This window comes from Suncus etruscus, chromosome 13, assembly GCF_024139225.1.
Source record: "Suncus etruscus isolate mSunEtr1 chromosome 13, mSunEtr1.pri.cur, whole genome shotgun sequence".
NCBI classification, from domain to species: Eukaryota; Metazoa; Chordata; class Mammalia; order Eulipotyphla; family Soricidae; genus Suncus; species Suncus etruscus.
This window is the reverse complement of record NC_064860.1, coordinates 15,602,458-15,724,353: the sequence shown is the minus strand read 5'-3', so window position 1 is coordinate 15,724,353 and position 121,896 is coordinate 15,602,458. Positions and strand designations below refer to the sequence as shown.

The 121,896-nt window shown below is 46.0% G+C and overlaps 1 protein-coding gene across 4 annotated transcripts; it reads right to left on the bottom strand.

Annotated features, from left to right (window-relative positions):
* Positions 1–24,285: 24,285 nt before the first annotated feature.
* ZBTB38 (zinc finger and BTB domain containing 38) lies at positions 24,286–79,980 on the bottom strand. 4 transcript variants are annotated; one of them, XM_049785330.1, is made up of 3 exons: positions 79,941–79,980; positions 61,594–61,698; positions 24,286–28,104 (listed from the first exon to the last, which is right to left on the bottom strand). In XM_049785330.1, the coding sequence occupies exon 3, from the start codon at positions 28,102–28,104 to the stop codon at positions 24,367–24,369; it is 3,738 nt and encodes a 1,245-aa protein (XP_049641287.1). In that variant the 5' UTR covers positions 61,594–61,698; positions 79,941–79,980; the 3' UTR covers positions 24,286–24,366. The 4 variants fall into 4 exon arrangements, with proteins under 4 accessions (XP_049641287.1, XP_049641289.1, XP_049641288.1 ...); XM_049785332.1 differs by lacking the exon at positions 79,941–79,980 and adding an exon at positions 78,993–79,221; XM_049785331.1 differs by lacking the exon at positions 79,941–79,980 and adding an exon at positions 63,458–63,518.
* Between the last annotated feature and the right edge of the window lie 41,916 nt (positions 79,981–121,896).

Here is a 121,896-nt window from a genome sequence, read left to right as displayed (position 1 = left end):
CTCAAGCAGTGCCAAGACTAATTCCTGAATGCAAAGCCAAGAGTAAGTTCTGAGGACTGCTGGGTGTGAACCAAAAACTAACATACATACATACATACATACATACATACATACATACATACACATATAAATAAATAAATAAATAAATTTCCAGACCTTACTCAAATATTTTCTTACAGGGAAGGTTCAAAGAAGCAAAGTCTTATAGGATTCCAGGAAGCTTACACCAGGCCTCGGTAGATCTCTGGAAGCAGCTCCTGACTTCTTTTTTCTAGGGGCTGGCTAGACAGCACAGAAATTGAGATGCTTGCCTTGTGTGCTACTGACTTGGGCTCAATCTCTAGCACAACCTATGATCCCCAGAATCCACCAGGAGCGGTTCCTGAGTAAGCCCTGAGCACAGCTGGATGTGCCCCACAAAACAAAACAACAACCCTTTTTCTTCTTCAAATGCCAGCCATTCCAGGACTCTCCTACCCTCCCCCAAATATCTTGTTTCCTACTCACAGGTTCTCTCCCTGTGTCAACACACACTCCCACGCACGGACACACACACACACACACACACACACACACACACACACACACACACACATACACTCCCACAGCCACCCAGACAAGGAACTGATCTTCAAGTCCTTTCTCCTCATCTTCTCCTGATGGTCTCCACTGCCTAGCTCCCTCTTCTCATTCATCTGATTCTGCAGCCAAAGCCCCAAAGATCCGACTTGGACCCTACTGGCAGCACTTGGGTGGGTGTGGGTGGAGGGTGGCACCCAGCAGCCCAAGCGCCACCAAATATAGCAGCAGGAGGAGGACAGATGCTGGCGCTGCTCAGATATGTGAAGGGTTGCAGATTTTTTTCCACCCTACTCACAAATGTGTAGAAATGGATCCTCTTTATTCCTTTCAAGTCATCCTGACATTTCTTCCAAGGCCCCATTCACTGACTCAGAAGAAAATAGCCTCTGAATATTTATAATGAAAGAAGAAATTTTTGGTTCTGATTTTTGGTTTTAGAGTCATACCTGGTTGTGCTCAGGAGTCACTCCTAGCTCTGTACTCTTGAATTACTCCTGGTGGACTTAGGGGACCATAAGGGTATGCTGGAAATTGAACCTGGGTTGGTCACAGGCCAGATAAGCATTCTACCTATACTATTGCATTATTGCTCTGGCCCTAAATTAAGCATTTGAGGCTAAATAATACATCTCTTTAGGGGACTGGAAAAAAAAAAACACTTTATGGGGCCGGAGAGATAGCATGGAGGTAAGGCATTTGCCTTGCATTCAGAAAGGCAGTGGTTTGAATCCTGGCATCCCATATGGTCCCCCGAGCCTGCCAGGAGCAATTTCTGAGCGTAGATCCAGGAGTAACCCCTGAGCGCTGCTGGATGTGACCCAAAAAACCAACCCCCCAAAAAAAAAACACTTTATCTCTAAATACGCATTTTCTTAAACTATAAAATAACCTGGTGGGCAATAACAGATACGTTAGGTCCAGTATTTGATATTGCAAAAATTAGACTCTGTATTGTGTGGCTTACTAGTAACTAATGGACATAAATCCTATTATTTGGGCACTTTGTAATTGTGTGTGTGTGTGTGTGTGTGTGTGTGTGTGTGTAGGGGGAGGATCTTGGGCTGCACAAGTGGTGCTCAAGGATCACTCCTGGCACTGGTAGGGGACATATATGTGATGCAAGAATTAAACCAATAATTAAAAATTAAAATTAAAAAAAAGAAAAGAATTAAGCCAGCTGACTGTACGCAAGGCAAGCACCTTAACCTCTCGACTCTCTCTCTCTCTCTGTCCCTCTGTGATTTCTCTGTTTCTTCCCCAAACCATGTGAGAAGTCTTGTATAAAGACACCCATGCTTGGGCAATACATACACTCATAACTGCAGAAATATAGGGGTATAGAGACTACTCTTCCTTTCACTTGTTATTAGAAGGTTGGGGTGGACACACCCTCAATTGTGATGCAATTGAGACGGCCCAACAGGGCTGGCCTTTGCATGTGGGCGGTACCAGGAATTCAACTTGCTGGCCTCATGCCAGTCAGACAGGTGCTTCTACCACTGAGTGGCAGATCCCAAAGCTGTACATGCTGAGACAAAACACATATCTTGAAGAGTCTAAGAACTTTCCACAAGAGTGGATGGGTCTGCTGTCATGTACCAGCCAGGATGGTCAGCTGCTCCCCTCGGTTTCCTCCCAAATTACTGCCAACAGTGATCAAAAGGTCCTAGCTCTTGCTGGGGTCTGTGACATGGGTGATAAAGTGCGAGAGTAAACAGTTTTCATTCTATTCAGGATAATACTTCTTTGCTACTTCTGGATTGGTCTCTTACCAATAGGGGGTGGTCTTTCTCTTCCCAATAAAGACCTTGGGTCTCAGGGAGAAACTGATGACTTACCGCTAGTGCCACCGCTCCGGCCCTTTTCTGAACCTTTTTTATCCCCTTCGACCTGTGTGAATTATTCCTTTTTGCTTCCAGACCTGAATCTCCCCTATCCCTTGGGATTGGGGCATGAGTCTTCCACTTCAATAAAGGATCCCAGAGGACCCAGAGAAAACTAGACACCCAAGTCCAAGCTGTACTATTTCCACCCTTCCTGATGTCTGTGATGCAGGGCCCAGGTGATACTCCCCTGTGGGATTTAAGGTCAAATGCTCCAGTTGAGGTTGACCCCAGCGGTCCTGCCTCCTGTGGGCTTATGTCCTGAGGACTCAGGTCTCTGCTGGTGGTGGCTGCAGACCCCATCTCCTCTATGCGACTCTTGCCTGGAGTATCTCTAGCTTTCCCCCAGCAAGGAGCTGCCTTTCTCCTAGGCTGCCTGAATGCCTGCAGTGTCTTAGCTCAGCAAATTTCCAGGCCTCTTGCCTGGAGTAGCCTACTTTGGCCATAGGAAGATTTCAGAGATACATTGCCTCTTTCCTGGCAGAAACAAGCTCTGCTGCTGAGCTGAAGTTGGAGGTGGCCATGCTCTGGTTCTAAACATAAAGAGGAAATTTTCTAAACATAAAGACAGGGATAAAAAAAGTTTACTTTTGGAAAGGAACAATAGTACAGAGGTTTGGGCACTTGCTTTGCAAGTGGGAGACCTGGGTTTGGTCTCCAGTATTGCGTATAGTTCTCTGAACCCACTAGGAGTGAATGCCAAGCACAGATCCAGGAGTACTTCCTAAGCATAACCAGTGCAGCACAAAAACCAAACCAGCAGTTCAGTTATTTGCTGTCTCTTGCCTTGACAAAGAAGCACACTGTGGTTCTGTCAAACTTTAGCAGAAATAGATGGTTTTTTCCCTCTGGCATTTAACATTTTTTACATTTAAAAAATTAGACTTCATTTCTTCAACTAAATTCCTTCCTTCCTTCCTTCCTTCCTTCCTTCCTTCCTTCCTTCCTTCCTTCCTTCCTTCCTTCCTTCCTTCCTTCCTTCCTTCCTTCCTTCCTTCCTTCCTTCCTCCCTCCCTCCCTTCCTTCTTTCCTTCCTTCGTTCTTTCCTTCCTTCCTGCCTTCGTTCCGTCCTTCTTTCCTCCCTTTCTCCTTCCTTTCTTCCCTCCTCCCTTTTTCTGAGAAATAAACTCCTCTTTAGAATGAATGAGGTTTGTTTTCACCTGCAGGGATCTTGTTCTAGAATTCATTTTGGTGGTGTTCACTACCAAATTCTTTGTAAAGACATTCACTGAGATTGCCTAAAGCCTTTCTAGGATCAGTAGTAATAATAAAGTTGTAAAGATCTTCAGGGCCTGAACCATTAGCCATATTTTTAAATATAATTTAGACATGTGGCTACTTATAATTTAAATATATATTTAAATATAAAAAGACATGTAACTATAATTTTGTCATTTGTTCATTTTTATTGTTGTGGGGATTAACTCCCAGTATGTTTGGAGTTGGGGAAACCAATGTGGTACTGAGGTTCAAGAACAGGTTTACCACTAGAGCCCCATCATTTACTTTTATTTATTTATTTATTTATTTATTTATTTATTTATTTATTTATTTATTTATTTATTTATTTTTGGCTTTTGGGCCACACCCAGCGGTGCTCAGGGGTTACTCCTGGCTGTCTGCTCAGAAATAGCTCCTGGCAGGCACGGGGGACCATATGGGACACCGGGATTTGAACCAACCACCTTTGGTCCTGGATCGGCTGCTTGCAAGGCAAACGCCGCTGTGCTATCTCTCTGGGACCTATTTACTTTTTAAATAACAGCTTTATCAAAGTAAAATTTTCATCCTATACAATTCCCTCTCTTAAGATATATAATTTAATGCCTTTTGAATCATAACCATCGTTGAGTCCATTTTATAGTCTTCTTGTCCCAAAAAGAAATTTCATAGCTAGGGTCTGAGTGATAGCACAGCAGTAGGGCCTTTGCCCTGTACACAGACGACCCAGGAAGAACCCAGATTCAATCCCCGACATCCCATATGGTCCCCTGAGTCTGCCAGGAGCGATTTCTGAGCACAGAGCTAGGAGTAACTCCTAAGTGCTGCCGGGTATGGCTCCAAAACAAAAACAAAAACAAAACAAAACAAATTTCATATCCATTAAGAGCCACTTTCTTTTCCCTCCCACTGCCCCTATGCAATTATAAGAAGATAAAAACTGATGCTTGATCTCTGTAAATTCACCTGTTCTGGAGGAGGGATTAGGGATGTGTCTCAGGTAGCAGAGCACTTAATTGCCTAGCATGTTGGAAGCCCTAGTTCATTTATTCTTCAACCTAATAATCTTCCATCCCCAAGGAGCATTGTGGCCCCATCCTCCCATTCTTCCTGTGCAACTTGATCTTACCTGCAAGACCCCTCTCATTCCTGGGATGGGAAGAATGGGTGGGGTCTTGGGAAGGTTAGATAAGGCCTTTGACCGGAAGGGCAGAAGAATTTGCCTGGTGGGAGGTCAGAGGAAAGATGGCTGAAAGGAGTTAAGATTCAGGGCAAGCTAAGAATGGCATATGCTTAAATAGGTTTATGATATAGACCACACACATGATGGCCAGGGCAAATAAAACTGGTATTTCCTGATGCCTGTCTCTGGATGAGTTTTCTACCCACCTCGACCACCTGAAGTTGCTGACTCGCCAGTTAAAGGGGGATGGAGTGAGGTGGCTGGGGCCTAAGGACAAAGGCCCCCATCTCCATCCAGCTCCATCTTAAAGGGCCTTCTTTATTATTTTAAACAACAGAGCATCTTAGTGACCTTAAAGTTAGGGTTCACAGATCAGCATCTCTAGGAGGGATTGGGTTCGCCCAGCACTTCTGAACATGGACCCCTCTTTTAATAAGAAAAGTGAAGAGAGAACACAAGAGATGGGATTTGATCTTTGTGACTGATAACACTGATAACAAGAATTTTACATGTGGGGAACACAGAGGGAACTTCTGCACAATGAAACTTTTTTTACTCAGAAGCTTTATTCCAGGAAGGACTTCCCAAGGCTGGGAAGAGAGTGGAAATTCTTCTTTAAACACTGTCCCACCAAAGGCACATGACACAGTCTTCCAGCTCAGAGTCAGTAGCCTATGGTTTTCAATTGGATGAGAAACTTGCCAATACTGTGTCCTCAACTCCGTAATGAGAACAGCAGGAATTGGCAAGCAAAGATGTGCACTGAAATTCAAGCTGTGCCATCTTGTAGCAGAGGCAGCTTTTTTCCTGAGGTACTGGAATTTCATTTCAATGGAACATTCTTTTGGGAGCCAGACTTTTATCTTTAACACAATTAACTGAGTGCTCACTACAACTTCCGTAATGTCCTGTCATTTCCTGAACCAAGAGCTAAACAGGAAGCTGTTTAGAGATTTGTTCAAAGACTGGAGTGAAATCAGAGACCAGGAGAATTCAGAAAACTCCACCCCCTTTCCAGCACCTGGCTTCTTAAATTACTCTGTAGAGGCTCACATAACTTTCAAAATATTGGTCTTAAAAGTCAATCCTTTTATGGCTTATGATCAATATAAGTTTGATTTATAACCCTATTTTATATCTCTGGGCTCACTTAAAAATATCTTAGATGCAAAGGGGTATTGAGTAGCAGAAAGTTAAGAAACCTGCTCTAGAAAACAGATAGGCCATGAAGAAGGTGCCAAGATTTTTGTTTTTCTAAAAATATAAAGTACCGGGCCAGAGCTGTGGCGCAGTGGTAGGGCATTTGCCTTGCATGAGGCTGATCCAGTATGGACCGAGGTTCGATAGCCCAGTGTCCCATATGGTCCCCCAATCCAGGAGCAAATTCTGAGCACGGAGCCAGGTGTAACCTCTGAGCATCATCAGGTGTGGCCCCAAAATGCACACACACAAATATATATAAAGTGCTTCAGGGGCCAGAGAAATAGCATCATGGGTAGAGAATTTGCCTTGCACACAGCCAACTCAGGTTCTATTCCCAGCACCTCATATGGTTCCCTTAGCTTTCCAGGAATGATTCCTGAGTGTAGAGCCAGGAGTAACTCCTGAGCACCACTGGGTGTGGCCCCAATACCCTCTCCAAATAGAAAGTGCTTCAGGATGATGTGGAGAGAGAAGACTTGAATTATTCCTGAGAACACCACTCTGCACTCTTGCCCAAGACTGAATCTTATTTTATTTTATTTATTTATTTTTTTTGGTTTTTGGGCCACACCCGGTGATGCTCAGAGGTTACTCCTGGTTGTCTGCTCAGAAATAGCTCCTGGCAGGCAGGCATGGGGGACCATATGGGACACGGGGATTCGAAACAACCACCTTTGGTCCTGGATCGGCTGCTTGCAAGGCAAACGCCGCTGTGCTATCTCTCCGGGCCCAAGAGTGAATCTTATAAACATTGGAATCACTGTTTTTTAGACAGCAATAATGCCATTCAAATCCCCTATTTTTGGGCTTCATTTTCTCCCCGCATCTTGAAACTCCGGGAGTTTTTAAATTCTCCTAGAGAACATCTTAAGATGGAGGGAATTTGTCAGTTGTAGATCATACAACTAGATCATGGCCTCCATACAACTGACAGCATTGATCTGGGAATTGGGATGAATTTGGGACATGCCTGGCTGTGCACAAAGATCACTCCTGGTGCTTCTCAGGGGGTCTTATAGAGTAGTATGGAATGAATCCCCATCATCACATGCAAGGCAAAAGATATGAATATGTTTGATTTTCAGTAATGCAAAGTCAAAGAAATACATGGTGATCACAGTGGGATATTGTCCATGTGGCCCCATGAGTGTGATCTTAGGTATCAGTAAGGACACTTGTGCCCTGTTCTGGGGGGCTTCTGGTGGAAATGAAGAGAAAGAATTAACACAGGGGAGAAAGGAGTGATGAACCCTCACATCCACTGCCCTTTCATCCACTGAATCTTATGGGAGAAAAAGCACCACCCAGGGCAACCCTAGGAGGTCAGTCCCAATATGTGGACTGACTCTAGTCCTCTGGCCCTGTGCACTTCTCCCCCTACACAGGAACTGTCTGTGATTCTGATCTCTCTCTCTCTTTCTCTCTCTCCCTTCCCCCTATCTTTCTCTTTCACACACACACACACACACACACACACACACACACACACACACACACACATTCATACCTTCCTAATATATGCACACCCACATCCCCACACCTCCCCCCACCCCTTAATACAGATTCTGATTTTCCTAATTCACACACACTTTTTCCAATTTTTTGTTTTTGTTTTTGGGCCACACCCGGTGATGCTCAGGGGTTTCTCCTTGCTATGAGCTCAGAAATCGCTTCAGGCTTGGGGGACCACATGAGACACCGGGAGATGGAACCGCAGCCCATCCTAGGTTAGCGAGTGCAAGGCAAATACCCTACCGTCCGTGCCACCACTCCAGCCCCTTTTTTCCTTTTTTCTTTTTTCCAATCTTTAACACACACACACACACACACACACACACACACACACACACACACACACACACACACACACACCCATACCTTCCTAATATACCCATATCCATATTCCCACACACACACCCCACCCCTTAATACAAACCCTGATTTTCCTTTTTTTTTGGGGTCACACCCGGCGTTGCTCAGGGGTTACTCCTGGCTGTCTTCTCAGAAATAGCTCCTGGCAGGCACGGGGGACCATATGGGACACCGGGATTCGAACCTTTGGTCCTGGATCGGCTGCTTGCAAGGCAAACGCCGCTGTGCTATCTCTCCGGGCCCAAACCCTGATTTTCCTAATTCACACACAAGCATTTTTTCCAATTTTTTTTTTTTTTTTTGGTTTTTGGGCCACACCCAGTGATGATCAGGGGTTACTCCTGGCTATGCGCTCAGGAATTGTTCCTGGCTTGGGGGACCATATGGGAGGCCGGGAGATCGAACTGCAGCCCATCTTAGGTTAGCGAATGCAAGGCAAACACCCTATCGTCCGTGCCACCACTCCAGCCCCTTTTTTCTTCTTTTTCTTTTTTCCAATCTTTAACACATAGATCTTGACCATCTTAACACACACACACACACACACACACACACACACACACACACACACATACACACACACCACTTAGTTCTTAATCTCTAACACATAGATACTAACTTTAACACACACACCTATCTTATAGCACACAGATCCTGACCTTCCTAACACACACACATATTTCCTAATTTCTTTTTTTATAATAATAATTTTTATTTTGACCAAAGTGGATTACATATCTTTCACAGTAATATTTTAGGTACATAGTAACATGGAATCAGGGGAATTCCCATCACCAAAGTTGTCCTCCCTCCACCCACCCCATTCCCAGCTTGCATCCCATATCTCCCTCCCTTACCCCAAGGGCTACAGTATAAGTGGTCCCCTCTGTGTCTAGCTTGTTGTAGATTAGGTATCGATTCTTTAGTCATTGGCTTTGGATTTGGTGTTTAAGTCATTTTTCCTAATTTCTAACACATATTTTTTTTGGGGGGGGGGCATATCCAGTGACGCTCAGGGATTACTCCTGGCTCTGTGCTCAGAAATTGCTCCTGGCTTGGGGGACCATATGGGACACCAAGGGATCGAACTGCAGTTCGTCCTAGGTTAGTGTGTGCAAGGCAAATGCCCTACTGCTTGCACCACCACTCCAGCCCCCTAAGTCTGGAGAGAAGGTGAAAAGAAAAGGTGAGTTTTTAGCCCCTGAACCTCTTTGGTGATATTTTATACCTGGGAAATCACTCCTTGGCCTCACCTTCTGTAAGGCTTCTTGTCCAGCTCACGGGTCATTGAGCAGACTTACATGAGTGTACTCTGAAGGTGGAGGAATTCCAGGGCGGACTCAATGCTGTTTTCAGGCTAATACAGCCTCCCCAAGAACCACCAATGCTGTCAATTGCACAATAAACTGCTTTCTCCTCAAGTCCTGACCTTTGCTCAGGAAGAGACTGTGCATACTTGCCAAGTTTCTGTCCTAGCTGGGGAAAAGTATAACACGAGGCCCCCATCGTGACCCTGGCCTCTGGTAGCCATCTCCCGTCTGACTGTGGAAATGGTGTCGCCCACAAGAAGACTTAGTTGAATTAGGGTTGGCCATGCAGGATGAGCAGTGACCCTTGTGATCACATAGAGGATGCAGCTTAATTTTGGTTATTCCTTCCATAGCCATGTCCAGATCCTATCTTCGGCACTGCCTCAGACCAGGTCTGGTCTCAGGTGTAGACTTGAGGGCCTCTGAGGCAGAGGAAAAGGTCCCAAGAGTGAGGTCAGATGTGTGGACTAGCCCTGCCAACCCCTGATCTCCCTGCTGATCCAACAGTATCAGGTCACAGAAAAAGCTTTTATTCTAATGTCATTATGCACCCCGGTCTTTCTGGGCTTGCATCAAACAAGATGCTGGACCACACAGAGATCTTCGTTGTGCAAAGACATGGCAGAGGAACCAGGAACTGGTGGAAATCATCAGTGTGAATTCATAACGGAGCCAGGAGCTTCCCTTCCAGACATCAGCCTACTTCACTCCAGCTCTCTTTCTTTCTTTTCAGAAAGGGTTGGAAGAGATTCACCACTCACAAACTCATATCACACCCACCCATCCACCTACCAATCTATCCATCCACCTACCTAATAACCCATCTAACCCCCAACCTATCAACCTATTAATTAGCCAGCCACCCACTTATCCATCTACCCATCCATCTATCTATCCACCTATTCACTCATCTACCTACCCACTCACCCACCTATTTATATACCCAAATATCAAAGAATTCACCTATTTATCCATCCATCCATCCATCCATCCATCCATCCATCCATCCATCCATCCATCCATCCATCCATCCATTCATCATACATACATATATTCATCCACCTAACACATTAATCCATCCACCAGCCTATTTGATGGGAAGCGCAAAATGATGGGAACTTTGGGCTGAAGTCCTCTGTCTACAGGAAGCACCCACACTTAGCTACTTTTGGAGGTAGTTGGGGGCCACCTTTTGGAAACACAGACTGGTAGATGCTTAGTGCCAACCATGCTGGACCTGAGTTGTGGCAGAATGTGATGGTTCTCAGGGTATTATTTGCACCAAACATGCAGAATATCACCACTCATAGATATCACTTGGCCTCTCATTTAACCCAGAAAGGTCATTTCCCCAATGCTATTATATGTTTAGAATGCTGTGCTGTACACTTAAGGTTTGTTTAATGGTTTGCTTGGGAGGCAGGCAGTGAAACTTGTGGCACACACCTACAAGTGCGTGGTATTTGCTTGATGTGAAACTAGAAACCCTTAGGTTTGTGACAGCAAAGGAAAGGTACAACGGAGCAAACTTATGAGAGCATGTCCATACGTGGGCCATTCGTGGTGCTGGCATTTATTGCCTTAAAGGAGCTAAGCAGGGAGCAAATTCCAGGATGTGGCCAGGAAGGGAGTAGGACATGCTCGGGCAGCAATTGGCCCAGTGGAGCAGCAGTGCCCTCTACTGGCCAAGACTGTCCTCTCTGTCCACGCAGTGGGGTCTAGCTAGCAGTGCTGTAGGGAGAGAAGACTGGAGAAGGAGAAACTACAAACATAAGGTCACAGTGGCTAGGCAGAGGTAGGGGGCTTCAGGTTCATCACCCTGAACTTCTGTCTCTCAGAACTCACTTTTCAGATAGAAAAAAAGACACATTCAAATTTAAGTTTCACATCCTCCAAAAAGAACACAGTTTCAAAAAGGACACATTCAAAATCATTTCACATCAACTCCTTGGTGACATTTTGTGGAATGTGGAGGTAAAGCAGCTGCATAACCTAAGTTTTTCTTTTTTTTTTTTTCTTTCTTTTTTTTCTTTTTCTTTTTGGTTTTTGGGTCACACTCGGCAGCGCTCAGGAGTTACTCCTTGGCTCTATGCTCAGAAATCACTCCTGGCAGGCATAGGGAATGCCGAGATTCGAACCACCATCTCTCCGCATGCAAGGCAAACGCACTACCTCCATGCTATCTCTCCAGCTCCTAAGTTTGTTTTTAACAAAATGCAGGGTTTTGGGGATCAGGCCTCCTTCACGAGTCCAAAGCATACCCTACGCAGTGCATGCATCTTCTTCTTGTCTTTGCACACTCAGAGATGTTATTGTGGGATGAGGTCCAAGTCTACCTTTAAGGCAGGCTGCACCCTCACCCCCATTTTTTTGCTTTACAGTGCTGGGAAGAATTAAATCTGGGTGTTATGCCAATGAAGCATGTTCTCTATGGGGTTCCCTACCCACCCATGCAGCTTTTGTGGGACCTGTGGGTTTCTCCTATAGAGAGAGGTTCTTGTTCAAAGTCATGCCACAGGTGTGGGGGAATAGACTAAGCAGTTCTGTCTATGTGGGATGTAGGCATGGACACAGAGGCTCTGTCCTCTCTCATCCTAGGGCAACCTCTGCTCTCTGTCCCTTTAATAGAGCCAGCGCCCTTTTGTAGATACTGAAGGTTGGGACACGAAAGCTGGTTGTTGGGGCCCTAGTGAGTTCTTCCCTGGGGATAGTCTTTGCTGGAGGCCATAGAATGGTTAGAGGGAAAGCTGGGTTGGGGAGAGGAAAGATGGAGCCAGTAAGCAGAAACCATCTCTTTGTGTGTGTGTGTGTGTGTGTGTGTGTGTGTGTGTGTGTGTGTGTGTGTGGTTTTTGGGTCACACCCGGCAGCGCTCAGGGGTTATTCCTGGCTCCATGCTCAGAAATTGCTCCTGGCAGGCACGGGGGACCATATGGGACACCGGGATTCAAACTGATGACCTCCTGCATGAAAGGCAAACACCTTACCTCCATGCTATCTCTCTGGGCCCAGAAACCATCTCTTTTTTTTTTTTTTTGTTTTTGGGCCACACCCGTAAGCTCAGGGGTTACTCCTGGCTATGCGCTCAGAAGTCGCTCCTGGCTTGGGGGACCATCAGAAACCATCTCTTATGTCCACTCCTGTAAAATAAAAAACCCATAGTTTCTGAGATCACCCCAGGCACCGTGTTTCTGAACCCCACACAGAGGGGTCTGAAGAAGTGGGAAAGTGGCAAAGATTGATAAACCAAGCCAGTCAGAAAAGAGCCATAAAGTCAGACTGGGTTTATTAAACCAAGACCCACACATCAGGAGCGGGGGCGGTCGAGTAATCCAGGTAGGTTTTTACATATCAAAGGAGAGAGACTTAAAAAAGAGGAAGATGGGGGAATGCCTTTGTTTTGGGTTAATAGCTGGGTGTTATTTTACACCCTCCGACTCCCCAATCCAGTCTCTCTCCACAGTAAAAGATTGAGATTGATGGAACCACGTGGCTTCCACAGTAGCTTCTCCTTGGGGTGCTGTGACATGAATTTTGGTGGTGGGCAGAGGCTAGTCTGTGCTCTCAACTGGAAAAAAGTATTTTGTGAGCAGAGAGGAAAGATAGAAAAGAGAAGGGAAAGGGAGACCTGTTGTGGCAAATATGGCCATGAGAAGCTTCTACCTCGATTCTGCCTGGTTGAGTCACAGATCCTGCATGTCCCTCCCCTTTTCCCCACATAGCTGATGGAATTGAAGAGTGAGGAAACTCAGATGCTTTCCCCACCACCTACTGACTAGTAGGCTTAGTAGGATGGATTAGTGTGGAGGTGTGTGAGGAAGGTCCCTGCCTAGTATTTGAGCAACTGCAAGCTGAGTGAAGAGTGGCTTCCCGGGTTCCTAGTGTAACAGCAGAGTTTGAGAGTTTGGATGAGATCTTCAGAAGATTTTTGCAGGGCCTCCATGAGTCCCCTCTGTGCCCTTAGCTGGCACATTTCTTAGTGGTGGCAGAACATCAGTAGCTTCAGCTGACACAGGCCTTTGGCTTGGACTGCCATGGCCATTTCTTTTCCTAAGATTCTCTCTCTCTCTCTCTCTCTCTCTCTCTCTCTCTCTCTCTCTCTCTCTCTCTCTCTCTCTCTCTCTTTTTATTTATTTTGACCAAAGTGGATTACAAATCTTTCACAGTAATATTTTAGGTATATAGCGACATTGAATCAGGGGCATTTCCACCACCAATGTTGTCCTCCCTCCACCCCTGTTCCCAGCATGCATCCCATATCCCTCTCCTTTGCCCCACCCCCATGATGTTAGTATAAGTGATCCTCTCTGTGTCTAGCTTGTTATAGATTGGGTATCGATTCTGTTGTTGTTGGCTTTGGCTTTGGTGTTTAAGTCTGATCATTTTTTTATTTCTACTTAATGTTCATACGACTGTTTGGTCTTGGCACCCTCCATTATTTCCCCCTCAATTTGTGAGGCGTAACAAGATGGTTCGAGTTATGTGGTTCTGTTTGAAGGAAAGAAAAAAAATAATAAAATGGGGCAAAAATCAAACAAGCAAAAGATGGGAGGAGTTCTTCTAGAAGCTATAAATATCAATTTAAGCGAAAAAAGGGAAAAAGAAAGAAAAACTTAACAATACAAAAAAGAAATCAAACAAAAACTCAAAAAGCACCACAGCAATAAAGACAACAACCACACAATAACCATGGTCCTGAAACAAAAACAAAACAAAGCACCAAAAAAAAAAAAAAAAACAACCCACCCATGGTGTGTGTGGGGGGAACTGACCAACCACCACCACCAACAAAATCAAAAAAAAATTTTTTTTAATTAAATAAAAAGAAATTAACGAAATCGCTCCTGGCAGGCTCAGGGGACCAGATGGGATGCCGGGATTCGAACCAGCGTTCGTCCTGTGTTGGGCAAGTGCAAGACAAGTGCTTTGCCGCTGTGCTATCTCTCTGGCCCCTAAATAAAAAAAAAAATTGTGTTTCTCTCTCTTTTTTTTTTTCTTGAATAGGCACAGTAAATATTGGGGAGATTAGAAAGGGATTTCCCTTGGCCTAAGAGATATAGGATTTCTCTGCCCTTGAAGTATACTGTCATGGAACAACTACAGGCTCTGTACATGTTCTTTTACTCTCCTTTTGTGGTGTCTGGAAACTTTCTGCTCCATCATGGATGATAAAATCCTGCCTCTGTAGCTAGAGATCTTGGTATTTGCACAGGTCAAAGGATAAAGCCTAGGATGGAGTCTTTCTTTATGGTTCTAGGAGTTCTGTTCCATCACTGTTGCTTTAATCAGTCCTCTATAGTTGGTGGTCTTGGTTTTTGCCCCAATCCTAAGACAAAGCATAGGGTAGAGTCTTTCATTATGTTTCCAGAAGATCTGCTTGGTTGCATTTGTATTAGTCAGACCTCCGGAATTAGAGATCTTGTTTATTGTAGAAATCATAGGCCAAGGTCTAGCCTAGGATCTTTTTTATTGGTCCCAGGATAAGTTCTGCCTAGTTATGGTTGTCACAGTCAGTCTTCTGTAGATAGTGAGCTTGGCTTTTGTACAAATCAAAGGATGACATGTCTTCTGATTTCATCTTATCATTAGGAGGTGAGGTAAGACAACCTGCTCTTAGACCAAGTTGTTGCCATTTCCTCATTGTCAGGATGTCATATCAAAACCGGCACATGTTGGTGTCAGAGCAGTATTAAGAATGTCCCAGAGGGAGATTGGTTCCTGGATCCTCTTCTTCTTTAGGGCAAACAATAACTTGAGCTTTCCCAAGAAAGTCTCTGAAAGTCCCTTGGACTGGGAAAGTTCTCATTGACACAAATGACTACTCCAGAGTACCACAGAACATCAGGAATGCCCCCAGAATGTTCTGGAAATACCTTGGAATGCACTAGAACACTCTAGAATGCTGCAGAATGCCAAGGGGGAGGTTCCTCAAATTCCCTAGAATGTTCTAGGACATGCTGGAAGGATAGGAAGCACTCTTTGCCGGGTGGGGGTGGGGGGAGAAGAGGCTTCAGAGCTGGCAGAGTCAATTCCTGTGCTCTGCCTGGAGTTGCTTCTGCATGAGAGCAGGGGCAGAACTAAAGTAGGTCGGTTCTGAAAGCTGTGGTGGGATTGGGGTGAAGAGGAGCACATCTCAAAACCCAGCTGGAAGAAGCTTGTGAATGAGATGGTAAGAGGTGTTGACATCTCTTTGTGGATGGACAGGGGTCTGGCATAAGACATGTCACTGGGGCCTGGGGCTTGTGGGATGGCAGAACTGCACATCTAGGGACATAGTGAACTCTTTTCCTACCCCATATCAGAACATCTGCAGGGTCAAGAGCAAATGCACAGATGGAGCCAATAGCTCATAGCTAAATATCAGGAAGTTGTCAATCAGTTGAGGATTGCCTGTGTTGATGTGATCTCTCTCTTTCTCTCTGTCTCTTTCTCTCTCATGCTTGGGCTGAAATGAGAGCTTTTCTTTCTCCTCTACCCATCAGCTTTCCACACTATAGAATGTGTGTGTGTGTGTGTGTGTGTGTGTGTGTGTGTGTGTGTGTGTGTGTGCATCTCATGCATGAGTGAAGGGGGGAATCTGTGCATACCATACACACCTGAAGCTCTCAGTGTGGGCAGCCGCAGACAGCAGCTGTCCCTTGTCCCTCCTAACCCTGGAAATAAGCTTGCAGGTGTTATCTCCAGACTTGAGATCTGATCCACAAAGACCAGGGGAGATGGCAGTAATGCCAGGGAGTTTATTCAGTTATCAGCATGCTGGGGCCACACCTCTCCCAGGTGGTGACAACACAGATGGGACTTACAAGTCCTTTTTATAGGGCTTCTGCACTTTAACCTAGTGGTACACGTTGCATCCGCCAGGTTTAAACTGGTTGGCTGAAGTAGTAGAAGAGGGGCTTGGGTGCCCAGTGGTGTCCACAACTTTGGCCATACAATTACATAAGGTTTATCACCCACAGGCCCCTGGGTATTGCTAGTTTATCTAACTGTCCTGGTATGTGCTCTCGAAGTTCCTAGAACTGGCTGTTTGGGGCATAGTCATTGTCCTCTGTTGTATATGAAAACATTTCCATAAGAGTATTCTTTGCCTGTTGTCCCATCTTGACCTTCCAGGTGGGGGCGTTGTTGAGAGCCGAATAAATAGTTCGGGAGCGAGGTGTTAGGGGTCTTTTGGCAGAGTTTGCTGGCTGGCTCGAGGTGTTTTTTGGAGCTTGCAGCAGGCAACCTTTTACTCCTTAACCCTCCGGTCTGTGTGGATTATGTGCTGCAGATAAATATTATCAAGATCCCTCCCCCCCCCCAAAAAAAAAGGGGGGGACAAGAGGATGGGAATCAATTTTTCATTCTGGGAGCTCTTTGAGGATACACAAATACCCAACAAAGGAGTAAACGGGGCCCCACCAATGGGGCAACAGTCCTCTGCAGTTTCAGCCTGTATGGCTCCCTATGTCTGAAGTAAAGCTAGGTTACAGAAGTAAAACACAGCGATTAATTCCAAACTTACATTTTTATTTTGAAAACAGGGGTGAGGTCTGTCAGGGAATCTCAGGCCTGAGTCTGACTGTGCTCTGAGTGGTGTGTGTGTGTGTGTGTGTGTGTGTGTGTGTCTGTCTGTCTGTCTGTCTGTCTGTGTGCATACACATGTGAACCTTTCCTATGTGGGGATGAGCACAGCCCTGCATGGAGAGGGCCAGAAGTGTGTCGTGCTCAGCAGGTGGGCTTGGTGGTTCCCTTTGGAGAAAAAAGGAAGGAGACCATGTGGCTTAGAAAGGCCTGGGAGAACAGTGTCCCCAGATGTCTTCTGGGCCTTGAGATCCAGAGGGATGGAGATGCATGAAGGACCTCATCTGAGAGGCCCTGGTCCCTTCTAAGATGAGGCATCAACTTCAGGTACCATTCTTTGCCCAGGTAGACTTAGGGAAGTGGAGAGGACTCTACCTTGATCTTCCTCAAGGGGCCTGCATTTGTGTCAAGAGAGCAGTGACCCAGATCCCTGTGGGGCTGACACTGCAAGACTAAGATTTAAGTGCCCACAGGAGAAAGCAGAGACAGGTGCCTTGCTTGGTCAACTCGAAGAGACGAGTCAGCTCAAGAATCTCCCTGCTTCCCCCTCCACAGAAGAGGGGCAGCCAAGCTGGTAGAGCTCCTAGGCCTGAGGGGTGCATGTCGGAAGTTGTTCTAGTGCATCCATCTCTGCCAGATCTCTGAACTCTCTTCTGCGTCTTTACTCAGTTCACAATGTGGCTCTGATACCCAGGACTTTAGGGGTAAGGTGTTTGAGCCTTGCCTTGGGCCTTGGCTGGCAGACCCACAGCTTTGGAGGCCCCTGAAAAAGTCTGACCTCAGAGGTGGTGATAACACACCCCTGAAACCGGCTTGCCTCTTGAGTCTGATTTGCAGCCATGCATATTCTGAGATGCCTGCTATAGCTTCATTTCATCCCTGTCTATGCCTCCTCCCTTCTCTGGAGAAATGGAGTCTACTTCTGCTCCCCAGAACCTGGGTTTGCTGCATCTTTTAAGGATTCCAGCCCCACTGAGGCCAGCTGCATGTGCAGTGTCAGCTTTTCTGGCCCCAGACAAACCACAGAGCTGTGCAAAGTAGTTCAAATTGCTCTGATTTCTGCTCACTGAATTTTGGGGTACTGGGTTGCCCAAACCAGCCACAGCAAAACCATAGACAATGTCCATCTGCTCAGCTTGGCGTCAGTTCTAAGCTGCCTACAGCTTGGTGTGGCCACCCCCAATGGCCCTCTGAAAACAGATAGAATGAATGAACCAGCTTGGGCCACCAAGGGCTTTGAGTCTCGAACTAATATGTCAGCCTTTTTATGGCTGTCCCAACCCTTCCTTGATATCCTCCTTGCACCCCCAAAAATGCCTTTGTCAATGAGCAGACATCAGTGGTGGTGAAACGAGCTTGGAAGCCCCAAGGCTTCCATGTGGGTCCTCAGTGACAGTGTCACAGCTTTCTAATGAAACATCCCAACAGTGCTGTGGCGATGGCTAAAAAAAAGAAGAAAGCATTGGGAACAACTGGGAGCTTTGAAAAACCTCATTTCTTTGGTGTTTTTCTGGACACTTCACCTCAGATCCCTTGTGGTGTCTACGTCTCAAACACTGAGGTTTGAACATCCGTCAACTCAGATTCTGTGGGTTCTTGACCAAAGCTGGTCTCTCACCAATAGTCATAATTTCCTTGCCACTCCAACTTTCATTGCACCCCACCTGGCAGTATCCTAACCTCCACACTGTAGCTTCCATGCAAAACTCTCTTCTCCCCTTTAGTGCTCAACTTCTTGACACAATCACTCCCCCTTTTTGTGTCCTGCCATTCCAAGCCCAAGTTAATCTCACCAAGCTCATCAACAAGCTGACTGGATACTTTTCTTCCAAATATGTGCTCAGTGGCACCATAATGGAGCTATAAGTCAAACCTGGTGGAAGTATTTACTTTTGAGAAATTGGCAGATGCCATCCATACAGGACCCGCTGTCAAAGATTTAACACACATCCCCTCATAGCCAGGGAATGTCCAGGCTTCTCTTACCTTCATTCCCACTCAACACAATTCATTGCAGCTTTCTGAGATCTGCCTCTGGTTTCTGAGCAACTGCTCCCTCAGTTCTCCTCCTCCTTCTTTGAGGCTTTTTTCAACTTCATTGAAGCTTCTAAATAGGAGTTGGAGAGATAGAACAGTAGGTAGAGCACTTGCCTTGCTTAGTTTTATTGGGTCTGGTGTTGGCATCACCGGAAGCAAGCCTTGACCCACAGCAAGTGTGGCCCCAAAACTAAACCAAAAATTCTTTTGTGTGCTTTTGTTTAACAAATCTTTTAGGTCTGGGTATTTTATAGGCTCCTGGTGTCTTATTCGTGTCAGGAGGACACAGAGCATTCCCAATGTTCTAAATCCAATTGTTCCCTTGCCCACTCTTCACTTCCATCAGAGGGATTTGCCTTTCACAACAGACTACTCTTCTTATCATAACCTGCTTGAAAAGGTTCAGTAGTTCTCTGCTGCTCTTAGGACAGCACCAAAATCCTCAGTCAGACTGGAGAGGGCTCCCAAGTATGGCTCCTATCTGGCATAGAGCCTTTTTCACCTGTGCTCTGGCCCCCATGGGCCTTCAATCCACAGGGTCCTTCTTAAAAGCCTACTCTGTGCATTGCCTGCTCCTTCTGCTCTATGGAAGCTTCTTCCACTTCATCTCAGGTTCATCTTCCGGGGCTCGGCTTCAAAGCTACCTTTTCAATGATGACTCTCCTTGAACTGCCAAACTAGGCTGGGTCTGCCCATTAGATGTTTCATAGTACCATTAAGTCTTCATGCTGTTCTCACAGTAATAATTGTTCCATGGTTTTCAGTGCTACCCATGAATTTCTCAGCTCCAGGGATCATTGCTGTGTTGACTCACATTCCCAGGACCTGTGTCCAACATGCTGGGAATGAATGAGTCGTGACTTTTAGAGGCAGACCCAGAGCCTGGCCCACTCACTGTCTGATCCTCCATCTGTTAGCAACTGTTTTTCCAGTTGCTAAAATACAAACCAACCTCAGAGTTGGTTGACCTTGACTTCTCTCCTTTCCTCAACCCTGAGGAACACAAGTCTTTTTTTTTTTTGGTCACACCCAGCAGCGCTCAGGGGTTACTCCTGGCTCCACACTCAGAAATTTCTCCTGGCAGACTCGGGGGACCATATGGGATGCTGGGATTCGAACCACCGACCTTCTGCATGCAAGGCAAATGCCTTACCTCTATGCTATCTCTCCAGCCCCAAGGAGCACAAATCTTATCAGATGTATTTTCCAAGAACATTCAACATTTCAGGTACACAGGGAATCTTATTGGAAGAACATGACCCAGTCGGGTAAGTTCTCATGTTACTTTCCAGATTGTGAGAATCTCTCCAGGACAAACAATCCAAGTTCTTTTGAATGAGGGTGTGTAAAATAAAAAAAATTTGAAAGGGAAAATCAAAAACAGGAAGAACCTCTAAGATTAAAAAACTTTGCACTACTACCAATTGTAGTGTGGGGCTTTATTTTGATCCTGATTCCAACTGTAGGAAAATATTGTGACAGTATAGACAGCCAGAAGCATTAATGGATAGGTCTGATATTTAAAAAGTGCTTCTTTTTTAAGTATGATAATGGTATGGTTGTATTAAAATGCATCTACTATTATACACATTTAAATATTGACAGAGAAAACAGTATGTCTGGATTTGTTTCAAAATAAGAAGAAAAATCAGTGAAGGTATAGAGAAAACAAAATGAGCTATTATTGATTACTGAGGTTGTATAATGGGCCTTTATTGGGGTTCATACAATGTCTGTTTTTTGCATATGAGAAGTGTTTCCTTTTGAAAGGTTTTATATATATATTTCAGGAATGTGACCTAGCAGGACTGTTTTCACTACTGTCAATCAGCAGTGAAGGTGGGGAGATAAGTCCATTAATAGTGCCAGAGCTACATTTGTGTTCATTAGACCATATCCAAGTATGTACCACTAATGGTACATGCCAGTATCAACATATCAAGCTCACTACAGTTACTGTCCTAAAGCAACGATACCATCATGTCTCTCTCCTTTGCTTTTGGTCTACATGTAGCACATCCCTGAGATGCGAACAGAAGGATCAAAATTGTGGACTCTGGAAGCAGGAGCCATGGGGGCAAAGGGGTAAGAGGTGTGAGATATTTAGCTGTCTGGCTTAGTCACTGCAAATTGGGGATAATGTGGTCTTCTGGGGTTGTCTGGGAAGAACCGAATGTAAGTCTATGTAAAATAACTTAGTCAAATATTTGAACTTGGACAATGTGACATTTGTTTCCTGTGAATAAGGAAAGCTGAGCACTTTCAACATTGTATGTAGAATATTATTGTGATATAAACACTATCTCCATCAGAGCAGGCCTTCTCTCTCTCTCTCTCTCTCTCTCTCTCTCTCTCCATATTTCATTTGTGTTCTGGGCATGCAGTAAGTTCTATGAAACTTAAAAAACAAATATAGTGAATGAATCAAGGGTGATATAACTGTATGACTCATGCAGATGAAGAAAGGACTTCACAAGGGAGTTCATGTGAAAACATTTAAAAAGAGACTTAACATAGGAATAAGCTATTTTAATCAAGCAAAAACAAATTATTTCTAAAAATAAAAGTAGACTTTTCCAACCCTCAACATCTGCATTTAATAATATCTTCTACCCAAAATACAGATGCTAAAACAGCAAGTTACAATATATCTTGTACAGCATACAGTATATTCACTGTTTACACTTAACTTTAATTCTAGTTGGTCATTAATGTAGTCAATGCATACTTCAACATCACTCATAATAAAATCTGCACAGTAAACAAAAAAAAGTGACAAGGCTGTCTTAAAACGGCTCTGCTATAAATTGTATAGAATATACAGAATTACAAAGTCAAGTATCTTTTTTTTATCAAAATATACACCCCCTCCCTGAAACTAACACAAGCTATCAACATTTTCAACGGATAATACAATTATAGAAAATATTTGCAAAATTATTCTTTCATGTATAAATATTCTGCCATATTTACTTTGGTCTAGAATTCTCAGCATACAAGTCCACTTAAAAAATACCCACATGGAAGGGCTGGGAGACATCACTACAGGTTATAATTTTATGGTTGGAGTGACCTCAAGTCAAAAAGGCTGAAATGCAGAGTTAATCTCTTTGTTTCATAAGCCTAATTGAGAGAAAACAAAGAAGTAGATCACAAGAATTGCTTAGTCAAAGTCTTAATTAGCCATCTTAAAAAAAAGTTTTGAAAGCCCTTTTTTGACTATCTTGTTAACAAAACCCAAATGAATAGTGCAGGTATCCATATGTACAATATAGGAAATAAAGTGAAATTTGCTTGCATGTCCCCATTTTCCTCTATCACATAATACTGAGTGTAAGTGAAAAGAGATGGACAGAAGATAAATGCAGATACAATATTGGGGTTACGTAATAGCAAAGTCCTACAGTAGAAAAAGACAGGTTGCTCTCGTGTTCTTTTCTGGATGTTGAAGCATTTTCTGACCCACCAGCTCCAAAGTAAGTCTTCATGGAGGTCTCATCTCCTGTGGTAAGCAAAACTGGAGTCCTCAAAGCTACTTCACTGAGAGAACTGGACTCTTGAGTTCTCTAGTTCTCAAATCCCATAAACATGAGGGATGACAGGCCCCTGCCACTTGAAATGACAGTGTGAAAACCCTCAATGATATGGCCACATCCTAAGCAGGAATTCAGCATCCTAGCATCCCAGGAACCTAGTCTGGGGGACAGACCCTGAGAGAGCCATCAGGGTTGGGCCGACAGGACTGTTCAACATAGAGCATTAATAAACAGAAGTAGGCTTTAAGCAAGGGAGTCAGATGTGTGTAGATGTGAAGACAAATGAGTGGCAGAATGCCAGTACCACCCCACTTGCTAATTCTTTCCCATACATGTCATAGGTAGGGAAAAAGGGGGTAACTTCCATTTTCCTTTGCTTCCCTACCAGTATGTCCCCATGGGCTCTATCACCTCTGAGCAGGCTAATAATTGTAGGGGACTGGGCTTGGAGAGGCTTTCAAACCTGGAATTTCACCTCTGAGTTTGGGCCTGGGTTGTCTCTGGGGTCTGCTGCAAGTGGGAATGCGAGGTGTGTATTGGGAGTGGCCTGAACCCTTGAGGAGGCTGGTTATATCTGTGGAATATAGCAGCAAGCCTGAGGATGGATGCAAGACTTTGGAGGAGAGGAAGGAAGAAAAAGTTCTAGAAGGAATGGACCATCCTTCATTTTCTAAGGTGAAACCATTGCAAAGGAACAGCCAATATTAGTCATCATGGGGGCCTGGAGGGTGGGCTCTGGGGGGCACTCCCCCACAGATAGTGAGACCTACAGTTCTGTGGCTTGTGCCATTCTGGATCACGTTAAGATAACAGCATTTCATCTCATAGCAGACACCCATGCTTACACCACACACAAAATGCTTTCTCTGGTCTCTGATTGGGAAACCTACTGTTTATTGTTCTAACTGCGTACAGGGAACACAGCAGAGTTTTGTTTAAAAGGTACTTAGAAGGGCCTGTGTGATAGCACAGAAGGTAGGGCCTTCTGTATTTGCCTGTATGCTCTGACCCACATTTGATACCTGCCATCTCATATGGTCCCCGAAGCCTACTAGGAGTAAATTTCTGAGCGTAGAGCCAGGAATAACCTTTGAGCACCACTGGTTATGGCCCAAAAGCCAAAAAAAAAAGGGGGGGATTAGATTAAGTTTCGTTTTTTATAAGGTTTGTGCCGTAGAAAGGTGCTAGTTAGGCTGATCACATGTGTTAAGTGTGAAGCAAGAATGTTAATTGTTTCATAGGAACCCATTCATTTCAAACCATTGCAAATAGTGTAGAAGCTGAGGGGGTGACTACAGTCAACTGCTTTGTCATACTGATGACTATGTTGCCTGCGTTCATGGTATCTGATGCTTATTTCTCCAGTGAGTGAAGGCTGTTTAGCAGCCAGTTTCAATTAGCGCTTCTTAGAGTTTTAAAATTAGGCTAAAATGAAATGTCCCCTCTCCCCAAGCCCTCCACCCACCCTGGCAGAAAGAGCACAGCTAAGAACCCTCATCAACTTTCACAAGATACTCGGGCTACTGGAAGCTTCAGCTATTTTGCTTTGGCCACTTTGCATGAAGTTCATGCTAAAACCCAAAGGAGGTTGGGATCCTTTTTGTTTGTTTGTTTGTTTTCCAGGAATTTTCACAAATGAATTTTTTTTTGTTTGACATTGTACTCCCTTGTGACTGTGATGTGAACCAAACAAGGGATGGGATGGGGAATAAACCAACAAGAGAGAGAGAGAGAGAGAGACAGAGAGACAGAGAGAGAAGAGAGGAGAGAGAAGAGAGGAGGGAGGGAGAGAGAGAGAGACAGAGAGACAGAGAGAGAGAAGAGAGGAGAGAGAAGAGAGAAGGGAGAGAGAGAGAGAGAGAGAGAGAGAGAGAAGCAAACAACCAAATAGAGAGAGACAGAGACAGAGACAGACAAGGGGGGAAACAACCAAATCTACATGCTGTTACAGGTGCAGACGCCTCTCCGAGAGGCGCCCTTACGGGCTGTCCCCACCCGCGGTCTGCATGTGGGGTTTTTGGTCCTGGTCTTCCTCCTCGGCCATGTCAGACATGTCCAGCATGCACGACTCGTCCTCGAGTTTCTCCTGCTGGCCGAGGGTCTTAAACAAGTGTTTCTTCTGGTGCATGCCCAGGGCTGCAGCCGTCTTGCAAATCTTGGGGCACTGAAAGCAAGCGAAGCCCTTCCCGTTGTGCTCCTGGACGTGCCTCTGCTCGTGGTTCCGCTTGGTGGAGAGGTACAGGAAGCTCTGGAAGCAGAACTGACAGTGGTAGCGTTTCTCGCCTGTGTGGATGCGCTGGTGGATCTTGAGGGTCTCGTTGAGCGTGAAGGCCTTGCTGCAGTACTGGCACACGAACTCCTTGACGCCCAGGTGGATGCGCTGGTGCTTCTGCAGGTTGCCTTGCATGGAGAAGCAGCGGCCGCAAGTCTTGCATGGGTAGGGCTTCTCGCCTGTGTGGCAACGCATATGCATCTTGAGCGTCGACGGGCTCTGGAACTGCTTGGCACACAGCTCGCAGGTGTAGGGCCGGGTCGACAGGTGCCGATGGGGCCGGCTCTGGCCAGCGCCCAGCACCTTGTCCCCATCGCACAGCTCGCATTGCAGCTGTGGCATCTCCTTGGGCTCCTCCTCGTCGTCGTCCGGGGCCCTGGCAGGGGGCGGCCTGGTGCCCATGCAGTCCAGCTCAGCAGGTGGCAGCTTGGCTCGGGAGGAGCCGCACAGCTCGGGGGCATCCCTGTCCCGGTCCCTGCGCCAGCTGCTGCGGCGCACCTTGCGCAGCTGCCTGGACTTTCTCTTGGGTTTGTAATTATAGTAGGGACGCCAGGGCTGGTCGCTGGAGTCCTGATCGCTGGCCTCGTCAAATACCTCGCTCAGTTCCAGGCACTCGGCCTGTGAGAGCCCCAAGGCGCTGTCCCGGTCTCTGCTATCCCTGTCTCCAGAACCGTCTGGCTCATTGCACACGGGTCGGGGATCCTCAGGGGGTGGTGGGGACGGTGGGGCCTGGTGCTTGGGCCTCCGTCCACGCTTGTAGAACAACTTGGAGCCCAAGATGTGACGCTTCACGATGGCTTCATTGCCGATCTTCACCGTGATCTGGCACAGGGGGGCCACGGTGCTGTCGGTGGACGTGCCAGGCAACGCAGGCTTGGCGATGTACGTCTCAGTCTTGCCGCCCTGGGTTTGACCGCTTCTGCCCAGCGTGGCTCCAGGGTCTGGGTCAGAGTTGGTGACACTGAGCCTGGGCTCTTCTGCCTCGCCCTTACAACTCCCCGCAGCTGTCCTTCTCTTCTCCTTTAGGCTCCTGGGCTTGCAGGCCGCTCGGCCGGCTCGCTCGGGCTCGGCTCTTATGTCCTCTCGGGGCGGCGCGGTTGGCACAGGGGTGGCCGACTCTGCACGGTGGCTGCTGCTGGACCTGGAGGCCAGGGTGTTGCTGTGCACGATGACCGAGGAGAACTGGCTGCTGTGTACGATGACAGAGGGTGCTGGGCCGCTGTAGCTGATCACTGAGGCCGGCTTCTCCCCACTGCTACTCACCAGTGGGGTGACCACAGCTGGCACCTCCGGGCTGGCCCTGCGCTCCGTGGGTGCCGCTGCCAGCCCCCTGGCATAAATGTGTCCGTCCAGGTCCGTCTTCAAGGCCTCCTTCCCCCATGCAGTGGCCTCCCCAGCCTGGACGCTGGATGCAGTGGGCAGGTCCTGCTGGGCCTGCCTCTCCGGAGGCAAGGTCGGACTGTGGGCCAGGGAGGAGACGCTGCCTTGGAAATTCAGGGCCGGCAAGTCAGAGCCCTGGGGGGTTTGGAGGACAAAGGGGCCCGGGGCTGCCTCACCCATCTGGCTGCTTCCTCCACCGCTCTCGTAGGCAGACTGCCGATAGCTCTTATACGGGGCCCGCTTGCATTTCATGGGCAGGAGCCGGTAGAGCTTGTACGGGTATACGCTGGGCTTCAGGCCGCCATTGGCCGTCTTCTTGCTGATGGACAGCCTGTAGTCAATGGCATGGAAAGACTTCTGGTGGTTCTTGAGGATATAGTAGGTCATGAACGTCTCCAGGCAGAAGATGCACTGGTAGCGTCGTTCCCCAGTGTGCCAGATCTCGTGGCGCGTGCGGTACTCAGCCAGGGCGAAGACTTTGTTGCAGTAGTGGCATGGGTATGTCCTCCGCCAGGAGTGAACGTTGGCATGCCTCCGCAGGCTGGACAGCGTCACGTAGCTGCGCTTGCACACCACGCAGCTGTAGAGCATCTGGCCGTTGACGAACTTCACCATGTGGTCGGTTTCTGGCAAGGCGCTGCCGTTGCCACCGCCGCTGGTGGCAACACCAGGGAACTCACCCACCTGGTTTTCAGCAAGCAGAGCCCCGGGGCCGGCGAAGGAGCCTCCGTTCTGCCCGATGGTAGGATAGTTTTCCAAGAAGCGCACGTTGCCACTAGGCCCGGGCATGTGGCTGGAGCGCATGCAGATCTGCTCGTGGCGGTGCAGCCGGTTGGGAGTGCTGAACTGCTTGTTGCAATACTTGCACACCAAGGGCTCCTGCGTGGGCTTGTGGAGCTGCATGTGGTCGCTGAGCAGGGCACTGCTGTCAAAGGACTTGGAGCACGAACTACAGTTGTAAGCCAGTGGTGGCACTTCTGCTGCTGCTGCTGCAGGCAGGGGTGGCTCAGGCGTGTCCGGGGCCTTATTTTCCTCCTCCTGGGGTGGACAGCGGGTCTCTCCTGGAGGGTGGGGAGACTGGGGACAGGGCAGGCCCAATGTTGGTGGCGGCAGTGGTGGCAGGGGCGGCCTTGGAGGGCTGGGTTCTTGCTGTGGCACCGCATCTGTGCCTGGGAGGGTCGGGACGTTTTCTGCAGGAGGTTCGGGGTTTGGGGCCATGGTCAGTGTCTTTGGCTTTCTGGACAGTTTTGCTTTGGTGGCCGGAGGAGCTTCACTACTGTGGTCTTGTGTAGTCTTAGCAGGTGGAGGTGGTGGCGGTGGTGGGGGGCTAGGGGGTTCCTGGGGCTCCTGGGCAGGCAGCCCTCGGTAGGCCTCAGCAGCTGAGGACACGGCATAGGAGTGCTCGGCCAAGGTGTGCACTGGCTCAGCCTCGTGGCAGGCATCCGCTCGCTCCAGGCATAGGCTACCAGTGGTGCGCACCGGATCAGATGCCTTCTTGAAACTTGCTCGCAGGTCCAGTGGCGAGAACATGCTGTTGCTGTTCTCTGTCTCCACGATGGAAAAGGCATTGGTGATCCTGGGGCCACTCATCACAGCCGGCTCCTCGGGCCGCTTCTCATTTTTCTCCTCTTTCACCACCCCCTTCTCCGTGATGCAGAACACGTAGGGGCCGGGGGAGCTGGTGAAGTGTCTATCAGTCAGGTCCTCCAGGAAGGCAATGCCCAGCTTCTTCCCAGCAGCCGCCAGGTCTGTGACGGTCTCTTGCCGCCTGACCACCACTGTGGAGCTGTAGATGTAGTTGAGGATCTCTGTGAAAACCTCAGCTTTGAGGTCATCCAATTCCAGGACATGGCTGGAGATGCAGATGGCACGGCTCCAGAAGATGTTCTTGAAGTAGAGGCTCGAGGCCGCCAGAACATTGCTATGAGCCTTGAACTTGGTGTCCTCCACGATGATGGTGACGTCACACAGAATGCCCCGAATGCGCTGCTCGTTCAGGACGGAGAGTACTGTGTCACTGTGCAAGGCGTCCTTGAGGTCCCTGGAAAGGGACATGACTGTCATCTGAAACCAAAGGAGAGAAATCGTCAGAGCCTTTTGCATGTAACTTCTTCACTCGTGGGCCACTCTCAAGCTCTTCTAAATGCTTTTGGCAGGAAAACAACCCTTTTGGGGTGGATTTTTGGGGGGAGGTTTTTTTTTTTTTTTCATTTGTGGCTGACCTCAAGACTTCATGTCAACATCTGGAAAGCTAAATTTGATCGAACCCCAGCCTGCTCCTCACACCAGAGCTAAGAGCTGTTGGAGCTGGAGATAACTCCAAAGCTGACACTCTGGACTGGAGTATCTGAGCAGGCTGCCTATAGGAAGGGGGTCATTTGCTCATCCTCTCTGCTTGGCTCAGCAAGACAATTCTCAGCTTGCTTGACCGAGTCTGGCCACTAGGGACGCCCAGCCCTAGCACTGGCCCTGGGACAGTGGAGGTTTCGGGTCTCTACCACCCCGTTCCTGACTGCTCTGATTTCCCTTTCCAGACAGTTCAAGTCCACAAAGGTTTTCAAGAGAACACTGGGAGGCACCAAAGGAAATTGAGCCGGAAACTCAATCAGGGACATACGGTTCTGAGGTGACAAGTGACAAGGCCACTTCCTGTCAGAGATGTGCACACTTTTAAGGCCCAGACAGCTCCTGTGACTGCTCTCTCCAGAGTTCAGTTTTTGCTGTTCTCAATAAATGTTCAAGAGCAAAGCCAAAAGCCCTGGGAGGGAAGTACAGATGAAGGCAGCAGCTTCCATGCTGGGACTCGGTGAGAATTGCCTGTTCCTTACAAGCCTGAGCTGGTTTCTCAACTCTTTTTCCACCAAGGCCTTCTGCAACCTACTTCCAAATGTGTTCCTCGCCCCTCTGTCCTACCAGTAGCTCCTTCATTTTGTATCATACCCCCCTGTTTATGCGATTTTCACTTGTAGTTGCCTTTGGAATATCCAGGGGCCCCAGTTTCTCTAGGTTGAGGAACACTGCCCTAGGACGCAAATGACATGTGAATGTGCTGAGTATTCTGTTATATTCTATTTCATTTGAAAAACGGTCAACCTATAGTTAAACCTAGAGGCCCCCAGCCCTCTGGTCAAAGGACAACCAGTTATTCAATCCAGTCCTCCTCTCTTTTCCTTATCAAGGAACATAGAGAAAACCACATTGATTGGCATTTTTAAATTTTGTTTCCTTTGGGGGTGGAGGGTTTGAGCCATACCAGCTGTGCTTAGGACTTATTCCCAGCTCTGTGCTCAGGGACCAAGGGGCTTGGGAGACCCTATGTGGTGCTGGGGATAAAACCTGGGTCCTTCCGGGTTTGAGGAATCCACCACCCAGTTCTTGATTGCTCTGATTTCCCCTTCCAGCCAGTTCAAGTCCGCAAAGGCTTGTCCACAAAGGCAAGCCTCTTTCCCACTGTGCTACCTCTGCTACTTTTCCGACTGGTATTTTCGTTACTGGTAGTAACATGTCTTCCTAAGTCCATCCAGTGTGTAGAAAGGAGCCAGGCCTGCTGGTGCATGATCCTCTGAGCCTCACTCCATGCATGACTTTTATTCAGCTGGAAGGGCCAGATGACTACATCAAGCATCACTTTGACCTTTTTATAAAGCTTTTACAAAACTGCATCCATTATGCTATTTTAGGCCCTTCATGAGAATCCACTGGGCACACTCCTTTTATCTCCATGGCCACCAGAAAAAAGTACATTTCTAAGAACAAATCTTTGAATCCACACTCCAAGTCTCTCTCTTATTTCTCAAGATAAGGAAACTTAGAACTTTTCATCATCATAGTTGAACTTGTGCTGTGGACTCGAATCTAAGTTTCTTTAATGTTCAGCACTTTAAAAATATTTATTTTTATGGGGAGAAGAAATGAACAGACACTTTGAAAAAGAAGAAAGGCAAATGGCCAAAAAGCACATGAAAAGATGCTCAACATCACTAATAGTCAGGGAGATGCAAATCAAAACTACTATGAGGTACCACCTCACGCCACTGAGATTGGCACACATCACAAAAAAGGAAAACAAGCAGTGCTGGCGGGGATGTGGAGAGAAAGGAACTCTTTTTCACTGCTGGTGGGAATGCCATCTAGTACAACCTTTATGGAAAGCCATATGGAGATTCCTTCACAAACTGGAAATTGAGCTACCATACGATCCAGCTATACCACTCCTAGGAATATACCCGAGGAACACAAAAATACAATACAAAAATCCTTTCCTTACTCCTATATTCATTGCAGTGCTATTTACAATAGCCAGACTCTGGAAACAACCAAGATGCCCTTCAACAGATGAGTAGCTAAAGAAACTGTGGTACATATACACAATGGAATACTATGCAGACATCAGGAGAGATGAAGTCATGAAATTTTCCTATACGTGGATGTACATGGAATCTATTATGCTGAGTGAAGTAAGTCAGAGGGAGAGAGAAAGACACAGAATGGTTTCACTCATCTATGGGCTTTAAGAAAAATGAAAGACATTTTTAACAGTATCTCAGAGACAAGAGAGATGAGGGCTGGTAGGTGCAGCTCATGACATGAAGCTCATTGCATAGAGTGATGAGTGCAGTTGGAGAGATGACTACACTGAAAACTATCATGACAATGTGAATGAATGAGGGAAGTAGAAAGCCTGTCTCGAGTACAGTTGTGGGGGGGTGGGGAGGAGGGAGATCTGGGAAATTGGTGGTGGGAATGTTGCACTGGTGAAGGGGGGTGTTCTTTACATGACTGTAATCATACAACTGTAATCATGTTTGTAATCACGGTGTTTAAATAAAAAAAATATTTATTTTTGGTGGGTATGTTGTTTTTTGAGCCACACACGATGGTGATAAGAAGACAATATAAGATGCTGGGGATGGCAGCCTACATGACAAACACCTTAACCACTGTACTATCAATCCAGTCACCTAAATGTTTTTAAAATGGGGGCTACTCTTGGCAAAGCTTGGTCCATTGAAAGTTGGCAGTGCTCAGGACCAGGAGCCCTCAGGGGACCAATAGGACCACAACCAGGAATGCTACAAGTGTGGGGTATTGGGATGCAAGGAGGTGTACTTGCTGTTCCAGGGACTAGATTCAGGATGCACATGTGACACACATGTGACACATGTCTGCTGCCACTTGAACCACACCCTTCTCAGCCCTGTTCTGCCCACAGTCCCAGACCTCTGAGAATCTTACCTAGAAGTGTGGCATACATAAAAGGGGATGAAATAAAACAGACTGTATGTGGTCTCCTCTGTTTCCGGGGGTCCAGGTCCCTCAGCCCACACATACATGGCCTGTCTGCAAGGTCCAACTTATAGCTGTTTCCTTTGCTCTCCTTGACTGGACCCTGTAGGAGTCACTCACTGTCTTTCCTGAGGTGGGCCATATTATTTAAATAAAATAATGGCCTCCCTAACATCCATCCCTTTCTTTCCATTCTTTATCAGGCTTGATGGCAATTTATCTCAAATCTATGGCAAAGCATAGGCTATGCAATTCAAGACTGATGTTCAAGACTTCTTAACTGGCATCTAGTTTTCTTCCCTCCTCCATCGTGCTTCCTTCTAAAGAACTCTGCTGCCCTGGGTGACCTCCCTGTAGTGAATGCAGGAGGTCACAGCAAATGACACCCTCATTAAAACATCAGGTATAAACCCTTTTCACTTCTGTGGGGCATCATAGATGTTCCAGTCAAGATGACCCGAAGGCTGGCTACAAATGTTCATACCTCAGTTGCACTTACAGAAAGAGAGCACAAATATGAGTGAGGCCTGAGAGTTGATCCCCAGAATGAGCAAGGAACCTATACAAAACTACACACATAGTATCATAGCTTTATAGCATCCCAGTAGGACCATCTTTCTGGTAGTTTGCAATGTGTGGTAAGAGTTCTCTTCAATTTACAGTTCTTGGGGCTGGAAACTTGGTACATGGGTAGGGTACTTGCCTTGCATGCAGTTGACCCAGGTTCAATCCTCAGCAGTACCAGGAGTGATCCTTAAGCACAGAGCCAGGCGTAAGCCTTGAACATGGCTGGGTTTTACTCAATATACCAAATGTTCCTGTTAGATTCTACCTTGTTTTACTCAAAACAAAGATAATTCCTGGTTCCTTTGTATCTGTCTGTTTACAACTTGGTTTCACACAAAACAATTGATTGTCTTATAATGTAAACCTGGGCGGGACAGGCTCAGGATAGCCTGAGCTATCTGCCCTTACTCCTTCACCTGGGGGGTGGTCTCTGTACTCAATAAAAATGACAGTTCTGGCAGGGAGCTGGCTCTTGATACGAGGCAGAAGACTGACAGACGACACGCGTTTCATCCTCAACCGGGCTTGGATTACTTATAAACAACTCTACCGGGTTTGGATTATTTCATGCACAACTCTACTTTAGACTTGTTTTGCTTGGGGTTGGAAACTTGGGGTTGGCGCATGGGGTGATTTTACAGTTCCTAAATAAAAACCTTGATTTGACTTCTATATGAAAGAGCTTCATCCTCTTCATTTTATCTGGAGACCATGTCATTGTCCAACATGATCAGCTAGGGAGCCTGGAGCTGGTGACACAGAGCAGAGTAAGACAAGTCTCTGCCTCAAAGGTGCCCAGAGTGTGTGGGACAAAAAGAAATTGTCAGATAAACCCAGAAGGTTTAACATGGATGAATCTAACAGGGAACTTGACTCGAGTCTGAAGCAACACTCTGTAGGAAACCAATATGTAAAAAATCAAAGGCATCACTATGGGCAGGGGTAGGGTGAGCCTGATGAAGTCAAAGAGTTGTAAATAGCAGCCAGGGGCCTTGGTAGTTCCCCACTTCGAGATAGGCTGGGGCAGGAAGGCTCTGACACATCTGAAGGGGTTCTTGAAGGCCTCAGCTGGCCAGCTCTGGCTACAGGTAGGTAAAAACCATTGAAAATGTTGATTTGCATGTTCATAAATTACTCAAGCTCTACAGTGTGAAGAAGGGAGGGAGTTGTACAGGTGGCTGGGGATGCACAGGGGAGGTGACCCCATGAGGGTTAGGGCAGTGATGGTCAGTTTCCAGCCACAAAAGTGGACAGGCAGTGGGGGGGGCTATTGAACCCAAATTTATTTTTATTTTCTTGACCAAGAGCGAGAGTGATGGGTGGCAGGCAAGCTGCTCCAAATGACAGTTTCTCCACTGGGGCTAGGTCAGGCACTTGCCTTGCACACAGCTGACCTCTGGTATTCTATATGATCCCTTGAACACTACCAGGAGTGATCCCTGAGTGCAGAGCCAAGAATAACCCTTGAGCATCACTGGGGATAGCCCTCAAACAAAAACCAAATTAAAAAAAAAATGTTGCCCTCTCTGTCAGGGGTAAGGGGACTTGCCTTGTAGCTAGCCCTGCATTCAGATTACAGGGGACTACACTCCCACAAGTGAATTGAGTTTAGAAGCGATGGGGTGAGAGTTAAGAGTCCATCTGCATCTCCAAGCTGTGCTTGATGTAGAGAAAATGGATCCACCCACAGTGCCAGTTCACCATGCTAACAAGTCTTCTTTGTCACAGGAAGTAGAAATCAGGCGACTGTTTGCCACCAGCCAGAGGAAGGCACCACGAACAGGCATGGAACCCTAGGGGACATGCAATTATGCCTCAAAGGCTTGTGTGCATGCAACAAAGGGAGATGTTCGTATTGGCATGAGGGGCACTAGGGAAGGAGCTAAGGGGTGAGGAGCCAGGAAAGGGCAAGAAGTGATATTTACTGATCTAACTGGTGGGACTCAGCCCTTCAGGTGTCCACACAGGAAGGAGAGGAAATTTCTCTCTCCCATGAAGCACAAAATCCTGACTCCCGAGACTGTGAGAAGGCAGGAGGTCAACAGTCCCCTTGGAAATGAAGACTCTGCAAATCGCAGAAGCAGTACAGGGCAGTTGTGGAAGATTCTGGGGGAGAGGGGTGCTCTCAGCACCCACCTCTTAGTCCCCTGAACAACCCTCATGGTGTCAAAAGTAACCTTCAGACAACAAATCTCTGGTGAGCTCTGATAGCACCATATTTCACCTGTTCAAAGGACAACAAAAACAGCCAGAAGGTATCACATTCACCACCAGCCACTCCGGGTCCACAGATGGGCCTGATTTATAAGGTTTGGGAACCATTCTCTAGAAAATCTGTTCAAAATCATCATTTTTTTTTCAAATAGACCTTTTTGACAAAAAGGAGATGAGGCACCCCAGGGCGTGCTGGACACTAAGGTCAAGGAGCTGTGTCCGTGTCACCATCCGCTGCATGCATAGTGCCAGCCCATGGTCTCAGGCCAGAAAGCAGCTATGAAAACAGAATATTCTGGGCCTCTTTGGCACAATGAGAAGTCAGAGAACAGAGACCTCAGGGAGTCTTAGACTTGACCACATAAACAGTGAGGAGATTCCCCAAACCATGATAAGTTGGTCTATACCATCTTGTATGTGTGTTGGGAGGGAGGGGGGAGTCACTCTCATCCCAGACAGTATTCTTAAACTTAAAATAGTGATTTTGTCCACAGCATTGCTTCAGAGAGAGGCACGTAAAATAGAAGGGCTTTAGAAACTCTTTCTGCCAATGAAAAGCCAGCAGCAGGTCTCAGAAAAAGAAATACAAGATGGAAGACAAATGAGACTGAATTTTCGTGTGACTTTCTCAAAGGCATCCTAAGAAAAGCAAGTTCCATGAGTAAATTCACTTTTATCTGTAGTACAACATAGCACAAATAGATACAAAGGAGGCAAAAGAAATGTCTTAGATACAAATATTTTGTTAAGAAATAAAATACTGGGCCTGGAGAGATAGCACAGCGGCCGTTTGCCTTGCAAGCAGCCGATCCAGGACCAAAGGTGGTTGGTTCGAATCCCGGTGTCCCATATGGTCCCCTGTGCCTGCCAGGAGCTATTTCTGAGCAGACAGCCAGGAGTAAACCCTGAGCACTGCCGGGTGTGGCCCAAAAACCAAAAAAAAAAAAAAAAAAAAAAAAGAAATAAAATACTTTGTTAATAGATAACAGTGGTAGCAAGACTATTTTCCAGAGTTTGCATGTAAGCCGGACAGCTTCTTATTTATGTTTAATTATTTTTGGGGCCACACTTGGTGATGCTCAGGGGTTAGCCCTATCTCTGGAGGTGCTCAGGGGACTCTATGGGGTGCTGGGAATTGAACTCAAGTTGACCGCAAACAAGACAAGCACTGTACAATCTCTCCAGCCCCATGAGTCAGAGAGCTTTTATCTTATACATCTAGACACACATATAGATCTCTAGCAATACAAGCACGCAAATGTCAGACTAAGCATATGAACAAATGCTAACGTTAATTTCTAAGGCTGAAACAATAGGTTCAACACAATTCAGCATACAAAAAAGAACATTTGAGGAACCCATAATGTTGCTCTGTGTAGAGAGCATATGGATCCACTCCTAACACAGCCAAAAGGAAAAAAGGAAAGAAAAGAAAAACAGAACAAAACAAAATGGAGCACTAGGGGTAAAAGGGGAATAACTAATTATTCAGCCAGAAGAACAGGTAGCTATCATGACCGTACTCCAGGAAAAAAGGATGAATTGTCAACCTGTTTATATTTTGTAAACATATAAACACACAAACTTTAATAAGCGGGTCACAATATTCTATATTCTAGTTATGAGCAAGCATGTTTCTATTTGCACAAAGTAGACTTCATCCATATGTAAAATACAGTCAGAAATTTTATAAATAGAAGATAAACATCTTTGCTAACAGTTCTTTGTATAAATGTCATTCGGAAATTCTTCTAGCTAATTAACATCTCTAGAATATTTGGCTCGCCATCTCCTGCCATATTCCAATTTATAAATACACAATCCCAGCCTACCCAGATGGGTGTTCATGATGAACCAAATGACTTTTATTCACCTGTGCTTGGAATGAATGAACTTACTTCAACCAGGGTAAAATACTTAGATAGGACACAAATATAACAAGACAGGAAGCTCCTTCTTCATGCTGGACACCACCTACCCACCTCATGCTCATGCTCACTGCATGTTTGTCTGACATTCATGCATGACCTCAAACTGGCACACATGGAAGGCACCTTACACACATGCATGCTTTCACCTACTCATGTTCACACTTGCATGTACTTTTATACTCACATATGCAATTATGCTTGAACATACACTCTCATATGACCACTCTTATACTTCCATGTACCTGAACACTTTCACACACACATACATACACTCTTTCCCCCACTCACTCCCTAGTTATGACATCTTTCCTCCAAATTTCAGAAGATTTCTACCTTCAGTCTGGAGAAGGCTTTAGGATACAAACTTGACTGCTGTAGACCTTTTGTTTGCTTCTGGTTTCTCCCTCTGGCACTGTTCTCATTTTGGGCACTTCAGGTGACATCAATGTGGGCAACCCCTCCTTTGGGATTCTGAGGTGGGGTTTCAACCCCCATTAGAGCTTTTTGGTCAACTCACAGCTTCCCCTGTCTGGTTATTAGCTGCAGGGCCAAGCACGGAGTGATCTGCTGACACGGGCCAAGGAGAGACTCCTCAAACTTTAAAAAGCAGACTAATAGGGGCCAGAGTCACAGTCCAGCAGGAAGAGTGTTTGCCTTGCACAGGGAGGCCTAGGGTTCAGTTCCCAGCATCCAAAAAATAAAATATATGAGTTTATCACTGCAAGAAAGTAATCATTTTGTTGCCAGTAACAATACTCGATGTTAAGCTAAAACCAGATTTTGAAAGACTTTGCATCCACTGCCAATAAGCTCAAACACTTCTCAATACCTCTAACTCCTTTTTAAAAAGATTGGTGGTTATATTGATGTAAGATTTATGGATTCTGTAAACAGAACTCGGAAGATATACAGAGCTCAATGAACCAAGTTTCCAATGACCAAAGCATACTGATATAAAGATTATCAGAACTAGGGGAAAAGTTACAAGAGAGATCTATAGACTTTTTGTTTGTTTTTTGAGTCATACCTGGTGGTATTCAGGGGTTACTCTTGGCTCTGCACTCAAGAATCATTTCTGGAGAAGTTCAGGGAACTATACAGACTTCCGGATATTGAACCCCAGTCAGCCTTGTGTAAGTATATACAAAATGTACTATAGCTTCCTGGAGAGATCAGAAGATTTAAATGTAACAGAACAGAAGGCTGACTAAGGTGACTTTAGATTCCATGCTACTAATAACCTTAAGAAACACAATTTGGGGGCTTGAGAGGTGGCTCAAAGGGTTGGAGGACATGTTTTGAACGACAGTGGCCTTGATTGGATCATCCAGCACTGCATGGACCTCTAAGCTCCTCTGGGCATGCCCCTTTATCACCCCCTCCCACATACGATGTACCATACACAGAAACCATTGGGGTTGGGGAGATAGTATAACGGAGAGGTCATTTGCCTTGCATATGGTGGACCTGGTGTCCCATATGGTCCCCTAAGAACTGCCAGGAGTAATTTCTAAGTGCAGAGCCAGGAGTCCTGAGCGTCACTGGGTATGGCCCAGGAAGAGTGAGAGACTATGATTTTGTGAAATTTGGATGCAGAATCAAAGAATATCCATAATTAACTGAAAAGGCTGTTTTTAAAAATCTTCCTTTTTCAAGTAGCTATGTGTATGACTAGTTTTCGTTTGGACGCATTACTAAAACAGAATTTTGCTACTGAATTCAGAAGCAGATAAGAAAATTCAACTTTTTTTTTTTTTTTTTTTTTTTTTTTGGTATTTCTGGGTCACACCCGGCAGCGCTCAGGGGTTAATCCTGGCTCTACGCTCAGGCACGGCGGACCATATGGGATGCCGGGATTTGAACCACTGTCCTGCATGGAAGGCAAATGCCTTACCTCCATACTATCTCACCGGTCCCGAAAATTCAACTTTCTAAGACAACTTTCAACTTTTCTAAGACACAAAAGATATTTGCAAAAATGTATAAAAACTGGGGCCGGAGTGATAGCATAGTGGTAGGACATTTGCCTTGCATGTGGATGACCCAAGATGGACCTGGGTTCAATTCCCAGCATCCCATATGGTTCCCATATGCCAGGAGTGATTTCTGAGCACAGAGCCAGGAGTAGCCCTTGAGCATGCCAGGTGTGATGCACACCCCCAAATGAAAAAAAAATAAAGTAAAAACCTACCTCAGGGACTGGAGAGATAGCATGGAGGTAAGGCATTTACCTTGCATGCAGAAGGTTGGTGGTTCGAATCCCAGCATCCCATATGGTCCCCTGAGCTTGCCAGGAGCGATGTCTGAGCACAGAGTCAGAAGTAACCCCTGAGCGCCTCCGGTGTGACCCAAAAACAAAACAAACAAAAAAACCCCAAAATCTACCTCACCCTTTTCACTCATATTTTATATAAAATTCTATAATGCAACTGTGATTACATTATTTTTGATGATTTAAATTTATTAAAATATTAATTTTAATTTTAAATATGGTAAATGTCAATAGATAAACCAAAGCTCTGGGCCCTCAAGGTTTTATCTGCCTGTAAAGAGGATCCTAAGATTAAAATGTCTGATAAACTTTTTTTTTTTTTTTTTTTTGGTTTTTGGGCCACACCCGGCAGTGCTCAGGGGTTACTCCTGGCTGTCTGCTCAGAAATAGCTCCTGGCAGGCACGGGGGACCATATGGGACACCGGGATTCAAACGAACCACCTTTGGTCCTGGATCGGCTGCTTGCAAGGCAAACGCCGCTGTGCTATCTCTCCGGGCCCTGATAAACTATTTTAACCTAGAAAGTTTTCAAGAGTATATGAAATACTCATCTAAAAAGAAACTGGTTTTAATCAGTAGATACACACCTTTAAAAAGAACTAGAGATGGGGCAGGAGCTGTGGCACAGGCTATAAGGTGTCTTGTGCACGCTAGCCTAGAACATACCGTGGTTTGATCTCCTGGCATCCCATATGGTCCCCCAAAACAGGAGCGATTTCTGAGCACATAGCCAGGAGTAACCCCTGAGCATCACCAGGTGTGGCCCCAAAACAAAACAAAAACAAAAACAAAAAAAACTGGCGAGGAAACCAAGTAGTAAAAAAATAGCAAAGCAGACATTCTCCAGGAGACAGAAGTAGTACACACATACATCTTAAGCATTCTCTAAAACAAGCACTTAACACAGGTCTTTCTTAAATGCCTTTTGATATAAGCTGAACTCTCAAAAGCAGAGGAGGCTCAATGAGGCACTAGTTAAAACCGTCTTTAATTTTTCCAAGAATTGAAGTGATGAATGATTGCTTAAGCCTGTTTACAGGTGAAGCATTAGGTGGATCCAAGTCTTTTTCCATACTGTTCCTGAAAGTAATTCCTTGATCATGTCATGTCTCAGAATACTTTGCTGTGTTCTAACCCAATCCACATGACCCACATTTTTAGCTTCTAAACCTCAAGGCTAGCCTGGTTTTCAGGACATGACACTATTCTGTGGGTCCATCTGAACCAATCTGCTTAGCATATTACTGATCTGTAGTGCAGGATCTCCAGGTCCTAGATCCTCTCTTCAACACTGGTTCTCTCATTCTTACACTCAACAGAAAATGATTTCCCCCTTGGTAATGATGCAACCCATGGAATCTAGTATTTCAGCTTCACTGAAATCTCTCCCTGCTTCTAGGAGTCAAGCCAACTTTATTGAAATGCACAGAAGTAAAAAAAAAGAAAAACCTAAGTAATAAACTCTATCATTATGGGGTAAAAAAGAATAGTTTGCAAGATCCCTATAAATTCTCGACCAACAAATGCATTATGCAGAACTGTGCAGGACTGGCTAATAAAATGTGAGTTCCTTTTTTTATTAGTCTTTCACAGAATAATAATAGATTGGGGTGGGGGGAAATAACCCTATCTGCTATCTCCAGTGCCCTGGTGGAAGCAGAAACTGGTTTTTCTTTTGATTTTTGGGCCACACCCAGTGATACTCAGGGGTTACTCCTGGCTATGCATTCAGAAATCACTCTTGGTTTGGGGAACCATATGGGACGCCAGGGGATCGAACCAAGGTCCTTCCTAGGTCAGCCGCATGCAAGGCAAATACACTGAGCCATGGCTCTGGCCCCAGAAACCGGTTTTTCTAAACCTTCTATCAAAGGAGGGTCAGTAGCTGGCGGCATGTAGGGATTCCCTCCTCCCCAAATGGGCACCTCCTTGCAGCAGTTCCTAACCACGCTGCAAGGACAGAGCCACTTTCTTCTCTCCCCATGGCGCCTTCTATAAAAAGCAACTTCGAAATAAAACCCGACTAAAAAAAGAACGCGCTGGATTAGGCCACTGACCTGTAATCCTGCAAAAGTCAAACATGCAATGTGCGTGGGGCCAATGCTGTGTTGGTGCCCATATGGGGAATCTGCTGCCCCGATTTGTGGGCCCTGATGATGTCTTCCTGCTGCAAGCGACCACCTAGGCCACCTGGTCCCGCTTGCTCACACCCCTCATCCTGGCCCGCTGTCTGCGTATCAGGACTCTTCACGTGACCAGGGCTCGATACACACGTGTCAGATCTAGGAAACAGGTGACAGAGCGGAAGCCCTTCATAGAGCCCAGCTGTGACTAGGAGGCCAGTTGCTGCGCTGGCAAATCACAGATCTTCGGCTGTGTGGGGTGCTGGACTTCCAGCATGGGCTGGTGCACAGAAGTTCTGGTGGTTGGCAAGGTGGGAAGTGGCTAAAAGGCCTTCAGCAGAGGAACCCCCGAACCCCCTTTTCCAAACCCTCTTTGGAGGAGGTGAACATTCAGCTTCCAGACTCATAGTTGGCATGCAGATAGACCCAGCATGCTCAGATTTTGTACATGATGCAATGAGCCCAGTTCAATGTTTCAGCTGGTTAGTTTGGAAAGATAAAAGTGTGCGTGGGGGAAAAGTTCTGGGTGGTTTTTTGAAATCACAGCAGGGTTTTGGGGGAGAACCTGAGTTCACATGCGGCTCATCTCACGCTTGTTCTCATATACAGGATTCCATGGGAGGCCAATGAGTGCTGAGTTCTGTCTCTCAATGAAAACTCCAAGGGCACTCGAGGGAAGTGGCTTTTCAGGTGAATAAGGTGCATCCCCACCTCAACTCTGCACCCCAGAGGCTGGGGACACGTCCCATGTTCCTGGAACAACTCGTGGGAGTGAGCTTGTTCTGAATGAAGTTCATTTCAAAAGTCAAATGCCACTTTTGGGAAACTTAAAGGCCAGCTGATCTGAGGGCCTGGCATTGGCTCAATGCTACCTTTGGGGGGGTACAGGGCAAGCCGCCATAGGATCTGGCCCCAGAACAGGAGTGAATCTTGGGCTAGTCAATAGGAAGCTTACCTTACAGATGGACAGACACAAACAGATAAAGCACAGTCTGCCCAGTCTGCCTCCTTGAGCATCCCCACTCCTGCCCCAGCTCCCTTTATACCTGACTTTTTGGGGACTCCCACAAGACACCAAGCCAGTGTTGCTCAACCTTTTCCCCACCATGACCTCTCTCTGACCTTCTTTCCTGTGTCCCCCACCCTGTCCTATTGGTTCCCATGAGACTCTGTGGCCTCTATACTATGGCTTCTAACATCTGTAAATTTTTTTTTTTAAGTTTTTGGGCCACACCCGGCGTTGCTCAGGGGTTACTCCTGGCTGTCTGCTCAGAAATAGCTCCTGGCAGGCACGGGGGACCATATGGGACACCGGGATTCCAACCAACCACCTTTTGGTCCTGGATCGACTGCTTGCAAGGCAAACGCCGCTGTGCTATCTCTCCGGGCCCTAACATCTGTAATTTTCACCGGTAGTTTATCCTGGGGCCTACTGGGGTGTGAGAGCAAGCTCTTCATTTGAGAAATGCCACTCAAGGCTCACACTGGTTATTTTCTATTTGCTTTTGTTTGGGGGGGGGGGTCATTCCTGGCTGTGCTCAGGGCTTACTCCTGGCTCTGTATTCAGGGATCTCACTGCTGGAGGGGCTCAGGAGGCTGTAAGTGATGCTGGGGGCTGGACCCGAGCTGACCTCTGGAAAGGCAAATATCTACATGCTGAATTACCTTTCTATTCCCCACAGTGAATCTTTCTGGACAAACCACATGTGACAGTTTGATCCCTGGCATCACATCATGGTTCCATGCAATGCCAGGCAAGAGCCCTGAGAGCAGTCAGGAGTAAACACCAAGCACTGCTGGTATGACCCCCCCAAATAGCAGGATAGGCGTTTGCTTCATGCAAAGCCAGTTTATTAAAAAAAATTGACCTATGACTGATGTGAGATTATCAAGGGTGGGGTTGTCCTGGTTTACCCAAGAAAGAGTGGCGATCAGCAGGGAAGAGGATGAGATTCTAAACATCTAAAGAGCAGAAGGGGTGGGTGGATCATGGGTCGTGCTCGTCTTTGTCTGCTCCAGGGCCTGTGCCCAGCCACATGAAGACTCCCCTACTCTGCACAGCCAGCCCCCAGAGGCCTTCCCTAGTGAGATGGGGGGGGCAATTCAGTCTCCAGATTCCATCATTTCATTCCCAGTTCACCTCTGAGAAGGTAAGCAGGCTCTAGGAGGGTTATTGCACCAGGAGAGGGGAGCTGGATATTGGGGATGGGGAGTGAGGCTCCAATCTGATCACCCCCAGTCACCCCAGGTTGGTGTCCTAATACAAGGACCCCTTTAGTGATCCAGGGACCCCCGCTAGCCTCCAAGTCAGGCCTGAGAGCTCCAAACCCACTCCTGGGACTGGGCTTCTCCCAGCAGGGCTGGGGAATGTATTTTGAGGTCCCTGCACATTTGCCACTACATGTCTGTATGTCCACAGTGCCATGTCCACAAGATGGTGCTGAATGCACATGCTGGGCTGTACTGGTCATCCAATCACTGCCCCCCCCCCCCCCCCCCCCCCCGTAAAAGGCTTCTGGAAAGGAAGAGTCCTTTCAAAAGGGACCATCAGAGGGTGTCATAGAAGAGAAAGAAAGGCAGAATGCCTGCTGTTTAGCCAACCATGTCTGTGGCTGTTTCTCAGTTGGTCATAGCAGATTCTAGAGATTTTTTCGCTTAGGGCTGGATGGTTGAGGCCTTGTCAAGTTCCAGCGCAGGACTTTCCACCTCAGGGATCTACACAAACGTGTGTGCGTGCCTGTGTGTGTGTGTGTGTGTGTGTGTGTGTGTGTGTGTGTGTGTGTGTGTGTGTGTGTGTGTGTTTTGTGTGACTTTCGACTAGTCCCACAATAAGCAACCTTTTGAGGCCTAGGGATCTCTTTCCAGTCACCTTCTGCACCAAAAGGCAGAAAGTGGGGACACTCAAAGGAACTAGGGGTTTTTAAGTCCAGTCCTCCTGCTAAGGGAGGTAGTGATCCTGCCCTGTGATTCTAGACGGCTGGACCTGGACGTGCCTTTTGAGGCTTGAAAGGCAGAGGCCAGGCCTACTCTTTACTGGAGTACCTTAAGGAGGTAATTGGATACGGATACCCCCACCCTGCCAAACCCTCTTATCTCTGTAAAACAGAAAGGAGACTAGGGAATGGGTGGCAAGGAGGGGCCTGGATGCCTGCAGGCCACTGAGCTGGTTTACCAGCCAGGCACTCCTTTTTTCCTTTGTTTTCTCCTCCTTGCCTACCAACTTTTCCAGAGCTAAATTTGGGGGGAGGGGCTTGGGGTTTAAAGGGCCAGGGGCCAATCTGGTGGGACAGGCATCAAAGTTCGGGTCTTAAATATGCAAGACCTTGCACCCCTGCCTTCCCCCCCCCTCCCATGTATCTCCCAGGCCCCAGAGCTGACTCTTTTAAGGGACACTCTTCAAAGAGCTGTCTGATTTAGTCTGGTTTGATAGGATTCTTGCTTCCTACCTGTGGGAATCTTTGCGAACACTGATGCTATTTTAAACAAACCCACTGATTCCCACAATGTGTTAAGACCGAATTTGGCCCCCAGACACTTCTGGTACAGTGCTGGCGTGCTATCTGCGACAGAGTGCATGGTCAGCAGCATGCAGCCATGGATCTCACCCATTCTAATCCAATTTTACCATCAGGCCTCAGCAGATTTTCTTTTTCCTCCCAGTAGCTAAGAGTTGACTAAAAGATAAAGCCGCAGCTTCCTCCCAAGAGAGGAAGGGAGAAAGGCAATGACACCGGGGACTTCACAACACTGAAACAGTCGGGGAAAGAGCCTTTGCATGGAGACCAGGAAAGTTTCAGAGTTGGAATCCTTGGGCATAGCCCAAGAGTGAACGAAGAACTTGCTGAGCCCCTCTAGAGTATGCTAGGTTAGGGTCCTTGGCTGGTCTTCAATTACAGGAGACTGTCTGCAAACCCCAGGCCTGGCCCAGTCCCAGCCCTTACAGTTCTCTAGTACATGCATAATAAGCATAGCCAGAATAATTTTCTATTCTCTCTCTCCTCTCTCTCATTTTTCATATTCTCTCATTTTCCATATTTTCTCTCTCTCTCTCTCTCTCTCTCTCTCTCTCTCTCTCTCTCTCTCTCTCTCTCTCTCAGTTGTAGGGGAGAAATTTGTCAGGGATAAATGATTTCAGCACGGATTTATACCTCGAGACCCCCCCCCCCCCACTAACCATTCCTCTCTGCCCTCATCCTTCTTAACCCTTTGTCTCCATGGAGTTCACACCCTAATACACTTCACTTCATGCCTGGCAGGAAATTTAGATTGCACTTGCTTCAGTGTCCATATCTGCTACCTCCACCCCCACCCCCACTTCCCCAGATCCATCTCCCTAAAGACCAACTTCTGGAACCAAACACAGAACAAAGGAACTGGTCCTGGTCTTTTTCACAACACCCCAGTAGGCTCTAAAACATTATTTCCATTTCAAAGATGATGATAACAAGGCTAAGAAAATAAACAAGTCCAAATCCCAGCCACTCAGTTCTTTTCTTGGCAAGCAAGAGTTTTCTAGCCTTGATGGGTAGTTAGACTTTGAGATTTAAAGCCCTCCTAGCCTACATCAAAGCAATACCTCCAAGATTCCAAATGCCCATAAACAGAAATCACCATTAGCATCTCTGAGACATTGTTATGCTTAATGGTGGTGCTTGTGTTATGTTAAACTCATGTTTGACTCTAACTGCCAGTCAAAGCACCACAAATCATTAGCTGCTTTTGCAACATAATCTGCAGCCCCCCTCCCCCCTAGCCTATAGATAGCAGATCTGCCACTGTCCAGGATGGTACCGATGACAATGAATTTCCAACCTTTTCATATCAGCAAGAGGAAATGGAAATATTTTGCAGACCAAAAATGAAACAAACCAACTAATTTTCAACCATGAGGCAGAAACAAACAAACAAAAACCAACATTATTTTCAGGGGCGGGGGGGGGGGGGGGGAGGCACTTGCCTTGCTCATTATGGCCAACTTGGTAAATTCCTGGCACTACATATGGTTTCCTGAGCCCTACCAGGAGTCATCCTTAAATTCAGATCCCAGAGTACCTCTAGGTGTGGTGCAACCTTCATCCCCTCCTTGCCAAAACAAACAAACAAACAAAAAATCCAATAACCCAAACAGATCTGTAATAAGAAGGGTTGGAGAATCCTTTCTTTCTTCCCTCACTTGGCAAACTCAGCTGTCAATGGAGCTGGCAAAAAAGCTCTTCCAAGAGGCAATGAAAAAGTTTAGATCAGGAGGGTCTACGCCGGCATTTCTTTGGACTCTAAGAGGGCAAAAGCATTTTATTACAGACAGAGGTTAAAGCAAAGGCAAAGGGTAGTACACAGCAGTGATGGGGAAAGGGAGGCAGCCATGGTGGCTGTGAGGTTAGAGGAAGGGGTGATTGCAAGGGAGGGGGCCCTGGCCCTGCTGTGTCCAACATCACCTATATAGTCCAGTCAAGCTCAGCTCCTACATCCAGGAAGCTTTTAAACTCTGGAGGGGAGAAAGAATACTAACTCCTCAGGCTTTGTCTGATTCAAGATGAGATTTAGTCTTGGGTGAACCAGGGGTGCTTGGGAATTTTGTTTTCAAAGAGCTTCCCTCTCCCCCACAATGATTTCCACAGGCATCCTGCCCCATGGCGCACCAGTGCCAAGGTCTCACTCAGAAATCACAAGGCAAATCTGAAGCCAGGGCCTCCCGGGAATGGGCTGGTAAGAAGGCTGTGGGGGAGGAATGTGGACCCAGGCACGTGGCTGGCGGGGTCACTGGAGAAAGGGCTGAAACTTCTATGGGTGCAAGAATCAGGGGAGGTTAGAGCCTCACTTCCACTGTCTGGGCGCTCTTCACAGAGAGCAGATAGGAACTGGAGGGAGGTTATGATGGCTGAATTCCTCTGAGGAACTCGGCAGATGGCTTTCTCCTGTAGTGGGCATCCCTAGAGAGCCTGGCTGTGGAAGGGGAACTGGGCAGAGACCCAGTTGTGGCAGCAGTGACCCCCCAGGAAATTCTGACAGTAGACTTCAGCACAGAGAAATGCTGGGGATGCAAGGAGGAGGAAATGGGTCTAACTGAAGGAGGGCCAGAATCAAGGTTCTGTGGAGGGCCTCAGAACCCACATGGAGGCCCACTGTTAAGTCTCTGTTCTGGCTGCCATATCAGACTCAATCAGAATAGCCAGACAGAAGAGCCCAGCAATGCTTTTTTGGGGAGGAGGATGGGGGAGGCTAGGCCACATTCAGTGGTACTCAGGGTATAATCCCGGCTCTGCTCAGTGATCGCTCCTGGGGTTGCTTAGAGGGATCATATGTGGTATCAGATATTAGATCTAATCAGCTGTATTCTAGGCAAGCACCTTAACCTCTTGAACTACCTGTTAGGCCTACCTCCACCCCAGAACTGCTTTTAACACATTCCTCAGGGACTTCTAAGGCAGAATAAGGTTCAGAACATCGTGGTGAGAACGTTCCCCATGTCAATTTACCAAGACTGTGGTGACAAATGGCTGCTCACTCTCAAAGCAGAGAAGCCTCCTGCCTCTGCTGGCATCCAGGTGTCCCTGGATGGCAGCTCATTCTACCACATCTGTTCCACCCTCACCTGACATGCCTTCTGTGCAACTCTCTTGTGTTTCTCACGGGAACCCATTAGACCCTCAACCAACAACTAAGACTCTTCCCCAATGAGGTTCCCTCCAAGCTTTGAGCTTGGGCTCCTCACCCCATGAATGGGAGCTAGGCCAGGGCTCCAGAATGCCAGGAAGAGGGAGAGAGAAGACACAACCTGAAGGACATGGGCCAAGAGTGCACAGAGCCCAGGGCCTCTTGAAAGCCCTCAGAGGATGAAAGAAAGGAAGAAACCACCATGGCCATGAACAATAGGAGAGCCAAGTTACAAAACACAGGTGAGAGCTTTTTTTTTTTTTTTTTTTTTAGTTTTTGGCTAACATCTGGCATTGCTCAGAAGTTACTTCTAGTAATCTCTGCACTGCACTCAAGAATCATTCCTAGCGGAGCTTAGAGGACCATATGGGATACCAAGGATTGAACTCAGGTCAGCCAGCTGTGTAGAAGGCAAAGGCCCTACCCACTGTACCATCCCTCTGGCCCTCAGCTTTGAAGGATGGAAGAAGCTCAGCCAAATCATTAGAGAGGAATTTGAGAGGAAGCTGAGGATTTCTTCAGAAGCGGTTTCTCCTCATGACCCTGGGAGCTTCCTATATAGAGAGGGTATCCCCATGATAGCACGGGGTGGGCAGTCTCTGTCTCAACATGCTTCCTCAGCAGGTGCCTGGCCTCTGGGACCCCCATACTCCTGGAGCGATGTCTCTCCTCACACCCAGCAGCACTCATGGGTTACTCCTGGCTCTATGCTCAAAAATTGTTCACGGCAGGCTTGGGGGGGGACCATATGGGATGCCGGGATTCGAATCACTGTCCTTCAGTGTCTAGGGCCCTACCACTGTGCTATCTCTCTGGCCCTTGCTGTACTTCTTTAACTCTTATCCTTGAAAAAAAAAAGAAAGAAGGAAGGAGGAGGAGGAGGAAGTAGAAGAGAAGAGGAGGAGGAAGAAGAGAAGAAAAGGAAGGAGGAGGAGCTTATTAAGCCTTCTGCTAGGCCTTTAATGAGTTAACTGGTGATTCAATGATTTTCAAAAATATATTTACTAATATATATACATGCTCATGAGTTGTATCTGTTCCCAGATACCCAGGGTTTCTGTCTTCTCTCACAGGAAGTTCCCTTCATACCAAGGTGGTTTTCACAGCCTGGTCAATGGAGTATACGTGTAAGAGAATGTGTGCATATGTATGACAGTCTGTGTGCATGCATGAATCTGTATGTATGTTTAGGAAAAAGATCCAAGTCACATCCTGGCCAGGGGACATCAGCCTGTAAACTCTTAGTGTGCTCAAAACCATCACTTCAACGTAACAACAACTACCTGCTTTCAGGGCAGGGCTATCTGCATTGCCCTCTAATTGTGAGGTGAAACTAGAGGACGTTCCACATCATCCTGACTTCGATATAGGATATGCACAGATTCCAGGATCTTTAACTACAGAAACCTAACATCAACAACAGCGACCTTGTGTGTGTGTGTGTGTGTGTGTGTGTGTGTGTGTGTGTGTGTGTGTGTGTGTGTGTGTGTGGTGGTAGGTTTATTGGCACTACAGACAATGACTTGGGTTGGACAACATAGTACGCCTGGAGCTTAGAAATAGTTTTATGCCAGAAAACTTCAGGGGTAAGGTCTCCTTGTATTTAGGCCAAGGCTTTTCCTTTTCCATGTCCCCCATATTTTGCTGTGCCTATGCAAACAATTGCCACTCTAACACTGTTTTTGCTGTACTACTTCTTTTTTTTTTTTTTTTTTATTATTATTTTTTTTTTGGTTTTTGGTTTTTGGGTCACACTGGCAGTGCTCAGGGGTTACTCCTGGCTCTACGCTCAGAAATCGCTCCTGGCAGGCTCAGGGGGACCATATGGGATTCAAACCACCATCCTTCAGTGTCTAAGGCAAACGCCCTACCTCTGTGCTATCATTCTGACTCTTGCTGTAGTTCTTTAACTCTTATCCTTAAAAAGAAAAGAAGAAAAGCTTATTAAACCTTCTGCTAGGCCTTTAATGAGTTATCTAGTGATTCAATGATTTTCAAAAATATACTTACTACTGAACCTTTAAAAAAACAAAAAACCGATCACTTCAAGCCAAAGACATTTCACAGACACAGTGGGTAGGGTATTTGCTTGCATGTGGCTGACCAAGGTTAGATCCCTGCATCCCATATGGTCCACCGAGCACTGCCAGGAATAATTCCTGAGCACAGAGTCAGGAGTAACCTGAGCACAGAGCCAGGAGTAACCCCTGAGCAGTGCCAGGTGTGGGCAAAAACAAACCAAAATAAAACCCACCCCAAAACCCACCCCTAAACTATTCATCACTTCATGGATTCCTGCAGTTTGACCTACAGAGATACCCCACACCAGACCCCCCAAATAAAACTGTCACAAAGTGCTCCTTTACTGACAAGTACTAGTGACCATCTCTGGACTAGCCCATCTCTGCATCTGCCTGCCCATTTGTAAGTATGCTCCTGAATACTATCACCTTGGCTAGGGAGTATGTTCCCTGTATTAGATGACAGAGTAGATCACAGGGAAGTATCATCTCATACTTCATTCATTCATTCATTCATTCATTCATTCATTCATTGTGTGATCTCACAATGCATATAGCCAAGGTATACAACCAAGTTGAGAAGGAAACCCTGCGAAGCCAAAGAGAGGGAGCAGGAGAGCGAGGACAGGAGAGAATGAATCATGCATGTGGGGACTCAAATTCAATCCCTGGCACCACAAGGGCACTGACCTAAACCAGAATCCCCAAACTGACCAAAACTGACCAAAACCCCAGCAGTACCAGGCTCTAGCAGTGGCCGATCTAGCCAACTGAGCTGAATGCCAACTGGGCATCAACCTCAGGACTCTGAGCATTGTATAGGAGATATTCCACTCACAATAACAGCAATTTAAAAGGAAACCCAGTTTCCTTATCTCCTGGTAAAATAGTAGCTATAATGGTGGTGATGCAAGCTTTAGTGGCAACAAAAACTAATATTTACTGAACACTTGGTGCATGCCAGGTCAGTGCAAGACAGAGTGACTCAAGTAAAGTGGGGTTACAGATGTTTAGAACAAAAGAGCAGACATTATAAATTCCAGGATGTGCATGTCAAGCCAGTGTCAACACAGAACGTGGGCAATTCACAATCACATGATGCCAGTTCAAGGGTAATTAGGAGGCTGCTAACAGGGATGACAAGGAAGCTTCCTGGGGTGAGCAGGTCCACTCCAGAGCCCAGACCAGTGCTCCAAGCCTGCTGCATTCCTGGGCCCTTCATGGTTCCATTCAGCCACCCTGGGAATGATGTGGCCGGATAAGGAGGGGCTTCCTTTATGGAGTTCTCACTGTTCCATCCCGAGACAGGAACCCAGGCAAGATGAAGGTGGCTCCGATCTGACACCTCTCAGACATCCCAGGACATCCACGTTGTGTCCTGCTGCTGACCCGAAGGTCTTAGCCAATAGGGGAGGGATAGTTTATATCCCAAGCAGCTTCTTTGTCTCCTGGGACATGGGAACTATTCTCAGGCCCTGGCATTTGCAGCTGGATCTCAGAGAGCTCCAGGCCTAGTGTGCTCTGCAGAAAGAGATGGTGCTAGCCACCACCGGGGAACTCCAGATGGGTGTGCTGAGTCAGATGTGATGTTCACAGAAACAGTGGGCAAAGGAGCAGAGTACACAGACAGATATGAGTCTTCAACTTCTTGCCACTGGACCCGAGGCATCTAAAAAATGTCCGTGACAAAACACCACTCCCTCTCCCCAATTAGTCACAAGTTAATCACTCTCTCTTTCTACATTCACCCTCAATGAAAAGTTTCATTACCTTCCTGCCTGTCTCTGGACAGACCTGAATTTTACGACTTACACTAGTGCCAGGGATCAAACCCAGGGCCTCACACATGCGTGATGGATATTCTTCCACTGACTTATAGCAGAGACTCTAATCAGGAATTGTGGACCCTAAACTATCAAAGTCAAGTATAAATCACTACTAACATGTTGTTTGATCTGTAACTTTTGAATTTTGATACCCTAAGTCATTTCTTTTGCAAATATCACACAGGGTGAGTGGCCAGTTTTCCAGCTTCTAAAATGACCACTCCATTAAGGGCCACAAGAAGCCTGAGTGAAAGAATGGTCTAGGCTAGGGCATACTCTGTTTCTTCACATCCCTACAGCTTGTTCATTTTGGGGGTCAACATGTCTCCAAGTACTAGTCATTGCAAACAAAGAGGCAGACACTTTGCTTTGTACACTACAAAAGCAGCTTAAGCTTCAAGAAAACAAAACAAAACAAAAAACGAACTTTACCCAACTTCTAACCAACACCCCATGGACAAGGCACAGAGCTTTATTTATTTATTCTTTTGGTTTTTGGGTCACACCTGGCATCGCTCAAGGGTTACTCCTGGCTCTATGCTCCGAAATCACTCCTGGCAGGCTCAGGGCACCATATGGGATGCTGGGATTCGAACCACCGTCCTTCTGTATGCAAGGCAAATGCCTTACCTCCATGCTATCTTTCCAGCCCCAAGCACAGAGCTTCTGATGAGGAGCTCGCTATACATCATGCACTGAGGTAGTGAGGCAGGTGTTAGGGGCTGAGGTGACATTTCTTAGTCACTTGTCACTTCCTGGGTCTTTCCACTCCATATCTGGGACAAACACAACAATTCTGGAAACTCCATCCAGGGAAACAGGACCTCCAGAGAAAGCAACCAAGGGCTTCCAAGCACAGGGTCAAAACATCAGAGCATATCCACGCAGGGTCCCAGGAAACATTCCAGAATGTTCTGGAAATACCCACATATCTGCACTAGAATCTTTTGCAGGGTGGTGGCGGCGGAGCTGACCCTTGGTCCAGAGAGTGGCCTGTGTCTGTGTGGGTAAAAAACAAAACAAAATCCTAATACTCTTGCTGTCTATCCCACCCACCCTCAGACTACCTCACTTCCAGATGGGGCCCACACAAAGAAATAGTGTTTATGGCGTGTGCCCCAGTTTTTGTCTGTGCCCACTGTGCTCATCCTCTTTTTTCTCTGCTATCTCCTTTGTTTTCTGGGATGTGGGATGGTTCTTGGGCCCTGATATTTGCTTGCGTTGGGTCTTAGAGAACTCCAGGCCCAGCAAATGTCAGAGGTACCCAGAAGTACTCACATTTTCTCCCCACCTGTGCTCTGAGTACCTCTCCTACCCCCATGGTCCCCGCTGGCAATACTGCAGTCTGGGGCAATCGTTGCAGCCTGCCTCAGCAGTAGAGACTTATAAAGGGTCTCTATTCCTAAGGTACAGGCCTGAGGGGGTCAGGTAGGTCAGTGCAATGCTACCAAGACTTTGAGCACAAAGCATTACACAAAAGACTCAAAGAAACCAAATGGGGAAAACACTGGTGTGGGGCTAGTATCAGCCTGTTTCACCCCAGAAAATAAAATCATGTAACTGAGAATGACAGTAGGTCCCTGGCAGCAGGCCCGACTCCACGTGCTTGCCCCCTCAGCAGTTTTATTTTTGTTTTGTTTTGCTTGGGGTAGCTGTGTTTCAAGCAGGGAGCCCCCACTGGGGGTTTTCAGCCAGCAGCTGAAATGCGAAGACCGAAGAATGTGGTGCTGAGGAAGTCAAAGCCTCCCGAGCGGTGCCCAGGGGCCTCCATCATTGCCACTGGTAATGCTGGGGGACCATAAGGTGCAGGGCTCAGGACTTGGGTCAGGCACTTAGCATATGCCCTAACCACTGGTCCCTCTTGATCCCCTCACCTGCTTTATGTGTATGTGTGTGTGTTGGGTCACGCTCTTAACATATGCCCTAACCACTGGTCTCTCCTGATCCCCTCACCTGCTTTATGGGTGTGTGTGTGTGTGTGTGTGTGTGTGTGTGTGTGTAGGACATCAGGAGTATGTCTGTAAAAAATAAATTATCTACATCTTCAGAAGTGTGTGTGTGTGTGTGTGTAGGATATCAAGAGCATGTCTGTAAAAAATAAAGTATCTACATCTTCAGTTGTGTGTGTGTGTGTGTGTGTGTGTGTGTGTGTGTGTGTAGGATGCCAGAAGCATGTCTGTAAAAAATAAATTGTCTACATCTTCAGAAATTTCCCCAAACCACCCCAAAGTCACTGCAAATGAAAAACCCACAATAGGCTGTTTAGGAAAATTAGGCTTTAAATATACTCATACAAAAAAAGTTGTTTTTCAGAAGAACATGCCATGCTATGAAACAGCTTGAGTTTTTGCATTGTGCTTTCATTTTAGAAAACAAACACTCTGACTCCAGGGCAGACGAGTTCACGCCCCAGGGTACAGATTCAGAACACAGCTACTGCCAGGGCAGAAGAGACTAGATGAGGCCACAGGACCAATATCACTGGGCTAAGTGTGCAGGAGCACCTTGAACCCATTCCTCCTGCCAACACACATACACACATGCCCCAGTCACGACTCAGGTCACAGTGACATCAGGGCCTGGGCCATCCTGCCTCGGGAGAGAAAACAGGCCATCTGACCTATGGCTGCATGAAGCATCTATATGCCAGCGTGGAAGGGCAGATTCTCTGCAACTTCCTCAGAGAAAAGGAAAGGCCTAACCAAGCACACCCAGGGATGGGAGGGAGTATGCCGGCCTTATCAGAAACGCCTTCCTCAAACAGAAAGGCCCAAAATAGACCGTCCCTACACGGCCGGGCACTCTGGGCAGATTTCCTGAGCATGTCCAAACAAGAGTCCTGGAACAGCACAGAACCTTCGTCTGAACAGTCGCTGCTGGCTGGGGAAGGACACGCCTGGCCACCACCCGCCTTGGCTGGAGTTTCTGCAGGGGAAAAGGCAGGGGTCAGGCATGGGTTTCCTCCAGTGCATGACCCCATGAGGCCTCAAGATGTCTGTGAAGATGTCTCCACAGAGCTGTAACTCAGTACATCTGCTTAAACACAGTGTGTAGCTAGGCCTGCCTGACTTTTCCATGGCTGTCCAGGTCTCAACTACTTTTGGGATCTCCCATCTCTCCCTACACCCTGCCCCACTAAAGCAGAGAAGGGGCAAACAAGGCAGTTCCAGCAAAGGATGGCAAAGCCCAGCAGTACGGAATAGCCTCAGGCTCCCTTGAAAAAGGGATGATGTGAGTCCTTGGGCGGTAATGGCTTTCACCGACATTCTACTGACAGGCACCGACGCAGTGTCTGGGCCTTGAGAATCCTGCCAATAGAACCTGAGATGGCAGCAGGCCTGGAGTAGGACGCTGAGTGGCTCTGAGGTCAGGCCTTCTGGTCTGGGAGAAAATCACGTGCTTGTGGAGCTAATCAGAGATCTCTATACTGCCAGGAAGCTGTGCGTCAGTTGAGGGGAGAAGTGGCTGTGATTCCTTCCGCACATGGGTCTCTTTCCAGAAAATTGGCTCAACCCAGTTTTCACTGAACAGACAGTCTTACTATCTAACTGTGATCAACAAATAATCAGAAGATCTCCAGACAGTCTAGGACAACCAACAAATAAAATTACACCATAAATCGGGAGCCAGGACCATAGCAGTTCATGCAGGAAGTATAGCCTGCCATCAACCTCTTCCTGCTCTGAGCCTACCTAATCAATTCCAGCCCTTTCACACGGGGTCCCATGGTTGGTGGCAGCTGGTGTGGTGTCCCATGGTAGGGGCATTGACCCTTGCCAGCCAAAAGGGACAGGGGTTGGCTCCAGCCTCTCTCTCTCAGGAACTGTCTACTTCTGCAGCGAACGACCAGACTGGGCAGAGGACACTGCTCTGTCCTCCTTTGCCACTGGTTGTGTGACCTTGGGCAAATCTTCCATCTGCCCTGGAGTCCCCTTCCCATATTTCAATGCAGAGGATGGGTTGGCTTGGGGGTTATGGAGGTTCTTTCTAGCCTGTATATCCCTAACCTTCCACAAGTCTCTCCCTCCCTTGATCCCTGCCAATTCTTCTCCATCCAAGCAAGGCAGAGCTCCCACTGGACTATGGAAGCCTTCTCCAAAGTATAAGGGGTGGATCCCAATTGTACCTGAACATTTCATGGCACCCAGAACACCTCGGAGCACTGAGCTGGGAGCACTTCTGAGCACCTCTGAGGGTGGTCCCCAAACCAAAGAACACCCCAAACACCCAAACCTAAAGTGTAACGGGCCATGACACACCTGAAAGCGAGCCAGCATGCAGATCTCTGGGGCTAGGGGAGGGAGCTCAGAGACCCTGAAGGCCTCAGGCATGATGTGAATCCGCTGCTCCCCCTTTCCACTTACTTCCACCCAGCCCTTCTGCTTTCTCTGGAGAGGAGATGGAATCAGTGCCTCAGAGCTGGGAGGAGCTTCTGGTGCATAGACTTCACCTTCTCTAGTCACTGGGGCGGAAAAGAGCAAAGAAAGGATCAAGTTTTTTCCCAGGTGGTGCAGAGGTACAGAATGGCATGAGCCGAAGTCCCAGGCCTCCAGTGGTGTTTCTCCCACTAGAGCCATATCTTGCTTTCAGGCCCCTTCTTTCACCCCTAGCCCATGTCTTTTAGGGCTGCAGAGGGTTCTGGACAAACCCTTGCTGAACTCTTGGGCCAGGAACTCTTCCACACAGAATTTTGAAGGAAGGACACAGCCCAGTCCTGGGACAATGACACCAAGAGCAAACACAGATGGAGGGGTCTGATCTACCCCTGGCACTGTCTCTGGAAGCAGAAAGTATTCACAAGGGTGGTCGAAACTCAGTGAGGGGGTACAGTGGATCTTGCACCTGGTGGTGCTGGGGATTTACTCTTGGCTCTGGGCTCAGGGATCACTCATGACAAGCTGATTGTGATTAGGTGCTCGCATGTGGCTGAAAGGTGTGGGACAAATTCAAGCCTGCAACATGCCATTTACCCCACTTGCTTGAGTCAAAAGTTTTGAAGTTACAATAACATGAAGGGCAAGGGGTTTTTAAAGATCTTTTTCTGCCTCCAGAGCTGCATGACAGAGCCTCTGCCTCCATTCCCACCAGGCCCAGTTATGCCAAATTTCTAAGAACATGGATGAGGTAGGAATGGAGTGTATGGGCCCGGAGAGATAGCACAGCGGTGTTTGCCTTGCAAGCAGCTGATCCAGGACCAAAGGTGGTTGGTTTGAATCCCCGTGTCCCATATGGTCCCCCGTGCCTGCCAGGAGCTATTTCTGAGCAGACAGACAAGAGTAACCCCTGAGCACTGCTGGGTGTGGCCCAAAAACCAAAAAAAAAAAAAAAAAAAAAAAAAGAAATGGAGTGTATGAGAGCTACATTTTCTCCCCTTGAAGGCACTGAGGGGTTTACAAACAGAGGCACCCTGATTCTAGAAAGGGTCCTACTCAACCATCAGCATTGTCAGCAGCAAATCATCGGTGATACCAACAAGGTATCAAGAATTTTAGTAAATAAAATCTTATTAACAAGGTCAAAAAGATAGCCCAGGAGGGTAGGTAGGGCTCTTACTTTACATGCGGCAGACCCCAGTTCAATCCCTGGCACCACACAGGGTTCCTTAGCACCACCAAGAGTGAACCCTGAGCAATATTGGGTATGGCCCCAACCACTCCCATACAACATGCCACAAATATATACATTCCCATTACGTGAATGGATTCTTAAATGCTTTACTGGAAACATGGGGGAAAATTCAATATTCTCAAAACAAATCAATTTGCTATTTTGACTGCACAGCTCCCTACATTCTCCCTTAAGTGAATAAGTATGTTCGTCCTTTTTTGTGACCAACTCTAGAAGAGAGCCAGGATTAGGGAAGGAAAATTTTAACTGAAAAAAAGAATAAAAGGATCAACTATATTCTCATCTATAAAATGAGGTGGGGCACACTAGTAAGTTGTTCTAGCCTGAAAGTGAAATGATTCTAAGAGGCTAGAGGGAAATATGATGTAATGACAGAGATGTCAGGGCCAGATAGAGAAAGGTATCAGAAAAGTTTACTGGTCTGACAGTGCTGTGTTCCTGCCATTAAATAGATTACTTGCAGCAGAATTTAAAGTGCTTGAGGTTTTGAGAATTCTGGGCCTCAGGGCAGGGCATCACAGCTTACTTAACAGGAAAATAAGCTGGTCTGGGGGATGGTTCATGCCACCTAGTTCTGGCACCTAGGTACCACAGCTGGGAATGGTGGGACACAGTCAAGACACCATGTCAACACTGTCTGGGATCTGATTTTTTTGTTTTTGTTTTTTGGGCCACACCCAGTGACGCTCAGGGGTTACTCCTGGCTTTGCACTCAAAAATCACTCCTGGCTTTGGGGGACCATATGGGATGCCTGGGATGGAACCTAAGTCGTCTTGGGTCAGCCTCGTGCAGGGCAAAAGCCCTACTGCAGTGCTATCGCTCGGCCCTGATCTGATTTGTTTTTTTGTTTTTGGGTCACACCTGGCAGTGCTCAGGATTTACTCCTGGCTCTATGCTCAGAAATCACTCCTAGCATGCTCGGGGGTCCATAATTCGAATGCCAGAATACGAAACACTATCCTTCTGCATGCAAGGCAAACACCCTACATCCATGTTATCTCTCCGGCCCGGATCTGATATTTTGTTCAATCTCTATTATAAATACAATTCATTCTCTTCAGTGAGTTAAAGAGAAAATTCAGCATAAATGTATTTCTTAGAGAAATTAGATTTTTTTTTTGGGCCACACCCGTTTGATGCTCAGGGGTTACTCCAGGCTAAGCGCTCAGAAATTGCCCCTGGCTTGGGGGGACCATATGGGACGCCAGGGATCAAACCTCGGTCCTTCCTTGGCTAGCGCTTGCAAGGCAGACAGACACCTTACCTCTAGCGCCACCTCGCCGGCCCCGAGAAACTAGATTTTAATTGAATTTTATCAATCCTAGATATATCCCTTTCTCTACTTCTGAGAAATCAACATTAGATCCTCTTCAACACGGATGTGTTTGTTTATAGTGAAGATTCCTAGAAGGCCTCAACTCAAAACTACTGAATTAGAATGTCTGGGCCAGGGGCCTGAGAACCTCTAAGTTAAAGGATTTTCCAAGTGAACCATCTATGGCTGGTCCCTTAAACTATCATCAAATAAATTAGAGTAGGAGACATGCTCTTTCCAGGAGTAAATCAACCTGTTATAAAATTAGTCATAAAAACTGGCTTTGGGTATAGACGCATAAGTAGAAATTTACATTTTTTTTTATTTTTATTTTTTTTTTTTGGTTTTTGGGCCACACCTGGCAGTGCTCAGGGGTGACTCCTGGCTGTCTGCTCAGAAATAGCTCCTGGCAGGCACCGGGGACCATATGGGACACCGGGATTCGAACCAACCACCTTTGGTCCTGGATCGGCTGGCTTGCAAGGCAAACGCCGCTGTGCTAACTCTACGGGCCCGGAATTTACATTTGTATACAAGATTGTATAGAGGGATGGGAAGGTTGGTAGGAGCAGAAAGCATGAGAGGTGCATTAATTGCTTGTGATGGTGGTTCTCACCAAATTACAATAAACCGATATTCAAAATAATCCTGTTCGAGTTATGGATGGAAAAAGACTTAGCAAGAGGGTAGCTTTTCTCAAGTCACAACCCTGGAAAATGGCCCAGCAAGGTTACGAAACTAGATTTATCTGACCCCAGGGTCCTCTCATTCCATTGCACTAAGCTCACAGGCCCGTGAAAACATGTGTGTGCGTGCAACACACAGACATGCTGGCACGCACACGCATGCGTGCACACACAAACATCTTCTCACACAACAGCTCGATAGTAAAAGAGGTACGAGGTAAGCCTGAAATATCTTTTGGTGCCTAAAATACTATTTTTTTCTCTCAACAAATAATTTTTGGGGTCTCTTTCACCTCCAAACCCCTTTGCTAACATTTTGGGCACTTGTTCCATGTCTGTTACTACTTTCTCATCTATATATTAGGGTCGAAAGAGAAGGAACCAGCTTTTAGCATTGTATCCTCCATTTTCCGTAATGTAGCATCAAGCTCCAATACTCCAACTACTAAAAGTCCAGAAAGCACAGCCAACACCCATCTCATCTGTTTTCATCAGAGCTGACAGTATAAGCAGCAAGGATTTACAAGCCAATTTCTGTTGCCCAGTGCCATTACTTGAATGACAACTCTGCACCATGTAAATCCAAGTATATCTCAAATAGCTTCACTTTTGAACACTCATGGTCTTGTGCTGCCCACCAGGGCTAAAGAAGAATATATTTCCAGTCAAAGAAAGTGCGTTTGCCAAACCACTCTATTCTCTGCTTATAGACGCAATGAATGAATGAATTAAAGGCCTCCACTGGCAGCTGATAGTACCGGGAAAATAAAAAAATTTAAAAGCAGAAATCCCGGGGGGGCCAGAGAGACAATTCAGAGATGAAGGTGCATACCTTTCATGTGGCCAACCTTGGCTGGATCCCAGGCACCGCATGGTCCCCCAAGCATTTCTGGCTATAGCCCTGGGGGAGCCCCAAGCACCCCAGGGGTGGCCTGGGCAATCCCCAGCACTACAGGGTCTGAGCAGCACACCAGTCTCAGGTCTTGCACTGAACTCCAGCTTAGTTGGCCAAGAATTGCCAAGAAAAGCTTCTGGGTTGTCTTAGCATCAGTTGGAAACTCAATGCCCAACATCAAAACAGAAATTACTTTCTAAGGATTATTTTAAGATTAGTAATTTTGGGGCTGGAAAGATAGCATGGAGGTAAGCTGTTTGCCTTTCATGCAGAAGGTCATTGGTTCGAATCCCGGCATCCCATATGGTCCCCTGAGCCTACCAGGAGCGATTTCTGAGCGTGGAGCCAGGAGTAACCCCTGAGCGCTGCCGGGTGTGACTCAAAAATAAAAAAAAAAAAGATTAGTAGTTTTTGTTTTGGTTTTTGGGCCACACCTGGTGATGCTCAGGGGTTACTCCTGTCTATGTACTCAGAAATCACTCCTGACTTCGGGGACCATATGGGACGTGGAAGAATCGAACTGCGGTCCATCCTAGGTCAGTCACGTGCAAGGCAAACACCCTACTGCTGCGCCACTGCTCCAGCCCCAATAAATTTTTTTAAAATATTAATCTAGTTGGAACTGTTTATAGCTCAATCTTCATTATCCTTCTGGGGTTAATATTCTAGCACTTTTGTGTCAGAAAAATCTCTTAAGAGTTGAATAAACAATTCCTGGTTAAGAGACCACACATGGCTAATAAACACGCTAAAACCTCAGTCATCTGTTTGGCCTTCCAAGCCCAAGGACCCTATAGGTCCTCAGTAAAGATAAGATGGAAGAACAACTAGAGTGAATCCTGAGAAAGCCTGTCCATTGCTTATACACTGAAAGTAAGAACTTTTACTGGATGTAACTTATTTTGGGGAGCAAAGTGCAAACTTTCATGGAGTGGCCAAAGTGTGATGCCTCAGTGGCTCTAGTCACTTCCTGCAACCGATTAGGGTGAAGCAGGTGAAGAAGAGAAGGGGATGTGCACCCAGCAATGCCCATCAGATGCTGAAAGCTCCTGCATGGATGAGCACCTCATCATGAACCTAGAGACTGGAGCACTGGGACCTGTATGCACAAGGTTTGGTCTGTACTAGAAGCTGCGCACACATTCACATTCTCATATTAGCCTTTCTCAGTTCCTCTTCCTGTCCTGGGGGAGCATGATGCGCAGTGGTGGGGTACCTGTGAACGCTCCCCTTAGAACTCCATCTTTCAAAGTCCTTAGTGGGTTGACCTGCATATGGGCGCATACATTTGTGCTGCCTTCAGAACTAGGCAGCTGCTCTTATTTCTTGCTGGGGCCTCTACAGATGCCTTCTAGGTGGGATGTTATGGGCCGGGAGGTCAGCTCAGCTCGCCCATAGCAGCTGGGATGGCTGCTTCTTGTTCACTCACTTGTTAGGCCTGTAGGACATGCACCCAAAGTCATTCTGTTTTTTTTTGGGGGGGTTTGGGGTTTTTGGGCCACACCCAGCGGTGCTCAGGGGTTACTCCTGGCTATCTGCTCAGAAATAGCTCCTGGCAGGCGCGGGGGACCATATGGGACATCGAGATTCGAACCTACCATCTTTGGTCCTGAATCGGCTGCTTGCAAGGCAAACGCCCGGGCCCCCAAAGTCATTCTGGAGACAGCAGACTGGACACTGAGCTCCAAGAAACGAAGCAATTGGGACCCCACCTTGAGGCCTTCTGAAGCCCCAGCAGACCAAGTCATCCTGAAGAGTTGTTCACTTTCAATGAGGTTCAGCCAAGCCTTCTTTTGCCATTACTATCAGTCTAGTAGCCCTATCAATTTACTATCAGTTTGAGAGTAGCCAGGATTTCTAAGATGTTCTGGGGTGATCCTGGAATGGTCACCAGTCAGAGTAAATGGAGAAGCAGCTGTCCTTAAGCCTTGTTCACTGAGCTGTCCCCTGGCCCCAGGGACCTCCTTGTCTCCTTAACAACTTAATAACTTTGTTAGCCCCAGACCTGGTGAATTGCTGGCACAAATAACCCACTTGAAGCGGTGGCACAGGGAAAAAAAAACAACAACACAACAAAAACATCTTTTGTTATTGTCTCGTGGGCACAGGAAGGAGAGAAACAAACTTAGTTACCTCAGTGAGCACAGACCAGCCTTAAGCGAGGGAGTTTCTCATGCTGGAGAAGAAATCACTTGGGAATCCTGGGTCCCGAGTCATCCATCTCCTCCGCATCAAGATCTGCAAAAACAAAGACAAAGAAAGGCCCGTGTCCCCTGATTCTGCCAGGATTTTACGTTCCATCCACAGCCTCTGCTGTGGTAGCACTGCAATTGTTACGTTACTTACTTGAAGCTAAATGCTGAACGAAGCTATGGACCAGGGGCCTCAGGCAGTTGCCATCACGCCCCTCTTATGTAGGTGAACCTCCCCCCCCACACACACACAAAATACACGCACAAACTTTAGAGCTACACGAAAAACGAAACAAGAGACTCAAGAGGTCAAAGAAGCTAACCATGGTCTACATGTAGTTGGTTTTACGTCTATTAGAACTGAGACCAAGCTCTACCTTTGAACTAACTTCGGAGCCTAGTTATGGTGACCCACCAGTCTTTTATCTGTTGTTGTTGTTGTTTTTGAAAAGTTATTTTCCAGGGGCTGGGGAAAATAGCTCAAAAGGCAGGCAAGCAGGCCTGCCTGCATACGACCCTGAGTGAGACGTCTCTGCACTCCATGGCCTCTGAGCATGGCTTGGTTAGACCCTGAGGGCAGCCTGAACTCCAGGGGCCCAGTCCTGGAGACTTCCAGCACCATTGGGCGGGGAACATTGAACCATGTGGCCTGCTTCACCACTATAGCAGGCAGAAAAAGATCCCAGGGGGACCCCGGAGCATTGCCTGGTAGTCTGTCCCTCAACTCTTCCTCACCCCCAAAAAGAAAAGCAAAACATATAAACCGAAACCCTGACAGACGAAAAACAATGCTTAATTCTTACAAACCCGAGTGCACGGCCCCTGGTACTTTCCACTTCTCAGTTCTTTTCTCGGTGGCACATTCTTTCTCTCGAACATGGGATTCTGGTGGCGACCCACTCAGCTGACTTCGCAGCTTCGGAGGGGGACCCCGCCCTTGCAGGAGGAACGCTGCGCCCTGCACCTTCGCCCTGAGACCTCAACACTAATGAAACGGCTTTTTTTAATGCGGAGAATCTAACCTGGTGGCAGTGCTTCGTTTTTAATCATTAGGATTTAAAAGGAAAAAAAAAGGGTTCAACTTGCAAGTAGGTGCCAGGCCCGGGTGGCACCATGGGCACCCCTGGAATCTTAGAACACCCAGAAGGGCCCGAGTGCAGCGTGGGGTGGGTGAACCACTTACCTGCAGCGAAGCGGCAGTTACAAAGTGGGGCTGCGTAAAGACCCGACTCTCCACGCTTATTGGGGTCCCTGCAAACAAGTGCCAACAGCCAGGGCGCATGGGTGTGTGTGTGCGCGCGCCAAGGAGGGACCCCTGGATCCCCCTCTGCGGAGAGGTTGCGACAGCAGCCCCACCTGCGCCCCCAGGGCAGGGCCTTTCCGTCCTGTTCGGTGCCAAGGGGCAGAAGGCCAGGGGGGGCTCAGTGTGGACACGGGCACGCCGCAAATCCGCTCCCCCCGGGTTGGGTTGGAGCTGTGTCCAGCGGCCCGTCCCAGACTGGGAGATGCGTCTTCTGCGCGCAGTTGCCCGGCACGCACCAACCCTCTCCGGCCCGGTGCGCGCTTCTCCCCGCGGGGTCCCGCACCCCCAGTCCCGCCCGGCGCGCACCTGGGCCCCGGCCGGGGACGCCAGCTGCGCGCTCGTGCCGCCGCGCGGGTCCGGACACCTGCGGGCGGGCGCAGGGAGGGGGTCCACCCACCCCGATCGCCAGCCTTGCAGCGGTGGGGCGGCGCCTGCCACCCCCGGCGAGGGCGGCGCCCCCGGCCTCGCCTCGCCGCCCCCCGGCCCGGCGCGCGGCACTTACGGGGCTCGCTGGGCCGCGCGCGCCTCTCCCCGGGGGCCATGGCTCTTCCGGAGCCGCCAGGCCGGCCCGGCGCCGTGCAGCACCGCCCAGAAAATGGAGGCGGCGGCGGGGCTCCCTTCCCGGCCCGCCCCCCGGTGCCCGCATCCGCAGGGGAACCCGCACCCAAGGGCGCAGAACGACCCCGGGGCTTGGAGCGCGCAGCCCGGCGCGCACCCTAACCAGGGTGCCACCGGGCAGGGGCGTTGCGCCTGCGACCCACCAGCTTGCCAAGGCCAGTCCGGCTCTAGGGGGATCACAGAGCGACCCTCCAAGCTCAAGGCCAGCCCCAGGCCCCACGAAGGTGCCCCCCGCGGCCTTTGGGGTGCTCATGGTGACGCGTTCGCCTCTCCTGCATGCCTGCCTGCACGGGTCTAGCCAAGGCCTTGGGAGCCACGGGTTGCATTCCACGGGAATGCAGTGCGCATCTTGGGGTGCTACCTGCGCAGCCCCTTGGCCACGGTCAGCAGAGGCCTCGAACGACTGTCCCCATGCGGGGGCAAAGCATTTCAGTCCCCCTTTTAGGCCTCCTGTCTTGGGAGAAGTCACCAAAGCCTGCGCTTCCAATGCGTTATTTATTTATGCGCAAGAAAGGTAGAGACCTGGCCTGCAAGGCACATGTGAGGCCCTGGGTTCCACTCTAGGCACCAGAGCTGTGACACCAACCTCTCCTTCCCACCCCCAGCCAAATAAGAAAGGAAAACGACATAGTTACTCTGGCCTGTCCACAGCTCTGCGCACTGTGCCACCGAGGGAGGTTACCCCAAACCACGCCATCGGTTTCCTTCCAGACCGTCCCTGTTCATTGGGGGTTTGATGGTGGCTTTAAAACTTGGTGCACAAGAGTTTGGCTTCCAGGTTACAATCGCTAAGGGTGAAAAAGCCCGTTCTCCGCTTGACGTACATCCTGTTTTCCAGCCTGGAATCCAGGGTTTGCAGTTCTGCAGCCCAGTTCCTGACTATGTTTTTTTTTTTTTTTTTTCTTTTTTTCAAGGGATCATGTGGATAAAGAAAGCGGATGGACGATTGTATGAAACATAGAGCCTTGTAAAAGCATTTGCCGGCAGAACATCTTAAATCATCGAGGGCCAAAGGAAAAAAAAATAATACTGACTTCGTGTCCAAAGAAAGACGCATGTAATTTAGAAATGGAAGGCTGGTCTGGCCTGGAGGTGGGGGTGGAGGGGAGGCATACCCTTTCACCCCACGTTGAGAAAGGTGGAGCTGCTAGATTGCATTTGCTAATTAATGATTTATCTTCCCACTTGAAAACAACTACTCCGGGCTGATTTTTGCTTCAGCAACCGCCCCCATTTGGAGTATCTCACCACAGCTGACCGGCTGTTCAAAGTAGATCTCAACCTCCTGAAACTGGCTTGTGGGATGATTGCACAATGAAATGAAAATCCTTTGTGAGGCCTGGGGAAACTGCAAGGCCTTCTAAGCCACCCAAGAAAAAAAGGAGGCTCCACTTCCTGGAGGTAGGAAGGAAGACGGGAGGTGAAGAGCAACCAAATACGGTGGTTTTGTTGTTGTTTTGCTCTTGTTATTTTTGGTGTCCAGGTGCCTCGGTTTAAAAACAAAAAACAGCTCTGTTTCTTTGCTGTGAGACTTGAAGCAGGGCACTTAACCTCCCTGGGCCTCAGCTTCCTGAGACTAGGAAATGAGACAGGCTTTATGCTGACGCTTAGGGCAAGACTGTTATGCAGGATGAGATAGATACCTGCAGCAGCATAGGCCCAGTGGACTACTGTGAGTGCAAGAGCAGGAAGCAAGAGGCTGGGCAGCTGTGTGATGGCCATCCCAGTGGTGAGAACCCAGGGCTGCGCGCACAACAACTGTCAAACCTGAGAAAAGTGCCAGTTCAGGGCACTGTCAGTGTGACGGGTGCATGGCATGAAGGAACTTACACACTGTTCTGAGTTTGGGCTTTTTTTGGACTATGAACATGTTGGGGGGATATCTGAATCAGATGCTGCCGACAGCTTCTTTAGGGTGAAAATGACTCCCGATTTCTGCCCTAAGAGGCTTAGCCAGTGAATAGTTCCTTATATCCACTTGGGAATTCACAAACAGTGGCATTTCGTTCTCATTAGAGCCAAATGTTTCTCCCAAAGCGAGTAGACTTAGACACCACAGCCTTACATAATCAGCCCGTCCTTCAAAATTTTCCACCCTTCTGCGGAACCAGTCGGCAGTCTCTCTTAATCATTCTTCTGAATATGGGGAACTATCTGGAAATTTCCAGAAACGTCCCAGCTTGTCTTGGTTTGATTTTTCTCTGTAAAGGTTTCTTTTCAAAACAATTCAACATGATATAGTTTTCTTTGGCTTTTATGATACATTTCTCTTTCTTTTTTTGATACATTTCAATACATTTGAAAATCAGAAAAAAACATCCTGTGACTTTTGAAGATTTTACTTTTTTTCTTTTTTTTTCCATTTTACTCCTCTCTCCCAGCTCTTCACTATCTTTCTGGATTTGATTCTGACTTCATTTTGCTTAATTCTGTCCTGCCCGTAGAAGCTTTCTGATTTCACTGTAGGCTAATTTAACATGTACGTTTCCCTTTCTCTTTCTATTCTGAGGCTTTGGTGGTGTTATCACCACATAATATATATACCTTTATATAAAATATCACTTATATAAAATAATGAGTGTTGGGGCCAGAGCAGTGGCGCGAGCAGTAGGGAGTTTGCCTTGCACGCACTAACCTAAAATGGACTGCGGTTCAATCTGCAGGCGTCCCATTGGTCCCCCAAGCCAGGAGAGATTTCTGAGCATATAGCAGGAGTAATTCTAAGCGTTACTGGGTGTGGCCCAAAAAAAAAAAAAGATGAGTGCTATCTCTTTGAAATCCACTTGCTTAGGCTATCGATGTGATATGGCCATCGAACACATCCTGGCATGCATGAGGCCCTGGGTTCAATCCCCAGAACCAGCAAAAAAATTTTCTTTTAAAAAAGTAAAATAAGCCCATTTGTTTTCTTCATTTTCTACCATGCATTCAAGAGATAAAGCTTATTCTCTCTCTCATTCTTGAAACTCTCTGTTCATTGGTTTTCCAATTTCACTTGTCTTTTTCTTCTTCTTTTTTTTTTTGCGCCACACCCAGTGATGCTCAGGGTTTACTCCTGGCTATGCACTCAGAAATCACTCCTGGCTTGGGGGACCATATGGGACACCTGGGATCGAACCTCCGTCTGTCCTAGGCTAGTGCTTGCATGGCAGACACCTTAACTCTACTGCCACCGCTCGGGCCCCTCACTTGTCTTCTCTTGATCCCTCAGCTGAGTCCTTAATAAATTCTATCCCTGTTTCCCCTTGTACTGTAAGCTCTTTTAGGTCAAGTATTTTAAGAAAATTCTTGTCAAATAATTTTTAAGACTTTCATGTGTTGAGAAGTTTAATAAACGTAAAAAAATAGTTTAATAAAGCTCCCCCGCCACTTCCCAATCCAAGAGGGAGTATTTAGAACTGGAATGCTAACTGCTATTTCCTCAGGGAGCCAGGCAGGAAGTAATGTATACCCCCCAAGGTCTACAGGGTAATTTTTGTTTGAGAGTGACTACTAGCCAGGCCCCCCGCCAATTGTTGCCAAGGTGGGGTTGACAGACCCACAAAATTTCCTAATGAAGATGTTCAGAAAGGGAAGGGCCAGAGAAATAGCACAGCGCTAGGGCATTTGCCTAATATGCAGCCAACCCAGGATGAATGGTGGTTCAAATCCCTGCATCCCATATAGTCCCCTGTGTCTGCCAGGAGCGCAGAAGCAATTTCTGAGCGTAGAGCCAGGAATAAACCCTGAGTGCTGCCAGGTGTGACACAAAAACAAAAAATAAACAAAAAAAGATTTTTCAAGAAAAATGTATGAAATACTGACATTAAAAATGGAATCTAAATCAGATCAGGTACTAGCTATAATTGCTCATTTATTTCAGCTTGGGAGAAACTTTATGAGTCAAACTGTTTTCAACACTTTGTTTTAAATGCAGAAGAGAGAGAGAGATAGAGACAGACAGAGACAGAGAGACAGAGATAAAAACAGGAGAATCGATAAAAGTTAAGGTATTATTGTAATCGTAAAGTTACAATTACAGTCGTAAATATATTCTTAATTTGGAATTGTGCTTTAAACAGATTATTTAAAAAAGTATCCTACCCGGGGCTGGAAAGACACAAGAATTTTTTTTAATACCACTTTTTTATTTATTTATTTTTATTTTTTATTTTTTTTTTAAATTTTTTTTGGTTTTTGGGCCACACCCGTTTGACGCTCAGGGGTTACTCCTGGCTATGTGCTCAGAAATCGCCCCTGGCTTGGGGGGACCATATGGGACGCCGGGGGATCGAACCGCGGTCCTTCCTTGGCTAGCGCTTGCAAGGCAGACACCTTACCTCCAGCGCCACCTACCCGGCCCCCCACTTTTTTATTTTAACTCCTTAAATTTAAGTAATATTTTGCATTATATTATTTAAGAAAAGGCATATCTTAGCCATATTTTATGCTGCTCAAACCACAAAACAATGTGTTTTCCTTTACTTTCTATCTCTTTCTTTGACTCCCTTTACATATATATTTTCTCTTTTTTATTTTAATCAAAGTGGACTACAAATCTTTCACAGTAATATTTTAGGTACATAGTGATATTGAATCAGGGGTGTTCTCACCACCAATGTTGTCCTCCCTCCACCCCTGTTCCCAGCATGCATCCATATTCCCCTCTATTACCCTCCCAGGCTTCTAGTATAAGTGGTCCTCTCTGAAGACACAGGGATTTTATAAGCTAGTCTTGCATGTGATTACCCCTGATTTGAATCCCAGTATCCTTTATGATCCCCCAAGCACCATGAGGAGTGAAACCTAAGCACAGAGCTAGAATGGCCTCCAAGCACTAGAGGGGTGAAGACCATAAAAACACCTCCTCAAATATAGTAACAATAATAATAATTTTAAATACAATGAAAAAAATAGAAGTTAAAATAACTACATTGTGGGGCCAGAGTGATAGCACAGCTGATAGGGTGTTTGCCTTGCACAGCGGCTGACCTAGGTTCAGTCCCCTGCATCCCATATGGTCCCCTGAGCCTACTAGGAGCAATTTCTTTTTTTTTTTCTTTCTTTTTTTTTTTTTTTGGTTTTTGGGCCCCGAAAACCAGTTTCTTAAAGTGCATTTTCAGTAATCCACATTTATAAAATTTTTTATTTAGAGATGTTTTAAAGTTACAGAATAGTTATAGAGAGAAGAACACAACAAACACCTGGGCATATTCCACGCAGCCCAGCTCTCTTTAGCCAGTATTTTTTTTTTTCCTGAGTCATTTGCAAGTTTCAGAAATCATTTTCTTTCACCCCTTCAAACATCAGCCTTTATTTCCTAAGAAATAGGAATTTCTCTTGGTATCTTTGTCTTTTAGTGAATTATATTATAAAATTTATATGCTTCAAAGTAATACAGGAGAGGGGCCGGGTAGGTGGCGCTGGAGGTAAGGTGTCTGCCTTGCAAGCGCTAGCCAAGGAAGGACCGCGGTTCGATCCCCCGGCGTCCCATATGGTCCCCCCAAGCCAGGGGCGATTTCTGAGCACATAGCCAGGAGTAACCCCTGAGCGTCAAACGGGTGTGGCCCAAAAACCAAAAAAAAAAAAAAAAAAAAAAAAGTAATACAGGAGAGGGTCTACCTGAAATGAGAGCAGGGAAGGCTGTATTGTGACCAACAAGGTTTGCCAAGCTGGGCTTTCTGTCATACATTTTTTTTTGTTTGTTTTGTTTATGGGCCACAACCGGTGATGCTCAGGTGTTACTCCTGGCTGTCTGCTCAGAAATAGCTCCTGGCAGGCATGGGGGACCATATGGGACACCGGGATTCGAACCAACCACCTTAGGTCCTGGATCGGCTGCTTGCAAGGCAAACACCGCTGTGCTATCTCTCCGGGCCCTCTGTCATATATTTAAGATGTTCATGAGTGGCTTCATAACTTTCTTTTTTTTTTTTTTTTTTTTTTTTTTTTTTTGGTTTTTGGGTCACACCCGGCGGTGCTCAGGGGTTACTCCTGGCTGTCTGCTCAGAAATAGCTCCTGGCAGGCACGGGGGACCATATGGGACACCGGGATTCGAACCAACCACCTTTGGTCCTGGATTGACTGCTTGCAAGGCAAACGCCGCTGTGCTATCTCTCCGGGCCCGGCTTCATAACTTTCAATTCAAGAAAATTAAAATTAAAATTTCTCTGCTAGCCATAAAAAAACATAACATTAAATGTTCGTAATCACATTTTAAAAACCTGTGTAAATGAAAGCTTTGAGGTAATAGTAAACTGGATAAAGAAAAAGACATAAATGTGCTGGTAGAATTTCCAAGTCATTTCACTATAGGCAAAAATAATTGTATTATGATAAAAAAGTAAAGGAAAAACACACTTCAAAAAAGTGAGAGAACAAAAGCATTGGCAATCCAGTTATTTACAGCTGTTGTTCAAAGTCAAATCAGATCTGGGATCTGGGATGACCAGCAGGTCCCTAGTTTACTTAGAAAATGGGCCCCACAACTGTGGCTTAGAGGCTGAATTCAACCTGCCACTTGCCACTTCTCTCTGTATAACACACCTGCTTAGAAAGGTCCTATTCTGTTGTGTGGGTCCAAACGCGGTGTTTCTGGGGAAGGAGAAGAGTGTATGGGAGAGATCAGATCCAGGGCCAACATGAATGGTGCCATTTTAGTCATGATTCCAATCCTGAAGAATGACCCTAATATTTTTAGCAATATTTGGAGAGAGAAAGAGTCAAAAGTAGAATTACAGTAAATGATATGAAAATTATCTGAAATTCAAACCCCAGTGTTTATAAATGAAGTGTAATGGGGCAAAGTCATAAGCATTATCTATTATATCTAGTATCTATTATTATCTGCTGTATTTTTCATACCATAAGAGGTGCCTTCCCCCTCCCTCAAAAATGCGTCTTATGGAGTGAATGCCTGAGTGCAGGGAGGAGAGCATCTAAAAATGATGTGCATTGGGCCGGAAAGATAGCATGGAGATAGGGCATTTGCCTTGCATGCAGAAGGACGGTAGTTCGAATCCGGCATCCCATAGGATCCCCCGAGCCTGCCAGAAGTGATTTTTTTGGGGGGGCCACACCCATTTGATGCTCAGGGGTTACTCCTGGCTAAACGCTCAGAAATTGCCCCTGGCTTGGGGGGACCATATGGGACACCAGGGGATCGAACCGTGGTCCTTCCTTGGCTAGTGCTTGCAAGGCAGACACCTTACCTCTAGCGCCACCTCACTGGCCCCAGCCAGGAGTGATTTTTGAGTGTAGAGCCAGGACTAACCCCTGAATGCTGCTGGGTGTGACCCAAAAAACAAAACAAAACAAAAATAATGTGCATCTTGGGGTGGGAGTGATAGCACAGCAGTAGGGCATTTGCCTTACATGCAGATGACCTGGGACGATCCAGGTTTGATTCCCGGCATCCCAGAGCATGCCAGGAGTGATTTCTGAGCGCAGAGCCAGTCATAACCACTGAGCACTGCCGGGTGTGGCCCCCCCTTCCAAACATGTGCTTCTTATGGTCAGGTTCATCTTATAGAGCGAAAAATACGGTAGTTATTATATTTGTCATCATTTGTTACTATAAATAATATAGTATTGTATATTGAATTGTGTTGATAAAAAGTTTTAGGGATTTAGTTTTTTACCACTGAATAGCCTATGTTAATTATACCCTAGCTTCAATCCTGCTTCACTCCACAAAGCCTGAAATCCATACCATCTGGCCTTTTTGTGCAAAAAGCTGACCTGTCCTCAGTGTGGAAGTGGGCGCCTGTGTGATGGAGACTAAAGGAGCACTGTACTAGGAGTCATGTATAATCATTTAAAGCTCAAAGTGACCTAATTAAGTCCGACCCTCTCTTGTCTCAGTACCCTTGATTGAATAACATGGGTTCAAGGTATTTGGAGTAACTGAAATCTGTGACATTCCTATAAACTTTCAGCCAGAAACAGGGCTTAGTGGCAAGCCCAAATGCTAGCGAAGCAGCCAGACATTGCTTGAGACTCAGGAGTTCAGTCAATCAGCATGTATCATAGGAACACCTACATGGGCACTCAGAAGGACCCGAGGCTCCAAATTCAGAACCCTGTGCCCACCACAACAGGGCTTTGAGGAAGAAAGGCTTGCTAATATCTGCAGCAAAAAAGCAGATATCCGTCATCAGCCCGAGTATTTGAAGGAAACCAAAATTTCCTTTTATTTACAGTTGACATGGATCTGGAGAGTGATGTATGTGGGAGGGGGTTACTTCTAGCACCCTCAGTCTGCAGAATAGAGACCTCGAAACGACATGAGTCTCTAAGGATATCTAAAGACCCTTCATAATTGTTTAGTGAAGCAGCCAAGCCAAGACAATGCTGCAGAGCCAAGCCAGACAGAACTTCTCAATACCTAGGTCGTAGACAGCCATCTTACAGATTGCATTTCAGGGGTGCTCCCAGGTCTGCTTTGCAAGTCATACCCCTCTGCACTCCCAGTCCCCAGCACCCCTAGCTGTGTATCCTTTTATCCTTCCTGATTGCCCCCTGACGGCTCCCTTTGTTCTCACTTACCATGTTCCCTACCCCTCAATGCACTGCCACTCTGCTTGCATCTCTCCCCCTGCTCCAAGAGGGAACACCCTGGGCTTCTCTTACTGCTGCCCCAATATTCTACCCTTTTGAGAGGACATTTCAACAACGGAGCAGCATGTCTCTCTTTCCCTGTTCAACCATTCTCTTCCCTCGCTGAGTTCCAGAAATGAGAGAAAATGGTGGAGAGGATGGGGTTGGGGGAAGCCTGCGAGGCACTAACTATCCTTGTGGGACTTAACCCCACACTCAGCTGGTGGCTTTTGTTTTCTTTCTGGCTGGCTGGTGAGGCCCTGGGGCAGGGACCCTGCATGATGCTCAGCACTGGGGAAAAGGGGGCAGGACTGTGAGGCCTTAATTAGAGCAAGGCCTCAGATAGGGAGAAAGAAGCCTTTAGCAAACGAGAGGAAGGAGAATTTCCAAATATCTGGTATTAGTGCGTGACCAAGGGTTACCATAAGGAAGAATTTTTTCCTTTTTGTATAAAGGAAATTATGAAGGTGCTCACTGATTTTTTTTTAATGACTACAGAAGGCTATTTACGCTGGCATTTGAAAATAAAAAAACCAAAAACTATCAGAAAACAAATAAACTCCCATTGAGGGCCAAAGAGAAGGACCATGAACCGGAGACACTAGACAGGGATACAAGTGACAGAGCTGCAAGTGCTAGCTAGCTCTGGACACCCAAGCAAGAAGATCTGCAGAAGCCTAAACGAGTTATACTCTTACAAGAGCCATTTGGTTTCCAGCAGAGCAAGCCACCCTGTGCTGGGATCATCTCACAAAGACAAGTTTCTAGACAACTGGTTTGGGATTCATCTGCCCCAGGGCCTTCCACAGACGGCAGGCAGAAGATCCCCCATTGTGGCAGGGACAGAAGACAGAAATATCCTTCTTGCATCACAGATTAAAAGGTGGGCAGTCAAGGGCTTCTCAACTGAAAGCTTGCTTGTGAATGTGACAGCACAGTCACCCAGCTCCATGGAAGGGGGACGAGGTTACAAGTCAGTGCAGGTGGCTGACCTGGAGCTGGGCACTCAGACGCACGATTACTCTGAGGTGCCCAGATACTCAGGAAAGCTACTTGGGCCAAGTGCTAGTGAAGAAGCATCTTGGCATTAGCTGGGAAGCCCCCAAACTGGAGACAAGCCTTGGGGGAGCTGTCTCAGAGGACCTCTGAGAGAAAAGCACACCTGCTCATAGCTTCCTGGGACAGAAAGAAAACATTTGTGTCCGCCCCGATGTACAATTGCAACTGTGTACCATCTTGGGCCCCAGAGAGTGTTCCATGTCGTTTCCCTTTTGCTAGGATTGGGGTGGTGTCTACCACACAGTAGGAGGTCAAGGATTGGGGCCGGAGAGATAGCATGGAGGTAAGGCATTTGCCTTTCATGCAGAAGGTCATTGGTTCGAATCCCGGCATCCCATATGGTCCCCCGAGCCTGCCAGGAGTGATTTCTGAGTGTGCCAGGTGTGACCCGAAAACCAAAAAAAAAAAAAAAGAAGGTCAAGGATTATTCCAAGATGTGAACTGAATCGTTGAGCACCCTGCAAAACACACACACACACACACACACACACACACACACACACACACACACACACACACCCCACATATAACATGCTCACATTTTCACTATTCTGTGAAAAGCTACACAGTACAATGTTTCTTGGCTAGTAGGAACAAATATGGTTTAAGCATTTGGTCATCTCTCACTTTCAATAAGTACAGCCCAGCAAAATTGTGTATCGTTTTTTTTTTCAGAAGACACTTTTGAAATGTTCAGAAATCTGCAAAGAGATTTCTCATTGTGTAACTTGGATGGTGAACCTGGTCCTTGGCTCTCAAACTGATCGAAAAGGCATGAGAGTGCTCTGGTTGTTAAGAACTTTTGCTTGCAGGGTACCTAGGTTTGATCTGCATGGTCCTTGAGCATCGTTAGGGGTAAACCCTGAGCACCCAGCCAGGAGTAGCCTCTGAGCAGTGTTGGGTGTGACCCCAAATCAAATCAGTACAAAAAGAAAAGGAGAATTGTCACTCCAAGTAGTCAACAAAGTGGTATGCAGAGGCTGCAGGGTTGGGGAGTACAAAGACAATTTTCTGGAAGGTGAAACAGACTCTACCACTATTTACCTTTGTGGGGGGGCTAGTAGGGGAGACTGTGGGTATATTCTCTCTCTCTCTTTTTTTTTTTTTGTTTTTGGGCCACACCCAGCGATGCTTGGGGGTTACTCCTGGCTGACTGCTCAGAAATAGCTCCTGGCAGGCACGGGGGACCATATGGGACACCGGGATTCGAACCAACCACCTTTGGTCCTGGATCGGCTGCTTGCAAGGCAAACAGGGCTGTGCTATCTCTCCGGGCCCTGTGGGTATATTCTCAATTGGGAATATTCTCAATGCTTTGTTTTTTGTTTGTTTGTTTGTTTGTTTTTTGTTTTTGGGCCACACCCAGCGATGCTTAGGGGTTACTTCTAGCTGCCTGCTCAGAAATAGCTCCTGGCAGGCACGGGGGGGGGGGGGGGGGGGGAATCATATGGGACACCAGGATTCGAACCAATCACCTTTGGTCCTGGATCGGCTGCTTGCATGGCAAAAGCCGCTGTGCTATCTCTCCGGGCCCTCAATACTTTGTTGTTTGTTGTTGTTTTGGGGCCACACCTAGTGCTGTTCAGTGGTTACTTCTGGCTCTGTCCTCAAGAGTGCTTGGCCAGCTTGGGGAAACATATGGGATGCTGGGGATTGAGCCCAGGGTTGACACTGTGCAAGGCAAGCACTCTCCCACTGTTCTATCTGTTGGGTCCCACCTCTCCCAATGCTCTGACCTGAGTTTACAATTCTGGTGTTCTTTGGGGAAGAAAGTAAGAGGCTTTCCAGAAAAACCCATTCCAAGAAACCTTGTGCTGTGAGTGGCCTTCTTGGGCTGCTACTGAGTCAGGGACAGAATTTCTTCCCCAAATTTATTTTAGGGCAGCTCCCGAGGCAGTTTAAGGGTGAGATTGAGTGTAATACCAGGACCCCACTAGCACCAGGATGAAGAATCTGAAAGCAGCCCTGGGTAAAGCTCACTTACCTAAGTCACTCTCATCCCTCTGACCCAGTGGCAGTATCAAGGTCACAGAGAAAGGACAGTCCACAGCAGACACATAAGCATCGCTTTGCTCACATACACATGGGCTTTCTACTCCCAGAGGCCTGCTGCTTCTGACAGCTCCCACCCCACCCCCTGCTCTTCTTTCCCAACTTGTCACCTCTGGTCATTTATTTATGACTCCCAAGAGCTATCCATGAGGCCTGGGGGGAAGGCCCCACAATTATCAGTTAACAGAGCTGGGAATTCAATACCAAGACCCAAGGGTGCTGCATGTTAGGGCCCTGCAGCGCCAGGGTTAATTTGGGGAAATCCTGACAGAACTCTAGGGTCATGTGGTGCCAAGGATGAAACCATGGTCTGCTGCATGCAAGGCATGCACCCTAGTCCCAGCACAATGCTCTCTTTGGCCCTACCCTTGCTTTTTTAAGTTTTTAAGTTTCTCCTTTCTTCTTTATGCTCATTTTCTTTAACGAATCTCTGGTGCTTCTCTCTACCCCATTACAGCAGACCATGGTCTGTTCTTAGCATTATAGCCTTTGGTATATGCCTGGTGTATGGTAGGTGCTCAATAAATGTTTCATTACCCAGAAAGCTGTTAAGAACAATAGCCTCTCCCTAAGGCAGAAGCTATCCGTGCGGAACCACGTGAAATCAGAAACTTAAAGGCTCAGCATGATTTTGCACTGAAGGGACTGATGTGGGATTGTTTTCTCGATCCTCTCTCCCTGTGTTAACCAGCTTGGACACTACGTATGGGTCTGTCTGGCTCAGACACTATGGTCTGTTTATTCCTTTGTCTCCTGGGAAGTCATAGGAGTGGCTGAGGTTAAACTCAACATTCATCCTTTAGTAGCAAGAGAGTAAACTTGGTGTCTCTGCAAAAATAAATAAATAAATAAATAGGGGCTGGAGAGATAGCATGGAGGTAAGGCGTTTGCCTTTCATGCAGAAGGTCATCGGTTCGAATCCCAGCATCCCATATGGTCCCCCCGTGCCTGCCAGGAGCAGTTTCTGAGCATGGAGCCAGGAAACCCCCAAGCACTGCCGGGTGTGACCCAAAACCCCCACAAAAATAAATAAATAAATAAATAAAACAGTTCCTATTCTCCTATGAGAAAAAAGAATGGAGGATTTTATACCAGAAACCATTCAGGCAGAAAACCACAGATTTGCCCATTTCGTTTTGGTAAGAACAAAATAGTTGTTTGCGCATTCCTCCTTCCACACCTGCTCTGGCCTGCCCAGTCTAAACATCTCAGCTGAAACGTGTAAACGGGTTATGCATGATTTTTTTACACTGGGGAGGGGGGAGGATAACAATACCAAATGAATAGGTAAACAAGCAAAGGGAACGGGCAAGAACCATCTTCTATAATCGGCAAGAAGGGATTTTGTGGCTTACTTAGGACATTCAATCATCTTTGTAAATACATAAATTTAGAAAAGCTTTGCGCCTGCAAATATTTCTGCGAAATATGAAGGCAAAACACTAAGGAAACACAACAAAGTAATAAGTAGTAATTATTCTTCCATTCATTGGTATGTTTATTAGAATGACAATGGCCCCAAAGTCTTATTTGGCTTCCAAACTCCTTGGATGGTGCTTAAAATTCTTTTTGCAGCCTGACCATGAGCAACTCACTTGAACAATACGACACCAAAAAAAGCAGTAGATATGAAAATCTTCACAAGACTTGGATTAAAAACAAAATGGTAACATTTTGTGAAGAAGAGATAGACAGTCGAATCTTTCAGGCATGCATTCTGATGATAAAACAGTTCTATTGCATCTAATCTTATCACTAAGATGCCAATGGGTTCATAATGACTCATTTGTGCAGGCCTAGCAAAAGAGAAGACATTGTAGTTATATTTCTTGAACAGCAATAGTGTTTTAAAAACAAATGGCTGGCTCATTATTTGCACAAGAGCCAGTGACAACTAGGTCGAGCTTACTACAACTACGAATGCTCCTAGTCCTCAAATAAATAGGCAAGGTGGAGTTTCACACACTGCTCTATTCAGTTAGGAGCTCCCGATGGATGCTATTTTCCAAATGCACTTCGTCATTTTTAAGTCACAGGCAAGAAGGAAAATGGCTCCGGTTCTGCTCTACCCTACCCCCCTTTCCCTCCCCCCACAAAGGTGTTGCAGGAAGGCGACTTCATGGCAAGCCCCAAGAACGAAATCACTAAGAGATGAATCATGCTCCAACAGAACTGAGCCAGAAAAAGCTCCAAGCAAAACATTTAGGTTGGCTTTAAAACAAACACACAACTACCACCACCACCACCACCACCACCACCACCACCACCACCACCATCACCACCACCAATGTTTTAGCCCATCAGAGGTCGAATTTTAGAGCAAGTGCATAGGACTATTAGACGTGGCTAGAATGAAACATCTATTGGAACAGATAGTTCTGCATCTCAGTGTCCTTGATCTGGGAACAAACCTCAGAAAGGGTTTGGGCTGGGCAAGCTCATCCTCCTCACACTTCCTCAGAACCATTCTCACAAAGGCTCCATGTGCATGCACTCACTATTCTTAGGGTGGGGGTGCTTGGTTTTCAGTGTTTCTCTCTACCGGGAGCACTGTGATTCCCCAGGGAGGAATCAGGAGACCTGGGAGCATAAGCATTCCCTAATGCTGGGAATTTCTGAGCTACCTTTTGTTGCAGTGGCGCTGGTGAACCCGTGCTAATGAAACTACACACCTTTCTGGAGCCGATGACAAAAGAAAATCTAAATTTTGCTAGTACTGAGCACAAAGAGAAGAAGGAAAAAGCTCTCACTGGGCAAGCTTTTGCTGCCTGGGCAGAGAGGTGGCTTCATCTTTAAGGCTGGAAGACCGCCTTTCAAAACGTTCAGAAACCCAATTCAGATTCTATAGGAGAGGAGCAAAGAGCTGCACATTTTTTTTTTTAAGCCAACATTGACTTCTTTTTGAGAAACCATCTTCGGCATATTTGGGGCTGCATTTTAAAATAAGATGTGGTTACCAGGGAAACAGGTTCTGGCCCAGTGTTCATTTGGAACTAAAATATATTTGAGAAGTTAAGCTCAGAGGTAAGAGCCCATGAAATTATTTTTTGAAAATTCACAGCATTTGCTACCCAGAGCCCAAGAGCTAAAAAGTCTGCACTGAACCATCCGGGGAATAGTCATTCATTCAGTGAAGCTTTTATTCTCCAAGCAGGACCTTTTATATTCAAACCCTGCACTAGTTATAAGTCCTCTTTTCTCCCCAAATAAACACATACAGATAGTATGCTTATTCTTGTATATTATTTAAAATAGATCTTAGAAGCATGTAAGTTTTTTGTTTCCATCTTCCGTAGAACACGTTTAAAGACCGCTTCTTAAGCAAAAATATTTTTTAATATTTCTGATTAAGCTTATTTACGCATTTTAAAATGTTCTTCAGAAAACCCATTCCTTTTTAGTTTAAGGTTAAAATGGAGCTGAAGCAACAGACTTTTCAAAAAATTCTTTTGTTGTCTCATGGCGCCACACCTATCATATGTACATATATGTCATATTTTTTTTTAAAAAAAGAATCATCTATTTTAAAGCATCAACATTTAGAAATTCCTAACTATTATATATTTACATAACATCTGAATGGGAAAGGCTATCCGAGCCAATGCTCTCCCTCCCCCAAATTACAACACTCATTTAATTCTTGTTTTTAAAGTCATATTTTGGTGCATCTGATATTCTGGCTGCATGGCTCACCCCCCAAAATCTATAAAACATGCAAATTTCGACCTACCTGTATCACTTAATGCAGTGCTAGCATAAGACATTCAGCCATTTTTATGGAAAGCGATGGAGACCAACTGATTTCTCGTCTTCTTGCTCACAAGTTTTAGATGCAATTGTCACACTCAAAAAAAAAAAATCATACGCAGAACAGCTCGAAGGTACTGCGTTCACAAGAACTGAATTTATCAACAGGAAAACAGGATTGAAAAAAAAAAGTAACTTATCCAAGGTTTTTCTGAGGCTGCAACCAAAATGATGGTGTGTTGAATTCCCCCCCATCCCCCTTCCTCCTCTGAGAGTTCAAAGCCCAGAGCTGACCACTGCTAGGACCACTATCACGTTTGCTGAAAATCAAACCGAGACCAGCCCTGAAAATACAAATTTGAGAACCAAGTTGTCTGCACCCCTACGGAGTGCCTCAGAGTTAAAAATAGGTGCCACCTTGCCTCCTACCTGCATAATAAATATGTAAGTTTCGAGTGTTTAATTTGATATTCACATTAATTAACAATACAACATACATTATTTAAAAGACAGCAAATGCACGAAGAAACGGGAGACACCATCTGGTAGCAGAGTTTTGTTGTTGTTGTTGTTTTGAGTGGGGATTTTTTTTTTTTTGGCTTTGTTAAAAAAAAAAAAAAAGGTTAAAATCCTATTTTTGAATGTGAGGAAAGGCAAATCAACCTCCAGAAGCAAATGAATCAGAACGGAAAGGTGATGCTAAAATCTCTCAGGCTGTAATGAGGCAAAAACAAGTCTTCACTACCAGATGATACTGCATACAGAGCATTTACATACCCACATCGGAAATACTAGGCAACGTGTAATGAATTCTCTACACAGCACGCACACACAGAGCACCAGCACGGCTAATCCTGCCTGCCATCTTAGCACACAGGAGCAAGATGACTGCATGCAGCGCTGGGGAAGGAGCAGGCAACGGACAGCTCACCTGAAATGCAGTATCTGATTAATGTTGTAAGTGACATTGCGTATCAGCCTCAGTCTGGTTCAACTGGGTAGGAGGGAACAAAGAGAAATGTCATCAACTGGTGATGCGAGATGAGCCCAATCACTAGACACTGTTTCGCAAACTCCCAATTCTGTGACCAGATAGTAAGAGGCACTGTAAGCACTTCAGCTGAGGCTGAAGATCAGCTGTGCAGTGAATATCTCCTTCTGCTTCTGAGAAGGACACACACAAAAGAAAGAAGAAAGAAAAAGAAAGAAGGAAGGAAGGAAGGAAGAAAAGAAAGGGAAAATATCCTTTTGCTAACGAAGGAAGTCAGCTGGGATGAAGTCTGTCATATCTTCTTCCTGAAGAAAGCTTTCAGACAGTATGTATCTGATGGGGGGGATGCATTTCATAGACTGCTAATTTCATAGCATGGCTAAACGCTGCAACGTACTAATACTATTAAAATAAAAACCCACCACCACAACAATTTAAAAAAGAGAAAAAAAAAACAAGCAACCAATACCTTTTAAGCTTTTGAAAAATTAAAGAAGAATATGAAAAAGGGCGTAGTTATTCTAGCTCATTTTTTTTTTTTCTAAATCCTAAATGCTGCCGGCAGGCTTGTGTAAGAATGCATGATCAGCTGCCTGTATCAGTGCTATAACCTCTTAACCACAAGCCTGTAAATGGATCCTGCTAAATCTATCTGCAGTACAGAATGGCAGAGACCGCCCCGCTTGGAATGATATTAAAATGTGAATGAATTTGCTTAAACGGAGAAGCAGAATAAAGGCTGGGGCAGAAAAATAAATGGAGGCAGATCTTCTCTCTGGATGTGGAGCTGGCCATCAGGAGTGAGAAAAGCTGTCCTTAGGAGACTGACCTCAATAATCGGCATGCAAGCAGAGCATCACAGCAACCCTTTCTCAGAGCACAGGAAATGCAGGATGTCTCTCCTCCTTCCCCCTCCAAAGGCAAAATGGTGAGGTAACCAGCCATTCATAGGGGTGCCAAAAGACCATGTATATCTCTACGAGCGTGGTGTGCGTGCGTGTGTGTGCATAAATGCATTATATTCTAGCATAGAAGTGGCGGTTCTTCTTTGTTTTATTTTGAGGCTTATCTTCGCTACGCTTGCGATGACACTGACATCATCGGAGGTCAGGGCTGACACTGGTGTGCTCTCCGTCTTATGAGTGAAATGTTTACCGAAAATGAAATCTCATCTACTCCGACACCAAATTTCGTGTCTCCTCTCCTTTGATGCCACCTCCCTTCCTGAACCTCCCCCCGCTGCTCAAGATTGACGGGTCTAGTTGGACCGAATATATAAAACCGTAATCACCTTCTAAAACACTCTAGTCCTGAAGTGTAGGAATGATTTTTTAAAAAATGTCCAATAATTTTTATGCATCCCTTTATAGTCTTTGCTATCAAGACACACGCATGCATGGGCACAGAGATTCGTGTGTACACACAATGGAAGCTCACTTGGCAATAAAATGTTAATTTGGGGCACCTAAAAATGTGGAAAAAGCTGCTTATTCAGGGTTCTGAAGAAATGTCTAATAAGCAAATACTGTTTTTGGTGACAAAACGAGTGTCATCACCACCATATCCCCAAAGAAAGGAAAACAGAATAGCTTGCAGGAAAAATTTTCTACAGATACTGCTTGCAAAATTTACACACACACACACACACACACACACACACACACACACACACACCCCACCCCAGGAAAAATTTTCTACAGATACTGCTTGCAAAATTTACACACACACACACACACACACACACACACACACACACACACACACACACACACACACACCCCAGAAAAGCATTTCATTTATCTTGCTATATAAAACAAGAAGTCCTTTATTTCTTTTATTTTTAAGGCAAGGACAGATTCTTTCCCACTCATTTCAGCTACAAAGCAACTATACCCGCCCCCCACCCATAGTTCCTGGACAGAAGCCAACATTTTTAAAAAACGCTGAATATACGACATTTATGTTTTTCTTCTTGTCTTCCCCCCCTCCTCCCAAAAGCCTTGAAGTCCCTATCATGTTGCCAATTGGGATAATTTTCAAAGATGGATTACTATTTTCCGGGATCGCTAGTTTTCAAGCACCTCTATCTTCCTTTCCTGACAGGCTGAAACAACTCCGGTTAGCAAAACAGCCAAGCTCCCCAGCATGTTTTTAAAGGAGCGATGTCATTACAGCATCCTGACTTGAGTATCAGGGTTCCCCACAGGATCTTTTGTTCCTGGCTTTTATTCTTTTTTTTTTTTTTCCTCACAACCCAAGTAATATGCAAGTCACAGTCTTGAAAAGACTCAGCTCTGTCTCTAAAATCTCAGAGTCCAGGGCATCCAGGTCACTGGTCATATCTGAACCTCACTCCACTTGTCTTTGCAGCACTGGTTCTCCTCAACCAGTGCAGAAGACCTCAGTGTGGCCAGGATGGAAACTGATTCCTGTGGAATCCTGAGGGTGCCCTCTCTCCCCGACCGGTGTGGCATGGCTCTGGGAAAGCTGCTGATCACTAACAGTTGACAGAAAATGGGAATGGAGTGTCCGTAGGCTATTTCCTCTTATGGCAAGTGGCGAAAGGTTTAGAGAGACAACCAACTTAAGTGAAAAAGCACTGCCAAAGCCCCGTGATGTGGGTGGGGACCTGGCCCTTGGTGCTACAGGCTGGACACTGAGCATGCATGTCCTGCCAGGAAGCCAGACACTCATGTGCATGTACTCACAAGTCGTGGCCGCTGGGATGAATTCGGGAATCCACTCTGACCACTCTGCAAAAGGGGGCCGCTGCCCCCCTCTTGCCAGGTCATTCAGTTCCTCCAGGGTCTCGACAGAGGAAAGCCAGAAGCCAAGTCCTCTTTCAGGAGGCTGAACGCGGCCAGGCCCTGGGTTCGTCTTGTGAGCCAGGTGCCAGGGCAAGCGATGCCCAGCGCTCCCTGGGGCTTCTCTATTCGTGCCCTCTGTCAAAAGGAGCCAGAAGGCCACAGCCGGGTTTGTTCGGTGGTGTTCCAGCAAACACGGCAGGAGCAAAGGAGGCAGTTTACCCAAGCTGCTAGGATTCAACATATTTGAAGTGGAGTGGAAAGTGCGCAGATGGATGAGCCTGTTTGGACAGACATTCCCAACTGGTCAAGCCTGTTTGGTGCCTTTAAAGAAAACAAACCAGGGCCTGGATTACTGCAGCTTTGTCAGGTTCACAAGTGGCAAGTGGATGTCTCGCTGAGGACATCTATAAAGTTCAGGATCCTCATCCAATTTCTTTGGGTGCAAACACATCACAAACTAATCTCCTCCTATCCCCCCCTCCCCCTTCCTCTCAGCAAAAATTTAAACCCGTTTCTGCTCCTTGAACGAGTTAAGCCAGAGACACCCACAGAACCAGCCAGGCGGGAGGGCAGAGACTTTCACTTTGATTAACGTTTTCCCTGCTACTCCCCTTCTTGTGGCTCTGTGGTCCCAGATTGTTTTCTTTCCAGTTCTGTTGGTTAAATGCACAGTTGATGCAAGTATGAACAATTCAAGTACTGAACTGTTTTCAAAAACAGAGGAGGCATTGATTGATGTCCTTCCTTCCTTCCTTCCTTCCTTCCTTCCTTCCTTCCTTCCTTCCTTCCTTCCTTCCTTCCTTCCTTCCTTCCTTCTTTTCTTCCTCTTGGCTATGCCAGAAATGCACAGTTGATGCAAGTATGAACAATTCAAGTACTGAACTGTTTTCAAAAACAGAGGAGGCATTGATTTCCTTCCTTCCTTCCTTCCTTCCTTCCTTCCTTCCTTCCTTCCTTCCTTCCTTCCTTCCTTCCTTCCTTCCTTCCTTCCTTCCTTCTTTTCTTCCTCTCGGCTATGCCAGAGTTCCAGTATGCCACACATGTGTTCAGTCCTTTGAGCTCTCTCCTTGGCATGGTGCACACTTTTTCTTACTTCATTTACAACATACAAAAATGAATGGGGCTAAACATGGTCCCTTGAGTCCTGCTAAGAATGATCCCTAAGGGCCGGAGAGATAGCATGGAGGTAAGGCGTTTGCCTCTCATGCAGAAGGACAGTGGTTTGAATCCCAGCATCCCATATGGTCCCCTGAGCCTGCCAGGAGCGATTTCTGAGCGTAGAGCCAGGAGTAACCCCTGAGTATTGCCTGGTGTGACCCAAAAACCAAAAAAAAAAAAAAAAAAAAAGAATGATCCCTAAGCAGAGAGCCAAGAACAAGCTCTGATCACTAATACATATGGCCCCCAAATCAACAAAAATAAAATTATATTTATTTTCCATTCATACCTCAAATATTAAACATTTACATTTTTACTAAGTTAGGCTATTCTGAAATGTTTTTTTTAAAAAGCAATATTTACCAAATATAATACTTTATTTAAATCCTAAGATTTTAGAAAGTTTAATAATATTTATGATTTTTTGCTATACTTCTATAATATATTTAGAAACCAGGATGAATACTGATTAATAACCGCAGGATTATCTTCATCCTAATTTTCCAGATTAAGTCCAATATGACTTTGAACATATGCATATACCTTGCCTAAAGATCTAGGCAAAAGCTTCTACTTTTTTTTTTCTTTTTACTTTGATCAGAGCTAAAAATCAAAGATACACACCTTATATTGACTACCTATTGCATAACTCAATATTTTACCTATGGTGTGGGCGACCGTACACCCACATATTCAATGGATTTTTCACCGCTGCCTGATTCAAGCCGTAAGTTTGCTTAGCCCCGAGCCAAAAAGAAACTCTGCAAATAAATTTAGCCCGACACACAGAATCTGGCTTAAACCAGATTCCTTAACCTTTCCATGGAACCTGTTTTTGTAACTGCTCTCATACACGTAATTATAAATAGGTTTTTGTAAGGCTTAAACTGTAATCCCTATTGCTTGCACAAAAGAAAAATCTATTAAGGATTTGCTTCCCCTCCCTCCATCCTGCCAGGTTCCTCCTTATCCTTCCCGCCATCAAAATGTGTCTATGCTCCCATTGGTTAAAATCGTTGTACCTGTACAAATCTGATTGGTTTAAGTTTCAATCCTATGTTACCACCCCTCCCACAGGAGCAGGGCATAAAAACCCAGCTCTCCATCATTAAAGCCTCTTGACAGGAACTCAGCTTGAGCGCTTTATTAACTTCTACAGCTTAATTTTCTAGGTGTTCACAAAAGAGCTTAACACTTGCGAATTATTTGTATCTGCCTTCTGCCTTCTGTCCTGGTTGAGAGAAAGCTGCTGGCCGGAAATCTCTCCCGGTAAAGGGCAGAAGCCAAGGCGAATACAGATGGCGCCCCCACGTGAGTGTTTTGATCCCATGTGATTCATCCGGTCGGCTAAAGGCAGGCGAATCCAGAAGCTTGCGTGGTAATACGTCGGTAAACCCCCATCAAGGGTGGGTAAGCTCCCATCAGGAGTGACGCAGCGTACAGTCAGCCTTCCTTAGTGTGCACACTTATTTGTGCCGACCTATCGTCCCACAATTGGCCTTTGGGACTCCTGTGCTTTTTTTACTATGGGCAACCCCCTCAAGCACAGAAGCCAAATTCATTGCTTAATATTCAGTCTCAATTGAAACGCAAACATATACAAGTTACCAAAAAACGTATTTGTAATTTCTTAATGTTTTCATCATAATGTTTGCCAAAAATCTAGTGTTCTGGGCTCCCTCTCATCTCTCAGTTTCCTTCCTCCTCTAATCCTTCATCTTCACTTCTGCCGCTAACAGTCAGCCAATTCCCTAACCTTGCCTCCAGCTTTTCTGTCGCTGCAAAACAAAAAGCTGCCTTTAAAAATCTCCCTGGCGTTTCTCGTACCCTGCCATAGCCTGCCTCAGCTCCGTCCTTGCTCCGCCAAAGTTTTTACTCCCCTCCTTAGCCGGCAATTGCTACAAAACAAAGTCTTTAATTAAAAAAGCCTCAAAGAGCTGTTTCAAGCCGTATAACCCCGAGCCCCTTACTCGCTCTCCTGCTTGAAATCTATTGGGGGGCGGTGCTGTCTCCCCCGCTGAATCACGCAATATTGTCTACACAGCGCTTAAAGCTGAACTCTTTGTCTCTTGCAAAGTTAACTTTTTCTCCGCTGTAAAATCCTTCCTTCCGGCAAGCAAGCACATATTCTAATCTCTGAGCTCATAGCTGGAAAGTAAGCCACCCCCAATCAATTTTTGCCACAACCTGGCCCATTCACCCATTCCCCAAAACACTGGCTATGTCAGCTCAACCTCTCCCATGCCCTGAGCTCTTCAGGACACTGCCTGCTTCCTCACCCTTCCAGCCCACGCGGTCTTCCGAACCCCCCTCCTCCTCTCAGCTCATCCTTGTCATAATCAACGCCTCTGCCCAGACGCCTTCGCTACCTGCTATTCACCCACCTCACCAGCCTAAATTGCTGCCTTGAACTGCCTTACTTCACCAACGACAACAAACTTCTGCGATGCGGTATAAGCTTCAACATGGCTTAACTTTAAAACTAGTGGTGAAACTTGAACCTTGCCCCTTGGTACCCAATATGATTCCCCCTATTGAAAATTGTAATCAAATTCTTGTCGTTCATTTCTCCTTTCAGTTCATAATTGCCCCCAATTCAATGTTTTTTCTTCACTGGTTTATCTCCCCACATTGTTTCACATTTGTTTTTTCAGTCCAAGAACTACTGTGTTTTAGTTGTTTTAATGCCTAAATTAACTGTTAAACCTGAAACTAATTTATTACCCCTTAAATATAACTCTGTGTCTCTCTCCCTCTGCAGGAAAAAACCAGTTACTGCTCTTACCCTTGCCTTATTAATGGGCCTGGGTATTATTGGTGCTGGCACAATAATTTATTCATTAATTCATACTCTAAAATCTGTTAATGCCTTAAGTATAACTGTTGTTAAAAATGTTTACAAACTTAAACTAAGTTTACAATACTTACAGCACACTGTTAAATCCCTAGCAAAAATAGTGCAGCAAAACCACCGTGTTTTAATTTGGTTTCCCTTTTTTGAAGAAAGGGGGAGTCTGTGTAGCCCTTAAAGAAGAATGTTGTGTTTTTAAGGATGAAACAGGTTTAGTTAGAGACAGCATTCAACGTATAGAGGATGATTTAGTAAATAGACAAAAAGATATAGAGCAAAGTGAGAGCTGGTACAAAAATTGGTTTTCTACCACTCCATGGATAACAACAGTGCTCCCAGCTTTTTTGGGACCCTTCATTGGCTTCATGTTGCTAGTTTCTTTTGGTCCTTGGGCTTTTCGCAAACTCACCACCTTCGTTAAGAATCAAGTGGATGAAGCAACCAGAAAGGACTCAAAGTTCGGTACCAATGACTATGCACCTCAGAAGACCAGCTGACGCCTGACATCTCCCCTCCTGCCAACTCTCCGCCACTTAAGTTTGAAGTAATCGAGGAGCTGGCGCACAGACCTCAATCTGTGCGCTCGCGCCTTGCCAAGCTTTGGAAACGACTGACTCAAGGGTAGCAGATGCGGTGACTGGAAGCCCCACACCTCTTCACCCAGTGTGGCCAGTCCACCGAGGCACGTCTGTCCCTTCCATATTGTATACTAAACAGGGGGAGATGTGGGCGACCGTACACCCACATATTCAATGGATTTTTCACCGCTGCCTGATTCAAGCCATAAGTTTGCTTAGCCCCGAGCCAAAAAGAAACTCTGCAAATAAATTTAGCCCGACACACAGAATCTGGCTTAAACCAGATTCCTTAACCTTTCCATGGGACCTGTTTTTGTAACTGCTCTCATACACGTAATTATAAATAGGTTTTTGTAAGGCTTAAACTGTAATCCCTATTGCTTGCACAAAAGAAAAATCTATTAAGGATTTGCTTCCCCTCCCCCCATCCTGCCAGGTTCCTCCTTATCCTTCCCGCCATCAAAATGTGTCTATGCTCCCATTGGTTAAAATCGTTGTACCTGTACAAATCTGATTGGTTTAAGTTTCAATCCTATGTTACCACCCCTCCCACAGGAGCAGGGCATAAAAACCCAGCTCTCCATCATTAAAGCCTCTTGACAGGAACTCAGCTTGAGAGCTTTATTAACTTCTACAGCTTAATTTTCTAGGTGTTCACAAAAGAGCTTAACACTTGCGAATTATTTGTATCTGCCTTCTGCCTTCTGTCCTGGTTGAGAGAAAGCTGCTGGCCGGAAATCTCTCCCGGTAAAGGGCAGAAGTGGAGGCGAATACACTATGGCATTGCTGAAAAGTTGAGTAGAAAACAGAATTAAGAGCTGTTGGCATTTTTTTGTAGCATGCAGTTAACCCAAGCTGAGTGCTGCCAGGAGTAAGATCTGAGAACTCCCAGGTATAAACCAACACCCCCCAAAATAAAAGAAAACCACTGCAAGTTTTGTTTCCCTGAGGTTCCCTTGAACTGTGAGAGTTTGAAGTCCTACACATGGTAGTTCCTTGACTCTGAGGCTGATGAAGCTAAGATCTGGGTTCCATAGTTCCACTCATGGCTGTAGAGCCAGCCATGCTAACCACATGTTTTTCCAGTGAGGCCTCTTGGCACCCTGTCTAGTCCTCTCTGGGACTAGAAGAGGAAGATAATTTTGCTCCAGGCCCCTGAGGTCATGGAAGGCAGTGTAGAGAGGCCTGCAGAGTGTGAGGGTCTTTCAGTCCCAGACAAGAGCTCACCCACTGAATGGCCAAGTCTGGGTGGGTTGGGACCGTTCATGGGGTGCTGAGTTGAAGTGATCTTCCCAGCAGAAAGTAGGATGATGAAAAACAATGGGAACTACCTAAAAATGTGCCAAGGGCCAGGAGGTGACAGAGGAAGACAATCAAATCACCCTCACCCTAATCCAATTCAGACCCTTGGGAAAGTGATATCATCCACACATATTACAATTTTTATAGTTATTGATTGTTTTGGTGGCCACATATGGTGGTGCTCAGAGATTACTCCTGGCTCTGCATTCAGGAATCACTCCTGGCAGTGTTTGTGGGGGGGCATATATGTTACTGGGACGAAAACTGAGTTGGCCATATGCAAGACAAACAACCTACCTGCTGTACATCTCCTGGGCTTCCCACTATGTATTTTTATTTTTGGATTGGTGGTCCATACCAGACAATGCTCAGGGCTTACTCCTGGTTCTGTGCTCTGGGATTACTCTTGGCAGGGACTTGGGGGACCAAATGCAGTGCCAGGTGTTGAACTACGCTGCCTTCCCTCTGGCTCATCTAACCACTATAAAACAAAGATGAGTGGAGGTGGTATCCCATGTTATTCTTGGGGAAACTGGAAGTGGTGAAAGGAAGGTGATACTCCCTATGAGAATCCCCCCCCCCCCCGTGTGTGCCTCACAGTTTAATGCTTGGGGTCTTTCGGTCAAAATAAAAATTAAAATAAATAAATAAATAGCTGTATAATATAACAAACAACAACAACAACACAGGGCCTTGCATGTGGAAGGTAGGCACTACAGCATTTAGAAAGCTCTTACACTTTTGATAAGCTCTAACTCAGCTTAGTCTGTGAGATTCGGTGCCAACTCCCAGAAGAACACCAAAACGGGGAAGAAAGAGGTGCCAATCAACATTGCCATGGCCTCCTCATTCTGTGAGCCAACAACACATCACTCCCCAGGGGGAGATGGAGCAGATCACCAGGCTCAGCAGGAAAAAAGCCTCAGTCTTTCCTTTCTGGAGAACTAATCCTTACCCTGGACAACAGTCACTCAACATCCAATCAGAAACACATTTGTTCACTGGCTCTTCTGCTCTCAGAGAAGTGACTTTGCAGCTGAAAAGGGCCAGGAGCGGCTTGAAACCTCAGTGCACCAGAGCAGCTGAACAAACCTCAGTGAAACTTCACTTCCTTTGGGGCTGAAGCTAACAAGGGCAGACAGATATATATTTTTTTAAGTTGACCTTGACACACCTCTCAGTGTTGCCTCCTGCAACGCCTTTGGAGCATTGGGGGTTGCAACTGAGGGCTCAGGTTGGTTTGCTCTTGACTAATCAACGCACACTTTAGAAGGGCTGCCTCTGCTCTGTCCACTACCAGGAGTCCCCAGTTTTGTGTAATGAAGCTTGAGAAACCTGGTGTCATGAGCTAAGAAACGGGCCTTACAAACTACTGAATGTCTTATAAGTACTGAATCACTTTACTGCAGGCTCTGCCGACATCTGTCTCTCCCCCAACCCCCAGAACACCACCAAAACGGGGAAGAAGGGGTGCCAATCAACATTGCCAGGGCTTCAATAGTTCCCTGGGCAATTGTGGCAAAGGGATTCACAGGCTTACAGAATGGGGAGGTGCTTCAGAGAAGGGCATTGAAACCCTGTGAGGGAGAGGAAAATCAGGATCAAAGAAGGTGTTAGAACCCCAACAAGCAGAATCAAAGCCATCTAGACCTTATTGTTGAATCCTCTGCTACTTGTAATTCAACACATTGGTTCAAGGAGGGGAAAAAAAAAAACCCTAAGTTTTTAGGACTGGGGAAGTGACTTCACGGCAGCACTCAAGCCTCAAACACATGATGCCCTTGATGCCCTTGGGTATATCCGGCCACTATTTGCACCCTGCGCCCACAAGTCAATAAAGAAATTCTAAGTCTAAGCAGTTGCTTAAGACATAGAATAAATGAACTCATGAGTTATGATAATTTCTCTTTTCTTTTTCTTTCATTTTCTTTCTTTGGTGTTTGAACCACACTGTGCAGTGTTCAGGGTTTACTCCTGGCTCTGTGCTCAGGGGTCATTCCTGGCTGTTCTCAGGAAATATGGGATACTGGGGACTGAACTCAGACTGTCCACTGCAAGCAAGTGCCACCCACTATTCTGTCAGCTGGGCTCCTAGATGCTGACTTTTAAAGAGGCGTTGTCATTTGTATCCCCATTCCTCTCACAAGAAAACATTATGGTGTGTTTAATTAATTAAAAATAACTTAAATGGGGGCCAGAGGGATATCATGGAGGTAAGGCATTTGCCTTTCATGCAGAAGGTCACTGATTCGAATCCCGGCATCTCATATGGTCCCCTGAGCCTGCCAGGAGCGATTTCTGAGTGTGGAGCCAGGAGTAACCCCTGAGCACTGCCGGGTGTGACTCCCTCCCAAAAAATATCTTAATGGGACCAGAGAAATAGCACAGCAGGGAAGGCACTTGACTTGCAAGAAGCTGACCTGGATTTTATCCCTGACATCCTATATGGTCCTCTGAGCACTGCCAGGAGTAATTCCTGAGTACAGAACCAGGAATAAATCTTTTTTTTTTTTTTTTTTTTGGTTTTTGGGCCACACCCGGCGGTGCTCAGGGGTTACTCCTGGCTGTCTGCTCAGAAATAGCTCCTGGCAGGCACGGGGGACCATATGGGACACCGGGATTCGAACCAACCACCTTTGGTCCTGGATCGGCTGCTTGCAAGGCAAACACCGCTGTGCTATCTCTCCGGGCCCAGGAATAAATCTTGAGCATTGCTGAATGTGGCTCCCAAACCAAACCAAAACAAAGCAGAATACCCAAAACTTAAATGTTTACCTAAGAGTGAGGAAATGTGACCTGTGTCAAACACAGAGAAATAACCTGACATATTCGAGATCCTGGGTTGGATCACCGGCACTGCAGGGCTCATAAACATGACTGGCATTGGCAGCCCCCAAAACAGTGGACACCCGTCTCCTAAAAGGACAATACTAAACTACATTTTAAGCAAAATAGTAAATATTGACCTAAATATAACTCAGGATTGAGCATCGCTTGGGAAATATCGGGAGGCAGCTTGGTGTAGCGTTAGTCACCCTGCTTTGTTGTTCCAGCCGAAGTTGCCTTTTATCCGATTGGGCTGCAGAGAAGAATCACACAAACTAGCGTGAGCAGCTAAAAATAAAGCTCTAGGTTTCATTTTCCATTGCTCGGTATGGCTTTAAAACCAAAAATGGTGCAGAACAAGAAGCTTCGCTAAGGCCCACTGAACACCGGTGATTAACGCCATCACTTTCCTGGGTGCTGTCTTCACACCCAAGCCCCTGGAAGGAGCCTCCCAGCCCCTTGACCATAGTCTCTGAGAGAATCCCTTCTCAGAGACAGTGTGGCAGAAAATTGGGGTGGGAGGCCAGTTCCTGGGACAACAGCAGGGTGGAGCCCAGTCACATCCTGTAGCCAAGGCAGTCTCAGACACCCAGTTTCCATCTTGGGACCCCTGAAGGAAGGGTCAGGTAGCAAACAGCTAGAATTTCATCCAGAAGGGGCCCTGGGGGAAAGGCATGCTGCATGTCCCTTGGTCCTTGTGTAACACCATCCATTCAGCAAAGCCAGGCGGCCTGTAGCAAGTCTGATTTCCAAAAACCTACTTGCCAGGATCAAATGTGATCCAAAAAGAAAAAAATGTTAGATGGAGGCATAAATGCTACCAAGGGAAACCAGCCAAGACTCCCTCCGAAGCATTGTGTGGTGGCTGGAGGTCCGGAAGAGACAGAGGTGTTAGAAGAAACCCCTAAATGAACGAGATTGAGGGGGGCACAGGAGGGTTAATCTGCTCCCATTAGAGAAGGGGCTGTTTGTGGAAGGTGAAGAGAATAATCTGTGAGAAGAGGGAAGCAGACAAAGAGCCGCAGCATAAAGAAAGAAATTACTTTGCCGGGGCCTGCCCCATGATGGTCTGCTCCATTTTCACCCAGGACAAGTTCTCAGATATGAGTCTCTCCCTTGCTTTGAACTTCCAGAGCCAGTGAGCGAGCAGGGAAGGGGCCTTGCTCACTGGAATACTTGAGCTAAGCATCCTTTGTAGCAGCTTGGCTGACTCTGAGAAGTTGAGAGAGACCCAGATCATCCATATGCATAGCATTTAGAAGGTGGCAAAGAAGTCCCTGGATGCTGTACAGGAGAGAAGTCAGGGGCTGGAGTTCTCTTTCTTGGGGTAGGGAAAACCCTTAAAAATAAAAGTTAAGGGACCGGAGAGATAGAACAGCTGTAAGACGTTTGCCTTGCATGCAGCCAAGCCAGGACGGATGGTGGTTAGAATCCCAACATCCCATATGGTCCCCCCGAGTCTGCCAGGAGCGGTATCTGAGCTCAGAGCCAGGAATAATCCCCAAGAGCTTCTAGGTGTGACCCAAAAACAAGAACAAAAATTAAAAAGTAATATCTTTAGGGGCCAGAGCAGTGGCGCAAGCAGTAGGGCGTTTGCCTTGCAAGTGCTAACCTAGGATGGACTGTGGTTCGATCCCCCGGTGTCCCATATGGTCCCCCAAGCAAGGAGTGACTTCTGAGCACATAGCCAGGAGTAACCACTGAGCGTCACTGGGTGTGGCCCAAAAACCAAAAACCTCTTTAAGGACTGGAGAGATAGTACAGAGGGTTGGGTACTTGCCTTGTACATGTCTGAGCCAGGTTCGATCTCTGAGCACCACCAGGAGTGATTCCTGAGCAAAGTCAAGAGTAAGCTCTGACTTAATGTTTTTTTGACTGTAAGTTCAATATTTAGGCGTCAGCAAGGGGATTTCTTCTGAGAACTCTGTTTATGGGCGATTGTTCTTTCACTGTAACTTTACCTTGTCCTCTTTGCATCATTGTTCTCATAATTAAAAATAAAAAATTAAAAAAAAAGAGTAAGCTCTGAGTATCTTCAGGTGTGGCCCTCAAAAGACCAACATAAAACAAAATAACAACAACGAAAATCAAATAACAGCAACAAAAACTCCAACTATCTTTAAAAATTGCTTTTAGGGATCTGGAAGGATGCCAGCACACGTCTTGCAGACATGAGATCCCAAGTTGGATTACTATACTATACCTGCTGAACACCAGTGGGGTGCTCAGACATCTCTTCTCATTCACAGTGCCTTCAGTGTTTGGGAGGGTCCCCCTTTCCAGAAGAAGGTTTTAGGGGTAGGACTGTAGGGCATACCTGACAGTGCTTACAGCTTACTTCAGGTAGGACTTGAGTGATCATATAAGTTTTGGAGATCAGAGCCATGTCTTCTGTGTGCAACACAAACACCTACTTGCTATAGTATTCCTCTAGCCTCAAAAAAAGTTGCTTTTAACAGGGAATGAATCTGAATTACACTTTACACATGTGAGATCTTAGGTTCTATCCTCAAGTACCAAACCTGCCCTGCCCTAACGCCTGACTACCCTGTCCTCCCGAAACGAATAACAAAAAAGAAGTTGCTTTTGTCTGGGTCACAAGAATTGACAAAACCAGTAGGGGAGCAAGTACTTCATGTGGTCCCCTAACATGGTAGCAGCTCACAGACCTTTAAGATGTGATCTAATCCGGGAGAGTGATGTGGGTTTAATAGGATCCATGCAGCCAGACCCTGGAACCAAGTGAGTGTATTTCTGAACTATCACCATTTGCAAAGACCCAGTGTCCTCACCCATCAGAACTATTCCACCCCCACAAAGCAGCCTCCCTCTATAGCCCGGTTTTCTTCCATCTCTGAAGCTGCAGGTGGAGAGACCAAGATCCTCCCCCAGGGCAGCTCTGCTGTCCTGTGAGTGAAACTCCTTGATAAACCCACGGCCAGGTGACTTGTTCCCAGACTCAGGCAAAAACAAACAAAACTGCTACCAACATTGGCTCGCAGCTTTTGTGCTGACGTGTGTGATCACATCTCTTACGTAGGCACTCAGGAGCATAGTAACATGTCTGTCTACAAGACATTGGTAAACTTGGGGCCGGAGAGATAGCATGGACGTAAGGCAGTTGCCTTGCATGCAGAAGGTCGGTGGTTTGAATCCTGGCATCCCATATGGCTCCCGGAGCCTGCTGGGATCGATTTCTGAGCATAGAGCCAAGAGTAACCCCTGAGTGCTGAGTAACACCCCTAAGTGACCCAAAAACCAACCAACCAACCAACAAACAAAAGACACTGGTAAGCCTTTGTCCCAGCTCAAGGAACATCAGTGCAGCAGGAGGAGCAGGGTCAAAAACCTCCACATTTCGGGGCCCGAGAGATAGCATGGAGGTAAGGCATTTGCCTTTCATGCAGGAGGTTATCGGTTCAAATCCCGGCACCCCATATGGTCCCCCGTGCCTACCAGGAGCAATTTCTGAGCCTGTAGCTAGGAATAACCCCTGAGCACTGCCCGGTGTGACCCCAAAACCACACACACACACACACACACACACACACACACACACACACACACACACACACACACACAAACTCCACATTTCTGATGTTCACCACCCAGAGACTCATGCAGGGGTCGGTGACTCTTTCTAATAAACCCCAATCAAGATGGCAGTAAAGTGGAGACCCTCTGAACTTGGCAAGGCCATCTTCCACTGGTTTGTCTGATACTTTGAAGATAAAAATGGGGCTGTAGAAATGATAAACCTCCAGGCTTGTCCTGTTACTCCTGATTGCATCTGGGGGAATCAGAACCTTGTGGAGGCGCTGGGCCCCTGGGCTCAGTGGGCAGACATGAGGGCAGCTATTTGCTGCTCTGAGGGGCCAGAGGTGACACAATAGTCAGGGAAGGTGCTGGCAGTGCCAGAATCCTCTTGCAGCTCTGGCAACTGGCCTTATGTGAGTGTCCTTCAGTTCCTAACTTAGTTACTTCCAGCAGAGTGGCAAGCGGGGAGGGACCTAGCCAACCCAGACATGTAAGAGGGATACTGCCAATGACACACCCCACATCATATCCCCTCTTGCCCCTGAGCACAACTTGTCCTTGAATCTCCTACTACATCTAGGAGGTAACTTTGTTTGGATGTCACATAACTTAATTTCCTTTTTATTATTTTTTTCTTTAGGGGTAGAGATTCTCCAAAGCAGTGCTCAGGAGACTCAGGGGTCCCACGGGAGAGTCCTGGCTGGCTGGGCCCATGCTTTGATGCTTGGGCCTGAGAACACAATGCCTGCCGCTCAGGGGGCCTGGTGGTGTCGGGGGCCTCCAAGACTGCACTAGGCTATGCCTGGGGACCCGCTTCATGCCAGGTATCAAACCTGGGTCAGGCACATACTAGGTCTGCACCCTAACTGGCATGCCATCTCTTGAGAACTGTCCCTTCTTCCTGCCAGTGTGTAATCAAAGGGGCTGGACCAGTCAAGACTGGAAGAGAGAGGAGAGAATTGTAGAGGAGAGGTACTTCAGGGAGGGGGACAGAGAGGGGCTCTGTAGGCAGGTGGACTCTTTCAGCTGGTGGTGCCATGAGGGATGGCAGACACGGACCTGATGTGAAGGCAGCTGGGGGCAGTGCCCAGAACCTGTTCAGGGCAGAGGGGAGGAGAGACGGCCAAGGAGGTGAGGATGGAGGCGGTTGGCAGAACAGGGGGCTTGGAATGGGCAGCTGGGACAAACACTCAGGTTCTCTTCTCAAGAGGTGGTGAGAATGCCAGAGCCCGAGTGACTACCAGGAGAGAACTGATTTATACAAGTGAGTAGGGGGTACAAAGGGAGGGGCACTGGAATCCTTAAGGAAGGGAGGTGGGTTCTCTAGTGAGGAGTGTGGTTCTGGGATATATACATGGAAAACTGTAAGATAAAAATAAAAATAGAGGGGCCAAAAAGATAGCATGGAGGTAAGGCATTTGCCTTTCATGCAGAAAGATGGTGGTTCAAATCCTGGCACCCCATACAGTCCCTGTGCCTGCCAGGGGCGATTTCTGAGCATAGAGCCAGGAGTGACCCCTGAGTGCTGCCGGGTGTGACCCAAAAACCAAAACCAAAACCAAAAACAAAAACAAAAAAAAAAGGGAATCGGGATGATAGCACAGTGGTAGGGCGTTTTTCTTGCATATGGCTGACCCAGGACAGGCCTGGGTTCAATCCCAAGCATCCTATATGTTCCCCTGCCAGGAAAAATGTCTGAGCACAGAGGCAGGAATAACCCTTGAGTGCTGCCAGATGCATTCCTGAAAACCTAAATAAATAAATAAATAATATAATATAATATAAAAATGAAAGAGTCCACAAGTTGGGTGAGACTGCCCAGGCACTGTGTTTCTAAATCCTCAGGTGGATAGTTCTGGTGAAGCAAGGCAGTGGCGAAGAAGTAATACACCAAGCCATTGAGTTAAAGTTTCATTGGAGTTAGTTTGCTTTTTGCCTCATGGCCTTTCTCTGCCATGGCAGCCCCTGCCATGTGCTCCTTCTCTCTCTAGCCCAAAGCCAGCATTCCTCTCTTTATTATCCCTAACCCCACCCAGTAGGGTGGGAGAAGGTCCGGTAACTCAGGTGGTCTTTTACATACCAAAAGAAGAGGTTAAGAAAAAAGAAGTTGGGGAAAGGGTTACAGAAAACCACTATTAACAACATTATAAATCACTGAATCTCAATCAATACTAATAAACAGGAAAGAATAAAATGTTGGTTATTGTTTGTACATGACATTCCTGCTGACATTTGCTGACATTTCACTTTCAGAGACTTCACTGCACCCTGGCCCCTCAAATGCTCCATCTGAGCTATCTTCTGGGGCAGAGGGGTGGTGTTAAAGCACTGCTTCTCGGGGCCGGAGAGATACCACAGTAGTGTTTGCCTTGCAAGCAGCCGATCCAAGACCTAAGGTGGTTGGTTCAAATCCCGGTGTCCCATATGGTCCCCCGTGCCTGCCAGGAGCTATTTCTGAGCAGACAGCCAGGAGTAACCCCTGAACACTGCTGGGTGTGGCCCAAAAACCAAAAACCAAAAAAAAAAAAAAAAAAAAAAAGTGCTTCTCAATTAATTTCTGTCATGACCCCCCTAGGAAGAAGAAAATATTTTTGTGCCCCCCACATGACTGTAAATAGTATCTTTATAAAAAAAAAAAAAACCTTTAACCTGCAAAACAAAAATATATAAAAGAATTTGAGTTGCTTTTTTCATCAGAGGTGATGTCTGGATTCATGGCTACCATGAGTACGTTTTGCAATGCATAGCTTTTCGAAACGAGGTTTGAAACAGGACACAGCAACTCTTAGCTCCAGAGACATACAGAGACGTAAATACGGTCGGCAGAATATGAAATATGAAGAAATGAGAGGCCACACAATGAATTGTATGGGGACACACGTACTGGCAAGTGTGTGATCCCATACTTTTCGTTGTGTGGTCTCATTTATTTCATATTTCATCATCCATGTATCCACTCTCCTCAAAGGGGACTCAAAAGATACCCTCAATGCATCCAGACCCCAAGAGCCAGTCCACGAGATCTGGTGGATCGTAGCTAGCATGCAACATAGGCCCCTCTCAGGGGTTGCAGCTTTGTTTGCATATTGTGGTGTGATCCTGCCTGGAGATGGGGGTGCAGCACAGAGAAAGTTCCCCTGGATGAGGCAGGGCAGAGGCTTCTGTCTGGACCATGTCTGGGTGGCAAAGCCAGGAGGCTTGGGATATTTGGCTTCCTCAGGTATTGGGTAAAAGCCTTAAAGAAGTCCATGAGGCCATCCTGCCTCAGGCACCTCATCTGATAGCAAGTTTGGGGTTCCCCAACTAATCCAGATCACCATACAGAGGTATGGTATTCACTTATAAAACCTCCCTATAAAAACCAAACCAAACCAAATCATCCCTTAAGTTGTTGTTTACAGAGAAACAGCTCAGGGTGGCATCAGCATTATCAATTGTAACATGCACACTAGTAAACGAATGCTACCTTAATAAAACTAAATTAATATAAACCATGTTATCAAAAACCTAAACAAAAGTTCAAGTTTAGGGGCCGGAGCAGTAGAGCAAACCAGAAGGCATCTGTCTTGCTCACTCTAGCCTAGGATGGACAGCGGTTCAATCCCCCGGTGTCCCATATGGTCCACCAAGCCAGGAGTGATTTCTGAGCACATAGCCAGGAGTAACCCCTGAGCGTCACCGGGTGTGACCGAAACAAAACAAAACAAAACAAAACAAAACAAAACAAAGTCAAGTTTATGTCAGATGATCAAGCACTGAGGAGGGGTGAAAGGATGGGGGTGGGGGTGATCAAACCAGATGGGCAGAAATACAGAGGGGACAGAGAAAGAGGTGCAGGGGCTGGGGCTCATCAAAACTATAAGTATTAACATTATTTAACTATTCTGCCTAAACTATAATAAATTATTTTTAAAACAATTAAAAAAGTCTAAAAAAATACATGACTTCAAAGACAATTTAGTGTAACTTAGAAAATGTTTACAATATAATCGGAAGGGAAAAAAGTCAGATGCGACTTAAATCTTTTTTTCTTTTTCTTTTTCTTTTTTTGACATTTAAATCTTGTTTGTTTTGGGACCACACCTGGAGATACTCAGGTGTTACTCCTGGCTCTGTACTCAGGAATTATTCCTGTGGTGCTCAGGAGATCATACGGGATGCCAGGGTTAGAACTTGGGTCATATGCATGCAAAGTAAGTGCCCTACCCTCAGTACTATTGCTCTGGCCCTTAAATAATTTTTTCCCTCTATCTCCAAAGAAAAAATTACATATATACATAAAATAATATATGCATATATTTATAAATATATAAATACATAAAATAACACACACAAAATATGTATATATACACATGTGTATATATACATGTAATTGTGGAATGTGGTGAGAAATATGTAAGTTTTTTAAAAAATTGTTATTTTTCTTTAGATTTTAACTAGTTTGAAAAACAAAAGACAAATTGGGGTGTCCCCAGTAGCGCTCAGAGGCTCCAGGGAATATACCTGGCACTTATCGGTTACTAGGATGAAGGATTCAAAGTCAGAGATACAATCAGTATAGGAGCATACAAGGCCTGTACCCTAACCACTGAACCATCTCTTTGGCCTCAATGACAAGGGTTTCAACAGTGAAAGACTTTGCCTACTGTGACAGGAGAACACTGAGGGTAGGTAGGTCTCCATAACTCATTTCCCAGAGCTCGGCTGTAGCCTACGTGAGCTTGGAGCTCCTGAGAAGGAGAGATGATACCAGAGATCTAGCAGGGGTCTTCAAACTACGGCCCGTGGGCCACATATTGTATTTATTCCCATTTTGTTTCTTCACTTCTAAATAAGATATATGCAGTGTGCATAGAAATTTGTTCATAATTTTTGTTTTTACTATAATCTGGCCCTCCAACAGTCTGAAGGACAGTGAACTGGCCCCCTGTTTAAAAAGTTTGAGGACCCCTGAAGAGTAACTCCTTCTCTGGAGTAATTCCTTCTCAACAGGAGTTACTTTGCTGTGATATTTTAATATGAATGGTTATGTGTCCTGTTTCATGAAGCAGAGCTGACAGTGAAATGCCATGCTGTCTCTCTACTTTCACCTCCCTCCAGACCCTCAGCACCAAGCATACAGGTTACATCCACAGTGTGACTGTAAGATGATGGAATCAGTCTAGCCTGGGATGGCACCATCCAAGACCCATGTCCCACACTATGAAATCAAAACTTTTCTAACCTATGACGCCTATGACAGGGACAGGAATAGCCTCTGCCCTACCTCCAACCCCGCAAATGTACCTCTTATTCCCGTAAGAGAGGAAACCATTTCACACCCCCTTATAGCTCCCAGTTACACCCAGCTTGGAGCTCTGCTTAGCCTGACTAAAAAGAGAAGCCTCCCAGCTAGGCCTCCAATCGAGAGCCAAATCTATCCAAACATCGGTGACATTTTTACAGCACACACTTTTAGCAAGTTAGGATCTCAGATGAACATCGAGTCAGAAATACAAAAGTATTTTTAAAAGAATGATATTTACAATAAGAACACTCTTCATGCCAGATTAAAAGTCCAAACACCATCAGAACAAACCATAAAGAGGTTGAGTGTTTTCATCAACTCCTTGCAGTTTTGAATTGCTTGCACTATTTCACATAACTTTCGTTATTCTGATAGAATCTCAGCTTTACATGTCAAACAAACAAACAATACACACACAAAACCCCACACACACACACACAAAAAAAAAAACCAAACACATTTTGGAGGTAGGAAGAAGTGCTCAAGTTCTAATGATTAAAAAAAAAAAAAAGCAAAGGTTTCTTAAGCATTAAAAAGACAGCCCTAAAATCTTTGGCATGGTGTTTTCCTATATTTCCTTCCTGATGAGAAATTTGGGGGTTTCGGCATGAAATAAAATGACGAAGCCTATGACCTTGAGTGGTTTGGATGACGATGACATTGTGGCCTCGCTGCCACTTCCTCTGAGTGAAGTAATGGACCAGTCATAATGCTTGTGTTTTGGGCCATGAAAATGCTAAACCTCTAGGGTTAAAAATATTTGCAAGTACAGGCAGCACCATTGTGAGCTGCTTTCACTTGGGCCATATTCTCAGATTCCAAAATGACCTGAGAAGACAACAGTGCCCAGGTTTAAATAAGGCCTGTTGTTTACTATTAATCTTTTTTTTTTAATAATCAAAATGAAACTTAAGGAAGCTCAAGCAAGTCTAACTTTGTCATTAAAGCCCAAGTATGCAAATAAAATCCAAATAGTCATCAGGTTTGTATCTATATCTTGTCAAGGTGAGGGTATAGATGATGTTACCTTGGGTATGCAGTCAGTCACAGGAGGGGTTATGGGTCCATCCCCAGCCCATACTCCTCATTCCCAGCTTCCTCGGCATTTGCACTACTTGTACTAGTACTTGTATTACTACCATCATGCGGCAGTTGGAATGAATAAACTGACTAGACAAGTATCCCCAATCCCTTTCCTCCTTGGCCCTGTCTTACCTGGTATCTCTGCAAGGCTGAGACTCCCACCTACTCACTCTCCCCACCTGCCTCCAGCTTTAGAACCCTAACAAACAGTTCTCAACTTCCTGCTTTGGCCACATCCTTCTAGCAGGTTCCATGTTCCCTACTCACATTCTTATGCTCATGCCACTGGCCCAGCTCACTCTTAGCATGGAAACAGTTCAGAATCCTTCAACAGCAAAAGCAACAAGAAAACTAACTGGCAGAAGTTGAATTTCAAGAAAGAGGCCCCTACTTCCCACGCAGTGCTCAGGAGGCCAATTCTCGGCCCACCAACAGACATTCCCATGTGAGAGTCCAAGACTGCAGTGCCACTAGAATTACCCATGTACCATGGCTGTGCTTGGGGTTGTGCTTGGGGGTCCCCAGGGCTACGTGATGCTTGTAAGACTGGTACCAGGAATAGAACCAGGATTGGTCATATATGGCGAGCACCTAAGCATGTTCTATCACTGCAGCCATAGGCATTGAACTTATTTTTCTCTTTTCCTAATTTTTTTAACTGGGTCACCAAAATTACAAAGTTATTCATAACTGAGTTCCAGGCATACAATGTTCCAACACCAAAACCTTTCACAAATGCCCACTTCACTCCACCAAAGTCCCCAGTTTTCCCAACCCCACTGCCTGCTTTTGTGGCAGGCGTCATTTTTTTCTTTTAGACTATGTGGTTTACAAGACTGTTCCTGATAGAGGATCATGCATCTATATCACTTTAGTGCCCTGGCCTATCCTCCCAGCCCTCCTAGTAGTAAGTTTCCTACTAAAGACCAGTCCTTCATTTCTATTGCCTTTGGGCATGTGTTATTCCCCTACTATGTTTCTTCAGATTGCATAGGAGATCATTCTGTGTCTGTCCCTCTCCCTCTGACTAACTTCACTTGGGCATGAGACTCTTTAGCTCCAACTACAAAGCAGCAAAAGAACTATTGTCCACAACAAATCGACTTGCTATTCTATTTCACTCCTGTCAGCCTACACCTGATATGGGATCCAGACTTGGTGAGAGCACAAGGTGCTTGAGATGCTTAGTGCAGTTGGCCAGCACACATGTATGTTCTTCAGGGCATGGGTGCCTAGAATGTTGAGCCCTGTCAACTTCAGCCAGAAAAGCAGAACAGACTGGCAAGGTACTAACAAAACTATCGAGCCAGCAACAGGCAGCCCTGGTGAAGACCAAGAGCTATTTCTGGCATATATGCTAGCTGCTACACAAACACAGACCCCATTTTAAAAAAAAATTCTCTATTTTACTAGTGGTCTTTATGGTGTCTATGGGGGAAACTTATCACATGCTTTCTGAGATTAGCTAGTGGGAAGAATATTTCATGCAGACCAATCACGGTTAAGGGCTACATAAAATACAAAATTAGCCCAGGGTTTGCTAAATGAGGCTTATAATGTTACTACTCATTATTTCAGTCAATGTTTGGAAACTTTTCTGGAAAACAGAAAAGCTAGAATTCACTAAGAAAATCCTCTGAGTAGTATTAATCTCCTCCAGTCTGAACCTTTTTATGTTTCCTAATGTTCCTCCTATAATGACATTTGAAGATACTCCAATCCCGGGGTCAGAGTCTCCCAATCTTTCCTACTTGCCCCCGAGATTCAACATGTCTCAGACCTGGAGTAAATCAGATGGGGAAGCTACCCAAAATCCCCAGGAGGTCGGGGCTGGAGAGATAGCACAGCCATAGGGCATTGGCCTTGCATGCAGCCAATCCAGGACGGATGGTGGTTTGAATACCAGCATCTCATATGGTTCCCCGTGCTGCCTGCCAGGAGCAATTTCTGAGCACAGAGCCAGGAGTAACCCCTGAGTGCTGCCAGGTGTGATCCAACTCCTCCCCCCCACAAAAAAATAATCCCTAGTAGGTGGCAGAGTCAGGAGTGAAAGAAACCAGGAGCCTTCCTCTAGGGAGGGCTCAGAATTGGTACCACAGAAATCTGTGAGATGGGTAGAACTAAGATGGAATTTGGTCTAGGATTACCCAGAAGAGCCCTTATACCCACAAGACTTTCAAAGGCAAAACAGCTGGAAGGACTGTTCTTGGCACATGGTCGCTAGCAGCATGTAACAGAACCCCGGGACTGGACTGCACAGTCTAAAGAGAAATCTCACCCACGGCTCCTTGCCCACAAGGGTGATTGGGCAGGAGCAATAGAACAGTGCGGAGGGCACTTGCTTTGCACACTGCTGACATGGGTTCCAACTCTGGCACCCTAAATGATCCTCTGAGCCCCACCAGGAGTAAGTCCTGAGCCCTGACACCTGTGACGCCAAAACAAAATAACTGAAAACTTGAAGAAATTTTACATCTCATCTTTTTTTCCCTGCGTGACTGGGACTTGGTTTTCTTATCTTTAAACATCCCTCAGCTCCTCATGCCATGCCTGGGAGGGCTCATTCCATCTGCTCTAGAAACTCTCCAGATCAACAAAACCTGACTTTTGGGGCCAGAGCAATAGCATTAGCAGGGAAGGCATTTGCCTTGTATGCAGCCGACCCAGGTTCCATCTCCAGCATCTCATATGGTCTTCCAAGCCTGCCAGGAGCAATAATTTCTGAGTGCAGAGCCAGGTGTGGTCAAACAAAACAAAGCCAAAAAAGTTCTCCAGATCAGCCCAGGAGGGGAATGTCCCTGGTGGGGCAGCCCCAGCCCACCCAGGGCACAACCGTCCTTGCTCATCTGTGGAGGAGTGGAGCTGATCCCATGACATCGAACTGCTTTTACTGTGGAAGATGAAACATTTCTCAGTTTGATGGATTGGTGGGGGCGGGGGTTCCCAATAAGAAATGTACTTCTTCAGTATTTGAGTCATTTGACATAGGAGGGTTCTCATAGCAGAAACGTCTCTTAAGGGTGACATATTCCTCATCTATAAGGCCATTAGAACAGGGTGGCCCTAAGCCTTCTCCGTGGGCCTGAAACCCCATGACAAGGCCACAGAGTAGAACGTGTGAAGGTAACTGCACTTACCTCACCCATATTCTTCAGTCAGAACAGTTCAGTATTGGATGCATGGCAAGAACAACCTGAGAGAGGAAAAACAGAAACAAAAAAGGCAAGCATCAGCCTGACTGAACAGACAACTTCACGACCAAAGGATGCTGCCCTTCACAAGAGAATTTGCCTTGGTTTCCCAAGTAAAACACAAGTGTCACCCCACCCTCATCTTCCTGTAACCTTACCTGCTAATAAGACCTGCCCATTTCTGGGAGAGGTCTTTCGGTTTGGCTGGAAGATTGAGAGGATTCAGCAAGAGAGATGGAGGAAGAAACAGGGCAAGCTGAAGAGAGCATGCTTAAATAGGTTTAAGATTGTAGGCCACACACATGTTGACTAGGGCCTGGAATAAAGCTGATATCTCCTGAAGAAGCCTGCCTTTGAGTTTTCTACCCTCTGCTCTCCTGAACCCAGATACCCGTCAGCTGGAGGGGCTTGGAGACGCCTGGTCTGAGCTGGAGGCGAAAGGCCTCATCTCTCCATCCATCCCACCTCCATACATCTCCATGCATGGGCCGATATGCAACACACTAGCATTTCTAGTACCTTTAAAATAGGATCCAAGGCCTGAGAGAGAGAGAGTATACTGGGTAAGGCCTTGTTCACAGCCAACCTGGTTCTACCCCTAGAATTTTATATGGCTCCCCAACAATTCCTGAGCATAAAGTCAGGAAAGAGTCATGCACCCAGCCAGGTGTCTCCCCCCACCTCGCACACAAACAAAATAAAATCAAGTCAAATTAAGTTGTGCTTTTAAAGCATATATCTTTCAATCCTGACCATGATTCCATGAAATTTCCAATAAACAGTTTAGCCACACCAAGTAAGTTTTGCCAAGACTGGACGTAGCCTTCGGGTGACTTTGGGGGCCAGAAAATAGGGCCTGATTTCTCTACCAAGGAGCTTTGCAGTTCTTACATCACTTCAAAACTTTTTGTGATTGCTGTCTTTGGTTTGGAGACCACACCTGGTGTTGCTCAGGGCTGACTCCTGGTTCTGTGCTCAGAAATCACTCCTGAGGGACCACCTGGGATGCCAGGGATCAAATATGAGGTTGGCCGCATGCGAGGAAAACTCTACTTGCTGTATTGGCACCTATAATATTAAAGCTTCTTTCTCAGCAACTTGCTTCAGCTCCGTTGGTGGGTACTTCGAGAGCTTACAAAATCACAGGCTGTGCAAATATCTGGCATCTTTTCCTTTTAAAATAAAATTAAAACAGACAATAGAGAGACAATATGGCCTGCACTTCTGTCTCCTGTTTCCCTAGATGTTTCAGCATAAGCAGAAATGATGAAAAGGTCTCTGGAAGGTCGATGAAGAGACAATGTGGTGAGAGTCGCCTTTCTCAGAGAGATCCCAAGAAGGTAGTGATGCATTTCCTCAGCGTACAAGGAACATTTTCCCAGGGTAAGAGGGGAAAGGCCACAGGAGTGCACAGGGGACATGTCAACCCAGAACAAGTTGATTTCTCTGTGGGTTTCCCAGCAACAGATTCAGGAAGCAGAGTTCAGACTCTGAAAGCACATCCAGGTTGCAGGGAGCCCAGCTCAGGAGCAGCAGCAGAAAGAAGAGAAAACAGAATGTAGGGGAGCTTCTGGAGGGAAGGCAGGGAGACATGACTTAGGACATTTTCTCATTGGGTTTCAACTTTTGCTTTTGGTTTTCATTTTTTTTTTTTTTTTTTGGTTTTTTTGGGCCACACCCGGTAACGCTCAGGGGTTACTCCTGGCTATGTGCTCAGAAGTTGCTCCTGGCTTGGGGGACCATATGGGACACCGGGGGATCGAACCGCGGTCCGTCCAAGGCTAGCGCAGGCAAGGCAGGCACCTTACCTTTAGCGCCACCGCCCGGGCCCTTGGTTTTCATTTTTGAGAGGTACTGCGCTCTTGTCTGGGCCCTGGAGAAGGGCACCATCCAATATACTTGTTGCTGGATTTGGAGGACACTCCAAAGGCAATTCCCTCTCACCAAGCATCAGGGACCAAGATGGCGCTGCCCAGCAAAGATGCAGGTACTCAGGACGGGCCAGGGTTGGGCCTTCACTTACTCGGAGGTGCAGGCTCCTCAGTGAACCCTCATGCTGCCAACGAAATGCCCCAGACTTGGGGGGCTAGAACCGCTGTCCGGCCTCTGGTTCTTTGCTCCTCAACCCGATCAGTTCCACATATTTTTCTAATGATGTCATCCATTCTGACTTCCTACATTTTGCAAGCAGATCTATGAGATGAACCTTCTGGAAGGTAGAGACCAAAGGGGGGAAAAAAAATTAAAGAGGGAAAAGGAAGGTGGGTTGCGGTCTCCTGAGTGAGAACTGTGAAGGTTGTGGGTGCCACCCTCAGCCAGCTTCCTGGATGCAGGAGCCAGCCACCAAAAGCCAATGCTGGTGACGTCAGGACTGGGCCTGAGTCACCGCCAGCAGCAGTCCAGGCTGCCCTGCCACTCGGGAGGGGGACAAAAGGAACCTTTGATGTCCAGAGGCCGGCCTCGAGGCCTGCTGGCTCGAACTGAAGGAGCCAAGAGAACATTCCTGCGGCCTCCCCACCCCCGGCCTGCATTCCTCCTTCCGGAACTGTCCCAGGCAGATGCAGCCAGGCCTCCTCAGGGGATATGACCTTTCTGTGTGGCAGTGCCTGGCTGCTCACCATCAGAGAGGGGTGGGCGGGGTTGTTTGTGGGATCTCTCACCTCCCCCTCGGCTACCCCACTTCTCCAAGGGTGTTGCTTCCGCCAGCAAATCAGAGGAACACAGAAAGCGAGATGAGGAGGTTAAGTGTTCCTGCAACCTGCTTTTAGGGGCCAGCTAGCTAGCTCTTCCTGAATTTAAGGAGCACTACTCATATCACAGGGCTCAGTCTGTAAGAGTGGACGAATGGTACAACTTTATGTAATAAAACAGCAGGAAAACATAACCGTGAGTGCCCGAGGGCCGGAGAGAGAGCATAGGGGTCAATATGCTTGCCTTACACACAGCTACACAGATTACTGACCCTGGTTTGAGACTGCTACTACATATGGTCTCCCAAGTATAGCCAGGGGTCACTCTTGTTCAGAGCCAGGAAAAGGCCCTGAACACTACTGGGTGAGGCCAACAACATCTCCCGCAGTGGGAATTTAAGCCTCTGTCTGTTGAGTGCTGGAAAAAGCCGGTATCAGTTCTTGGTATTACCTCGGTGGTGAGCACAGGGCAGGCGTTATTATTTGCAGTTTTAAGAGGTCTTGGGCGTTCAGAGAGGTTGAGGTACTTGCCTCGTGTTTCACAACTAATTATGAGCACATCCTGAATTGCCTGATCTTAGATCCCAGATACTTCTTTTTTACATTTTCAATCATTGGACCACACCCAGCAATGCTCAGGACTTATTCCTGGCTCAGGGATCACTCCTGGCAGTACTCAGGAGACCCGATGCGGTGCCGGAGATGAACTGGAACTGGTTGTGTGCAAGGTAACTGCCCTAAATATCATGCTATTCAGTTCAAAGCCTGGTTCTTGATCCTGCCTGCTGAATGGCTGGGAGAAGGGATCAATTGTGATGAAGGCTGAGCATCTAGGGAGAAAAGTTAAGGTTCTGGGTGGCAGCTGGAGCCTAACCCTACAAGGAGACAGAAGAGCAGTTTGGGGTGTGCTATTCTGGGCAGGGGCTGTCTGCCTTGAGAGGGATTGGGCCAATCAGGCCCTCACACTGGCCAAAAGGATGAGACTGTGCCCGGTCCCAGGGGGAACAAGTAAGGAGAAGCTGGAAGCAGTGTGGTTGGGTGTCTGATGGTTGGGGTTGAAGACAAGATCAAGAGGCACCATCCTTGTACCAGAAGCTTCTGGTTTTGTCCCTCACTGGCCTCCCAGGCATGGGGAGGCTGAAGAACAAGCTGAGGCAGCCAGGCAGACTCCATGAAATGGGGTGGGGGGGGCAAGCAGAAGGCATGCTTGGAGACCCTAAGACCTGGAGATAATGCTAGAATGTGCAGCAGCCTCTGAGAAGCAGAAGGGGCAGGGTCACAGAGCCTGGGCCATGTTCCACTCTGGGCACTGCCCTGCCTTGAACTCACTTCTCTCAGAACCAAGTCAGAATCTGCCTGAGTCTGCGGGAGGAGGAAAGAGTGCTCTGCTACCCTCTCCTGGGCTGGCATCTCTGTCCAGACACCTCACACACTAGCCCCGTGTGCTTGCACCTGCGGTTTGCACCCCACAATTCTCCAGGTACGCATGAATGAATGTCTCTCTCTGTAGGGGGACAGGTGCCAGGAGCAGGGTGGGTGGTGGGAAAGTATGGCCTAGTCCATTCAGTCCATAGCCCTCCATTCTGGTTCCACCGTGCAGGCAGGCAAACCTAGCAACCAGTCCTCTCTTGGGTGCAGGAAAACTGCTGGCAGAGCTGGCGGAGACCTTGTGTTGCACTTAGTGCCCGGGAAGGCTGCCAGTTGCCACTCGGAGGAATTACACATTAGCTCTGGGTCCTGAGTCCCCAGGCTGGTGGAATCAGCAGAGGCCCAGTACAGAAGGGAGCACACTCCTATGGTGTTGACCAAGGGGACGGCAAAGCAGGGTCACTATCAACGTCCACATAGAGCCCAAGCTGGGGCTGAGAAAAGCGCTCTGCACTCTGGGCATTTTCTGCAGAAGACTTGTTTATGCTTCTCTCTGTAGAAAATGCTGGCAGACTCCTCCCTGTGCTGGTCTCCCAAGGGCTCATGGGAAACAAGTCTGGCTTGTGACATGCCTGCAAGTATTCATTTTGCTAATAAGATGAGCCCTGGTAGAGCCCTGTAGTCCACTCTGGGGCCAGGATAATGTGAGCAGAAACAAAGCAGTGAGGAGCAGTGAATGAGCAAGGAGGGGTTCTTGGTGAAGTACAGATTCCCTTTCCCCACAACACACATATTAGGTGCTCTGCAGGATTCATTCTACCAGCCAGGTAAAATCAGAGAACAGGGCAAAACATCTCCTTGGTGATACAGGGAGCACAGAGACACTCCCTGGCTTGTACCCTACCTGGAAAACCCATTTCCTCCATATAACAAAGGCAGTTAGAGATTGGAAATTAAAAATAAAAGGCTTTATGAGCTCAAAGAATTCCTTCCAAGACTGGTCTGGACTTGCTGACTCCAATTTCTCTCATCTCATTTACTTAAAAAAAACTTCTCTGTATATATGAAGATATAATTTACATATAGTTCACCCATTTAAAGAGTACAAGTCAAGGAACTCTGGGATATTTACAGAATATGAGATTATTATTTGATTTTTAATTTTTTTTGTTTGGTTGGTTTTGGGGCCCACACCTGACAGTGCTCAGGGATCACTTCTGCCATGGCTCAAGGGACCATCTGGGATGGTAGGGATGGAATCTGGGTTGGCTGCAATGAAAAGTAAAAGCTGTACTATTACTCTGGCCTTTAGTACAGTGGTTTTAAATGGCAGGTCAAGGACCTGTTATTTATTGTTCAGAATAAGGGTTGATTTATAGTGACCAAATTAAAGAAAACACAATGTTACATTTGAAGCCATAAACTACATCATAGAAAAGAGACCCTCGATGATCATTGTCTTAGACCTATGTTCAAGGATTCAACTCCATTGGCAAGGAAAGTAAAAATTAGACAACTGGGGCCGGGCGGTGGCGCTGGAGGTAAGGTGCCTGCCTTGCCTGCGCTAGCCTAGGACGGACCGCGGTTCGATCCCCCGGCGTCCCATATAGTCCCCCAAGAAGCCAGGAGCAACTTCTGAGCGCATAGCCAGGAGTAACCCCTGAGCGTCACAGGGTGTGGCCCCCCCAAAAAAAAAACCAAAAAAAAAAAATTAGACAACTGAGATTACATCAGAATATGCTTCTACACAGGTGAAAGGAACTGTCATTAAGACAAAAAGACATTCTACTGAAATGGGAAGAAATGTTCACACACCAAGCATCTGACAGAGGGCTAATATCCAAAGTCTATAAAGAACTCACAAAACTCAAAAACAATAACAAAACAACACCATCTGTGCTGAAGAGCTGAGCAACAAGACTCTTTCCTGAGAAAGACATACAGATGGTCAATGGCACGTGAAAAGAATTGTTCATTGGCATTGGAGAGATAACACAACTGGGAAGGCACTTGCCTTGTAACCTGGGTTTGATCTCTGGAATCTCATAGGGTTCCTGTGTATTGCCAGAAATAATTCCTGAGTGCAAAGCCAGGAGTAACCACTGATCACCACTTGGGTTGACCCAAACAACCCCCTTCCAAAATTGCTCATTATCATTTATTATCAAGGAAATGCAAAATAAAACGAAAATGAGATATTTCCTGACACCTGTTAGAATTTGTGCCCTAGGGCAGGAGAGAGTATTGAGGTTAAAGAAGTAATTTTGCATATGGCTAACCTGGGTTTGATCCTGCCCCCCATAAGGTCCCCTGAGCCCTTTCAAGAGTTATTCCTTAGTAAAAAGCCAGGAATAAATCCTGAGCATCACCAGGTAAGGGCCCCTGTTCCCCAAAAACTTTTATGTTGAAAATACAATCTCTCTTTCTAAAAAAGAAAAACAAAAAACAAAACAAAACAAAAAAACAAAACAAAACAAAAAACAAACCTGAAATAAAGTGTTGGTAATGGAACAGGGGAAGGAGCCTTCATGCACTACTGGTAGACTGTAAATTGATCCAGCCCCTAATGTATAAAGATTTCTCTTAAAAAAATAAACGGTGGGGCCGGAGAGATAGCATGGAGGTAAGGTGTTTGCCTTTCATGCAGAAGGTCATCGGTTCGAATCCCGACATCCCATATGGTCCCCCGTGCCTGCCAGGAGCAATTTCTGAGCATGGAGCCAGGAGTAACCCCTGAGCACTGCCGAGTGTGACCCAAAAACCACAAAAAATAAATAAATAAAAATAAATAAAAGGTAAGGGGTCAGAGAGATAGCATGGAGGTAAAGCATTTGACTTTCATGCAGAGGGACAGTGGTTCGAATCCCAGCATCCTATATGGTCCCCCAGCCTGTCAGGGGCAATTCTGAGCATAGAGCCAGGAGTAACCGCTGAACGCTGCCAGGTGTGACCCAAAAACCAAAATAAAATAAAATAAAAATAAATAAAAATAAAAACTAAAACAATGGTATGATGCAGTCATTGCAATTCTATTCAAAGAAAACAAAAAACAAAGATGTACAAACACACACAGCATGCAGTGTCTAAAAATAATCCAAGAGCCCCATGATGGTAAGAAGGAATATGGGACAGAGTCACATGGACAACTATGCAGCTAGAAGCAAGGCAGAAGCCCTGCCCTTTGCTGTAACACAGAACTGGGGGTGGGGTTAGGGTGGGGGGCTTCTAAGGGAAATAAGGTCACTGGTCAAGCAATACCAAATAATCTCATTCAATGGGGAAAATAAAGAGACAAAGCTGAGGGAACAAGAAATGGCTACTGAAAACACACCCTTAGATTCCAGTGACAGAACTGAGGTCATCCTCAGCATGGGCTGAAAGGGTGACAGTACCAGAGACTATGGCTTGGGAATGGGCATGCTGTGGAAACATTGCATTACTAAAAGCATATAAATGTGTAAGGTCTTATAAATAAACTCACCCCAATAAAAATATAAATAAATACCAAGGGCATTGCAACGAAGTCTTTCCATTTTGGTTTTATTTCATGAGTGTGAGATGGGTTCATTTTGAAAAACGGATTTCCCCGCATGCTCAGGCTTTAAGCAATGTTTAAAAACAGTATTGGTGTATGGCTTTCATTTTCATTAAGACACTTAAACACATAAAAACATAAAACAACACTCTCCCCAGTGGGCAGCTCAGTATAACCGGAAATGAAACCTTAAATTCCAGAGAGGAAGGATTGGGGGGACTGAAGCCTTTCCCCATAATTTCTAACACTTGGGGGGGAGCTCTTTTCTGCCAACTCTCACCCACATGCTACCTCATACACCCCTTCCTTTCACTCCCTCCATACCTGCAAAGTCACACCCCAAACTTGCAGGCTGCTTTCTATTTTTCAAACATTTTCCTATATTATGGCCCATGTAATTCTCACCCATGTTCTATGAAGCCATTGGTCAGATTCAAAACCTTGAACCACACTAAGTGTGTGGCCTTAAATTCTCCACCTGCCTCCTTTGCTTGACGACATATGACCAGCAAGGCTAAGAAACTTGGGCATCTGCATGCAGTCTGGAGGTAGCAAGACCAGAGGACATCTGGAGTGACTGAAAGATGGTACCGTAGTTAAGGATTTGCTTTGCACGCAGCCCACCAGGAGTGATCTCTGAGCACAGAACCAGGAATAAGTCCTGAGCATAGCTGGGTGTGGTCCAAAACGAAAAGAAAGAGAAAACAAAGAACCAGAAGAGCACTTGGTCTCTTCACTTCCTAGTGTGTGGTGTCACAGCTTCTCAAAGAGATGCAGAATTTGTTTCAGCCAGATGAGTCACGGGCCTACCTTAAGGAGAATGTTTCAGAAAAGGATCTTTTGAGTCAGAAACAGTACAGTGGGTGAAGGGCTTGCATTGCACACAGTCGACTGGGTTTGATTTCAGGCATCACATATGGTCCCTGAGCCCCACCAGGGATGGATGACTCCTGAGCACAGAGCCCTGAGCACTGCTGGGTGTGGCCTAAAAAGCAAAACCAGAAAAGAGCCTTTGCATCCACCACACAGAACCCACCAGTTTCCACAGTGGGGGGCACAAGACTTCCTGTCTGTGGCCAAAGGTCCTGCTGCACACACGTCAGAAGCTTCTTACTGAAGGCTAGGCCGTCTGGAAAACGGCAGAGGCAGCAAAGAAAGACATGTTCGCCCTTCTGATTTGTCCCTTGGGCTGCAGACTGACTCCTCTAGTGGCTCTGGAAGCAAACAGCTTCTGGCAAACAAACAAGTTTTGGGGTTCCAGCACCAAGGCACTGGGAAGGAGGATGCTATGGTGAAGGGGGTCTCAGGCCACTCTTCAAGGATGAATAACAGGACTAGAATGCCAGGTTGCCGCCACCAGGGTTAGTGCTGCCCCACTCCCACCAGCCAATGGTGGTCGCAGCATCTGGGCTGCCCTTGTTTGGCTGTATATGACTGTGAGGATGTCCCTGTCCACAGCAGGGGGAAGCCAGGGTGCAGGGAGCCCTCCCATGACACAGATAATCTCCCATAGACAGGAACTATTCTCTGCCCAGTGCCCAGTGCACCTCCTGCTCCCCAACTTCACTGAGAGCGGATTAACTGGTAGCCAGAGGCTTGCAGCTTCTGATATTAGCTCCATCTAAAGTTGCTTCTGTTTTTGTTTTGTTTAGTTCTGTTTTGAGTTTTGGATCACACCCGGCAGCACTCAGGGGTTACTCTTGGCTCTATGCTCAGAAATCGCTCCTGGCAGGCTCAGGGTACCAAATGGGATGCTGGGATTCGAACCACCGTCCTTCTGCATGCAAGGCAAATGCTCTACCTCCATGCTATCTCTCCGGCCCCGCTGCTTCTGTTTTAACATTTTTATTATAATTGAAAAAAACTTCCAAAAATGATACATGATCATACCTTTATGTTGTTTGGTTTTGTTTTGGGTTACTCCTGAGTGTGCTCTGGGCTTACTTCTGCCTCTGTGCTCAGGAACCACTCCTGGTGGGGCTCAGCGGACAATATGTGGGCCAAGGATCGAACCTGGGGTGGTTACATGCGAGGCAAGAGGCCTTAACCCCTATACTATCTCTCCAACATACTCATAATTAATTGCAATGTAACAAGGCATTTTTTAAAAAGACTTTCATTGCATCACCCCTCCTCACAATCCACATTAATACCCATGATGGCTTATTAGGTGAACAATACAAAAAAGCCCTTTTAGACCATGCTTGACTTAGAAATTTGGCAATTTCTCATGGTCACAAGATGCTTTCCCATTTCTCTCTGTGCACACCAAGAACACACATTGAAGATTTTTTTTTTGCCTTTACAAAAGCAACATTCATGGGACATATTACTTTATAATTTATTTTAATTTAATAAGCTGCTAATAACTCTAGATTAAAAAACAAAGCATCTTCTACATGCTTCCAGAAGTTTGGAATTTTCATGCTCAGGGTTCCGAGAAGCTGAGATGGGGTGTAAGATGGGGAACCAGTGCATTAATGGTTCACATTAATGAGTCACAAGGCCTGGGGTGTAATATTTCTGAGTGTAAGATCTCTCTTCCCTGTACAGAGCATGGCTGTAAACTCTCACATAGCCCATGCTCTCTAACTGGAGACCACTGGCATTCTTTTGTCTTTGCGCTTATTTTCTAGCTGCTTTCCAGTCTAGTTACTGATTTTCAAGTGACTGTGGGACTGTAAAACTTTTTCTAACAGACGGACGTGTCTCGGCTATTTTTGTGTGTCCACTTGACTGGCCCAGATATTTGGCCACGGGGCAGATCTGGGTGTGCCCACGAGTGTTTCTGGGTAAGATTAGCATTTGAATTGGTAGACGAGTGAAACAGATGGTGTCCCCAAAACCAGTAGCCATCAGCCAATCTGTTGAAGACCTGAATGGAACAAAACAAAAAGTGGGTGGGATGGGGAGGATTTGGCTCCTTTCTGCCTAATTGAGTGGGTAGGTGGGGGGCTCTTGTTATAGACTCCCCTGGTCCTCAGGACCATAACACTCATTTTCCCTCAGTTTACAGCTTGCAGAAAGCAGAATATGAACATCTTGTATATATACATACATATATATATGTCCACCCTTCTTATATTTCCACCCTCCCTGTCTCCTCCTATACATAAACATGTATATACATAATATATACATATATGTACATAATATATACTATAATGTAATATATAATACATATGTATGTATTATTAGGTCTCTTCCTCTGGAGATCTCTGGAGCCAACACAAATAAAAGATTTTAATATGATACGATTGATTTAAGTTTCAGTAAGAATGAGCTCATTCTTTAGTTGGAAAAATAGTACAGGAGTTAAGGCACTTGCTTGCCTTGCATGTAGCTGACCATGGATCGATTTCCAATACCGAAAACTGTCCTCCCATCTAAGCATCACCAGTGATGCCTAAGTATAGAGCCACAAGAGTAAACCCTGAGCACTTTGGATATGGCCAAATTGTTCACCCTAAATGATCAAATTACTGGTAGGTCTGATTATTCCCTATTGATATACAAATCATTTTTCCCTCGAATATTTCTGTTTGCCATTAGAGAAAACAGATGTGTGCTGTAATGAATTTCCTAATATTTTTATACTTTTATTTCTATAAAATAAATCAGCAAAAATGAGACTTAAGCTGGAGAGATTGTACAGTGGGTAAGGCATTTACTATTGTATTACTGGTATTCACCTTTGCAATTAGGACATACTTAAATATGTCCAACAGATATTTATGTAGCCAAACACTTTCCTTTACAGCTTCTAGATTTCCTGTCTTGCCTTAAAAAAAACCTTTCTTGCCTCCCATGTTAAATTTACTTTTAATTTTGAAATATATTTTTATGATCTTACCCCCACATGTTAAATAATCACTTATGTTCTATTTTACTAAGAACAAAACTCAGATATTACTAAGTTTCTCCATAAATTACCTTGTTACCTATCAGAGTTCGTCCATCTCAGAAAAACACACTTCAGGGGTGGAACAATAGTACAGCAGGTAGGGCATTTGCCTTGCATGTGGTTGGCCTGGATTCCACCCCCAACATCTCACATGGTCCCTAGCACACTGCTAGAAGTAAGTCCTGAACATTTCCAGGTGTAACCCAAAAAAAACAAACAAACAAGAACAATTAAAACGCCTCACCTCATTTGATCCTATTGCCCAACTTCTCTCTTGCTCTCTTTCTTCTGTTATGGAAACAGAGTGATAGCACAGCAGTTAGGGCATTTGCCATCACACAGCCAACCCAGGTTGGATTCCAGGCATCCCATGGGGCCCCCGGAGCCTGCCAGGAATAATTTCAGAACACAGAGCCAGAATTAATCTCTGAGCACCGCTGGGTGTGGCCCAAAGGAAAAGAAAAAGTCCCTGTTATGATGGCAGGCTGGGGTGGGATGGGGGTAGTGGCCTGGAGTAGACTCTGGAACATTGGTCGGGGAAAGCTGACACTGGTGGTTGGATTGTATGTTCAAATATTGTATGTCTAAAACCCAATTATAAATAATCACAATGTAAATTGTGTAAATATCTGTAAATCACAATGGTTTAAATAAAATCATTATTTTAAGTCCTTAACTTATGGGATCCCCAGCATCCCATATGATTCCCCACGCTTGTGGAATAATTTCAGGGCCAGAAGTAACCCAAGAGCCACCGAAATTAAGAAAAAAAAAAGTTCCTGAACTAAAGCCAGAGAGATAGTACAGGTATTGAGGCACTTGCATGAAGATGACCCTGATTTAATCCACAGTACCACATGGTCTCCTGAGCACTGAAGCATCAAAGAATGTGGCTTGAAGTCCTAAAAACAAAAAGTTCCTAGGCTTTTATACCATCTTTTTTTTTTTTTTTTTTTTTTTTTTTTTTTTTATTTTTTATCTTTATTTAAACACCGTGATTACAAACATGATTATAGTTGTATGATTACAGTCATGTAAAGAGCACCCCCCCTTCACCGGTGTAACATTCCCACCACCAATTTCCCAGATCTCCCTCCTCCCCACCCCCCTACACCTGTACTCGAGACAGGCTTTCTACTTCCCTCATTCATTCACATTTTATGATAGTTTTCAGTGTAGTCATCTCTGCAACTGCACTCATCACTCTATGTGATGAGCTGCATGTCCTGAGCTGCACCTACCAGCCCTCATCTCTCTTGTCTCTGAGATATTGTTAAAAATGTCCTTCATTTTTCTTAAAGCCCATAGATGAGTGAAACCATTCTGCGTCTTTCTCTCTCCCTCTGACTTACTTCACTCAGCATAATAGATTCCATGTACATCCATGTATTGGAAAATTTCATGACTTCATCTCTCCTGATGGCTGCATAGTATTCCATTGTGTATATGTACCACAGTTTCTTCAGCCACTCATCTGTTGAAGGGCATCTTGGTTGTTTCCAGAGTCTGGCTATTGTAAATAGCGCTGCAATGAATATAGGAGTAAGGAAGGGTTTTTTGTATTGTATTTTTGTGTTTCTTGGGTATATTCCTAGGAGTGGTATAGCTGGATCGTATGGAAGCTCAATTTCCAGTTTGTGAAGGAATCTCCATATCGCTTTCCATAAAGGTTGTACTAGACGGCATTCCCACCAGCAGTGAAAAAGAGTTCCTTTCTCTCCACATCCCCGCCAGCACTGCTTGTTTTCCTTTCTTGTGATGTGTGCCAATCTCAGTGGCGTGAGGTGGTACCTCATAGTAGTTTTGATTTGCATCTCCCTGACGATTAGTGATGTTGAACATCTTTTCATGTGCCTTTTGGCCATTTGCCTTTCTTCTTTTTCAAAGTGTCTGTTCATTTCTTCTCCCCATTTTTTGATGGGGTTAGTTGTTTTTTTCTTGTATAGTTCTGTCAGTACCTTGTAAATTTTGGATATTAGCCCTTTATCTGATGTGTATTGGGTGAATAATTTCTCCCACTCAGTGGGTGGCCTTTGTATTCTGGGCGCTATTTCCTTTGAGATGCAGAAGCTTTTCAGCTTAATATAGTCCCATCTGTTTATCTCTGCTTCCACTTGCTTGGAAAGTGCTGTCTCCTCCTTAAAGATGCCTTTAGTCTCAATGTCCTGGAGTGTTTCACCTACATGTTGTTCTATATACCTTATAGTTTCAGTTCTGATATCAAGGTCTTTAATCCATTTGGATTTTACCTTTGTATATGGTGTTAGCTGGGGGTCTGAGTTCGCTTTTTTGCAAGTGGTTAACCAGTTGTGCCAACACCACTTGTTGAATAGGCTTTCCCTGCTCCATTTAGGATTTTTTGCTCCTTTATCAAAAACAAGGTGGTTATATGTCTGAGGAACCTTCTCTGAGTACTCAAGCCTATTCCACTGATCTGAGGGTCTGTTTTTATTCCAATACCATGCTGTTTTTATAACTGTTGCTTTGTAATACAACTTAAAATTGGGGAAAGTAATGCCTCCCATATTCCTTTTCCCAAGGAGTGCTTTAGCTATTCGAGGTTGTTTGTTGTTCCAGATGAATTTCAGAAGTATTTGATCCACTTCTTTGAAAAATGTCATGGGTATCTTTAGAGGAATCGCGTTAAATCTGTACAATGCTTTTGGAAGTATTGCCATTTTAATGATGTTGATCCTGCCAATCCATGAGCATGGTATGTGTTTCCATTTCCGCGTGTCCTCTCTTATTTCTTGGAGCAGTGTTTTGTAGTTTTCTTTGTATAGATCCTTCACATCTTTAGTCAGGTTGACTCCAAGATATTTGAGTTTGTGTGGAACTAATGTGAATGGGATTGTTCTCTTAATGTCCATTTCTTCCCTATCATTATTCGTGTATAAAAAGGCCATTGATTTTTGTGTGTTAATTTTGTATCCTGCCACTTTGCTATACAAATCTATTATTTCTAGAAGCTTTTTGGTAGAGTCTTTAGGGTTTTCTAAGTAGAGTATCATGTCATCTGCAAACAGTGAGAGCTTGACTTCTTCCTTTCCTATCTGAATTCCCTTGATATCTTTTTCTTGCCTAATCGCTATAGCAAGTACTTCCAGTGCTATGTTGAATAGGAGTGGTGAGAGAGGACAGCCTTGTCTTGTACCAGAATTTAGAGGAAAGGATTTTAGTTTTTCTCCATTGAGGATAATATTTGCCACTGGCTTCTGGTAGATGGCTTTGACTATATTGAGAAAGGTTCCTTTTATTCCTATCTTGCTGAGAGTTTTAATCAAGAATGGGTGTTGAACCTTATCAAATGCTTTTTCTGCATCTATTGATATGACCATGTGATTTTTATTTTTGTTGTTGTTTATGTTGTGTATTATATTAATAGATTTACGGATGTTAAACCATCCTTGCATTCCTGGGATGAAACCTACTTGATCAAAGTGAATGATCTTCTTGATGAGGCACTGGATCCTGTTCGCCAGGATTTTGTTGAGGATCTTTGCATCTGTGTTCATCAGGGATATTGGTCTGTAATTTTCTTTTTTGGCAGCATCTCTATCAGGTTTTGGTATTAAGGTGATGTTGGCTTCATAAAAGCTATTTGGAAGTATTCCTGTTTTTTCGATTTCATAAAAGAGCCTGGCCAGAATTGGTAGTAGTTCCTCTTGAAAGGTTTGAAAGAATTCATTCGTGAATCCATCAGGGCCTGGGCTTTTGTTTTTGGGTAAATTTTTGATTACAGTTTTAATTTCCTCAATAGTGATGGGGGTGTTTAGATATGCTACCTCTTCTTTATTCAACCGTGGAAGGTTATATGAGTTCAGAAATTTATCCATTTCTTCCAGGTTCTCATATTTAGTGGCATAGAGTTTCTCAAAGTATTCTCTGAATACCCTTTGAATCTCTGCAGTATCTGTAGTGATCTCCCCCTTCTCATTTCTAATACGCGTTATCAAGTTTCTCTCTTTCTTTTGCTTTGTGAGTTTTGCCAATGGTCTATCAATCTTGTTTATTTTTTCAAAGAACCAACTTCTGCTTTCGTTGATCTTTCGGATTGTTTTTTGGGTTTCCACTTCGTTGATTTCTGCTCTCAGCTTTGTTATTTCCTTCTGTCTCCCTATTTTTGGGTCCTTTTGTTGAGCACTTTCTAGTTCTATTAGCTGTGTCATTAAGCTACTCAGGTAAGCTCCTTCTTCCTTCCTGATGTGTGCTTGCAAAGCTATAAATTTTCCTCTCAGTACTGCTTTTGCTGTGTCCCATAAATTCTGATAGTTTGTGTCTTTATTGTCATTTGTTTCCAGGAACCTTTTGATTTCCTCCTTGATTTCATCTCGGACCCACTGGTTATTGAGTATGAGGCTGTTTAACTTCCAGGTGTTAAATTTTTTCTTCTGTGTCCCTTTGCAGTTCACATCTAACTTCAGAGCCTTGTGGTCAGCAAAGGCAGCCTGCAAAATGTCTATCTTTTTTATTTTATGGAGGTATGTTTTATGTGCCAGCACATGATCTATCCTGGAGAATGATCCATGTACATTGGAAAAGAATGTGTATCCAGGTTTCTGAGGATAGAGTGCCCTATATATATCTACTAGGCCTCTTTCATCCATTTCTTTTTGCAGGTCTAGTATATTTTTGTTGGGTTTCCATTTGGTTGACCTATCAAGTGTTGACAAGCCTGTGTTGAGGTCTCCCACAATTATTGTGTTATTATTGATATCCTTCTTCAGATTTGTCAACAATTGTATTAAATACTTTGCTGGACCCTCATTCGGTGCGTATATGTTTAGGAGAGTGATTTCTTCTTGCTGTACAAATCCCTTGATTAGTACATAATATCCATCTTTGTCCCTTACAATTTTTCTGAGTATAAAGTTTGTGTCATCTGATATTAGTATGGCCACCCCCGCTTTTTTAAGGGTGTTGTTTGCTTGAATGATTTTCCTCCAGCCTTTGATTTTGAGTCTATGTTTATTCTGACTATTCAGGTGTGTTTCTTGTAGACAGCAGAAGGTTGGCTTCAGTTTTTTGATCCATTTCGCCACTCTGTGCCTCTTAACTGGTGCATTTAGTCCATTGACATTGAGAGAAATAATTGTCATGGGATTTATTGCCATCTTTGTGTAGAAGTTTGGTGTGTTTTTTGTTCTGTCTTGTTTTTAGAGTAGATCTTTCAGTTTTTCTTTTAAGGCTGGTTTTGAGTCTGCAAAGATTTTGAGCTGTTGTTTATCTGTGAAGCCGTGTATACATCCGTCAAACCTGAAACTTAGTTTTGCTGGGTGCAATATTCTTGGCGAAGCATTTATTTCATTGAGTTTTGCCACTACGTCCCACCACTGCCTTCTGGCCTTGAGTGTTTCTGGTGACAGGTCTGCTGTAAATTTCAAGGATGCTCCGTGGAATGTAATTTCCCTTTTCGATCTTGCTGCTTGCAGTATTCTATCTCTATCGGTGGGTTTCATCATGGTGACTAGGATGTGTCTTGGGGTGTTTCTACTGGGGTCTTTTTTAGCTGGTACTCTTCGGGCATGCAGGATTTGGTCACATGTTTTCTTTAGCTCTGGTAGTTTCTCTGTGATGATGTTCTTAACCATTGATTCTTCCTGAAGATTTTCTTCTTGGGTCTCTGGAACTCCAATGATTCTGAAGTTGTTTCTGTTGAGCTTATCAAAGACTTCTATTTTCATCTTCTCATATTCTTTGAGTAAATTTTCCATTGTCTGATCATTTGATTTGAGGTTTTTTTCTAATCTCTTCTGCTGTGTAAAGTTGTTATGCATCT

Excerpts from the sequence above, each read along its gene's own strand:
- ZBTB38 (XM_049785330.1), bottom strand. The coding sequence starts at position 28,104 with ATGACAGTCATGTCCCTTTCCAGGGACCTCAAGGACGCCTTGCACAGT.